General features: G+C 45.2%; 3 protein-coding genes across 5 annotated transcripts in view; 1 reads left to right on the forward strand and 2 right to left on the reverse strand.

Annotated features, from left to right (window-relative positions):
* Positions 1-14,188: 14,188 nt before the first annotated feature.
* Slc18a1 (solute carrier family 18 member A1) lies at positions 14,189-59,250 on the reverse strand. Of its 2 annotated transcripts, none has more exons than XM_075984566.1 (16): positions 59,178-59,250; positions 49,937-50,202; positions 48,456-48,810; positions 47,248-47,306; positions 42,985-43,068; positions 41,913-42,005; positions 40,349-40,438; positions 40,083-40,126; positions 37,828-37,888; positions 37,655-37,750; positions 27,563-27,641; positions 26,194-26,245; positions 24,522-24,585; positions 24,139-24,258; positions 23,792-23,925; positions 14,189-15,260 (listed from the first exon to the last, which is right to left on the reverse strand). In XM_075984566.1, the coding sequence occupies exons 2-16, from the start codon at positions 50,058-50,060 to the stop codon at positions 15,150-15,152; spliced, it is 1,566 nt and encodes a 521-aa protein (XP_075840681.1). In that variant the 5' UTR covers positions 50,061-50,202; positions 59,178-59,250; the 3' UTR covers positions 14,189-15,149. The 2 variants fall into 2 exon arrangements, with proteins under 2 accessions (XP_075840681.1, XP_075840682.1); XM_075984567.1 differs by lacking the exon at positions 59,178-59,250 and adding an exon at positions 52,063-52,104.
* Positions 59,251-61,202: 1,952 nt separating this feature from the next.
* Positions 61,203-84,558, forward strand: Atp6v1b2 (ATPase H+ transporting V1 subunit B2). The gene is made up of 14 exons (XM_075986928.1): positions 61,203-61,435; positions 68,545-68,600; positions 72,445-72,543; positions 72,978-73,071; positions 73,205-73,282; positions 73,871-74,010; positions 74,212-74,313; positions 74,609-74,706; positions 75,232-75,355; positions 77,194-77,344; positions 79,049-79,131; positions 79,781-79,885; positions 81,194-81,323; positions 83,288-84,558. Exons 1-14 carry the CDS (start codon positions 61,213-61,215, stop codon positions 83,425-83,427), a joined length of 1,623 nt encoding a protein of 540 aa, XP_075843043.1. The 5' UTR covers positions 61,203-61,212; the 3' UTR covers positions 83,428-84,558.
* Positions 84,559-104,242: 19,684 nt separating this feature from the next.
* Positions 104,243-144,179, reverse strand: part of Lzts1 (leucine zipper tumor suppressor 1) — a 53,930-nt gene continuing 13,993 nt past the window's right edge. Inside the window, exons 2-4 of one of the 2 annotated variants that reach the window (XM_075986929.1) lie at positions 113,374-113,852; positions 110,680-111,477; positions 104,243-107,723 (exon numbers count right to left, since the gene is read on the reverse strand). In XM_075986929.1, the coding sequence (XP_075843044.1) occupies positions 107,079-107,723; positions 110,680-111,477; positions 113,374-113,718 (1,788 nt within the window). In that variant the 5' untranslated portion in view covers positions 113,719-113,852 and the 3' untranslated portion in view covers positions 104,243-107,078. The remainder of the gene's footprint in view (positions 107,724-110,679; positions 111,478-113,373; positions 113,853-144,179) is intronic. The other variant, XM_075986930.1, reaches the window with a different exon arrangement.

The raw sequence follows: 144,179 nt of genomic DNA on the forward strand, positions 1-144,179 counted from the left end.
ATAAGGAAAGTATGGAATATATACATATTAGAGTACTACTCAGCAGTAAAAAAAACAAGGACTTCTTGAATTTTGCATGCAAATGGATGGAAATAGAAAACACTATCCCGAGTGAGGTAAGCCAGACCCAAAAAGAGGAACATGGGATGTACTCACTCATATTTGGTTTCTAGCCATAAATAAAGGACATTGAGCTTATAATTAGTGATCCTAGAGAAGCTAAATAAGAAGGAGAACCCAAAGAAAAACATACAGGCCTCCTCCTGAATATTAACCTTCATCAGGCAAGGAAAGGAGACAGAGACCCACATTGGAGCACCGGACATAAATCTCAAGGTCCAAATCAGGAGCAGAAGGAGAGAGAGCACGAGCAAGGAACTCAGGACCGCGAGGGGTGCACCCACACACTGAACATAGCGGACAATAACAACTACTGAGAACTCAAGAACAATGGCAATGGGTTTTTGATCCTACTGCACGTACTGGCTTTGTGGGAGCCTAGGCAGTTTGGATGCTCACCATACTAGACCTGGATGGAGATGGGTGGTCCTTGGACTTCCCACAGGGCAGGGAACCCTGATTGCTTTTTGGGCTGACGAGGGAGGGGGACTTGTTTAGGGGAGGGGGAGGGAAATGGGAGGCGGTGGCGGGGAAGAGACAGAAATCTTTAATAAATAAATAAATAAATTTTAAAAAAAGAGACCTTAAAAAAATTGGACCAAAGACCTCAACATAAAACCAGATACATGGGCCTGACAGAAGAGAAAGAAAGGAATAGCCTTGGCTGCATCAGAACAGGAACTGTTAGCATAGGCTCTAAGATCAGCCATCAATAAAAGGGACCTCATGGAATTGAGAAGCTTCTGCACAGCAAAGGACATCACCATCCAGACAGAGTGGCAGCCTACAGAGTGGAAAAAGATGTTTACCAACTACATATGTGATAGAGGACTAATATTCAAATACATAAAGAACACAAAAAATAGATATCAAAAAATAACCCAATTAAAAATGGAAGACAGATCTAAAAAGAGAATTTTCAAAGGAGGAAACTCAAATAGCTGAAAAACACTTAAAGAAATGTCCAGCATTTTTAGCCATCAGGGAAATTCAAATCAAAATTACTTTGAGATATCAGAATGGCTAAGATCAATAAAACAAGTGGCATCTCATGCTATTAGGATGTAGACTAAGGGGAACACTCATTTGTTGCTGGTAGGAGTATAAACTTGTACAGCCCAGAAAGATGGGAATTGATCCACAAGATCCAGCTATACCACTCCTGGACATGTATCCAAAAGATGCTTCATCCTTGAGACACTTGCTCAACCATGGTCATTACTGCTTCAGTCATAAAAGCCAGAAACTGAAAACAATCTACATGTCCGTCAACAGACTAATAAAGAAAATGTGGTACATTTATACAAAGTAGTATTGCTTAGCTGTTAAAAAAAAAGACATCATGAAATTTGCAGGTAAATGGATAGAACTAGAAAAAAATCACCGAGTGACATATCCCTGACCCAGTAAGACAAATACATGTATTTGTTTATATATGGATATTAGCTGTGAAGTCGATGGTAACCAAGCTTTATCCAAAGAACTACAGAGGTTAAGCATAGAGTAAGCAATGGGAAATAGAATAGATAGTTATGGGTGGGTGGGGGAAGTGGAATAAGAAGATCAAGTGGGGAGGGGCAGGAGAAAAGGGGATGAGGGAGGGAGTAGGGGAAAAACAGATAGATTAGAGGGCATTTAAGGGGTACTATGGAATCATAAAACAGTAGAAAGTTTTCTCTCTCTCTCTCTCTCTCTCTCTCTCTCTCTCTCTCTCTGTGTGTGTGTGTGTGTGTATGTGTGTGTGTATGTGTGTGTGTATACTATCTAGATGAGATAACCAAGTAATGGGGAGACAGAGTTCTAACCGATCATCTTTTGTCACCAAACGATGCTTCCAGTACCAGGATTGGGTTACATTTCATTGAGTTGTTGGCCAAAGAGGTTTCTTGGGAACCTCAAACAACCCAGGCTTTTGCCAATACTATAGGTTATTCTCCTCATACAAAGGCAAGGTTCCATTGCTGAAGGCAACACCTATACAGTTCATTGAACATAGAGAAGTCAAACTGATACCTACATAAAGTCTTCACCTCTATGTTCTAGCTTCTTTGGTAGGGTAAATGACTCTTCATAATACCACAAAAGAAAAGTAAACACCAAGCCAGCCACAAACCGTTGATCCACAGTGGTTTCTTGTCTGCAACATTCGCTAGGACAATGGTGGCACAAGACTTGTGGGACTAGCCAGCCTGATTTGACCTAAGGCCCATTCCAGGACATGGAACTCATACCCAACACTGTCTGAGTGAGCAAGAAGCTGAGAGTAGACAGCCCAGAGACATAGGGGTTGCAGAAAAATGTAGCAATAAGATGACTCCTGGTGATATTCTGGTATACTGAGAGATCTGTGCCCTACATTGCCATCATCAGAGAAATTTCCTCCCGCAGAAAATAGGGAAAAACAAAAACCAAACCAGAGCCCCACAGACAGACATTATGAGGACAGAGACCTTGAAACACTCAGTCCTAAAGGGAAAATCTCTGACAGACCCTCACTTAGGAATCAGGGAACCCTCAAAGAGGTGACAGAAAGACTAACAGCCAGAGGGAATGGAGGACACCAAGAAAACAAGGCCCTCTAAAGGAGCACATGAGCTCACAGAGACTGAAGCAGCATCCACAGGACCTGCCTGCGTGGCTCTGCACTGATGGGGTCCTAGAGCTAAAAGGAGAAATGGACACACCACCCCAGCCCAAACCCAAAAGCTATCACTAATCGATAACCACTTGCAAATGAAAATGAAAATGTAGTTTCCAACAGGGGAGTCTCACTGGGAAAACAAACCTCTCTTCGGCGTAGGCCACATGCCCAACAGTAGATGATCAACAGAAAACGAACTCAAAGGCATCTTTGGAGGGTTCTTGTCTCATAATGGCATGTATAAAGTTTTTCCTTTTTTAAAAAAATTGTTTTTATTTTTATTTTATTTATATTTATTTATTTCTCTCTTTTCATCCTACAGGTCCTTTGCATATATATGGCTTCCAGTTTAGTGGGGTTTTGTTTTGGGCTTTTTGTTTGTTTGTTTGTTTGTTTTTGTTATTTTGTTGTTTTGGGGAGGGGTGAGACAGGCTTTCTCTGTGTAGCTCATACTATCCTGGGATTTGCTATGTGGACGAGGCTGGCAAGTCCAGCTGCCTCTGCCTCCCGAGTCCCAGGATTAAAGGTGTGCACCCCCACACCTGGCCAGTTCAGTGTTTTATGGAATTCCTGAGTGTGCAAATGAGTAACGGATCTGCTTCTTGTGCTTTTCCTCTTTCCTTCTGTGTGTTTATTTTGCCTTGTTGTTGCACCAATGTATTAGTTTTTGTTTTAATCTTATATTTTGTTATTATCGCTTAAAAGCCTATCTGTTTTCTAATGAGGAGCAGAATGGGAGTGGATCCAGCTGGGAGGGGACATGGGGAGGAACTGAGAGGAATAAAGGGAGGGAAAACCAATAATCAAGATTCATTATGTAAGAAAATAATCTATTTTCAATAAAAGAAAAATGTCAAAAGTAAATAAAATAAAACCAAAACAAAAGGTTTATAATTCTCTGATTTTTCTTATTTACATGTGTGTGTGTACTTGTATTTGTTTTCTGTTGCTACTATAACAAATTGTACAAATCTAGTAGCTTAAAACAATACATTTTTAAAAGGAAAATCTTACTGTTCTGTAGAATAGAAACTCAAAATAAATATTTCTGGGCTGAAACTCAAGAGAAGGCAGGAGGCATTCTTCTGCAGGATGAGAGTTTGGGGGAATCGGTGTCCTCACTTTTTCCAGCTTCTTGAGACCTCCATGCTCCACAGCTTCAGAGTCCTGGGACCCTTCCTTCTCTGGCTACTTTCAGACCCTACCTCAGCTGGGATAGGTTCTTCTTCATTAAAAAGTCCACTCCCAAAAAAACCAGGATAATAGTCCCATCCTACGACTCATAAACACCCCTCCAAAATCTCTTTTACCACAAAAATGTACTATATTCTCAGCTTCTAGAGATTTTGATGTTGTTGGGGCTCAGGCAAGGACACCCCAGAATGCTGCTCTGACTCAGGGTCAGGCTAGGGAAGTAGCTCAGAATCCAGGGTCCTCCCATCTTGTCTGGTTTCTCTGCTGAGCCCAGAAACAGGCTCACTCTGGAACTCACTTATCAGACCAAGAGGAGAAGTCTTAACCCCACCACCACCACCACCAAGAATCTCATCAAATAACCAGGAAAGTTTAACTACCCGGGAAAAGAGACGCTACCATCTCCACACCTAGGACACCTGCCTAGACAGCTTTTCCAGTTTTTCTTCTCCAGACAAATGGTTGTACTCTACCGCTGAGCTACACCTCCGTCCTCTCCACCCCCTTGACTTGTGTCTATTCTTCTGAGGGCAATTCCTGGAGATTGCCTAAGAGCCTTTATCTACCTACCCAGCCAACCTTTGTTCCTCCGTACATTCCTTTCCCTTCCTCTCCCTCAGCTTGCTGACAACACCCTCCAGGGAATTCCAAGCCTCTTCCTAGCCCTTTCTTCTCTGTAGCAGAGGGATTATAAAAGCCACAAACCTCAGAGCCTTTAGCAGAGATTAATCCTTTGTTCTGGTCTCGCCCAGTGCATGCACTGCCTCTTCTGCTCCTTGCAGCAACTAGGGCATCCAGGGAAGTTTGGTTACCCAGACTTATACGTAAATGTATCTGCTCAGGCTCTTCCAGGGTCCTCCTAAAGGAATGTGCTTTTGCTATCCAGTGATGTGACCTAGCCAAATCTGTATCCTTAGCCTGAGATCAGGATTCCTCCTGAAATGAAAACCCAAAGGTAAGCTAACAAAAAACACCTGGATCCAAGAGAGAGGCGACCAGAAAACCTACAAATTCATTGTAATCTAATTTCCATACTAAGTAACACACAGGGGACGTTTGTTTGAAAAGCCCTGGTGCAGCAAATGTTCGCTGTTATTTCTGCTTTGCTGTGCTTGTTTAACTCCTTTGGATCTGGAGAGCACTGAGCGGATGGAAGCAATATTTGCTGCACAGACATCACGCTCCAGAGGTCACACAAAGCCACGGCCTTCAAACACCCAGCCAGCTCCTTTTTTGGAATTGCCCCAGGGAGAAGACAGACTTCCCAGAAAATAAAACCCCACCCATTTGTTTGGAGAGCTGGGAGGAGGGCAGGGGCTTCAGTGGACAAAGTAGGCAAAGAAAGCCTACAGAAAACTGCTCTAAGGACGGGAGCTGGCTTCTGCCTGTAACCCCAGCATTGGTAGAAGCAGGAAGTCTGAAAGTTTGAGGCCACCCTGAGCTATACAGTGAGATCCAGACCGGACTGCTCTACATGACAAACACCACCACCCAAAAAGTACTTTCTTACTTAAAACTTGTAGTATAAAAAAAATCAAGCATGTGCATACTCCACAATAATCATAATAAACAATAAACCTTCAATAAATGACCTAATCAAGTTGATCAGAGGGATTTGTCTGGCTTCCTATTTGGTATTGCCTTTTTCAGTTTAGTGTGGAGTCTACTGTCCTCTTCTGGAAAGAATGGAAATTGAACCTTACTTGTGGTTGTCACAGGGGAATCTGAGGCCAAGGTCACTGTGAGAGTGAGATAGAATGGGCAGGAGGCTCCAGACGAAGGAGAAGCTAGATGAAAACTGATAAGGGTTGCAGTATCATGGCATAGTTCTTGAAATATGAAGGAAGATGTCTATGGCCCATTTAAACTTGAATAATAATTCATTTAAAACATGGAACTAGCATAATGACCTGGTTCATAAAGTATAAGTTGTGTAGACATGGGATCTGAGTTAAGACGTCCAGAACCCATAAGTTGGTGTGACTGCACAGCTGTAGTCACTGTGTTGGGGAGGCACGGAAGGAGGACTCCTGGGGCTTGCTGGTCAGCCAGTTTACAGCGTCCTCCAAAAACCAAGATGGAAAGCAATGAAGAAGGCACCTAATGTGAACGTCTACTCTGCACAAACATGTGCACACACATGTGCATGCAACTGTACACATACATTGGGAAAACCTCTATGCCTACTATTCATGAGCAGACAGCCTTTATAAGGATTCTGGCTGAACAAGGAGGGGATGCAGACTCGGGAGTCGTGCTGGCCTGGGTTCAATACAGGCTCTGCTCTTTGTTGTATGAGAAGTGAGGATCTGAAATCAAGTTCATCTTTTAACATCTCCGACTCAGCTTTTCGTCTGCAAAATGGTGTCGTCGTGCCAAACCCAGTGGGATAACATGAGAGGCCATTTAAGAGTCCCACACATCATGAATTTCCTCTTGAGATATGTAGTTAAGAAAAATTATTAAAACCCGCAAGAAAAAAAAAGGTATCTAAGTTGAAAAATGCATGAGGTCTTTGAAAGTCAGCACAGTTAGTGGGGATAGAACAGAATTAAGGTGCTTGTAGGAGTGGTGAGTAACTGGGATAAAACAGGAAGGAAAATGTTTTCTTTCATCAGAATATATTATATATATAAAATTTATCTCCAAATTTATCAAGTACACACTTAAAACTTACACATGTTAAAAGTTACAATTTTTTTTTAAAAAAAAGTGATGAGGAGAGAAGATGAGAAGGAGAAAAGAAAGGAAAGAAAACCATTGGGGTGGGGTGGGGCAAACCTTAACTGTGCTGTCAAGACAAGGATCTCAGATCTTTAACCCTGCCCCACCACACCCCTCTAAGTGTCCTCGCACCACCTGTGGACTCTGCAGCCGAAGGAGGAGGGAGAGTGCAGAAACTAGGAGGAATTCCTGCTGGTGCAGCCCTGGGCAGAGTCAAAACGGACAAGCCTGTGACTTGACCCAAGGAAAGGGAAAGTTGGTGAAGAGAGAAGCAGGCCTCTAGAAAAAACAGATTCCCAAAAAACAAAATGTGGTAGAAAAAAATTAAATCAGATTCCACCCCCAATTCAGCAGTTAGAAATAATCATGCAAAGAAGTATCATTAACTTAGAAAGTCATGACAAAACTATATTTGCAAGTTGAAAGGCAGGAAAAGGGACAACAAAAATATTCAATGTCCATCTACCATTAAAGAGAAACAGTATCAAATTACTGTCAAATCAAGAAAAAGCTGGGCAACTTCCATAATATAATAATTCTTTTATAATAATAATAATAATAAACAAGAATATGAAAATAGAGGATGGCAGCAATGACGGGAGAAGATGCAGAGACCCCCGCCAAACATTAGGGGGATCCCTCAGAACTGGGGGAAGAAGGATTGCAGGAGCCAGAGGGGTCAAGTGCACCACAAGAGAACAGCCCACAGAATCAACTAAGCAGGGCTTGTAGGGCTCAGAGTCGGAGGCAACAATCAGGGCGTGTGCACTAGGTCCTCTGCATATATGTTCGTGGCTGTAGAGCTTGTTGTTATTGTGGGACTCCTAACAGTGGGAGTGGGCGTGTCTCTATTCCACCTGCTCTTGGGACCCTTTTCCTCCTACAGGGGTACTTCGTCCAGGCTCGATATGAGGGTTTGTGCCTGGTCTTATTGTAACTTGTTATCCAGTTCAGTAGATTATTCCCGGGAGGCCTGCTCTTTTCTCAAGGGAAATGGAGGAGAAGAGAGGTGGGATGGGGGACTGGAAGGAGTGTGGGGAGGAAATGATGTGTGAAAGACAAATAAATTTTTTTTAAAAGAAAGAAAAAATAAATGAAAGAAAATAGAGATGGGATTAATTAACCATAAAAAGTGGCTCAAAGGTCCAAATCAGGAGCAGAAGGAGAGAGAGCACGAGCAAGGAACTCAGGACCGCGAGGAGTGCACCCACACACTGAGACAATGGGGATGTTCTATCGGGAACTCTCCAAGGCCAGCTGGACTGGGTCTGAAAAAGCATGGGATAAAACCGGACTAGCTGAACATAGCGGACAATGAGGACTACTGAGAACTCAAGAACAATGGCAATGGGTTTCTGATCCTACTGCACGTACTGGCTTTGTGGGAGCCTAGGCAGTTTGGATGCTCACCTTACTAGACCTGGATGGAAGTCCTTGGACTTCCTACAGGGCAGGGAACCCTGAGTGCTCTTTGGGCTGACGAGAGAGGGGGACTTGATTGGGGGAGGGGGAGGGAAATGGGAGGCCGTGGCAGGGAGGAGGCAGAAATCTTCAATAAATAAATAAATTTTTAAAAAAATGTGGCTCAAAAACTGCTAAAATTTTGAAAGATTTTTTTAAAAATCATTTATTGTATGTATGCACATCTATGTATGCTATAGGTATGCACGCAGGTGTCCATGGAGATAAAAAGCAATTGCTGAGCCGGGTGGGGGTGGCACATGCTTTTAATTCCAGCACTTGGGAGTCAGAAGGAGGCAGTTCTTTGTGAGTTCGAGGTCAGCCTGGTCTACAAGAGCTAGCTCCAGGACAGGCTCCAAAGCTACAGAGAAACCCTGTCTTGAACAAAACCAAAAAAGAAAAAACAAAAACAGATGCTGAAGTTACAGGTGTTTGTGAAAACTGCCAAGGGTGGGTGCTGGGAACTGAACTTGGAATAGACACACACTGTTAGAGTATAACTAACTGCTCTCTGGTTGGATTTGAGGCCTGTTCCACAAGACGGTATCCATGCCTACTATTGTAAACCCAGTCAAAAACCCACGACTGAGGAGGTCTTAGAACCTTAAAAATTGACATGCCCTCAAACCATCTTCTAAATATCTGTGCTCATATGAAAAACAAAGACTACTCTCAGCTTTAACTGAAGACAACTTCTCTTTGCCATGAGTAGAGGTGAACATGGGAACCCATGGCTGCACAAGATGCTAAGGATTAGGCTGTTGAAGTATCAGCCCTTAGCAACACACCTATAACATCTCCTTAAGGCTTGGTGGTCATCTTGGAAGAGGAGGCGGAGAATCTCTAAGATCTGGGAGACAGAGAGAAGGTTCTGAATTCCATCTTGTAGGCATGACAGGGCCTTGACAACCATGAACTAACAGCAGCTGTGCTTACTGGCACGAGGCCCACACAAGATTGTCCTGGTCAACAGTCAGCTATTGACTGAGGAGGGCCTCGTGGACCTCTACCTCTCGCTGTTGACTACTGGCAACTAACGGATTCTAGACGGGGAGGCATAGTATCTAATTGCATACCAACTGGTGCACCCATCATCCAACCCATGGTCACACAGATGGCCCTAGTTAAACTCAGCCCAAAACAAAACAAAAAGTCATGAATGAAAAGATGACATCCGTAAGGAAGTGGGTGGGAGTAAGATAAGAGAGATTCTGGGAGAAAGTAACTATATACCATATAACATATATGAAATTGTCAAGAAACAAAAGCTATTACTAAATATCTGGTGTATTTTTATATGTGAGGCATTTTCTTTTTAACTCTGGTCATGCATTATTTAATAATTATAGTCTATCAATCCATTATGACAAAGGGATATTTAGGTATTTTCCTGACTGTGAAAACATGAACTTAGATAGAGCCTACCCTGGTGGTGTAGGTGATGGTAATCTAGCTTCACAGAGTAGAGGCCGGAGGATCATAAGTTCAAGGGATGTGTAGGATATAGGATGAATTCAAGACAAGCCTGGGTAACTGAAACAAAACAAAAAGGAAGTAATAAGGACTGGAGGGATAGCTCAGTATACGAGTACTGGCTTACAAATCATGGGTGTGGCCCAGCAGACACCTAGGCTACCCAGCACAGCCATCTCTGTTCCCAAGCCACAAATCTGCAGAGCTCATTTCTGTAACTGAATACTGGAGACAATGGCAGAACAAGTCAAGTAACTTCAAAAGTGGTTAAACGTTTGAGAATCTAAACGTACCCAAATAAACAAAAGGTGGAATGGCTATGCAGTACGAAAGCCGCAACGGCACTCCCATCGGGGCGCTTCCCTTAATGGGGCTTGCAGGGTTAGAAAATGCTCTGGGAGTCAGGGACTGGGTGAGAAGGGAATTGGAAGACTTGATGAACATTATACACATGGGCTTCACTATATTAATTTTTTAATTATTTTAAACAATAAACTAATTTAGGTTTCTCTAATATTTTTACTTTAAAAAGATTCTAACTTTTCTGGATTTTAAAAATATTTTTTTCAAAAAATACTTAGCTAAAAAACAAATGGTCTGTACAAGTATACAAATATGTTTTTCTAGATGAGCACAGTCATGCGTGACTGTGATTACAGCGGTCAGAAGGCTGGGGCAGGACTGTTGTGAGGTCAAGGTAAACCTATGTCACTTGGGAAAACCATCTACAACATGCCTCTAACAAACAAAAATTAGTTCTGTCTTTATGCATTCATTATATAAATTTGTTACTACTTTCAAATTTAAATTTTTATTTTAAAACCTTTTAAAATAAAAAAATTAGCCAGGGCTGTGGAGGGTCAGGATCACCATATCACTGTCTTCTACCTTTTTCTCCCTGGAAGGTCTCCAGATGCAGAAGCTTGCATGGAGCTGACATCACCGCTACAATACCAATGCCTGAACCCTTCTGAACCGTCCTAGAGGACCTACCTGGAGCTGTTTTAAATATTTTAAGTAAGGGCTGCAGATGGAGTTCATATCAGATGCACAAAGCTAAGGGTCCCATCCTAGGCCCTAATATAAACAAAGTGTGGTACCACGTGCCTGCAATCCCAGTACTCACGCTGGAGATTAAGAAAGGAGGGTCAGAAGTTCAAGGCCAGCCAGGCTACAGAAGACCCTGTCTCAAATGTACGTGTGTGTGTGTGTGTGTGTGTGTGTGGTGTGGGTCTGTGTGTGTGTGTGTGGTGTGGGTCTGTGTGTATCTGTGTTGGGCCCAAATTATCTCAGAGCCTGTACCTAGAGGCCTGTAAGATGGAGAAAAGCCTGGCTCGAGTTTGAAGATAGTCTTAAAGCTACCAAGTGAGGATGAGACAGCAAAATCTAGGTAGATGCCAGAGGGAGGGGTTGGCTGCCTCTCATTGGTTGGAGGTACCCCCACATCACACCATGTCACTTAACCTATATAAACTGACACTCACGGTAATAAACTGAGTTCCTGCTTTGATGTGACTCCCTATCACGTCTGATTGTCCTGTATTGTGGGGCTGTGGAATGGGCAGATAGTGCACTCACTTTCTCCTGGGGAATAAGGCTAAGAAGGGCTGGCATGTCTGTGTGTGTCTGTGTCTGTGTGTATATATAATCATTATAAAAGATATACCACAGGGGCTAGAGAGATGGCTCAGTGGTTCAGAAAGGCTGCTCTTCCAGAGGACCTGAGCTGTTTTCCTTGCAACCACAAGAAGACTCACAACCTTCTGTAACTCCAGTTTCAGGGGATCTGATGTTCTCTTCTGGCCTCCAAGGACATCAGATATACACATGGTACGCAGTCATACACGCAGGCAAAATAGCCATACACACAAAAATAAATAAATAAATATTTTAAAAGTGCAACATGGTACATACATAAACCCACTAACATAGCTGTTTGTTGTCATTATTAAACATCACACACATTAACTGTGCTCAACTTTGATATGGCTGGCATGGAAGCTTTATATGAACAGTATCTCCACAGACAAGTGTGGTATTAAGACAGATCAAAATCACCGGGAGATGGGAATATTTGAACTTTATTATAATCTCGTGGACCCACTATCATGTTGAATCCACCACTGACTAAAGTATCTTCATTCAGGAGACTGTGTAACGATTCAACCTGGAGGACAAATCTGAACAGACCATGATCACTCTCTGCCTCTGCTGACACGGTGTTCCTCATTCTCTAGAAGAAGAATAAAAGGAGGAGGAAGAGAAAGGAGAGCAGGAAGGAGTGAAGGAGAAGGAAGGCAGGTAAGAGCAGAGGGAGAAGGAAAAGGAGCCATGGAAGCACAGAGGAAGGAGAGGAGAGAAGAAAACGGGGAGGAAAGGGCCACAATTGTGACTCTGAGGCAGTGGTGCAGTACTGGCTGCCTCTCAGCTTCCTAAAGGCTCTTTCTTCACCGAGGCCCTGTCCCTGATTGTCTGAAAGTCATCCCAAAATATCACACACAGAGAAAACAGAGAAGGCCATGTCTGCAGAAGGGGATGCTTCTGCACAGATGGCAAAGGACAATGCCGGGAACAGAGACAGGTAGGACAGGGAGATGCGTGATTAGTCAGCTTTCTTACACTGTGACTAACCCCTGCAAGGACCACTGAAGGCTCCTGGTCTCATAGGGTCCCAGCCTGGGGCTAACAGCCCTACATATGGGGCAGAATGTCAGGATGGTGCATGGCAGAGGTCCTGATTCATCTAAAAGTGGGCATGAAGCAGAAGACCAGGAAGGACCCAGTACAAGATAGCCCCTTGAAAGACCCCCACAACTGTGACACACATCCTCCAACTGGGCCTCACCTTACCATTTATGCAACCTCCTAAAATAACATCATGAAGTGGGACCAAGTATTTAACACATGAGCCCCAAGGGGAGATTTCATATTCAAACCTAACACTGTGTTTACTCCTACCTAACTGGAGAATTGTCTGGCTGTACTCTCTCATGATCCAGAGGGTGTTTGTCTTGTACACAAGGTTGTAGGGTGAATTCCCGAGATCCAAATTGCATAATCTATATGGGTCGTGGTGATGGCCCATGAAGTTCTGCCCACCCAGCTACAACGAACAAGCACTAGAGACCCCTAAGATTTCCGGCTGCATGCCATCTGTGCGCATCTGAAGTGCTAGATAGACAGGTTAATTGCCCTTCCTTCATGTCAGCCTCAGAGGACTTCCACACACATGTGACAGAGTGCAATGTTTCTCTAACAGTCACTGCTGCAGCTCACGCCTTACCATGGAAGGATGAACCCCATGAGTGAGACAACACACGGAGAGAGGATGTTCTTCAAGTCACACCAGCCTGAGCTCACTGACACTGTAGGGCGACTCCACTGTGAAACAGCCTGAGGTTCTGAGGCCACTATAGCCAGACCTTTCTGGAAGGTGTATGCCACGTTAACTTAGCTTCTCTGTATCCCCCACTCCTACTGTCTGTCTCTACTCCCCATGAGATGAAGACATGCTACACCTTTCCACTGGAGAACGAAGCCTTTCAGGCTGTCTCCACTCTGAGACTGCCCAACATCTTTCTGGCATTTTCTTCTGCCTTCTTTGTTTGACCATCATTGTGTGTTCTTTGAGCTGCCTCCTTTTCTGAGGAGAAAAGTACGTTTCAGTTGTTCCATGGGGCAGATCATCTGCTGCTTGGAACAGCTGCTGCTTTTACAGAAAAAGCCTTGAGTCTCGTTCTCACTGGGTTGACATTTTCAGCTTCTGAAGGCCTGCCAATGTCTGATCCTTACCATAAATTCTTCTCTGGTTCCTTACAGGCCCACTAATAAAGACTAAGTTTATCCTCGAGATAACGCCTGTTAAATCCTTCCTTTGTTTCGAAATGTACATTGTTACAGAACAAGCATGACTTTTATTACAAGCCCCACCCACATGAATGTGCTCCTTCCCTTCCCTCTTTAAAGCTCCAGTGGCTGCATGTTCTCTCTCTCTCTCTCTCTTCTTCCCTCTCTCCCTTCATCAGGAACTATGGCTTAGACATTCAGGTAAATAATTTGCTAATTTGACCTTAGACGTCGTCATAATGTGAGAAGCATGTCATCTGCACTAAATGATACAAGTCTATCTGGTTCTGCAAACCAAGGAAGTCTAGTTTAAAGCCAAACTCCCCCAAACACATCTACTAATCATATATTCATTGTCTAAGTGACACAGATTCACTGAGAGCCAACCAAAATGTGTCCTAATAAATCAGGGTTTGTCCTGAACCTGTCCAGCTCCCAGGGAAGAACACAGTAGTCCAGGTGTTACTCCAGGTCAAGTCTGAACACCGCTGTCGAACACCAAGGCACTCCACAGCATCCTTTCTCCACCCCCTTCTCTGCGTTTACCTCCCACCCAGACCTGAGCATGCATAAATAGCATATACTAACTTGGGTTGTTTGTAAATTTTATTCTGTTTGCTAAGACAGATGAGAACTACTTAGGGTGAGTGCCGTGGCTCCCATATCCTTGAGGCTCTACCGCCCAATAACCATTTCAAAAACGTACAAAATTTCATGCGACTCACAACACCCACTTTATTTTCCCACACACCCTCTCTGCCACAAAGAGGCATCTGGCTTATCATGTCTGAATTGGATGCTGACTTACTCATTGACACGTGTGAACAATGAACGACTTATTCTACTCCTAGTATTAGGAAACACACATTGGGAGACATTTCAAGTTTCTTTTTGCTACATACAGAGAACTCTTGAGTCTAATAATGGGGTTAGTTTTGGTTTGTTTATTTGTTTGTTTTGTTTTCTGTCCTTCAACTAGTTTTATTTTTAAGAGTTTAAGAGGTTCGGGAAAGATACAAATATACATGAGAAATCACAAAAACGGATGTCACTCAAGCCTAAGAAAGTTGTTTATTTTCTTTTGATTACATAATGAAAACATTAGTAAGACCTCATTTAATGAGGGTGAGGTCATATTAGCACATACACCTACATGTAAATATATACATGAGTATATATATATATATATATGTGTGTGTGTGTATATATACTCATATATAGATATATAATTTCTTAAATAAGTAAAAGACTATATATTGAAGCTTAACTGGGAAAACTGGAAGGGGAATATCACAGGACAGAGATCAAATCTCATGACCTGCTGGAAATATGTCAGAGAAAACCAGGGAGCAAAGCAAGGCTTGCCATTTGTCTCTCTGGTTCCACAGGCTCATTGTTCATCACTGCCTGCAGGAAGTGAGTCAGCTCTTGCAGAACTTGTCACAACTCAACTTTAATCAGCCTCACTTTGGTCTGGCAGGAAGCAGCACTGTCCTCCCACAAAAAGTGGGCCAGCTAGGCTATCAGAGCACAGAGGGGGAGTGGCAGGTGGCACAGGTGAGTACGGACAAGCCATCAATGAGAAGGGAGGGAGACAACCAGAAGAAAGGAAAAAGAAACCCGTTGAATGCTCCACAGTGGTCTGGTCCCTGGTGAACAGGTGGTCACTGGAATGGGGTTCAGGTATCAGCTACTCCTCACGGCCAGAATAATCGCTGTTCTCCCCCAAGGGAAACTCCTTTGTGGGCTTCTGGGTTGCATACAGCTGGGTCTCCATGGGACATCCCTGGCTCAGAATAGCCTACAGCAAGAGAGAAGTATAGATATTACTGCATATCTTTGACCATCCGTTTCTTGGAAAAGAAACTAGCATATCCAAGCTTAGTGTCAGAAGAACTCAAGATGTAAGTATAGCATTCTCTTTCTGCCTCATGGGTAGGCTCGGGCATTTAAAGGTCCTGGACGTATTAAGTCCCATCAGGACAAATATCTGATACACTTGTGCTTGAATCAAGGCATAGCAAGAAGCTGGATGTGATGGGCACTCCTCTCTCTAAGCCTCTCTGCCTACTCCTGTTCCTTTGAGCAGCTATATCCTTCCTGAATATACGAGGCCCAAAAGGGCTGCTGGGGTATTCATGCTACAAGAAGTACTAAATACCATATTAACTAAGTAATACAGTGTGCAGGATCTTTTTACCCGGAGACTATTTTTTTTTAACACTAAAAGACATAACCTCAACATTTATGGAAACAGGACTGAGTGAGCCACCTAGGCTGAAGCAAGCCTGAGACAGCAAACTCCATGACTGAGCCAGCAACCAAGGCCAAGCAGGCCTGAGACAGTGAACTCCACAGGAGCAGGCACAGATCCAGACCAGAGACATTTACAGAAACAGGACTGAGCCAGTGACCTAAACTGGAGCAGGCTTCAACAGCAAACTCCACAGAAGCAGAGCAAACCCCAGGAGCACCGAGTGACCTCCAGGAACACAGAGTGACCAACAGAGTGACTGGAACCATTGCACTGACTGCACCACAAAAAACAACCATCTGAGTTTTGGATCCACTGGTGCTGTGGGACAATGGTCTGTACCCTGTCAATAAATGCTGATTGTCCAGTAATCAGACAGGAAGTATAGGCAGGGTGACCAGGCAGAAGTAGAGTCGAGGCAATGTGAATTCTGGGACGAGGGAAGTTTCAGTCTGCAGTCAAAACCCAGAAACAGAGGAAGCCAAACACAGAGCAAGCAAGATGTGACTGCCTCACTGGAAAGGTACCAAGCCATGTGGCTAACACAGATAAGAATTATGGGCTAATATAAGTTATCAAAGTTAATAAGAAGCCTGAGCTAATAGGCCAATCAGTTTATAATTAATGTAGACCTCTGTGTGTTTCTTTGGTCCTAAATAGCTGTGGGACCTGGTGAGACAGAAAACTTGGTCAATACACTGGCTCCTGCAAGATTGATCACCAGAGTCACAGACAGCCCCAACTACACCAATCAGAGGAAAAGATGGATAGATAAGCTAAGGACACACTCAACACCACAAAGTACAACATGACACCAGTAAAAACTAGTGACCTTACAACAGCAAGACTTGAAAAACCAAATATACATGAACCAGAAGAAAATGACCTAAAAAATAGCTTTAGGAGAATGTTTGAGGCCCTTAAAGAGGAAATGAAAAATTCCCCCAAAGATCTGGAGGAAATGACAAACAAAAAATTGGAAGACATCAACAAATCCCTTAAAGAAAACCAACAAAAAACAATCAAACATATGAAAGAAACTACTCAAGACTTGAAAATTGAAATAGAGAGAATTAAAAAACACACACACAAGCCGGGGGAATTATAAAAAGAGAAATCATGAGAAAACAATTAGGAACCACAAATGCAAGCATAATCAGCAGAATACAGTGGTGGAAAAAAGAATCTCAAGCACTGAAGATACAATAGAGGAAATACACTCATCAGTCAAAGAAAATATTAAATCTACAAAAGCTTAGCACAAAATATCCAGGAAATATGGTACACCATGAAAAGACCAAGTGTAAGAATAATAAGGATAAAAGAATGAAAAGAAGTTCAACTCAAAAGTACAGAAAATATATTTAACAAAATCATAGAAGAAAACTTTCTCAACATAAAGAAAGACATGCCTATGAAGATACAAGAAGCTTACAGAACACCAAATAGATTGGATTATAAAAAACGTCCCCTTGCTACATAATAATCAAAACACTAAACATACAGAATAAAAAAAGAATATTAAGAGCTGCAAAGGAAAAAGGTCAAGTAACATATAAAAGCAGACCTTTCAGAATTGCACCTGACTTCTCAGTGGAGACAATGAAAGCTAGACGGTCCTAGTCAAGCATTATGCAGACATTAAGAGACCACAGATGTCAGCCCAGACAACTGTACCCAGCAAAACTTTCAATCACCATAGAAGGACAAATCAAAATATTCCATGACAAAACCAGATTTCACCAATACCTAGTCGCAAACTCAGCCCTACACAAAGTACTAGAAGGAAAACTCCAACCCAAGGAAGTTGGCTACATCAACAAAAACACAGACAATTGATGATCTCACAGCAGCAAATTCCAAAGAAGGGAAAAACACACAAATTAATATCACCAACAACAAAAACTAAATTATCAGGAGATAGAAATCACTGGTCATTAATATACCTTAATATAAATGGACTCAACTCACCTATAAAAAGACACAGGCTAACAGATTGGATACAAAAACAGAATCCATCCTTCTGCTGCAAACAAGAAACACATCTCAACCTCAAAGATAGACATCGCTTCAGAGTAAAGGGTTGGGGAAAAATTTTTCCAATCAAATGGACCTAAGAAACAAGCAGGTGTAGCTATCCTAATATCTAACAAAATATACTTCAAGCTAAAACCAGTCGAAAGAGACAAAGAAGGACATTTCATATTAGTCACAAAAAAATCCATCAAGAGGAAATCTCAGTACTGAACATAGAAGGGCACCCTCACATGTCAAAGAAACACTTCTAAAGCTAAATCATACATTAAACCCCACACACTAATAGTGGGAGACTTCAACACTACCCTCTTACCACTAGACAGGTCAGTCAGACAAAAAATTAACAGAGAAATAAGGGAACTAACAGATATTATGATTCAAATGAACTTAACAAACAATTATAGACATTCCATCCAAACATAAAAGAATATACCTTCTTCTCAGCACCTCATGGAATCTTTGCAAAACTTCACCACATGCTTGATAACAAAACAAATCTCAACATATACAAAAGAATTGGAATAACCCCATGTATCTTATTGGATTACCATGGCTTAAAATTAGAATTCAACAGCAACACTAATTCCAGAAGAACCATAAACACATGGAAATTAAACAATGCTCACCTGAAGCATAAATGGGCCAAGGAAGAAATAAAGGGGGAAATTAAAGACTTCCTAAAATTTAATGAAAATGACCACAAAACATACCCAAATTTATGGAATACAGTGTTAAGAGGAATGTTCATAGCACTAAATGCCTACATAAAGAAGCTGAAAAAAATCCTATACTAGTGAATAAAGAGAACATTTGAAAACATTAGAACAAAAAGAAGCAAACTCACCCAAGAGAACTAGACAGCAGGAAATAATCAAATTAAGAGCTGAAATCAACAAAATAGAAACAAACAAAACAATACAAAGAATCAAGGAGACAAAGAGTTGATTCTTCAAGAAAATCAACAAAATAGACAAAACCTTTATCCAAACTAACCAAAAGGCAGAGAGAGAATATTCAAATGAACAAAGTCAGAAATAAAAAGGGGGCATAACATCAGACATGGAGGAACTCCAGAGGATCATCAGGTCATATTTCAAAAACCTGTAATCTACAAAATTAGAAAACTTACAGGAAATGGACAACTTTCTGGATAAAAATCACTTACCAAAATTAAATCAAGACCAGGTAAGCAAATTAAATAGACCAGTAACTGCTAAAGATATAGAAACAGTCATCAAAAGTCTCCTAACCAAAAAAGCCCAGGACCATATGGTTTCACCTCAGAATTCTCGAAGATTTTCAAAGAAGAACTAATACCAATACTACTCAAATCGTTCCACACAATAGAAACAGAAGGAACATTGCCAAATTCCTTTTATGAGGTTACGATTACCCTGATACCCAAACCACATAAAGACATTACTAAGAAAGAGAATTACAGACCAATCTCACTTATAAGCATTGATGCAAAAATACTAAATAAAATACTGGCAAATTGAATCCAAGAACACATCAGAACCATCATCCATCATGACCCAGTCAACTTGACCCCAGAGATGCACGGATGGTTCAACATATGAAAATCTGTTAATGTAATCCACCAAATAAACAAACTGAAAAATAAAAACCACATGATCATCTCATTAGATGCTGAAAAAGCCTTTGATAAAATACAGCAACCCTTCATGATAAAGGTCTTGGAGAGAGCAGGGATACAAGGAACACACCTAAACATAATAAAGGCAATATACAGCAAGTCAACAGCCAACATCAAACTAAATGGAGGAAAAATTCACAGAGATCCCACTGAAGTCAGGAATAAGACAAGGTTGTCCATGATCTCCGTATCTATTCAATATAGTTCTTGATGTTCTAGCTAGAGCAGTAAGACAACAAAAAAAGATCAAGGGGATACAAATCGGAAAAGAAGTCAAACTCTGACTATTTGCTGATGATATTATAGTTTACATAAGTGAGCCCAAAAATTCTACCAAAGACCTTCTACAACTCATAAACACTTTCAGAAATGTAGCAGGATACAAGATTAACTCAAAAAACTAAGTAGCCCTACTTTACACAGATGATAAATGGGCTGAGAACAAAATCAGAAAAACATCACCCTTCACAATAGCCACAAATAACATAAAATATCTCAGAGTAATTCTAACCAAGCTTGTATGACAAGACTTTAAATCTTTGAAGAAAGAAACTGAAGAAGACATCAGAAAGTGGAAAGATCTCCCATGTTCTTGGGTAGGTAGAATTAACATAGCAATGGCAATCTTACCAAAAGCAATCTACAGATTCAATGCAATGCCCACCAAAATACCAGAAAATTCTTCACAGACATTGAAAGAACAATACTCAACTTCATATGGAAAAACAAGAAACTGAAGATAGCCAAAACAATCCTGTACAATAAAAGAGGCATCACAATACCTGACTTCAAGCTCTACTACAGAGCTACAGTACTGAAAACAGCCTGGTATTGGCATAAAAGCAGACAGGAAGACCTATGGAACCAAATCGAGACCCGGATATTAATCCACACACCTACAAACACCTGATTTTTGACAAAGAAGCAAAAAATATAAAATGTAAAAAAGAAAGTATATTTAACAAATGGTGCTGGCATAACTGGATATCAACATGTAGAAGAATGAAAATAGATTCATATCTATCACCATGCACAAAACTCAAGTCCAAATGGATCAAAGACCTCAACACAAAGCCAGCCACACTGAACCTCATAGAAGAGAAAGTGGGAAGTACACTTAAATGCATTGGCACAGGAGACCACTTCCTAAATATAACCCTAGTAGCACAGACACTGAGAGAAACAATTAATAAATGGGACCTCCTGAAACTGAAAAGCTTCTGTAAAGCAAAGGACATGGTCAACAAGACAAAATGCAGCTTACAGAATGGGAAAAGATCTTCACTAACCACACATCAAAAGAGGTCTGATCTCCAAAATATACAAAGAACTCAAGAAAATGGTCATCAAAAGATCATATAATCCAATTTTAAAAATGGAGTACAGACCTAAATAGAGAATCACAACAGAGGAATCTAAAATGGCTGAAAGACACTTAAGGAAATGCTCAACATCCTTAGCCGTCAGAGAAATACAAATCAAAACAACTCTGCGATTCCACCTTATACCTGTAAGAATGGCCAAGATAAAAAACACTGATGACAACTTATGCTGGAGAGGTCCTGGAGAAAAGGGAACACATCTGCATTGCTGGTAGGAATGCAAGCTGGTACAACCCCTTTGAATGTCGGTGTGGTGATTTCTCAGAAAATTAGGAAACAACCTTTCTCAAGAGCCAGCAATACCACTTTTGGGTATATATCCAAAGGATACTCAATTGTGCCACAAGGACATGTGCTCAACTATGTTCATAGCAACTTTGTTTGTCATAGCCAGAATCTGGAAACAACCTAAATGCCCTTCAACTGAAGAATGAATAAGGAAAATATAGTACATTTACACAATGGAGTACTACACAGGAGAAAAAAAATAACATCTTGAAATTTGCAGGCAAATGAATGGATCTAGAAAACATCATACTGAGTGAGGTAACCCAGACCCAGAAATACAAATATAATATGTACTCACTCATAAGTGGTTTTAAATATAAAGCAAAAGATCACAATCCTAGAGAACCTAGACAACAATGAGGACACTAAGAGAGACATACATGGATCTAATCTACATGAGAAGTAGAAAAAGACAAGGTCTCCTGAGTAAATTAGGAGCATGGGGACTATGGGAGAGGGCTGAAGGGGGGGGGGAGTAGAGGGGAGGGGAACAGAGAAGAATGTATAGCTCAATAAAATCAATAAAAAATGGAAAAAGTAAGGAAACAAAGACATAACCTGAGCTGAGTAGGTATGAGCTCTTAACTCCGCAAGCATAAGGACTGAGCTTGCGTGCCCAGCGCCCATATAAATGAGTGTGCGTGGTCATAAGCCTGCAACCCTAGTGCTGGGCACAGAGATGGGCAGGCCTTGGGAGCTCTCTAGACAGCCAGCCCAGACCAAAGGGCAAGGCTCTAGGACACTGAGAGAGCCTGTCACAAGGCAAAGAATAAGAGAAGACAACATCTTCCTCTTATACACTAACTTCCATGCACCATACACACACAAAAATAAATCAAATTAATTTTTTTAAAAATACATCACCAGATAAGGATAAAGGCAGACTGAAACATATGAGCATGTGAGTGAGTGAGTGAGTGTGTGAGTGAGTGAGTGAGTGAGTGTGTGTGTGAGTGAGTGTGTGAGTGAGTGAGTGTGTGAGTGAGTGTGTGAGTGAGTGAGTGTGTGAGTGAGTGAGTGAGTGAGTGAGTGAGTGAGTGTGTGAGTGAGTGAGTGAGTGTGTGTGTGAGTGAGTGAGTGTGTGAGTGAGTGAGTGAGTGAGTGTGTGAGTGAATGAGTGAGTGTGTGTGTGAGTGTGTGAGTGTGTGAGTGAGTGAGTGTGTGAGTGAATGAGTGAGTGTGTGTGTGAGTGTGTGAGTGTGTGAGTGAGTGAGTGTGTGAGTGAGTGAGTGTGTGAGTGAGTGAGTGAGTGTGTGTGTGAGTGAGTGAGTGAGTGAGTGAGTGTGTGAGTGAGTGAGTGAGTGTGTGTGTGAGTGAGTGTGTGAGTGAGTGAGTGAGTGAGTGAGTGAGTGAGTGTGTGAGTGAGTGAGTGAGTGTGTGTGTGAGTGAGTGAGTGAGTGTGTGAGTGTGTGAGTGAGTGAGTGTGTGAGTGTGTGAGTGAGTGAGTGTGTGAGTGAGTGAGTGAGTGAGTGAGTGTGTGAGTGAGTGTGTGAGTGTGTGTGTGAGTGTGTGTGTGAGTGAGTGAGTGAGTGAGTGAGTGTGTGAGTGAGTGTGTGAGTATGTGAGTGAGTGAGTGAGTGTGTGAGTGAGTGAGTGAGTGAGTGAGTGTGTGAGTGAGTGTGTGTGAGTGAGTGTGTGAGTGAGTGAGTGAGTGAGTGTGTGAGTGAGTGAGTGAGTGAGTGAGTGTGTGAGTGAGTGAGTGAATGAGTGAGTGTGTGAGTGAGTGAGTGTGTGTGAGTGAGTGAATGTGTGAGTGAGTGAGTGAGTGTGTGAGTGTGTGAGTGAGTGAGTGTGTGTGAGTGAGTGAATGTGTGAGTGAGTGAGTGAGTGTGTGAGTGAGTGTGTGAGTGAGTGTGTGAGTGAGTGTGTGAGTGAGTGTGTGAGTGTGTGAGTGAGTGAGTGTGTGAGTGAGTGAGTGTGTAAGTGAGTGAGTGTGTGAGTGAGTGAGTGTGTGTGTGAGTGAGTGAGTGAGTGTGTGAGTGTGTGAGTGAATGAGTGAGTGTGTGTGTGAGTGTGTGAGTGTGTGAGTGTGTGAGTGAGTGTGTGAGTGAGTGTGTGAGTGAGTGTGTGAGTGTGTGAGTGTGTGAGTGAGTGAGTGTGTGAGTGAGTGTGTGAGTGTGTGAGTGTGTGAGTGAGTGAGTGTGTGAGTGAGTGAGTGTGTAAGTGAGTGAGTGAGTGTGTGAGTGAGTGAGTGAGTGAGTGAGTGAGTGAGTGAGTGAGTGAACGCACTCAATGGATTGCTGCTATTTCCAGAAGAGACAGCTTAGTAAACTGAGTCCTGCTGTAGGAAGCACGGGATGCCTTTTACAGCCGATATCCCTAACTCTTAGTAAGGTCTCACTTTTCTTTTTTTTCCTTTTCTTTTTAGTTTAGTTTACTTTTGTTTTGATTTTTCCTTATGAGTAGGTCTTATGAAGGTGAGGATAGCCTTTAACCCATATGTAACTGGGGATGAGCTCAACTTCTATCCTACTACCTCTATATCTCAAATGTGTATGACCATGCCTTCTCCCCATTTTCCTTCTTAAGATCCAGACAATAAGGGACCTAGTTGCCTGGAGAAAGAAGCGAAAGTGAAGGATGAAAGGAAGGATAGTGCGTTAGGAAGAGCAGAAATGCTACAAAAGAGAGAGGAAATGAGGTCAAAGGGAAGGGTCAGGGGAAGCACAGGAAGAAACAGACATGCATATCATTCAGCCCTCAGGGTGCCTTACTAGCTTCTCCTCCTTAGCTGGGGGGTTCTTCAGGAAGCAGCAGAGAGGAGCATAGACAATATTGATGACACCAATGATGACCATGAGCCAAGGGAAGCCGATGACCTGTACAATGGCACCCCCGGTAGATGGACCTGAGGAAAAATAAAATTCCAAGTGTTTGTTGAGCAGTCACCTATAAAAGACTATGCTAGGCATAGTGGATAATCACACCAGCTGTAGATTCAACTAATTTCAGATCCCTAGGAGGCTAAGACCCCTGGTTCTACACCCAGGTAAGCTACAATGGAGAGGGCAAAGTAGGCCACTTGGGCCTGGGAGCTCTCATCTGCCCCCAGCCAACATACCAATAGCAAAGCCCATGCAAAAAGCCACATCAGCGATGGCGTAGACACTCCCATACACAGAGGTGTGGCGTAGGTCCACCAGGTATCCCATGATGGGCATCAAAGAGGAATCCACCATGCCTGTGGCCAGAATAAGAAGGAATGTGTAGTCAGCTTACCCAAAGCTTCAGCATCTCCCTCCACTCTGCCTCCCTGGCCTGCTGTCCCCACACTCAGCATCAACACAGGCCCAGGTAGGAGCCACGTGCCCAGCTCTGTTCATCTGCCAGCTTCCCTCCATTCCTGCCTTTCCACTAGCCTCTTCTGGTGGGAAAATGGGGAGGAAAAGAGTTTTCAAGGGCTTTTTTGTTTTGTTTTGTTTTTTACTTTGAGGGACTACTTACCTATGGCAAAGCCAAGGCCTGCATTGGGGCCAATGAGACCATAAATGTTGTGAGCCAGAGGCACCTGGAAAGGAACCGAAGAAGAGTTCCTGAGAATGCCACTAAGATTGTGGATCAGGGGCCAGGGTTTTCACACGACATGTATTTGAGACATGTGCCACATGCATTAGCTCTGATTTCTCACATCTTCTTTTGAAGAATAATCTTTCTCTCCACTTTGACCACAGGCAAACTGGACTGGCACCATCCAAAGTTATGAAGCCAACAAGCAGCAAGATCAAGTTTGAACCTCAGACTCCACTCTGTTATATCATAGCCAGGGATTCTCTTCTTGCTCACCAGCTGCCACTCTCTACCAAACACACACTGCCGTCCTCACCCATCATTGGAATGGTCATCTTTCTCATCATCTGATATCATCAAATTTGGCTTGTTATTTATTTTACAGAACCTAAGGCCAGGATTGGCAAATACTCCTACCTGCCCCTCTTTTTTATTTCTTTTGAGATGGGATCTCATTAACTTGCCCAAGATAGTCTTGAACTTACTCTATTGCCCAGGCAAGCCCTGAATTTCTGATCCTGCTATCTTGGCCTCCTGGGGTAGTTGGCATTAAAGGCCTGCACCACCAAATTAAGTCCCAACATTTTATTTGAAACCCCAACTTGGTAGGCATTGTAGCAAAAAGACAAAAGATAAGCCCAACAGTTAACAGCTCAGCAGCTGGAGAGACTGGCGGCATCATTTGGGTGCCACCAAGGCAAGCTATGGCATGCATTCACCCTACCGAAGCCTGTCCTTCCCTTTTAAGCTGTGTCCCTACCCTTTCCTTGGTACCAGTTACCCAGCCTCACGATTTCATTGCACAGTTCTCAAAGGTTTATAATACCATTTAGCATTGATACCTCCTTATACTTATTGGGCAACACCTCAAGAGGTGCTCATCGCTGTCAATGGCAGGGCTGACTTAGTGAGCTTTTCATGTACGCTCTCCACGCTGCAGTCTATGTGATTATCTCAAACATCCTGTGACATGCAAGCAGAATCCTGAGCAGGGAGATGACATGAGTGGCTCAGAGCCACACAAATGGCAAGCGACAAAGCTGGGATGTAGGCCTGAGCCCATGCCTGTCACTAGGGGTCCCAGCTCATCCTTGGTCCAGCGCTCAAAAATCTCAGACCCCTGAGCCTGGAGATAAATGAACTGATGGACTGATGGTCTCCACTGAGAATATGAGACGGTAAAGACCTGGGCTCTTGAAGATGTAAAGCCCTGCTATCTTTCTTCTACCACATTTTCTGGTTCTAGAGACTGAGCCATTGATGGTACCTGCCCTGGTGGCTGGTGGGAATTGTCACAGGAAATTGGATAAATGGATTCACAAAACACCATTGACTGACTGGCTCCAGAAATAGATACCAACATGATTTATTTCACGTGTCTGCGTGCACAGCCTCAGACCTCTGGATCCTCCCACCCATAACCCTATTCCTCTCTTTTTCCATCTCCTTTCGATGACATGTCATTTCAGTTAGTGGCAGCTTATCCAGCACCAATTTCTTCTGTTCATGTAGAAATAGTTTTCTAGAAGGTCCTACCAGGTCAGCCTGCGGCCCATTTGAAGGAAAATTATCTTAAAAATGTCTAGTGCACTTCCTTTCTTGTACTTACGCAGAGCAAGCTGATACCTACTGCCACCATTCCCACAAGGGAGCACAGCCACCTGGAAGAGAAGAACCATCATCGCACACTGTCTGCAGGGAGATGGCTCCTGCTTGCCACCTTGGCCAGTCCCCAGACCCTAATTCCAGCAATTCCTTAGATTAGGTGAGGGGACTGCACAGAGACTACAGCAGCAGGTTCAAGCCTTTCTGTCCCTATCCTTCTCTTCACCTCATCTCCTCCCTGCCCTCCCAGCTCTTCTCATAGCAGAGTCAGGAGTAGTACCGTGGGACACATGCTCGTTTTCCTTAGAACCAGTCTGCTGGTCCCAAAGACATTTGCCTCTTGGGAGATGCTCCTGCACTTGATTACTGGTATTTGCCAGTTCAGGTTATTTCATTTTTATAGTTTTTATTTATTACCATTTGTGTGTGAGAGAGAGGGAGTGTGTGTGTTGGGGGACTGGCCTTGATGCTAGAGGAGCACACCACAGCACGCATGTGGAGGTCGGAGGACAACTTCATGGAGTCAGTTCTCTCCTTCTACTTTATGGGGGTCCTGGGGTTTGAACTCAGGTCACTAGACTTTTGAGGCCAGTGCCTTTACCCACTGATCCATCGCTCCAGCCCAGTTCAGAATCTCCCTACTCGTATTATATGTGGTCTTACAAATCCATCTCAAAAACCCACACGGAAATATGCATACCTCTTCATACCTATAACAGTGCTTTCAGATGTATTTATCAAATCTTTGAGCTGACTGATTCAGTGGGGAGGGACTTGGTCCTGCCTCAACTTGGTATCCCAGATTTTAGTGACTCCTCAAGGGAGGCTTTATCTCCTCTGAAGAGTGGATGGTGGGGTAGAATAGGGGGAGGTGGGGATGCAGGAGAAGAGGAGGGAAGGGTAACTGGAGTTGGAGTGTAAAATTAAAAATATATATTTATTTATTTATTCGTTTTTTTAATTTTTAATTAAATAAAAAACTTTGTGCTGAGCTACAATGATAAAATTAAAATCAATGTTATCTCATCATTGTAGTAGGGGAAGAGAATCTAGATTTATACTTTTTGTCCTCCGGTGGGCTTCTTTTGTTCCTGTCTAGAATTCCCTAGGGCTTCATGGAATATTTTGTTTCTTTTTGCAGCCTTTGGCTACCGGTGGCATTACCTCTTTGGCTAGAAAAGAAGGGCTATTTCTCTGTAACCACTGCCTCTTCCAAAGCAGTCAGTGCAGGATAATCCATTATCTACACTTCTTCCATCACCTGCCCACCAACCTCCCTCCCAGCAAAGAAGCTGTCCCAAGCACACGGAGAAGCTCAAGGGACAATGTTAGGTGATAATTCAATCATTCTTCCAGTTTCCCAGACTACATACCGACCCATCTTGTTGGCCAACACACCGAAAAGGTTCGTGCCAATGAGGTAGGCCACGCTGGCAGGCAAGAAGGCCAGACCTGTGGAGAACACAGAAGCTCGCTTTAGGATGTGCTCAACTAAATCTAAAGCTCCTAATTTCCTACAGCTCAGCAAAGAATCCCTGGTTCCTCCAGGTCCCCAAAGCACTTTGTTGTATGCTTTGGAGATCTTTGTAGCTCAAGAGCAGGGGTCTCAGGACCCACAGTCCCCTTTCCACAGGAACAAGGCTGTTTTCAGCCTCAATACATTTAATGTGCGCCCAGCTCCCAGACTCTCTAACAAGTGACTCAGTGAGCCACTGGCATGCGTAAGAGTCACTTGGTTACCAGCACAAGAGCAGGAGCTTCCTGGGAAGTCAGGTCCCTCCTTGCGTGTGACCTGTCCTCTTGTTGCTTTGCCCGTGGTCTTTGCCTTTCTGAGCCTTGGCTCCCACTTCTGAGCCGAGCAAAGCCGTTACTCTCTCCTGCCAGGTAACAACGGGAGCTAGCTGGAAATGCGTCATTACTGCTGTCCTGGTCACATGCCTTCATGACAGAGGGAGATGATCTGGAACGTGGATTTTGGAGCATACAGTTTGGGATTCAGTATGTGGCTTGGCTACTTGTGGACTATGTGATTTGGACATTTTACTTGTTATTTCTGAGTTCTCCCCATACTCTATTCTTTTTCCTTCTTTCTTGTGTTCTTTCTGATGAGCTTTTACCATCTGTCAGGCATTCTTAAGGCCAGTAATTGAGCAGTAAATATCGAAGGACTAGCGAGATGGCTCAGTGGTTAAGAGCACTGGTTGTTTTTGTAGACCAGGCTGGCCTCGAACTCACAGAGATCCACTTGCCTCTTCCTTCTGAGTGCTGGGATTAAAGGTGTGTGCCACCACCGCCCGGCAAGAGCACTGGCTGTTCTTACATTGGACTCAGGTTTGACTCCCAGCACCCACATGATGGCTCTTGAGTGTCTGTAACTCCAGTTTCTTGGGTACTAGGAACATATATGGTCCATAAAACATATAGGCAAAACAACCATATACAGAGAATATAAAATAAAATAGTTTTTAGAGATAAACACAGAAACAAGTACAGTGCAAGTCTATAATCCCAGTATGGGTGGTCCTTAGGAAACACAGCAAAATGCATTCTCAATGAAAACATTGAACAATAGGAGGGAAGTGCTATTTTAATAGAAAATTATAAGAAAGAAATAGAAAAATGTAAATATTGGCATTTTCTCCAAGATCAAAATATATGCTCAAATGGTTTAATGTTTCAATAGCTTATCAACTATGACAGTGTCCATTAACTGGTCGGGTAAGAAGGCAAAGCCGAGTTCTAGGCACTGAGAGTGAGGCGTAGGACCCTGTGGGGGTGCTTGCTTGATTAAGCAGTTAGCAAAGAAGCAACTTTCTACATTTTTGTCTTGCAGAGGCACTTGGGATTACGTGGCCATTTTCTTGAGACCATCAATGACCTATCTACTAGGCTGAGTGGAGAGGTTGGTAAATTCAATGTCCACATAGCAAGACAATGTCTTAAAACAAACAAGTACAAGCAAATGAACACAAAAAAAATCATCATAACTCAAAGGGAGCTCACGTTCAAAGAGAGAGTGATAGTGCTAAAATAAATTATTTGATTGTGCTAAATAATAATGCTAAAATAAACGCTAAAAAATTAAATGAAGAAAATGATTTTGAAAAAATGTGAAAGAAATTTCATGTAGCCATCTGTCAGAACGACTGAAGGAAAGGCAACCATGCATTTGGGGAGCCAAGGAAGGCTGGGGCGGGCGTGCTTAAGCTGAGAACTTGTTGACCAAGAAAGAAAAGAGAGAAATGAGCAGCATCTAACATTAGCTCAGAGGCTTAGAGGAGAGACCACCGAGTGTGCTGCAGGAGCAGGAGGCTCCTGGGTGCCTAGGACCCGTGAGCAGAGAGCCCAGGAGGAACTTCAGAGAGTTCTTGAAAGTCTCTTAGATGAATGGGTTCACAGGACAAGAGTGAAACCAGGGACTGTTGCAGGCCTCTGGAAAACGTCAGAGTCTCACAAGTATTTTTAGAGCCAAGCTGTAGAACTTTCTCTCACACTAAAGTTTTTTTGTTTCAATCAGCTGGGTGATGAAGAGGGGCAAGATAGGTGGGGAAGAAAAGTCAGAGGGCATGAAGGGCTTGAAACAACCACGGGGAGGGGCCAGACAGGCAGATATACAAGGGAAAGGCTCCAAGAAGAGGTCATGAACATACAAGCTCAGGACTTGCTGGGCTCTACTTTGTTTTTAACATTGTGGAAGTGGGGGCTGAAGAGATAGCTCATCATTTACTGGTTCTGTAAAAGATCTGACTTCTGTCCATAACAACCAGGCTGAGTGACTCCCAGCTGCCGTGCTCCAGAGAGATCTGACCCTCTGGCCTCCGTGTGTACCTGCACTCACATGCCCACTGCCACACGCCAATATTTATAGTTACAGAGATTTTTCAAGAGCACATACTCTTTTTGTTTTAATATTGGAAATGGGTAGGATTGCCTGCAAAATAGATAACCTAATTGCACACTACAATACAGGATTCCTTTGTTTTTTTATAACCCTGCCTGTACTGAAACTCACTCTGTGGACAAAGCTGGATCTGAACTCACAGAGATCTGCCTACCTCCTGAATGGCAAGATCAAAGGTGTATGCCACCACACAGAGTTTAAAATTCTTTAGGTGGTATGTGTATCAGTGGTGCCTGCTCATCCATATGTGGTATGTGTATCAGTGTGTGCTTGCTTGTCCATATGTGGTATGTGTATCAGTGGTGCCTGCTCGTCCATATGTGGTATGTGTATCAGTGTGTGCTTGCTTGTCCATATGTGGTATGTGTATCAGTGGTGCCTGCTCGTCCATATGTGGTATGTGTATCAGTGTGTGCCTGCTCGTCCATATGTGGTATGTGTATCAGTGTGTGCTTGCTTGTCCATATGTGGTATGTGTATCAGTGTGTGCCTGCTCGTCCATATGTGGTATGTGTATCAGTGGTGCCTGCTCGTCCATATGTGGTATGTGTATCAGTGGTGCCTGCTCGTCCATATGTGGTATGTGTATCAGTGTGTGCTTGCTTGTCCATATGTGGTATGTGTATCAGTGTGTGCCTGCTCGTCCATATGTGGTATGTGTATCAGTGGTGCCTGCTCGTCCATATGTGGTATGTGTATCAGTGTGTGCTTGCTCGTCCATATGTGGTATGTGTATCAGTGATGCCTGCTCGTCCATATGTGGTATGTGTATCAGTGTGTGCTTGCTCGTCCATATGTGGTATGTGTATCAGTGTGTGCTTGCTTGTCCATATGTGGTATGTGTATCAGTGGTGCCTGCTCGTCCATATGTGGTATGTGTATCAGTGGTGCCTGCTCGTCCATATGTGGTATGTGTATCAGTGTGTGCTTGCTCGTCCATATGTGGTATGTGTATCAGTGTGTGCTTGCTCGTCCATATGTGGTATGTGTATCAGTGTGTGCCTGCTTGTCCATATGTGGTATGTGTATCAGTGATGCCTGCTCGTCCATATGTGGTATGTGTATCAGTGTGTGCTTGCTTGTCCATATGTGCACCATATCTATCTGTGCACCTTGTCCATGAAGTGCCATCAGAGGGCTTCAGGTCCCCTGGAACTGAACTTACAGATGATTGGGAAACACTATGCATGGGATGGTGATGGTGATGAAACCCTGGTCCTGTGGAAGAAAACACTTCTAAGAAAAATCAGTAGATGAGGATGGTGAGGGTGAAGACATGGAATGTACAGAAGTATATCTGGAGAAATATAAAAACAAAAGAGTTGTTTCAGAAGGAGAAAGGAAGTATATAACCAGTATGCAGGAAGACCATTAGTAGAGAACACACTTTAGATTTGTGCTTGTAACTATCAGGCGAGAGCTGGGCGTGGCTGCAGATGCTTTCAATCCCAGATACTCAGGAAGCTGAGGCAGGGGGACTGCGAGTTCAGAGCCAACCTGGGAAAGTTAATCTATCTCAAAATAAAATTTAAAAGGCTGGAAATTAACTCAGTGGCAGAGTGTTTATCTAGCATATGTGAGATCCTAGGTCTCTACCCCTACAGTAATAAAGAAAATAGGGATGGATTTCAGGGCCAGAGCGCTTGCCTGGCCTTCATGGGGCCCTGAGTTCAATTCTCAGCAATTCAAAAATAAAAGTAAGATAAGGATATCTTGGCCTATGTCATACTGCTGCTCTATTCGCTGTCTCTGACAGAGTCAGGACTAGAAGGTCTAACCAGGGCTAGGTTCTTTTTGCCCGAAGAGAATCTTGAAATCAAAGAAAACATTGAAAGGAAGTGACATCAGTGCAGGACTCTAGAAACCAAACTCAAGTCTTTTAAGGGGAGGGAGGACATGAGCAGTGCCCTGAGGCTGGAGGACGGTTAGTCTAAGTGAGGTTAAAGTGTGCAAAGAGTGTGGAAGGAGTTTGCCTGGAACTGAGATTCCAGAGGCGAGAGGATTAGCAGAGGTGTTAGCAAGGGTGAACATAGGATTGTGTGGTTAAATCAAGGAGGAAAGGATCACTGCGGGAGAGCGTGCCGAGAAAGTGGGAGCCTTCGGTGTCCACAGCCTCATCCACCAGGACAGAGATGCCACTGTTTCAGGACAGGAAGAGCACTGGAAAGAGCTAGTGTGACCGTTTCTGTGGGAGAATGGGTAACAAAGAGGTCAGTGGTTGGCAGCAAAAACTGCATGGACTTCAAAGGACTTGTGAGTCTTTGATGGAGAACAGGGGAGAAACTGTCTGGAAGCAGCAAAGGAGAGCAAAGCCTGGAGGAGAGGACTGTCGTCACGGGCTCTTGGAGATCCCATGATGCTCTCCGGCAAGTATCCAGCTTTTCAGTAAGGGTGAGAGGGGCAGAGAAGAAGAAAAAGGAGGAGGAGGAGGAGGAGGAGGAGGAGGAGGAGGAGGAGGAGGAGGAGGAGGAGGAGGGGAGGAGGAGAGGAAGAGGAGAGGAGGAGGAAGAAGGAGGAAAAGGAAGAAGGAGGAGGAGAAAGAAGGAGGAGGAGGAAGGAGGAGGAGGAGGAAGAGGAAGAGGAAGAGGAGAGGAAGAGGAGAGGAGGAGGAAGAAGGAGGAAAAGGAAGAAGGAGGAGGAGAAAGAAGGAGGAGGAGGAAGGAGGAGGAGGAGGAAGAGGAAGAGGAAGAGGAGGAGGAGGAAGAAGAAGAAGAAGAAGAAGAAGAAGAAGAAGAAGAAGAAGAAGAAGAAGAAGAAGAAGAAGAAGAAGAAGAAGAAGAAGAAAAAGAAAAAGAAAAAGAAGAAGAAAAGAAGAAGAAGGCGTGCTGATACTTGACAAGGTTAGGCAGTCCCCATTAAGTCCAGGATTTGGAAGGGCCATGGCATGCTGGGTCAGGGTAAAAGAATCTTTTAAATAAAGACTTATATATGGTTTGTGTGTGGCACATTCCCCCCATGTAGATTCATGTGCTGGAAACTTGGTCCCCAGGAGGTTTCTGTGGGTGGAGAAGAGACCTTTAAGAACAAGGCCTATGGTGCAGATGTAGCTCATTCAGTAAAGTGCCTGCCTGACATGCACAAGAGGCCCTGGGTTCTATCCTTAGCCCCGTATAATCTTGACCTGGTCACACACACCTGTAATCCCACATTCTGGAGGAAGAGGCAGAAGGATCAGAAGGTCATTCTCAGGTAGAAGCAGAAAGATCAGAAAGAAGTTCATTCTCAACCTCAGATACATAGTCAGTTTGAAGTCACTACATGAGACCCTGCTGGAGGTGGGAGCAGGTCCTTTGATCATCACAGGGATCTTCCTGAGAACAAACTAAGGTGGGTCCCATGGGCCCCTAGAACTCTCTGAGAGTGAGTTGAAGGACGGGACTTCATCCTGAAATGTACATGCTGCTCTCGCCCAACAAAGTTCTTGTTAAAACCAGCACTGTGCTATTTGGACCATTCACCTCAAAAACTTCCTAAATATTTGAAGTCAGCCCACCTCGAATATTTTGGTGTAAAAATAAAATCAATTAACACAGGAATAGGATGGTTGGGATTCATCAAAAAAGTATTACATAGCCCTCATCAAAAATCTTTATGCAGCAGGTGGAGGCTATTACAAAGAACCACAGCTGATCAAAATACAGAGAACACGTGACTTTTAAGCCCATCCCCAAATGGTCAGAGTAAGAGAACCCTATACCCTAAGCTCGGGGAACATTATGGAAGATTGTAAGAACCCGAGGGCAAGGAGACTGTTGCCAAATACTGTGTTCTGGGTGTGACGGGAAGCTGCTTCATGAAAACTCAATAGCATGGCTGTCTGCACAGGGCCACACCAGTCAGTATTTCAATGTATGTGGGGGAAGGAGTCACAATGCTCTACCCCTGGTTGAAGATCTATAGGCATGAGAAAGAAGGCGAATCAGTTTTCCGCAGGGGGAGCCCCTCTGAAAAGATTCTGAGTCCAAGCAGTCAGTCCTATACCCATGAGCACATGGACAACAGTACTGGATCCACAAAACCCATACATAGGCATGTACACACATGTACACATGCATGAGCACATACACACACACTAGAAAATCATTAAAGACAGGGACATCGTTCTAAAGGAAAGATAGGGGGCTGGAGAGATGGCTCAGAGGTTAAGAGCATTGCCTGCTCTTCCAAGGGTCCTGAGTTCAATTCCCAGCAACCACATGATGCCTCACAACCATCTGTAATGGGGTCTGGTGCCCTCTTCTGGTCTGCAAGCATACACACAGACAGAATATTGTATACATAATAATTAAATAAATATTTAAAAAAATAAAGGAAAGATAGGGTAACATGGGAAGAATTGGAAAGGCTGGGCTGGTTATGATAAAAATATATTGCAGTTACAAAATCATTTTAAAAAATTAAAAATGTTTATAGAAAACGATAAAACAAAAAGTAAGAACACACTACATATCTTTTTGGTTGTTTTGACACGGAAGCAGTACCCTGTAAGCATTCGTCTTAATTATTGCCGTGCCTGGGATGGCCAGGGTTAACTCAGTCCATGGCCAAGAGTTCCCCCTAACCAAGCCCACCAGAGGGACTCATGGCGGACTCTGGCCTGAGGATCTGTTTGGAACCAGCAGCGTGAGTCTCCGTGGGTCTCCCTAGTCCCTCCCTGTACCACTTTGGGCCCCGAGGAAACAATATAAGCCAACAGAAAGCATCATGACCCTGATCCCAAAGCCCAGTGTAAACAGTTGGCAGGGCCTGGCAGCAGCCTGTTTGCTTTTCATATTGTCTTCTGTGCAGCAGAAGTGAGGCGTGCCTTCCCGTGTTTGCCTGCTTTATCTGTGCGGGCTGGCAATCTGTTTCAGACTGGACCTGTTCATCTGCGTTTAACTGCTCCAGGGAGTTTACAGGTAATAACTACTGAATGGCTTAGCGATACATAGAAAGGGGAAGCTCGCTGCCTAGCTCCCGGTCTCCTTGGCATCCTTGTAAATTGTGGGAAACTCCCTACCCTACATGAGGCTTTCCTCAGACATGCCCGTGCCCCATAGCACCTCACTCCAGGAGGTATTTCAGCAGTGCTTTGTGTTCTAGACTAATCAACACCCCCGTGCCATTCACAGCCTGTCTTCAAGGGTGGATCACACATAGCCAAGGCAAGATGAATTATTAGCTTAGGAAAGCCTATAACCCGCACACTACAGTAACCTCCCTCAAATAAGTCCAAAGACCAAAACCATGAAAGTTTTATTTTTACACATGAAAATGAAGACAGATATGGGAGGTGTCTCTGACTCATCTGGTTTTTGGGACCCTCTTCCTCCTACTGGATTGCTTCACCCAGCCTTGACATGAGGGTCTATCTTAATGTATCTTGTTATACCATGCTCACAGGATATCCCTGAGAGGCCAGCTCTTTTCTGAAGGGAAATGGAGGAGTGGATCTTGGGTAAAGACAAAATGGGGGTGTGGGTGGGGTAGGAGGAGGAGGAGTAGGGGAAACTGCGGCTGGGATGTATTGAAAATTAAAAATAATTTTTAGAAAGAAATAATGACAACTTGAAATTTGCAGGCAAATGGAAGGATCTAGAGAACAGTATATTGAGTGAGGTAACCGAGACCCTGAAAGACAAATATATATTCTCACTCATAAGTGGCTTTTAAACATAAAGCAAAGAAAACCAGCCTACAGTTCACAATCCCAGAGAACCTAGACAACAATGAGGACCCTAAAAGAGACATATGTGGATCTAATCTACATGGGAAGTAGAAAAAGACAAGATCTCCTGAGTAAATTGGGAGCATGGGGACCATGGAAGAGGCTTGAAGGGGAGGGGAGAGGAAGGGCGGGGAGCAGAAAAAAATGTAGAGCTCAATAAAAATCAATAAAATAAAAAAAAAGAAAAGAAAAAGTGAATTTTAGAAAAGGAGTGGGGTGCAGTGGACATGTTTTTGCCACCTTGCTTCGAGGCCCCGCCATCCAGAGTGTGTAGAGTTTATAGCACAGACAGCACTGGGGAAAGTAGCATAAGATGCTGCACACGGTAATCAAGAGACTTGTGAAGGTGGCCTCTAACTGGACAGCTGGGGAGGGCTGCTCCAGGGTGTCGTACTCACTAGTACCGGGAGCCATGGCCAGAACCTCCTCAGAAGAGATGCTATCGGCACCGAGCACTGCCTAACTCAATTAATTGTCTTGGTCAGAGGCAGTTACAGCCCAAGAAATTCGATTTGAAGGTAAGTGTACAGCTGGGGCCCTGCTTAGACCTGGCCCCTTAAAATTAGATTCTGTATTTTTTATGGTACATTGAGCTATATCCGGTTATTATCAGCTTCCCCTCTGGCACCACTAACCTCTCCTGCCTGTAGTGACTGAGCCGTTTGCACGTAGCCTCTCCTGCCCCCTTGTCCTGGGGTTTCCTGAGGCCCAGGCATTTTCTCTATGCTCACTCAAATCCTCACTCAAGGCCTCTGTGGAGCAGAACACCCTAGGCCGCTCGTTCCTACAATCGCTCTGTGAAGCAGATAGCACACCCAAGCTCATTTCAGATGGTGCTCGAGTGCTGCTCATCATGAGACCAAATCACTTCAAAATAACATAGTCCAAAGTCATGGGAAAACATGCATAGGCACTGAGGATGAGGGTTTATATCTCATGTCTCACTAAATAAAATAGCAGGACTGGGGGGACTGAGGGGACTGGGGCTGTAGCTTGGTGGTAGAATGCTTGCCCAGTTTGCATGAGGGCCCTGGGATTTGTCCTCAGAAGTAGTCAAAAATAGAGAGCAGACGGCATGTGCCCAGTTGCCTGGAAACAGAACCGATGGCCTCAGGCCCATCTGCCTCGCTGGTTAGAACAACACACAATTTTATCTTATAATTTTATATAAACAAAAGATTCTTTAAAAATGATGTTAGAAAATGAGGTAGTTAATTTTATCAATTACTGGATGAGAATCGCTAGGAGACGCGCCTCTGGGAAGTCTGGGAGGGGTGTGAAGAGAGGGTCATGTGAAGAGGAAGACCCACACGGAGTGTGGGAAGCACCACCTGTAGGCTGCGCCTTAGACAACGACTTTATAAAGTGCAGGCAGCATCTCCGTCCCCGCAGAGCTGAGGCGCTGCAGCAGTATTTAACTCTGCAGGCCTTGCCACCAAGATAGACTAAATCCTCCCAACAGGAGCTCAGAGGTCCTTCCTCTGTGACGCTGCTTTCTCGGTATTTTGTCACAGCAGTGAGAAAAGTAATACAGAAAGGTTAAGTGGGTTTCACACGTTTGCATTGCCAGTCAATGCTCTGGAAACAAAACCAGGCCTTTGGCTGGAAACACCGAAGAGTTTTACAGAGTACTAGGCCCGTGGCCTTTACGTGGCCCACCATCTTTCTCAAGGTGACTCTCCACACAGCCATTCGGACTCTGGGCATGGGTGTGGACATGGGGATAAGTCCACGAAGGGCGTGTGCTGTCCCTATGAGAGACTGACGACGTGGATTTGATGGTTACTGAACACCTTCGGAAAGGCCCAGCGCACCTGCACGGTGCCTCAGCCTTTGGTGGCGACCCAGGCCACTTACCTAGCTGCCACTCAGGGGAACACATGGTCTGCAGCATCCAGATGGGCAGTGTGGGCTCGAGCATCGCGACTCCCATGTTGGCCAGGCAGATGGAACCTGAGAGACAGTTCTGTGAGCCAATGAGCTGCCTATAGTCTGACTCTTTTCACAGGGGGAAGCCATGCTCAGCTTACCTGCTGCCACCAGGATGTAAGGGTCTTTGAGAAGTGTCAGAAGTGGAGTCCCCATGACACTCTGGGAAAACAAAGAATAGGCACCTTTTAGTTCTTCAGACTTTACAGGCCTTCTGTTGCCACAATATCTAAGCTAGAGCCTTAGACATCACTGGCTCCTTTACTGTAGAGACCAAGAAACTCAGGTGTAGGGAAAGGAAGTGACCAGTCTGGTATCACAGCTGGGGACAGAGTCCATCATGTGTACAAGTCCTGAGGCAATCAGAGCGGCAAACCATGTATTGGATATAATTCCTACCTCCAGTGAATGGCAGCAAGGCCAGGATGGTCAGACGTGTCCAGGGCCTTTCCACTATCTCTCTGGAAATGTTTGTCCACGGGCAGCATTTGACAAAGGCAGAGCACTTAGCCCCAAAGGGAGAGCACAAGGGCTACAGAAGAAGCTCCTCATGCTGTCCAGGTTCTTCCTTCCGGCCATTCTGAGTATGCTGTGCAGTTGGCGAGCCTAAACACCCATGTTCACATGCTGGTCCTAATGACCAATCTTGATGGTCTCTCTCTCATTGTCTTACACCAGCCACACCTGGACAACCCACCTTCCTTGTGGTGCCTTTCCCCAAATTACCATTCTTCTCATCTCCAGAATTCTCCATCTTACCTGTTCTTCAAGATCAAGTTCAAATTTCCCTTTTGCCACAGTGTTCCCTGACTCAGTCGTTGGAACCAAAGAGTTCTAATCTCTGGTGTGCTGTCTACTCTGTCACATGTGAGATTTAATAGTCTGGATACAATGACCACATACAAGAATGGATAAATTTAGAGGTGCAGAAACCAAAATTATAATATTCTTACTCCATATGCAAATCAAAGTAAAGAAATGGATATAAATAGCAAACATACACAAAGAAGTAAGTAAGCATCACAGTTAAAGACAGGTAATGATACTGCCAGAGCTGGGGGTGTGCATAGCTTAGTGGTGGAGTGCTTGCCTGGGCTGTGCAAGGCCCTGTGTTCAATCCCTACTGCAGACTGTCAGAGGTGAGGAGACAGAGAGAGAAAGTCAAACAGAGTAAAAAACACAACTTCCAACATTATAAAATGCGTGTTCATGAGGTTATTAACTGGAGTACTATTTGAGGTGGCAACATACTGAAAACCACCTAAACGCACACACAGGAAACAGAATGAAGCATTTTCTTCCCTATTGTGAGATATATAGCTGCAAAACAGTAAGGGGATTTTTTGGGGGTATACATTATTAAGTGATGGGGAAAGCAGAATATAAAGAAGCCTATAGAGTATGTTACCTTTTGGGGAAGAAAAGGTGGTAACCATAAGAAAACATACATAAATCATTTGGGCAAAAAACACACAAACATAGAAAGGAATTAAAATGCTTGCTTTGGAGAGATAGAGGTGAAGGAAGGGAAGGGGAAAATAGCAATAGATTAATACCCTTTGAATATATCTTTCTAGCTAGCTTTGGCTCCTACGTGGTAATGGTCTATGCACCCCAAAGATACTACACTAATGTTATGAAGCAATTATGCCCTTACCAATTCACACAACAAAGTATTATGCTCAAGGAAAACTGCTTTCTAGTGTTCCCACTGACACTCAGGCCACGGTACCATCCTCCGCAGTATGTTCTCCTTATCAGACTTTGTAGAGGATCTCACCCCCTTGCTCTTTGCATGTAAAAACTTCTCCAGCTCAGACACATCCTTGCCCTCCCAATAATGCCCGATCCTTCTCTGCTTCTGTTGTTACAATCCCTTCTTTGACTTCAGACAGTTCACCAATACTAGGGGAGCTGGCCCAGGTGGACACATGGCCTCTCCACTGGTACCACTGCTCCTGTCTCTCCAGCGCCTTCTTGATCAGTGCTCACACACTGGGCAACTTCTTGCTCAATGTTGTACCCACAGCCCTCATAATACAGCTCAATCTGGATTTCTCAAGCCATCTTTATCTTGAAGTCAGAAAAACACAAACTCTGGTATTTCTTACCTATAAATGAATGATGCTCCTCTTGGTTGTCTGGAGGTTTCTGTCACCTTCTTCATTCCATAGAAAATATCTGCTTCTTTCTAAAGCCCCACTTCCATCCAATACCAAGCCAGAGTTCTTTGCTATCTCCTAAGTGTAGGCCTGCCTAGAATCCAAATCTGAAGTTCACTTTTCCTGACTTCCTCTTTCTCCTGTGCTTAGCCAGGCTATTTATCCCAGAGCAATGGAGTTTCATGTCCACTTACCTCAGAAGACACCTTGGAAGGCCATAGGATGCAGAGTTGGAGAGCTGAGGGAAAAGACAGAGGAAGAGCTCTGCTTACTCATCAATTATCCGGGGCTCTGCTAATGGCCGCATAGCTACCACCTTGACTCCCTCAGCTCCTTCCTCTTCTCCTAGAACAAGACAGTCCTTGACCCATCTAAACATGTCCAGATAGACACCATGGCACGATGCATTTCCAACCCGAGCTGAGCTATTATCTGTCTGGAGGCACCGGCATTGACTGACCTCCATCTAGAAGTGCCAGAAAGGCCAAGATGAGGAACGGCGAAGATTTGCCCACGAATTCATACATCACACTTCCAAAAGGGGCTCCCACTGAAAGAGAAAACAGCACAGATACCTGCAGTGCAAGTCCTCCACAACACCCTCTCAGCCTTTACTGAAGGCCTTGAGGGTCTGAGCTCCACTGAGGCTGGAGGTTGAGAGGTGAAGGATCATTCTCCGTCCTCAAGACATTCCTTTCTAGTGAATGAAATTTAACAGAGCAGGGATTGGGGAAGCAATAGGACAAGTAATTGAAATGTGGTAAAATGTGTAATGGAATGAATCAGAAAGACCAGGTGGTCATAAACACTTTGCCGAGTCCACCGCATCTGGGGTGATGTGCAGGGTCAACAATGAGGAGTCTGAATGGGGCACAAGTGGCGGTGAGTGCTAACACTAATGAAACACGCATGTTCTGAGGGAAGATGTGAAGATGAAGATGGCTGGAGCGACGCCAATCAAGGGCTCCAGATATCCAGGTGAGCTATCTATTGATGTAACCAACAAGAGCCTTGTGGCTTATTGACAAACAAATTACTCTTTAGCAGAGAAAAACAGCACCAAGAGATTCTTCTGGTAGTGTGTACCTTGAAGGCAGCAGGGATTGTGAAAGAGAACCTGTAGGAGGTTCATACCAAGAAAGAGGGAGAGGCTAAGCTTGAAGGGATCTAGCACGTTTGTTCTTCTGAAAGTGTGATAAAGGAGTCTGGTATGACCCACATCCAAGACTGGGTATCCATATGACTACTAACAAAGAACAGGGACTTCTTCCCTCTCTTTTCTACCATGGTGGCTGGTAGGACATAGGCCAGGGAATACAAGAGCTGGGTATTTCCCTTGGCAAGCTTGCAAACTCCCTGAGGGCAGAACATTGTCTGAAGCCTTTAACCTCTACGACATCTGTGTCAGCATGGTGTTTGGCACGGAGAAAGTGCTCAGCAAAAGGAAGCAGCTTGTTGAATTAGTCAGTATGAAGTCTAAACATCAAGGAAAACATAAATATATTGTGTGGAGCTGAGACATTCTGAATACAGAACATCTGAGTCCTTATCCCTGACCCTGGCAGTACCTTGGATAGCTCCTTAATCTTTCTAATTCTCATCACTAGCCTGGGGACAGCCGCTCATCCTTCACTAATTGGCGGTGAGGATTAAAGGACATTACTTCTATGAAATCAGCAGGGAGTCTGGCAAAAGCCCAGCGTGCCTGTGGAAAGCAGCAGCTGTGCCCAGAAGGAGAGGAGAGGGAAGCAGGAGCCATGATGTAGAGACATTCACTCGCTTGGACTGGTTGGCCTTCAGGACTTCCCTGGGCCCTCCTGCATTTCACAGCTTCTTAAAGAGAGAGAAATGTCACCTCTCCCACGTGATCTATCTGAAGGAGTCAACACAATTGGGCCAGGGGAGCAAGGAAAATACTTACTTGTCTTCCACGTCAGGGAAGTACCTGGCTCCTGGAGCCATCTTTGTGGAGTTTGCAACACCCCCATCTCCTGAATTTAGGCCTCTATTTAGGTATTACTTACCCAGAAGCCCCAAAGCCAGGCCCCCCAAAGCAATTCCCATGGCTCTCCCTCGTTCGTAGTTGTCGGTGTAGACACTGGCCAGCATCCCAAGCCCTGCATAGAAAATGACGGCAGATGTTGGCGTATGGGAGGTTTCTGATTGCTTCTTACAGCCCTTGGTCCCCACCCTACAATATCTTGAGTGACTGTCTTTGCTGGATATTTCACTTGAGGGGTTTTATAAAACTTAGCTCACAGAATACTAGAAATACTTCCTCCCACAGTTGCCACTCCCTCCTCCTCTACACACAACTTATTATTTTGGTGCTAATATTGTTAAAAATGAAAAACCTTAGAGAAAGGGCAATATAATAATACTACCATCTAATCATTTCCCGTTTCAAAGGGTTTGTCATTTCCTAATATCTCCTTGCTTGAGGAGGTTACAGACCAGGCCAGGAAAGGAAGATCTATGACTGGACTATTGTATTCAGTACGGTAATCAAGGAGGAACATGAAAACACTAGGTCCCTGGGAGACAGAACCGACTGGCAGCATCTAGCAACTGTGCCACCAGGCCATTCAGTTGTGTGAGGGGCAGAACACAGCAGCCTCATGGGATACTGTGATACCTTTGCTTAGCCATACTTTAAAAACTATGATGACATCACTGAAATAACAAGTCCTATTAAATAAAAGCAGCGCAAATAAAGGGTCAAGAAGTGGACTAGATAAAAGCCTGACCTACGGAACCTACCGACCCCTCCCACAAGTTCACAATCTCTCTATTCCTGAATGACAATTGCTACCTCCCTGGATGGCATTTTCTGTAGTTTCCTCATACAAATTTTATATAGTACCTAAAGTAGTTAGGCAGTGGTAAGAGGTGTGTGTGTGTCTGTGTCTGTGTGTGTGTCTGTGTGTGTGTCTGTGTGTGTGTCTGTGTGTGTGTGTCTGTGTGTGTGTGTGTCTGTGTGTGTGTGTCTGTGTGTGTCTGTGTGTGTGTGTCTGTGTGTGTGTGTGTCTGTGTGTGTGTGTGTCTGTGTGTCTGTGTGTCTGTGTGTCTGTGTCTGTGTGTGTTTTGCAGCATTACCTGCAACAGACGAAAATGAAGATCCGATGCCTTGGAGGGTCCGGGCCACAAAGAGCAGGGCATAGGTGCCAGAGAAAGCAAACACTGGGGAAGATAAGAGTCAGAATGATCCAGGTTGGCGTGAGGAGAAACGTTTTCCTCAGTGGTGTGGCCACTAGTAGGGTGCTTGTGCTCCTGTAAATAGCCCCTCACCCATGCTTCTATAAGTAACCCTAATTAAACGTGTTGGGTCACCAGAAAAGACGTGAAAGTAGAAAGGGGCTCACTGGGACTAGAGAGATTATCGGTGAGAGCGAGGGGGATGAAAGAGGGCAATTGGGAAGGAGGATGATCAAAGGTACCTACCAAAATGCAAGAAATGATCATAACCAAACCCATTAGTAGATATTAGGTTAATTAAGTTGTCACAGTCGAATTCAGCAATCAACTTGACATAGGCCAGAGTCATCTGGGAATAAGTAACCTCAGTCGAGGCATTACCTAGATCAGATTGGCCTGTGGCCATCGCTGTGAGGCATTTTCTTGTTAATAGATATAGGAGGGCCCAGCCCAACATGGGCAGTGCGATTCCTAGGCAAGTGATCCTGGGTTGTACAAAAAAGGTAGCTAAGCATGCCATTAGGAGCAAGCTAGTGAGCATCTTTCTTTCATCATCTCTGCATCAGTTTCTGCCTCTGGGTTTCGGCCTTGGCTTTCCCCAACCAGGAATTGTATGCTGTAAGCCAAATAAACCCATTTTTCCAGCAAGTATCTTCTGGTAAGAATATTTTATCACAACAACAAAACCCAAAATAGGACATTAATAAAACAACATTTTGAAAAAAGAATACTTTTTAGGCCAAAGAGATGACTCAGTGAGTAAAGGTACTTGCTGCCAAGACTGCAAGGTGAGTTTGAACCTGGAGCCCACATGGTAGGAGAGAAGCAACTCTCGAAAGTTGTCCTTTGACTTTGATGTCCTCGGTGGCATACATATGCATGTGAAATAAATAAATAACACAATACATAAACATCAAAAAATTCTTTAAAAAAGGAAGAATTAGAAGCTGACTCGAGTTCCATAGAGAGATGAGTCACTGTTACGTAGATTTTTAAGCACGCACAATGAGCTGAGACCCATTGTCTCACAGAATTAACATATTTAAATACAAAAGGAAGAAGAAAGCATGATGATGTTTGCCTTCTGTTCATGAAGTTAATTGCTTAACTGACGTCACTCCAGCTTTCAATTAGAACGGATTTAGAATTGGTAATAAAGCTAAGAGTCACAGGGCATAAATCACGTCAGTACCTGTGGAAGGAAGGCGAGGTCTCTGTATTTCTTGCTCAGAGTCTGATATTCTACCCACTGAAAGTGAGAGCTGGTACCTATCCCTACTCCTGGATCCAGTATTACATCACATTGACCTCTTGCCATTCCTGGGTCATCCTGGGCCATCTGTTGTGTGCACCTCAAGGGCCATAGACATTGGGTAGAAGACATCTTACATTTGATCTGACCTTTCCACTTGGTGGAAGATGCTTCCACCAATCAAACTGGGGTTTACTACATGATATCAAGTGTGCTGCTCTGCTGGCCTGGGAGCTGACGTGAAAGAGAAAGAACACATCAGTTTATGCCCTTGAAGATGGACCATCTAGTAGAGACTCTAACACAAATGAAACTGCGAGGCAAACTGGAGAGTATTGTCTCAAACTAAATTACAGGTTGTAGAGAATGTGTTGGTAGGCCCAGACATCGCTCATCCTTGACTCCCAAACAATTTCTCCAAAAAAAAAAAAAAAAGAATCCTTCCCAAGGTGTCTGAGCCAGACAAACTTTAATCTTCCTGACCACTTATTATAGGTGCCTTGGGTTGTGTTTTACGAACTTCAGTTACAGCCCAGCATGACCACACCCAACTAATTGTCTCCCAAAATCACACATTCTCAGTCCTCCATGTTTAGCCTCCAATGCCCATCCTCAGACTTTCTAGTATCTAGCATGCTTAAACCCCACTATTGTTGTATCTTTGAAGAATGGAGTGGCCAATTTGTCTTTTGTTTCTTTTTTTAGTTTCAGAACTGAAAGTCACATTGTGGAAAACCTCAGTCCTGGGAAAATCAAGACAGCTGGTCATACTATTGAGAGAAAGCAATCATTTTATTTTCTTTTTTATTTGTTCATTTGACTGGTTTGTATTTTTAAGACAGAGTTTCTCTTTGTAACAGCTCCAGGTGTCCTGAAACTTAATTTGTAGACCAGGCTGGCCTCAAACTCACGGAGATCCACCTACCTCTGCCTCCCAAGTGCTGGGATTAAAGGTGTGTGCCACCACCGCCTGTCTTCTTTCCATTTTTCTAAATTAATATGGATCATTATTTGTCTCCCAGTTACGTTAAAAAAAATCTCAGATAGGGGCTTTGAGAGTAATAATAAGCACCATCAACTTCTTAGTAATTTTGCTTTTTTGAGACAGGATCTCATGTATCCTGGGCTGGCCTTGAACTCACTATAGCCAAGTATGACTCTGACCTTCTAAGCCTCCTACTTCTAACTCCCAAGTGCTAGGATTACAGGCCTGTGCCAGCATGCCCAGTTCTTATTTATTTTATTCAGATCCCAAGTAAGTCTTACACAGACAACGCTAATAGCTAAATATATTTTCTTTTGTATAGAATTAGGCTAACTCAGTAGATCAACACTAGTGACCTCACATAAACCATAATTGTTATTCAACACATACAGTTAGGTAAATAGGAAAGGATTTTAATTACTACTTCTTGGCAGAGAGGCAGGCAACGATTTTATACTAAAGAGCTTGGGCCACAGATACACTTTGTGGACTTATTTTGCAGGGTATGATCATGATTCCAAAGGCAACCACCACACCCTCCTCTAGACAGTGAGAACATATTTTATCCTTTATGTATGTTGCAGAAAAAAAATTAATGAATTTCCAAGTCACACTGGATGACCATATTCCTTAATTTGTTCTCTTTCACAGGCTGAGTTTATAGAAATTAATGAACACTGCTACTGAACTTCCTAGGTTTCTTTTCTTATTGGTAAATTCTCTCTCACCACTTCATGCGTGTACACTCTGCTCTCCACCTCATCACCTTCTTCCGCTTCCCTCTGGATCCAACCAGCCCCTCTACCCCCACAAATCTCTTGCCTTCATTAACTAACTGGTTTTGGTTTTGTGTGGTGTCCCACAGAGTCTGATGAGGGCCTTCTCTGTGACCCTGAGTTTAGAACTAAGTCACGGAGCCTGGTGACTGCTTTTTTTTTTTTTAACTCTAATCACCAAAGTGTTTTTCCAGCTCTCAGCAAGAACACCCCATTTCAAGCTCTTGTATTTCAGCCTTCCTTTCACCCCTAAATTTAACTTTGGATTGGGTCAGTTCTTACTGTAGGGGAAGAAAAGCTGAGGAGGAATAGAGAAGAGGATGCATGATAGAAAACTAAGGGAAAAAATCAAGGGGGAGGGAGAAGCTGTGTAATTCAGAGCAGGCCTTAGCAAAGGCAGGTCTACAGGCACCTTCCTGGCATTAACCCCTAGAAGTGGACACCCCCACCCTGTGTGCTTCCTCCTCATGTCTCAGAGTCAACATCAGGCTTATTCACCTCACTGTTTTGATTCCGCCTCCATTAGGAACATCAAGCTGATAGCTGATACTGAATGGGCTTTGCCATTTACTCTCCTGCTTCTTTAGCAAATTTACTTCCCTAAAGTATTACCTTTAGTGCCCTCAGTTAGGAAACAGTAGGATTTGGGACTTTTCTAGTTACTAGGATGCAATATTCTTTTGCTGTTGTTATTAGTCATCTTTCACCATAGCATACCAAAAGAATACCTTTACCATGGCATACTGAAGTAATACTATCTCTTTGTAAAAGATGGGAGGCTTGTAGTAAGCTTGCTCAAGAGATTAGTTACACACACACACAAACACACACACACACCCCTACCTGAACAAGTAAATATACATACACACATTCATATATGCCATGTTGTGTACATTCATACAGCTCTTATAATTTTCACCGAAGTAAATTAAGAATCTGTTCTCCTGTAGAAGAGGAGAATAATTCCAATTAGGGGGAAGTGGTTACTTACGCTATCCCAGCCCCTGTTCAAATGACTACAGAACATTTCAGTCAGTGTCCCAGTTGCTTGTTCGGATGTCTTCCTTTTCCCTGGGTTACACAATCCTGCTCCCTTACTCATTTATACGACGAAGTCAAAGATGCTTAGTGAAGAGAAGCCAGTGACTTACTCAGTGTGGAGAGAAACATGGTCATAAAGCCAGCAAACATGGGTATGTGATAGCCAATCCTAAAACAGAAGTGAACAAAAGAAGATAGCATTGCAGCAGGTGTTCATATTCTCGGATGATATTTTTTTAATCTCAGTACGAACAGAGATGGGGTTAATATAAGGGCAATTTTCATATGTGAGTGCACACACATAAATAAACAAACATGCAGATCTACCCATAGACAAGGCCCAAATGATCCTTCCAGAGAAAGTGTCCCTCAAAACCTCAGGATCATCCTAGCTGAGAATTCCAGGAGCTAGAGCACAGATTGCGTTCAGATTGTCCTATGCTCTCCTCCATACCACTCAAGCCTTGCTCACCAACTTCCAGCTGATCACTGCCTCTGCTCTCAGTGCTCAGATTCATTCACATCACTAAGAAGATGCCTAGAGCATGTCACCAACAACCCGCTCTCCTTTGGGATAACAAGCTGCCAAACTGCTGGCTCCCCTGGGACCAGAACATCCCTTCTTTCCTTTTCTAACCACCTGCATCAGATTCAGGACCTTTTGGGAGTTACATATTAGATATTCACATTACAATTTATAACATCAAAATTACAATTATGAAGTAGCAGTGAAATAATTTTACGGTGGGGGTCACCACAACAAGAGGAACTGTATTAAAGGGTCACAGCATTAGGAGGGCTGAGAACCACCGACCTGTATGAGACCTGGGCCTCTGTGCTAAGCTAAATATGTACTTGGTGGATGGAACACTGTGGCATTTGAATAAGAATGGCACCCATAGGCTCAAACATTTGAACACTTAGTCACCAGAGAGTGGTACATTGAAAGGATTAGAAGAATTAAGAGGTGTGGCCTTGTTGGAGCAAGCACGTCACTGGGGGTAGACTTTGAACTTTGAGGTTTCAAAAGTCTGTGACAACTCCAGAGTCTCTTCTCTCTCTCTCTCTCTCTCTCTCTCTCTCTCTCTCTCTCTCTCTCTCTCTCTCCTTATGAATCAGGATGTCGCTCTCAGCTATGCCTCCAGTACCTATTTGCATGCTGCTGTGCTTCCTGCCATGATGATAATAGACTAAACTTCTGAGACTGTAAGCAAGCCCCAAATTTAAATAGTTTTTCCTGCAATAATTACCTTGGTCATGGTGTGTCTTCACAGCAATAGGGCAATGACTAAGACAGACACTGTGGCTACTGAGTTACCTGTTGGTAAGTGGTCCTACAAATGGGTTGACCAGAAGTTGCATCAAAGCCTTTGAAGCAAATAGAACCCCAACCCGAACATTTTCTTCTTCCAAGTACTCTATCCCTTGCAAGCAGTTGTTTTTGGGTAGTGAGCCAGCTTCAGTGACCGGAGGAGGGATGGTGCCATTTGTCCATGCTACACGGATGGGTATGCGCTCTTCTACAGGCACGGTGGTGTTGTCAAAGAGGGAGAATATGGTGGAGAAGGTAGGAGAGGTGAGAGCTTGCTGGGAGCTTACAGGAGGGCTCCTATGCAAGGAAGAGTTGACGTCTTTGAACTCTGTTGCATACAAGAAGGTGGGCACAATGGGCACTGGAAATCAATGAGGATACGTGATGAAACTCGAGGTCAAAGGTCCTTTTACCACTACTAACTTCAAAAGCATTACTACAATGTCCAGTTTGGTGCAGAAAGAAGACTCCTAAGTGACACCATGTAAAGCCCACTAAAGACCATGCCTGCTCAAGGAGCAAATTCTAGCCATCAGACAGTTAGACTTGACGGATTTGCAACATCCTTACGGCTTAATTCACCTGCTTGTAAAGAATCATGTGTAACCTAAGAATCAATACTTGATGATGATCTATAATGATTTTCACAGATGGATGCAAAATGGGAAAATATTCACCCAATACACATATCCCAGCTGAAGTAGAACCCAGCCGGCTCTGCCTCTTTATATCAGTTTCCAGGTGACCAGAGGGCTGGAGAGGCTAAGGACCTCAGTGTGGTGTGAGAAGCTCATAACTCTAAGGCAGTTCACAGAAATCAAATTCTGGCCCCAGGACTCGCTAGTGAGCAGCTTGGACATGTCACCCAACATCTTTGAGTCTTGTTTTCTTTCTGTAAAAGAGACAGAACCTACCAGGACCCACTGATGGTTTGGTAATTTCTATGGTGGAGTGGAGAGGGGGTATATATATTTCCCTTTGATACTAAGATTTCTTATTTGCTATTTCAGTGTTTGTGAGAATTTTATGAATTATAGAAGCAGAAGAAATGAGTATTGACTGTATTGGATTATCTGTCAGCCAGAAAGTACAGGACCGTGAGGCAATGAACTGCCAACAGAGCCAGACTTGGTAAGGACTTGGTTACCCTATGTTTGCAAAGACAGGCAGGAAAATAATCACAAGTAAACAATGCCCACTGCCCCACATGTCTCTAGAGTCATCAGCAACCATAGGAAGACATACTGGTGAAGAAGTAGGTCTTCTTTTCCTGCCAGGCACCTTTGAACCTGTTTTTGTTTGAACCTCTGAAGTTCAACAGCATTCAGACCCTGCTGCCTATAGTTTTCTCCAACCCTCAACAACTTCCATGTCTTTTCCATATGACAAACTTAACAAGTCTCTCACTGATGAAATCAAGCAGGGTTCATGCTGCCTGCTGTGACCCAAAGCAAACACATCCTCAACACAAAAAGCCCCAGACGTACCCACTACAGTGAGCAGCATGTTGTCCAGGAGCAGAGCCACAAACACCACCACCAGCACCAGCTTCCGGGATTCTCTCCCTTCCTTCAGCAACCGCCGAGGAGCACCCAGAACAACCTGGAACATGGCAGGGCTTGCAGGAGGCTGGGCTGAGTAGGGAGTGGGAGCGTAGGCCTTCTCCTCCAGGTGCTTAGGAAGGTCCCTTGACAGATGTGGGTCTTCTGGCACCTTTGTAGAAGAGGACGTCGGCCTGATCCAGAACAGCTCACTGTACAAATCAACAGTGGAAATGCTTGCAAGCAGCGAAAGAGTTTGAATTTTCCACACCGATCTGCTCATTCTTTATATAATCTCAATAATTCCATATTTCCCATAACATCTTGCAGAAAACTTTGCTTACCAGAGATTTGTGTCCGAAATTACAGCCACTGCATTAAGCAGCTTCCACCGGTGCCCAGCCTCCTTGTTTCTCAAATGAGAGGCATCAGCTTTTTCCCTGAATGGTATGGGCATGACCTGAGACATTATAGACTTGTCTCTTCTAATTTTTAAATGGTTTTAATTATGGAATACTGTCTTTAAAGGTAGCTTTATGAGTCAGGCACAGTGGTGCACACCTGCAATCCCAAGACCCAGGAGGCGAAACCAAGAGGACCATAAGATTGGGGCCAGCCTGGACTACATAGAGATTCAGGTCGCAGCTACACAGCAAGACCTTGCCTCAAAAATAACATAAATACAAATAAAAGCAACTTTATTACTATACCAAAAATGTTTGTTTATCACCATTCAAAAACTGTAGCATAGAAGACTACATGGAGCCTGCAAACATATATATCAACTGACAACATTAACCAGAAACAGAATAGTTGAAAAAAAAGAACCAAAGACTCGGGAGCTGAAGACATTTGTCCTGGGTCACAAAATTGGTGTCAAACAAAGATAACCCCCCAAGCTTCTTAACTTGTTTATTTGCGGTCTAGCTTTTCCTGTGGATATAGGTTCGAAGTATGTGTACTTTGTGTATTTAAGCTAGGAGCACTGGACTGAGCTCCCAAGGTCCCAATGAGGAGCAGAAGGAGGGAGAACATGAGCAAAGAAGTCGGGACCACGAGGGGTGCACCCACCCACTGAGACAGTGGAGCTGATCTATTGGGAGCTCACCAAGGCCAGCTGGACTGTGACTGAAAAAGCATGGGATAAAACTGGACTCTCTGAACATGGCAAACAATGAGGGCTGATGAGACGCCAAGGACAATGGCATGGGGTTTTGATCCTACGTAATGTGCTGGCTTTGTGGGAGCCTAGCCAGTTTGGATGTTCACCTTCCTAGATATGGACGGAGGGGGGAGGACCTAGGACTTACCACAGGGCAGAAAACCCTGACTGCTCTTTGGACTGGAGAGGGAGGGGGAAAGGAGTGGGGGGAGGGGGAGAAGGGTGGGAGGAGGGGGAGGGAAATGGGAGGCTGGGAGGAGGTGGAAACTTGTTTTTTTTTCTCCTTTTCTCAATTAAAAAAAAAAAAGGTGTGCTTCTTTTTAACCAACTAGAAAGATGCACATTTAAGGGTTGGTTACTTTAATCAGTGATTTTACTCGCTTCCTTGTTTATCATTTAAAAATATTCTATAATGAACCAGTTTCATGAAACAAGCAGTAAATAACTTTGAATGGTTATCTCTGGGATTAAATGTTAGCCTCAAAAGGTAGAAGTACCGCAGGCACTGAGCTGGTGCCTTCTAAGCCCCGGGCTAGAAGAATATCTTCCCCACTTCAGTTCAAGGAGCACGCACCTAAATGAAACAAATTCCGAGATAACTTTGAACCAGGGATCGTATACTGTGACCTGGCAGCCTTCACTTCTTTGTATAATAAGAAATTTCAAACTACAAACTTACTGAAGACACATACGAGAGAAAATCAGGAAAAACTAAAAGAAAGCAGCAAAAATAAAACGATGTTAAGTAGAGTAAAATAAGTAGGGAGAGATTAAACAATTCGATAAAACAACAGCAAGAAAATAAGAACTCTGTCAGTCCATCAGTACTAAACTTCACAGTCAAAATCCTCAAATAAGAAACAGAACTTGTAAGGAAGAATTAAACTCCAAAGGGGGAAAACAATCTTACCTTACAGTTCATCTTGATGTGAAGTGCTCAGAGAGAAACTGGCAGCTTTGGCAAGACAGCAGAGACTCTGCTCTCTGGAAGTAAATGTGCTGATGGATTTATTGCTGCCTGTTATCCGAGGAAACCGTGTGTGTGTGTGTGTGTGTGTGTGTGTGTGTGTGTGTGTGTGTGCGCGCGTGCGCGCGCGCGCTTTGTCCACAAAGACTCAATTGGAACCTCCAACAGGTTTTATTTAGACCCTTATCTCCCTGTATCAAAAGCAGGCCGGGCTGCAGAGGATGGAGAGAGTGGATTTCTTCCAAAGCAAAGAGGCTCTGGGCTGTGTTGGTTTTCATCTGTGCTTATCTATCATACACCGTTTGCTCGTTTAACTATTGCCTGGATCTGAATACAAACCAGAATGCCAGATAGAACCAGGCTGCATCTCCTGTCCTTTGCTACTTCAAGATGCCTCCTGTGTTCTGATTCTTTCCTTAAAAGTAATAAATCTTGAAACATTTATGTGAAGAAAAATGATGTGCTTACTGCTTTTTTTGCCATAAACTCTAACATCTGGGGCTGGGGAGATGGTCAATAAATGATCTGCCACACATGCGTAAAGACCTGAGTTTGATTCCCAGCCTACATTTGCTGTAACGCAGCTCTGGAGTTCACAAGTCCACACAGCTGTGCCTAGGTTCAAATGAAGGTATCAGCAAGTCTTTGTCCTTCTGTTGACTCTGGGGACAATTCGATTCTTCCAGCTCCTAGAGGCCGCCTGCGGATCTTGGCTCCTAGCTTCCACCTTCAAAACCAGCAGCAGGTGTCTAATTCTCTCCCTCCTTCACATATAAGAATTCTTGTGGTAACACTAAGCATGCCCAAATATTTCAAGATTAACTTCCTGTCCCCAGGACCTTAACATAGGCATACCTGCAACACCTGTACTATTTATTTATTTATTTTTTAATTTTCAAGCCAGGGTTTCTCTGTAGTTTTTGGTGTCTCTCCTGGAACAAGCTTTTGTAGATAAGGCTGGCTTCGAACTTACAGAGATCCGCCTGCCTCTGCCTCCCAAGTGCTGGTATTAAAGGCATGCACCACCATGACCCAGCAACACCTGTACCTTTGAACATACAGAGAAACAGTCATAGGTTCATGACCATATGTGAGCATCTCTGAGTACCACTGCCTGTAATCACAGGGGACAAAGCAAGTGGGTCTGTAAAAGGAGTGGCAGGCAGCTTCCCACCACCTGGCTCCCTGGCTAGCTTATACCCCAAAATAACAACACACAAATTGTATTCATTTAAACACTGCCTGGCCCATTATCTCCAGCCTCTTACTGGCTGGCTAACTTTCACATCTTGATTAACCCATATCTAGTAATCTGTGTACCACCACAGGGTTGTGGCTTACCAGGAAGATTCTAACCTACGTCCATTTTGGGCTCGAGCTTCATGGCATCTGCCTGACTCTGCTTTCTTTCTCCCAGAATTCTGTTCAGTGTACTCTGCCTATCTAAGCTGCTGTCCTATCAAAAGACCAAGGCAGATTCTTTATTAACCAATGAAAGTAACACATAGACAGAAGACCCTCCTACATCATGGGTCTCCCAACATTCCCCTATACCTGTATCTCTAAGGGGAAAAGGGGATTATGGTCAAAAGCTGGAGGAGATTTATCACTAAATGTATTTTCTAGCTGTGGGTAAAAGACCTTTTTAGAATCCAGTTGGCACTTCTGGCACCATGTTCCCTGCCAAGTGCAGTTTAGGTTCTCTGGGGGTTTAGGCATTTCTCATGAGGCTGAGGGAAGATAAAACAATCCCAAGTGAAGAAAATCTATTCGAAGATACCACCAAAATAAGAGTCTCGCCCATAAGAGTTTATGAAAATGATGGCTTGGGGAAATGAGGTTTTCAGAGGGCAGGTGTGGATGAAGGATGATCATGCTTCACATTCACAGAAATAATAGTAACAATGGCAACTACTGTTAAATGCCTAGTCTATTTTCAGCATATTGATCATATGTACCCATATGTTATTTTTAATATATATTATATTTAAAACATGTAGATACATTGTTCAGCTGTGCAGTGCTTATGTTCATAGGCAGGCCAACTAGGTCTTCACAGATACTGACGAGCAAAGGAATGAGTGTTCATCTTCCTCTGGTTAATTTTTTCATTTATGTGGTGGGGGGTCCGCATACATGTGTGCCATAACACATGTGTCATTGGACAACCTTGAATGTCATTCCTCACCTTCTACTTTGTTGAGACCTTTTGGATTTGTCACTGCCCTCACCAGGCTGGCTAGTCAACAAGAAGGTCCAGTGAACGTAAGTCACGTCATCAGGCTGGGCAACAAGCCCCCTTACCACAGAGCCATTTAATGTGTGCTATAATAAATCTGTGTGCACATATGCAGATGTGCACACATTTTCCAGAAGCTGAAAGCAACCCTGATGCTCCTTGGTGGACTAATGGATAAGTAAATGTGATAAAAACTCGCAATGAGATTTTAGCCCACGTGGATTAATCTTGAGAGTATTACGCTTAAAAATATGTCATTCACCACAGGTAAAGTTCTCTCTGATTTCATCTATATGAGGTTACTAGAATAGCGGAATTCATAGAAACAGAAACTGCATGTTTGCTAGGGTCTTGGGGAAGGGGTAATGGGAAGTTGTTCTTCACTGAGGACAGCGTTTCATTTTCACAAGATGAAAAATCTTTAGAGATTGACTGGTTGAACCAATGTCAGTACACTTAACACTGAATTGCATGTTTTAAATTGGTTAAGATTGGGCTGGAGAGATGGCTCAGCTATTAAAGGCTAGGCTCACAACCAGAAATATAAATTGGTTAAGATGATAGGTCTTATGTCTTGTTTGAAATAACTAAACTTAAAAAGAAAACTATTACATCATGGTCACATACAATATATATTTGAATATATAATATATTTGCAAAAATATACAACCTACTTTTTAAACTGAGCATGATGACTCACATCTGTAATCTCAGCACTCTGGAAGCTAAGGTAAGACATCTCCACAAGTCCAAGGCTACAGAGTCAATCCATGTCCACAAAAACAAACAAGACAGAAACTACATATTCCAGCTAGTCTCGAACTAGCAATCCTCCTACCTCGTCCTCCCAAGTACATGAATGAACATCTTAATTCTACATATCTCCCATAGAATAGTGGAAAAACTAAAGAAGATTAACTAGTAAAAAGCAATAATTCCATCTAGACACGGATATGCCAGTGGCCTCAAAGTCCTCGCAAAGACCTCTGTTTTTGGTCGGAGCAAAGTGGAAGTGTGAGGCTCTCCAACCACGGTTCTGTTCTCCAGCTTAGATGGCTGGCAAGTGGGCCCTTCAGACTGACAGTTCTTTCTCTATATGCACATAGCACAATGACTGGAACTGAGGTTTACATGTGGATCCCGTGACTCAAATCTGAGGAGTATTTTTGATTCTCATTTCCTGTTTCTGTTTCCTTTAGCTGTTCAAATATTGAACAATCACTTCATAATTCCTCCTGTTTAGCAGATGTCAGGGTTACAGGCTCAGACTGCAGAGGCTTGCTTCCCAAATAAAGGACATTGGTTCAGAAGCAATGTGCAGGCTTCTGAAAAAGAACAGGACTACTTAGAGAGGGACTGCAACTTTCTATGGCTATGGTCTTCATGACAGGGAAGATCCTATCGAACAGAGATGTGTCCAAAGGGTAAGGAGTCACCGTGTGTGAACAAAAACAAGTGCTAGATTTAGATCCAGGGGAACAATGCAATTTAAATGCTAAAAATTAAGCCACACATGATAACATATATCCATAATTTCAAATCTTGGGAAGCTAAGGCAGTTCCAGGAGACCCAACAATCTCTTCTGGATTCAGAGGAGATACACATGGTACATATACATCAATGCAGGCAAAGCATTCATACACATAAATGAAAATAGGTAAATCTAAAACAAAACAAAGCCAAGGTTAGGAATATAGCTTGGCATAGAGTTACTGGTCTAACACACACACACACACACACACACACACACACACACGCCAGCCCAACAAAAATCTATCAGTTTAAACAGAGGCCCTTAAAATTTCCCATTTTACTTCTGCTTCAAAAGTATAATAGGAGCTCAGCAGGCGAAACTGACAAAAGTTGGGTCCAGTAGTAGCACACACCTGTAATCTCAACACTTGGAAACCTAGGACAGGAGGATTGTGAGTTTGAGGACAGCTTGAACTACATAACCAGATGTTATGTCAAAAAGTCAAAGGGGGACCCTGAGGTCATAAGAACAAGAGAGCTGTTCCTGCCCCTCATCAGCTGCAGCCCTCAGGAGAGCAGCCCCTACCCATCACCTAGGCAACACAGTAGAGCTGGCCCTTAAAGTACATGGGAGAACCAACACTGAGGGTGGGAGAGCTGAGAAATGGCATTGCTGCAGGGAGGGAACTAGTTAGGGCAATGCTGGAGAGCTCGCCCTGGTGAAGACAGGGGAGAGCTGGAGGGCTGACCAACCCTGCAACTACCCAGGCCCAGGACCAGGGTTATGCATTGTCTCACCCCAATATCCAGACATTAGTGATCTCCTGGAACATGGGGGTGGAGGGTGGAGTGGTTGATCCCGTGGACCCAGGGCTGTAATAGCTCCATGACACAGGACAGCAACGGGATGTCCAGGAAGAGTCCCAGTGAGGGCCCAGAGTTGATGGTATAGCAGAGACCAGGGCCTCAAAGCAAACCAATGAATCTTCATGATGAACAACTGCATGCAGACATCCGTGGGTAAAGGGGCTGCGGTGTGACTCACTGTGCCACACTGCAGCTTCTATGATGAGATTACAAGATTCTCCCTTTCTTCCTTTTTTTCTCTCCCTTCTTCTCTTAAACTTTGTTTTGTTTTAGGGGTGGGTGAGGAAAGGGAGATGGGTAAGATTGGGAGAGATGATGTGAAAGACGTGAAGAATAAATAAAAAGAAAGTTTTAAAAAAGGCAGAAAGGGAAGGAGGAGAAAGAAGAGGATCACATTTTATAATTCAGAAATAATCACTGTCAACATATCCTTTGGTATATGGTTTGAACTTGTGTATTCATATATCAGAAATTCACAATATCTTGTATATATTTTTTATATATTAGATTCTAACCAATACTGCACTATGACTTTTTTTCAATGTTTATAATAGGACTCTATCTGGATTAGTATCTGCAATGTTCCATCAAACAGACATTCAACAATTGTCAAACTAAGGAACGTGAGAGGACCATCTTGATCTGGCATGAGAAGAAAGCCTTTACAAACAACATTTGAGTTTCCAGGACCTACACTTCCTCTACCAGGCTTCAGTGCAACACCACCTAGCAAGGGGACTGCAGCCACCCACCCTTTGAGATTTATGTTAAACAGTTGCGCCACTTTTTCTCAATCACCAATGTTCTGATAATAGGGGGCCCTCTGCTGTTCCTCCCGTTATCACAACACATTCCTGACACAGTGATAACGAAAGAAACATGGAATAGAATCAGACATCTCAGTTTTCAGAGCAAAGTCATGTCCAGCCGAAATCTGACTGTTTCTGACGATCAGAAAGAGAGGGGGGGGGGGGGGGGAGAGAGAGAGAGAGAGAGAGAGAGAGAGAGAGAGAGAGAGAGAGAGAGAGGAAGGAGAAATTAACCCAGCAATAAAGAAGTAATTTTTAAACTTTATCTTTTCTTCCACTTTATGCTGAAATATTTATACTGATAATTCTATGTTGCTTTATTCCATTTTACATAATATTTTCCTCAAATAGTATTTTCCAACAAATAAAGAAAGATTCACATTATATGGGAAAAATAAAGTCACTGGCATGAGGTCCTCTTCCTTATTTTTCTTCCTCAATAAATAAACTGCAATAAAATACAATTTCATATTACTTCTAGAGTTGCTGAGTGCTACAAGCCTAATTTTAAATTCTTAAAAAAACGAGACCTAGAAGTTCAGGGTTGGGATACCAGTTTTGGGAGGTGGAGACAGGAGGATACGAAGTTCAAGGCCATAGCAAGTTTGAAGCCAGCTGGATCTACAAGAAACTGTCCCAAAGAAACTAACCAAAATTTTCTTAAGAATACACATAACATAAAATATTCCCTACTGACAGGCGGCAAGCAAGAAACAGAAGGAACTGAGAACTGTCCTAAGGTCACATTGCGTATTCAAAGAGACAGCCAACATTGAAGCTGGGCTTGCTGTCTCATGCTCTGACCACATTCTCTATGACTGGGCCAGCTACTCTTGTATTCCTTGGGAGTAAAGAAAGGCACCTTAAAACCATTCCATGTAGAAGAGCAAAGGCCTGGCACATTTCATTCATCTGATAGAATATATTAAGTGCTAGCTGCAAATTAATTCCTTAGGTGCTTTCGATAAAAGAAACAAGAAAATAGCTGTTTAAAACAAATTGGTTAGAGTGACATGTCATTTAGTTTTTAGAAAAGAACCTCACACAGTGGTTCTCAACTTGTGGGTCATGACATTAGAAAGTTGCATATGAGATATTTACATTACCATTCATATCATTAGCAAAATTACAGTTATGAAACAGCAACAAAATAATTTTAAGATTTGGGGTCACCACAATATGAGGAACCGTTTAAATGGGTTGCAGCATTAGGAAGGTTGAGAACCACTTTTCTAACACATAGTAATTAATGCATAAAGGTTTATCAATCAATAAAAGTACATGAGTCATCTCAACTAAGAAATATATAGATTTGCATGCATAAGATACATAAGATCAAGCTAACCAAAATCCCAACACAGATGGGGAAGCATCTCCTGAGGATGGCTGCTAAGGGGAGAGGAGAGTCAATTTTGTTCAGAAATTTGGTCCCTGCGAGACCACCAATGTAGATGGTCCTACACCCATGCACATACTGGGTACTCGGTAGGCAAAACAAACAAACAAACAAACAAACAAAAACCACATACGATCTTGAGAGGGATAGAAAGGCAGAAGATGGGGTAAGAATTGGAGGAGAGAAAAATGGGGGGCTGGATTTGATCAAAATTTCATGCACACAAGAAATTCCCAAACAATAAAAAGTTTAAAAGAAACATTTAGAACTTACCGTTTGCATTCTTGACCTTTTTTAAACACTTCCAACAGTTTTATGGAGAAGGATTGAAGGACTGTTATGCACGGAACTGAGATGCACTCAGCGTAGACCCCAGGAACTTCTACTTCATTTGCAACACCAGCTGACCAACTCTCAGCTGAAATGCTTGCGGCCAGGAGAGCTGTGGATCTCACGTGTCTGTTTTCATTTTGCAATATTTGCATTTACACAATGGTATGTCTCGCATACAGGCTCTAAGACTAGAGCTAAAACTCATTTATGTCCCGTACGTACCTCACATGTGAAGTACACAGGAAATTTTCTAGGAGTACAGTAAGTTTGTGAATGAGGCAATGTTCCATGTGGAATATTCCATCTGTGGCATCATTTTTGCACTCAGAGTTTTTGGATTTTCTAGCATTTCAGAGTTTGGAACCTGCACACCACCATGATATAAATACAGCTCTCAATCCCCTCTTCCAGGTTTAAAAAAGGGGGGAGAGAGATTAATTTTCTTGATCAAGCACCTCTTTACAGTTGAGACAGGATCTCATGTAATACAGGTCTTCCTCAAACCCCTGTGTAACTGAAGATGACCAAGAATGAGCTGATTCTCTGGGGTTACTGGTGTGTACCACTATGCCCCCCTTCATAGTGGTCTTCTAATGTCCAAAGGAATTGGACTCTTTTGGTCCTCCTCTTATTAGCTTCCTCTTATGTTTTTTGGCAACCGTCTTGATGTTGCCACATTTTCTCTTCTTTTGGCTTCTTGAACATGAAGTTGAGTGCCCAATCCCCAAACCCCAATGATTCCTTCATCATCTTTCCATTCTATACACATTCTTGGGTTTCATTCTTTTTCCTCCATACTCCCAAATTGATGATAAATTACAGATCTTACCTCAGGCCAGTCTAGTTATCTTCTTGTGTATTTATCAACGATCTGTGGAAAGCTAACAGTTTTTTCTTGCCTTGTCCTATAACAGCAAAGTTCTTGTCAATTTTCTTTTCTGAGATTGTAAACAGAACCACAATCGATTTCTAGGTTTTTCTTTTCCCTCAGCCAACTAGTTTTTTTCCTTTTTTCTTTTCTTTCTTTCCTCCTCCTCCTCCTCCTCCTCCTCCTCCTCCTCCTCCTCCTCCTCCTCCTCCTCCTCCTTCTTCTTCTTCTTCTTCTTCCTCTTTTGAACCATGTTCTCACTATGTAACTCTGACTTTCCTAGAACTCATTAAGTAGACCAGGATGCCCTGGAACTCGCAGAGACCTTCCTGCCTCCGCCTCCTGAGTGCTGGGATTAAAGGCATGTGCCACCACACCAGACCACCTGCTAGCTAATTTTATCACAGCCACAGAAAACAAACTAGAACACCTCCTCAGCTGTTTTTCAAGTCTGGTCCTCAGGTCTTCCACACATATATGCAAGCAAGCCAAGGTCTGCTGACAGATCCACGAGAGAATGAAATTCGATAGAAGGATAAATTGAAATAAATTATAACACAAAACACTCCATGCTAGATAGGTTTTCTATCTTCTGCTTTTTAAGGCGGTTTTCATAGTTTGACAATAGACATCAGTAGTGCCGGGTGATGGTGGTGCAATGCCTTTAATCCCAGCACTCTGGAGGCAGAAGCAGGTGGATCTTTGTGAGTGCGAGACCAGCCTGGTCTACAAGAGCTAGTTCCAGGACAGGCTCCAAAGCTACAGAGAAACCCTGTCTCGAAAAAAGAAAAAAAAATAGACATCAGTTGCATGTATTTTATTAGGCATATTTCCCTAACTCCTCTTTCCCTGCTTTCCATTCAATCTTTTCTTCTTTTTGGTGTGTGCCTTCTCTCATTTGCGCACATCTTGCCTTTCTGGCCCTTGTGGCTTCTTTTCCCGCTCCCGGCCTCGGGGCCGCGCTCCCAGCACTCTGGTCAGCTCCCTTATCGCTCGCTTGCACGCGCGCGCGCGCACCCTGGGCCACCCCCGCAGAGCTCGAGTCACGAGGCTGGGGGCGGGGCGCCGCCGAGAAGGCGGGGCCTCTGCCGCAGCTTCGCAGCGCGCATGGGCGGAGTCGGCCGCACGGGCCTCCCTGCTATATCTGCGCCTGCGCCGCGTCGCTGCGGGGCCAGTCGGGACGGAGGAGACAAGATGGCGTTGCGAGCGATGCGGGGAATCGTGAACGGGGCCGCGCCCGAGCTGCCCGTGCCCACCGGTGGACCGATGGCCGGAGCTCGGGAGCAGGCGCTGGCAGTGAGCCGGAACTACCTCTCCCAGCCTCGTCTCAGTGAGTACGGGAAAGGGAGCGGGGCTGCCTGGCTTGTGCTCACCTGTTCAGACAGCGGGGAGGGGATGGGGTTCATTTCCCTCTTCGCGCGGCTCGCACGCACCTCTCCAGCTTTACGTTGGCATTGCCGTGACTTAGGTGGGCCGAGGGCGGGAGCACTGACTGGAAGCGCCCCATGGGCTAGTGGGCTCCTGGCGATTGCCCCACCCTCCCCGGGTTCCCCGGACTGGAGTATTCTTAGGCACTTGTCTGTCTCTGAGGGCCACTCCGTGTCCCTCGGATCGTGGTCTGCTCCTGGCCTCATTTAAATGCCTGTGCGTTGGGAGAACGCCCACTCCCGTCCCCCCTGCCCCGAGGACCTCTGGGCAGGTGGACTTGGCAGGAGGTGTAGTGTCATCGCTGACGTGGGCAGGCTAGAGGGAAAGCTGGCTTATTCTGCAGGGACCGCTCACAGGAGGACACCTAGATACCTGAGAACCTTAGAACTGAAAAGTACCCTAGTCGTGCAGTTCCTCCCTCTCATTTTACAAGCGAGACGCCTAAGGTTCTGGAAAGGAGAGGCCATGCCAGGTTTCAGACATCTAATTATTGGCAAAGGAGGAACCAAAAATTGGGATTTCTTAATCCTTGCTTGCTCATGTGCCGTTTCTTCCTTTACTCACCAGCTAACCAAATTCAGTTGACTGGAAGGTTCCTTGGTAAGGCCGAAAAGCTTTCCCCCCATATCTGGTGTTATGTGCATAGGCTTACGTGTGGTGATTATAAAAGACCATAATAAGCGATGTTTAAACAGACAAGACGGTCAGTCGTTCCCAAAGAAAAATGGCTCTTGTTGGCTGCAGATTTCAGTTGTATAGCTCCAAACCTCTTCACGGCCCCCTTGAAGCCAGGGAGAGAGCTTTGGAAAGAGACTTCTTAAGTGTCTGTTGTTTTCCAGGTAATATGACTGCATTAGCACTGGTTAATTGCCAGCCTGGCTCTGTGGGTGGCTCATTGGTTAAGAAGAATTTCAGATGGAGGGTTTTAGCAAGTCGCCCTCCAGTCTGACTAATCCTGTCCTGAGCTGTCAGTGGGTCATGTGATAACACTGCAGTGTGGGGAAGGGAGAAAAACACAGTGGAGACTGACTGGATTGCCGAGATGTGCCTTTTAGGCTTTTTTTTTTTTTTTAGAATAATTGTTGGAGTTAGCCTGTTAGGGGCTCATAGGAGCAGAAGGAAACATTGAAAAGCCTGACAGATTTATATCTAAGAATTAGATTCTTGTGAATTGCATTTGGTATTCATCCTTTGCACTGGGCAGAACCCATGGACATTGGTGTGTCTTCTAGTAAAGATGTTATAAGGCCACAGTAGTCTTGTTTGTGTGTAATGAATCACTTAGTGTCAATCTGAGAGCATAGAATACTCTGGCTAATGTATAGTAAGCCCTTCAGAGATAGGAATAGTGTCTCCCCACCAACATCTGCATGTCCTGGCTGGTGGTTGAAGAGTTTGCCCAGAGCGGGATCCTGCTGACGAAGCTGTCGCTGAAAGGGCCGTAAGTTGCCCTCTTTGCATCCCACGCTCACAGTGCTCTGTAAATTCTGTAACTTGCAGTTCATTGTCCTAGTCGTGTAGTGGGTAGATTTTAAATATGGATGGAGTTTTCCTGGAGTTGAAATACTGTACTTAAGCAAACAGCTAAGTGAATTTAAGTATCGTCTTTTACTATTTTTGACACATTTTTATTTTAATCAGTTTTAAATGCTTTCAGATAATTATTAACATTTTAATTTTTATTATTAAAGTGTCAGAGTACCACCTAAAGTGGTAAATAATTATAGTTATTTGATATATACTCTTTGACAGAGAAATGGAGTAATAATATCTGCAGTTCCCCTGTGAAAATTAGATCCTAATTTAAAATAACTTTGGGTTTATTGGGCTGGTAAAAAGAAATGGAAAGTAAAATATTCAGGCTTGGAATTAGCACCTACTCTTGAACACCTTATTTGACTTTCTGACATCACTATACACATGCTTTTAAAGCAAAATATTTGAGCGTATTGGTTGGTTCCACTTTTCTTGACTCGTGTCAGCTAACCTTAAGTGTCTTGTATCATAAAGCAGAGCCCCAGCAAAAGCACAAGGAACTCTGCTTGCGTTTCCCATAGGACTTCTTTCAGGTGGCCATTGCTCAGGTTAGTTCTCTGCTCTTGCACAATAGAAGGGATTGCTTTCTGAGTTTTGGTGGTGCCTAAAGAGCTAGGGCTTATTGTGCAATGGCTATTCCTTTAAATATGTCACAATCCTTGAGGCTGTTAGTGGTGTTGAACAGCCTCTTTCCCTGCAAGAGGAAGAGCCGGTCATCTGACGGAATGTGTGTTCCTTAAAATCTTTGTAGTTCATGAAGTTTTGTTTTTTTAATGGGTTGATTGTTGAGCAAGTTGTTTGTTTTGTTTATTTAAGAAAAGGGACTGTAGATTCTGGATTCACTGTGAAGACAATGCTGGCCTTGAACTCAAAAGAGATCTGCCTGCCTCTCCCTCCCAATTGGTGAATTTAAAGTCATTCACCACCAAACCCAGCTGTTTGTTTTACCCTGTATCCCTGGTAACAGCTGTCTTCTTCAGCTTCCGAATAAGTCACGGCTTTTAAATGCTACTCTGTAAATGTTTTTGTATAGTATACCCATGTATCTGCTGTCGCCATAAGGGAAATAATTTGTCAGTGACTGCTAGGTGATGCTCTTGGATGCCATACTCAGAACTGATATCCAACTGTGAGTGGTTATTCTGGTGAAGGCTGGATGTATTGAGGACTAAAAGGTGGTATCTGATGTTTTCCCCGCACAGTTTTCTTTTTGAATACTTTCATTGTCATGGAAAGGGCTGACCTTCTTATTTAAACTGTCTTCTTGTACCAATCTCTATTATAAATGCTAGGAACTGTGTGTTCTCTATTTTAAGTTATACTGTAGTCAGGTAGAGTTTCAGGACCGTGGAGTAGCAACTGTAAAGGAAAGCAGCACAAAACTTTGAGTAAGACAAACCTCAGGTCCTCCATTTTGTAGGGAGATTACACTGGCCTTGCTCACCTTCTAGTGTTTGTAAAGATAAAATCAGATGATCTGAAAATGCTCGGTAAAGTGTGCCTCGCTCTCCATGGTTTGGTGTATTTCCACTTAGTTCAGGTGATGGGGTCCACTCTCAGTCTCTGTTATGTATGTGCCTCTGTCTCACCTGTACCACACTAGATAGCCTGTGAGGGAAAACTGGCTTCTCTGTCGCATCTCTCATTCCCTGCTTGCAGAGCTTGCATTTGCTTGGTTTATCATGGGTTCAGTGGCCACCGTAGACCGAGCTGGGCTGCTGTTCTAACAGCAGCTGGAGAAGGGTAGGTAGCTTTGCAGCAGCGATAGAATGTAGAAACCAGGAGAACTGCCTGGCCCACCAAACTGTAACATATCCTGCACTTTTCATAGCTCAAATTGTGGGTACTCTTGTTTGAGGCAGGGACTCCTAGCACGTAGCCTAGGCTGGCCCTGAAATCACAATCAAAGTGCTAAAATTACTGGAATGTGCTGCCGTGCCCAGCCTCGGGGTGCAGTTCTTAGAAATAGAGGGTGCTGCTGTACAAAGACTTCCAGACACGGCTAGTTGAGTTTTAGGATTTGGCTCAAGTGCCTAGAGACAGGCTTCATTCGGGTTGACAGGCTTCAGGTGCGTGGGCTAGCTCCTTCTCTCTGAAAATGATTTTGCTCTTGGAAAGCCAGGAATAATGGAGCTGTTGGTATTCAGTAAATTTGTAGTGTTTGCTTATTGGCTTTTCAAAGGTCATATATTCATTGTTGCAAATTTAGAGTTCTTTTTTCAATTAAGTTTTTATTTTTTTTCCTGTTTGTCGTTCTGGGGATTGAACTCAAGACCTCTACGCCTTGTCTTCTATAGTGGACTCAACTCTGCTGTTTCCTGGAAAAACCGTGACTAATGCTTTTTCTTGGTCATGTGTTTTGCTTGTGACTGGCAAACTTCATCGTGTGTAATGAGTTTGAATTTTAACCATGATATTCTTAGCCATAGTTGTCAATACTCAAAATTCAAAGAAAGTACTGTCTTTTTTGAAGTAGAAGAATTTTAAGAATTGGAGGGATTTTAATGAAGTGTTTTGAGAGTTTCTTATCAATCCCATTATCCCCCTTCCCTGTGCTGTAAGGCTTAGGGAAGGTTTGGGGAAAGTTCAAGCTTCTGTATCTTTAAAAGTGGGTTTCAGGAAGCAATGTAGCTCACGACAGTTCTAGAAAGTCTTTGAAGAACAGTATTTGGGGTTTTTAAAATGAAAACAAAGTTTTTGAAAGGTTGAAATTACATGTTTGTTTTTTTTTTAAAATAGATTACCTTAAAGCAGTAAGAATGTTTTCCTAAAACTGGCCTGAAGTGCAGCAAGTCTTAACGCCCTCATCCAAGATAGTAAAAGACGTCTCAGTTTGGGGGCCCTATTGAGACTTAACGCCCTCATCCAAGATAGTAAAAGAAGTCTCAGTTTGGGGGCCCTATTGAGACTTAACGCCCTCATCCAAGATAGTAAAAGACGTCTCAGTTTGGGGGCCCTATTGAGACTTAACGCCCTCATCCAAGATAGTAAAAGACGTCTCAGTTTGGGGGCCCTATTGAGACTTAACGCCCTCATCCAAGATAGTAAAAGACGTCTCAGTTTGGGGGCCCTATTGAGACTTAACGCCCTCATCCAAGATAGTAAAAGATGTCTCAGTTTGGGGGCCCTATTGAGACTTAACGCCCTCATCCACAATAGTAAAGACGGCTCAGTTTGGGGGCCCTATTGAGACTGCCGTGACATAGGTATTTGCCGTCTTGTGTTTAACTGTCTCGGTATGGAATGGGCTTGCCTTTTCTGTCCTAGTCTGTACCAAGACACTTATTTCCTGACTTTGAGTGAGAGGGATTGGAAGCCCCTGCAGTGGACAGACTGGTTAGTAAGTGGTTTCCTCATTCTTGGGAAGATGGTATTTGTTCCAGGAATCTTTGTCCAAGCTGATTGGAAGATCTCAAATCAGACAAGTGAAGCATTCCTGACCAGTTAATAGTTTCACATAAATTATTTTAGGCTTTATCATATATTTTCCTAAGAAATGTATTTTTTAGCTCTTCTAATTATGAGATTTAGCAAAGTTTGAAGTTGTCTGCTAAAGTTGTTATTTTCTAACTATTTTGTGGTCTAATCAATGTGAACTTTGCCAGCAAGAATAGCTAACTCCTTTCTAGAATGAGTGAGGGGCTGGAGCTGTCAGTTTTGATCATTTGCTGCTTTTGCAGAGGACTTGGACTCCATCCATTTCCGCTCATGTCAAGCACTTCTCAACCACCTCGAACTCCACCTGTGGAGATCAATGCACTTTGGTTTTAGCAGGCACCTGCTGACATGTACTATACATAAAATTTGGACAACCATGCATAATAAATACAAATAAAATAAATATTTAAAGTATATATTAAAATGAATGAAAGTAGACTAGGTGTTTCTTTCTAGGGCGTACATTGCCTTTAACCTTATAGTAATATTTGATTCTTTTGTTCCTTTTTGCCTGGAACTTAACTGTCCTACCCTTCCTGGTTTATTAGAGGGGGGCACTGTGCCCTGCTTTTAAGTATTTTTTATTGTATATATATATATATATATATATATATATATGTATATATATATATAATATATCTAAATTTGTTTGTTCATTTATTTATTGTATGTGTGTTTGTGTTTGGGCGAGTGCATATGTTTATTGTTTGTTCATTTATTATGTTTATTGTTTGTTCATTTATTTATTGTATGTGTGTTTGAAGTGTTTGGGCGAGTGCATATGTGTGGATTAGGAGAACAACTTTTGGGACACATTTCTTTTTGCTGTAGCTTGAACTCAGGTTGTCAGTCTTAATGGCACGTGCCTTTACTTGCTGAGCCATCTTAACTCTGTCTTCTCCCACCCCTGCTGGCACAGCTATCAGCCTATTTATTGGTGGGGAGGGGCTGGAGAGATAGCTCGGTGGTTAAGAGCACTGGTTGTTTTTCCAGAAGATTCCCAGTACCATGTGGCAGCTCTCATTGACCTTAGCTCCAGTTCTAAGAGATCCAACACACTCTTCTGACCTCCACGGGCACTGCACATACATGGTACACAGACATGCATGCAGGCCAAACATCCATACACATAAAAATAAAGGTTAAAAGAAAAAAAATTAAATCCCCAGCACCCAAGAACCTGAGGTGGGACAGTTGCTGTAAGTTCAAGATCAGGCTGGGCCATAGAGTGAGACCCTGACTCAAAAACAAGTAAAGAGTACTTATCTCACTGGGTGAGGTGGTACACACCATTAATCCCAGCTCTCAGGGAAGGGAGAGACAGATCTCTGTAAGTTCAAGGCCAGCCAGAGCTACACCCTGACGTCCTGTTTTAAAAAGCAACCAGAATACTTAGCTTCCTTGACCCCTGCTGGTTTTCCATTGCCTGCCTCCTCCTTGACGGTGTCTTTCCACATAGTCCCTGTTGTTCATAGTCATATTATTCCGTATGACTTTACCTCCCACGGTTTCCTCAGATTTTCTCCGTGAGTTTTATCACTACTTTTTTTTTGAGACAGGGTTTCTCTGTAGCTTTGGTGCCTGTCCTGGAACTAGCTGGCCTCAAACTCACAGAGATTTGCCTGCCTCTGCCTCCCGAGTGCTGGGATTGAAGCGTGTACCACCACTGCCCGGCTTGTCACTACTTTTTAAAGTTGTTAGGGGTTCCTTGTCTGTTTAGCTAAGTGCCTCTGCCTCTGCCATCACATTGACACCCCCCCACACACACACCCCACGTGAAAAGGGAACTTTTCAAGGGCAGCAGCCTCAGTGTTTCCTTAGTACCCTGGGCTCTGAGAACAGTGGCTTACTTGGAGCAAGAGGCAAATGTTTTTGAAGATGGGCATTGAAAAGTTGTACAGGAGCAGCTGTATTTTAAAGCTCATTGAAAAATTTGTGAAGCTTTTTGTGGTGTCTAATAGGTAGATGGGGTGGGGGTTAAAACCAGAGCGCCATGCCAGCTTGTGCTGCGTCACTAAACACAACTCTTTCTTCCAGCCTACAAGACTGTCTCAGGAGTGAATGGTCCACTAGTGATCTTAGAGCACGTGAAGGTACGGACGTCCACTGTGGTCTGACTGTTGGACTTCACATTGCACTATACTCTTTATGTGTGTTCTCAATTGTAAAGCAGTTTTCGGCGTGACTGTAAGTATTCTCTGCAGGAAAGAGACTGAACGTCAGAAGACTGGGTTCCAGTACGAGGTTTAGTGTGGATTCCATTTCACAGCCTCAAGTCCCTTGTCTTCAAAGGCAGAGGAGAGAGTTTAACTTTATATAGATTTATACGGGGAAAACAGAAATAAAGAGTGTGTTTTATAACCTGAAGAATATTATACAGAGGTGTGGCATTTTGTGTCCTTTGTTAAAACCTGACGTGTTAGGCTTTTTAAAGCAGTATTTTCCCTCTGTACTAAATGTTAAACACTTGAATAACTAAGTGTAATTTACTTTTGAGAACCTGATGTGGACTTGCAAGTAATGAACATACAAGAACAGAGTATCTCAGTGGTGGCAGAAAACCATCAACAGAATAGTTTGTCCTGCCTTGGTCATAGGGATCATTGGTTTACATGTTCTGTGTCTGTTATGAACTTACTGCTAACTTTAGGAAAGGAGTGGTGGAATCTAGTCTCTCATTCCATGGGATTCTTACATTCAGAGTATTGTCAGAAAAAAATACAATATTACAAACAAAAGCTATTTTAGAAAGACAAAAGGAAACATATCAGAGAAAGTTTATATCGTGTGCTTTCCAGAGTTTCTGCTGGTGGCTGTTGCAACAAGGCTGGGAGAAGCACACAGTTATTATTTTGTTGACAGATATCAGTGATGATCATGTATGTTTTTAGCATGTCACCCTCTGGAAGCAGAAAATAAATCGAGAAACATTTTTTAAAGAAAAAGTGCATGTTTCCTTTAACTTCATCACAATGATAATATTTTTTATGACAAAGGAGTCTTACAGAGTAATCTTGAGAGTAAACCTAGTCCACGTCCCTCTGTCCCAGGAGGAGGCATCGGGTGTCCTCTGTCACTCTCTGCCTCGTTCTTTGATGCTAGGTCTTTCCCAGTTGGAAATCTTGTAAAGAGTTTTCTCAGCTGGACTGGAAACCTCAAGCCCCACCCATCCTCCTGGCTCCAACTCTCGTAAATTCGGATATTTGTACTACGATTTATAACAGTAGCAAAATTACAATTATGAGGTAGCAGTGAAACCATTTTATGGTTGGGGTCACCACACCTTGAGGAACTCTATTAAAGGGTTGCAGCATTAGGAAGATTGAGAACCACTGCCCTAGTAACACTGTGTTTTCAATTAGTAAAAGCTGCTCTGTTTCCTTCTGGCTTCTGCCCTCAGTATTTCTAACATCAGATGTACAGCATCACAGTAACTGAGTTCAGGTTTTCCACAGACCAGGAATTTGACTCATTTCTTACCCCACTAACTTGCTTACATACATGTGGGGTACCCACTTCATTCGTACAGCATGGGTATCTAGGTAGACACAGCTACTATCGGGCTTGGCTGTAAATCAGAGGGTCTCTGTTCATTTTCCATAATCTGCTAGAATGGTGCATCCAAAGCAGGAGCAGTTAGTTTACTGACTTACTTTAAAAGGTTACTAGAAAGTATAAATGAATAGCCAGATGAGTGAATATATAGATTCCTGAGTACAGGGCCTTTGCCCCGAGGAGCTGAGGGCCATGTGTGTCTGCTTGTGGCTGCATTCTTTCCATCAGTAGAACTCCCAGCTCTCGGTACTTCTATAGAGAATTCTTTATGTTACTACTGTTGATCGCATTCCTGGCTGTATTGACCATGTCAGTCTCAGACATCAGAGGATGGGTGTTTGAAACATCTAGCTCTGTAATTGGGTGCGTGGTTCCCTTGGACAGTGGACACCATCCATGGTCTCCTGAAGTGCAGGCCCAAGTGTGGTTGAAGGACTTGCAGTGAATTCCTTTCCTCTCGATTGTTCCTGATACCTAGGAAATTACAGGGGTTTTAGGAGCTCTGGCCAAGACCTGACCTAAAGTTAAAAATGACCGGGAGTAAGATGAGAATGCTCGTCACCATTGCTGCCATCCTTGTGTTTGACCTTAGCAAGCAGTGGGAAAAGAGCAAGAAGGGAAAGGATGGGAATAATAGCAGCTGTCATTGTTCCCCGTGAGATTCCATAAAACCTTAAGTCAATACTATTTATTAGACACAGTAATGAAGAGTCAGTTTACGGAAACCAATGTAGCCACTGTGCTAGACATAACTTTGTATAGAGAACACCGTGAGACTCACAGAAAGGCCTGCAAGACTCCAAATACCCAGAAATTTCATTTGTTTTCAGTGATTCCACTTAACTTTGACTGGGTGAGTAGAGTCAGATTTGTAAAAGAATTGTTTCTGACCAGCTAGAACGGTCAGAGAAAGGGTGAGGAAGCGTGGGTAATTAGAAAAGGGATAAACCTGTCCATGTCATAAGGATATGGGACTCAAACAACTGCACACGTATGATTTTTGGTTGTCTTGCCTTTCGTGAGACAGACTCATACACCTCCCCCACACCCAGGCAGGGTTTCTGTGTAGCCCTGGCTGTCCTGTAACTCACTCTGTAGAACAGTCTGGCCTTGAACTAGAGACCCACCTACCTGCCTCTGTCTCCTGGGAGAGTGCTGGGATTAAAGGTGTGCGACACCGCTGCCAAGACACATTCTCATTACTTAGCCAACTCTGGCCTGGAACTGCATTCCTTCTGTCTCAGTCCTCTGAGTGCGGGGATTATATCTGGCACATATGACTTTTTGGCATGGTGAATTGGGCATTGTGAGAAACATTTATGCTAGTCAAATGTTGTTAAAGCATTCATTTCCCAAATAAAAATGGAAAATAAATAGAAAATTAAATCCAGGTGGACTTGAGTGAGACATCAGCCTATTAGAAGACAAAAGCCTATCAGAAGACAGCACTGAACCCCCCTTTATGACTATCAGATTGAAGGTTTTCCTAAATAAAATATAAAAGAATAACAATACATACTTTTGTGAGATAGAAAATGCCATAAGCAGAATTAAGACATTGTTTATAAGAGGATTAATATCCACATTTTATAAAACCACAAATGAGTAAGAAGGTAGAAGATTGGCAAAATTAGAGGGAGAAGCATATTGGTTTGGTTTGGTTTTTTCTTTTTTGTGTGCTAATAAGGGAACTGTGAGTTAATCTGGTACCTTTGCAAAATAATTGGGCAGAAAATGGTGCAATTTGCCAGTTACATGTACAGTCCTAAGGAGGTACAGACAGTAGGCTTGGGAGTTTGAGATCATCTTCAATAATACATATAGTGAGTTCGGGGCAGCTCAGCTTATATTATATCCCATCTCAAAAATGAGCAGTATAAGGCTGGATGGGTATGTGGAGTAGGAGGGAATCTTTCAGAGATATACATTCTTACATAGAATGATATATATGTTTAGACTAGATTGAGTTTATACTTTACACATTATCTTAGTCTGATGGTAACATTACATAGTAACATTTTCTCTTTTTCCTCTCATGTGAGGCCTAGGTGAGTACAGGTATACATAGCCCAGAAAATGAACATCACTTTGAGTGGAAGAGACAGTGTTATTGGTAATCTTTCTGGAGTCTCAAAGCCTTAAGATATACACCCAGAGGAAAATTAATAAATGTAATTGCTGTGTTTTTGCAAGATAATGCCCTCCTCTCTGTAGCTTGTACTAATGTGCCACTTTGTGTGCCAGCAAATATAAGTTGTTCCACTCCCTGTGTATTTGTTGGAAGGTGGGAAAGTGCACAGACAAGGTGAGGTAGAGAAGCATACAGTGTCTTGAGTAACATATAGAATGCTGATTGTTAATCCTTCACTGTTTCCTGCTTAGTTTCCCAGATATGCTGAGATTGTCCACTTGACGTTACCGGATGGCACAAAAAGAAGTGGGCAAGTTCTAGAAGTTAGTGGCTCCAAAGCAGTGGTTCAGGTGAGCATCCATTGAGCCATTTCCTAATCAAAAACACATCATGTTCCATAACTACATGGTGATGAAAAGCCACATTCACTGATAATTGGATGCTATCAAAATGATACCCAACTCAGTTCTTTGGAATTTTTTCCTTACATTTCCTAGTTCTTAATATTATTACAAGAAAAGAGAGGTTTCTTAACGTGTTTCCTAAAAAACAGCCTACAGCCAGGGTAGGTGAAATTTCTAAAAGTGGTCAGATATTAAGTTTTCTTTAGATATTATAAGATGACCAAAAATCCTCAAATTTTCTTTCTTTTTCATTGTTCTTTCTTTCAACCATCACTTTTATGCATAATTGACACCCGTAGCTCACAAGCAAGACCCTGGGCCTACTAAGTGTCCCTGACCTAAATTCTGTTTCCTTTCTGGTTGATTCTTTTTCTTCATAGGTATTTGAAGGGACATCAGGTATAGATGCCAAGAAGACATCCTGTGAGTTTACTGGGGATATTCTCCGGACACCAGTGTCAGAGGATATGCTTGGTAAGTGGACATCACTCTTCATTCTGTACACAGATCTGTTTCCTTTTAAACACATTTATATAATATCTGGAAACATAAAATATGGATTTGGAAGTCAGGATCTACTCTCTTTTCTCTTTTTGCTGTTGCGTAGGTCGGGTATTCAATGGATCAGGAAAACCCATTGACCGAGGTCCTGTGGTGCTGGCTGAAGACTTCCTTGACATCATGGGTAGGGGCAGTAGATGGATTTCAGTGCTGGGGAAAACAACTTTTGACTATTGGGAGCCTTGCTAGAGAAAGAATAATTGTTGTGGTATCATATCAAGTAAATAATTTTAAGTACAGAGAAATTCATTGTATAGTTTGTTAACAGAAGTTTCTGTCCCGCCCAGTCCTGCAGCCATTCAGTCCCAAAGAAACATACAGAGGCTTGCATTAATTATAAACTGGTTGGCCTATTAGCTTAGGATTTTTATTAACTAACTCTTACATCTTAAATTAACCCATAATTCTTTTCTGTGTTAGCTACCTGGCTTGGTACCTTTTATCAGTGACGCATTCTCATCTTGCTTCCTCTGTGTCTGGTAAAGACTGCAGACTGACGGAGCCTTTCTTCTTCCCAGAATTCTCCTGTTCTGGTCGCCCTGTCTGTACTTCCTGCCTGGCTACTGGCCAATCAGCATTTTATTAAACCAGTACAAGTGTCAAATTTGTACAGGGTACAAGAGCGTTGTCCCACAGCACAGTTCGGGTCTTTTCATTTTATCCACAAGTAATATGTAGACATTCTGACGCCTTCCCTTTTTGGATACATCAGGTCAGCCAATCAACCCTCAGTGTCGAATCTACCCAGAGGAGATGATTCAGACGGGCATTTCTGCCATTGATGGCATGAACAGTATTGCTAGGGGACAGAAAATTCCCATCTTTTCTGCTGCTGGATTGCCGCACAATGAGGTGAGAGCTAGGGTACTTGCTGTGTCATGTCACGGGGAAAATCTGTAGATGCATTGGCGTATGTCTGCTCTCTCACTTCTTCTGTATCTTTATAAAAATAACAGAGAGTTAAGGATGAGTTGCTTTGCTGTCAGAATATGTTGTAGTTCACTGCTTGAATATGATTGTAGCTTACTGCTTGTTTCTTTTTATCTTCAACAGATTGCCGCTCAGATCTGCCGCCAGGCTGGTTTGGTAAAGAAATCCAAAGATGTAGTGGACTACAGTGAAGAAAATTTCGCCATTGTGTTTGCTGCTATGGGGGTAAGTATGGTATTCTGTTGGGAATAATATAAGATTATAAACTACACATATGTCGTTGATTTTGTTCCTAGGTAGAGACAGTGCACCTTGGCATTTTAGCAAAATGAAGGAATCAAATTTCACATGTGACAGAAAATTAGTAATACTCTGTGTACCTAAATTTACATTCTAAAAAGGAATAAAAATGGATGCTTGAATTTTTAAAAGAACAATTTAGATTCATAGCTTGGCCTTCATCAAAACTAGATGATGAGAATTTTCTCCTCCCAGCACTGATGAAGTCATTGATGTTTAGGTAAACATGGAAACAGCCCGGTTCTTCAAATCTGACTTTGAAGAAAATGGCTCAATGGACAATGTCTGCCTCTTTTTGAACTTGGCTAATGACCCAACGTAAGTAAATATGGTCACTTCTTTCTGTTTGAGAAGATGGGGATCAAAGGAATTAAGGAAGTAAACGTCACAGTGAGATCCTCTTCACTGATGAAACCCTATATTTGAATTCCAGTCTGCTTCTTGATTCGCTTTGCAGTCAAGACGGAGTTAACGTAGACACTGAAGCTTATAAAGTGGCCAGTAATACTTGACTGGATTGTTAAATGACATCAGACATCATAGATGATCAATAAATAACCTTTTCTTCCTGCCCCTCTTCTCACCACCCCTTGTCAGTTTTGAGAAACGATAGCTCTGAGAAATGACAAGCATTTGTAAAATGATTTAACTTTGTGGTACTTACTGTTCAGTGAGTACACAGAGTAATTTCCTACAGAGGTATCTTCAAAGTAATAATTGGGTGTCACCCCCCTTCCCCCCCCACCCCCCTGATTTATAGGACTTTCAAAGGAGAAATTGCTGTTGTGTCCAGAATTGTTTTGGTTCTGGCTTTTGAGTGACCTGGGACTTGTTTGATTTCAGCATCGAGAGAATCATTACTCCCCGCCTGGCTCTGACCACCGCTGAGTTTCTGGCTTACCAGTGTGAGAAGCATGTCCTGGTCATTCTGACAGATATGAGCTCTTACGCTGAAGCGCTTCGAGAGGTAACTTTTCCTTCCCTCATTTTTTTTCCCCTCAGTTAAACAAAATGAGTCAATTCGTAGGATTATCTTGACCCTTTGTAAGTTTTTGTTTTTCTTTAGTCATGTTTTTGAGCTTGTTTCTGAATGATTTGTAGATTATCTTTATTAGAAAAGACAGTACAGTTTTTTTTCTTTCTGTGAACCTGGGAATCTTAGAAGGTAAGATTAAAATTAATAGCCTGCCTAACACATTGTTACTGTCCCAAGGGTCCTAGAAGTAAGAAAGCCCTACAAGCTAGTGACGATTCCCCAGTTTTAAAAAATTTTGTCTGTTGGCTTGTCTTGAGTATATGTATTTGCTCATGGAGGCCAGAAGAGGGCATCAGATCCCCTGGAAGTGGAGTTATAGATGCTGGGGGCTTCCCAGTGTGGGTGCTGGGAACTGAACCCAGGACCTCAGCTCTTACCCTTCAGATCTCTGTTTTTAATGATTATATATTTTTGTTTTGTTTTTGTTTTGTTTTGTCTTTCAAGACAGGGCTTCTTTTTCGCTTTGGAGCCTGTCCTGGCACTAGCTCTTGTAGACCAGGCTTGAACGCACAGAGATCCACCTGCCTTTGCCACCCAAGTGCTGGGATTAAAGGCATGTGCCCAGCCTTGATTATAATATTTTAATAAGTGGTTTGGTCACACTGTCTTTGGATTTTCTTCTTCAGAAAACCAAATGTCTGTTTAATAACAGTTATAACACTATCATCTTACAGAAATTTGACTACATAAAAAGACTTCTAAGGAAACCTGCTCTCAAACAACCTAGATTTTAAAATACCCAAAATTAATCAGCACACTGTCACAATGTTCACGTTGAGTCTGGGAAAGACTAGAGCCTTCCCTCATTGAAACAGATCAATACTTTTGTTAAGGACAACAAAAAGAGTTACGAGAAAAGATTTTTTTTTTTTAAAGATAAGCAGTTTACAAACCTAGATTTGCTTCACATAGATTGGCAGCATTAAAGTGTCCTGCCAGATCCCCGTGGCAGTGCCGTGCATCGCTGACTGCTGGTCTGCGGGTCACACTTGAGAAGCATTGCAAGAGCCTACACTGGCAATGCTCTGAGGGGCTTGTGATGGTGGAGTAATGCAGGTACCCACATTCCCATACGTGTGGTCAGGTTCATAGATAGCCCAGTCTAGCCGTGACTGACTGTAGCTGAGATATTCACCTTGACCTTTGGAATTCTAGACATACGTCACTAAGCTGGGCTCTGGTTGTTTTGATCATGGGAAACTTATCTGAGACTCAGTTCTGACTGTAAATTTGGGATACACTTTTTGTTTGGTTGTTGTGAAGTTTGACTCATGTGTGAGTCATGTGGTAAGCCATGTATTCTTGGTATGTGTTCCTTTTTAATTTTTACCTTTTTTATTTATAACCACTTAAATTAATATTTTGTTGAAAACTGAAGCCAACATTTTTTTAACTTTTATTCTAATCTCATACTTTACCTTCTGACCGCAGTTTCCACTCCCTCTATGCCACCCAGTCCTTCCCCTCTTCACCCAGATCAACTTTTCTTTTGTTTCTCTTTTTAAAAAAAAAAAAAAAAAGGCAGACCGATATCCATCGAACATGGCCTAACAAGATACAGTAAGACTGGTCAGAGACCTTCTAATCAAGGCTGAATGAAGCAACCTAGTTGGAGGAAAAGGGCAGAGACACCCCCCCAACTCCCAGTTAGGAGTTGCATAAGAAAGATTGATGCAGAGGGTCTAGCTCTGACCCACGCAGACGTTCTAGCAAAACGTTTTTCTTACTCTGATGTGACATGGTCTTCTCCATGCTTGATTTGCTGTCAGGTTTCAGCAGCCAGGGAAGAGGTTCCTGGTCGGCGAGGTTTCCCAGGCTACATGTACACTGATTTAGCCACGATCTATGAACGTGCTGGTCGAGTGGAGGGTAGAAATGGCTCCATTACTCAAATCCCTATTCTCACCATGCCCAATGATGGTAAGTTTGCATATTTGATTATACCAGACTATATCACTTTTGATCTGTGTGTGTGCATGTGTGTGAGAGAGATTTGTGGGCCAGGTGGGTCAGAGGACAGCTTGGCCAGGTCAGTTTGCTCCTACTAAACAACACTGTCATTTGAAGAGCATCCCTAATTATCCTTACTACTTTCTGTAAGAAAGGCAGTTTTCTTTGTAATTTGAATTTCAGATTTTCATTTATGATGTTCTGTTTCAAATGTCTGCTGTTTTCAGAGCACTGTTTTAGTTATGAAGAATTTATCTCTGTTTAATGTAAGCTGCTTGGATTTCCTGTGAGACAGTCATTTCAGCAGTTAAACATGCAGTGAAGATCATAGACGTAAAAATTTTTGAGATGTTTGACCCCAGTTTGGGCAAGAAGCAGCTTGCTTGTCCCAGGCCTGTGCAGGCCTACCGTACCGTACAGCAAGGTTGGGTGTGCTTAGACTGGGGCTCTGCCGCCGTGGGTTTTTGTCCATATTTCGTTTTTAATAGCTACTTGTATGAGGCAGTTTGGGAACTAACTCATCCTGGTGAGCACTGTTGGATGCCTCAGAGTGTCTCTGGTCTGTGTTGAGCACAGAGGAGCGGAGTGGACTGTTAGGTTAGGAACTGGTACTCTACACTCACAGTCTGGATTCGTAAGCCACAGCAGCTGTTGTGCTGCATTGCTTGGGACACAAGGGGGCGTTTTCCCTCAAGGGGTTAAACGCTTACTGCTTGTCGAATCTTTGGGTGCTGCTTGAGCACCACTGCCATGCCTGCGTCCTACATTGGCCTAGAACTGTGTGCTTAGGATGGGACTTTATGTTTGCAGAAGAAGGCACGTAACTAGGAGCAAGTGTTTACTTCATAGTGTGCAGCACGTGTTGGTACCGTTGTAACTGGACAAGGAAAATGGCCATTTACTACAGTAACAGCTAGGCTCCTTGCCCGATGTTTAAACTTCATGAAAATGAAATTTGAGAGTAAACCCTTTAGTTTTATTAGCCATATTCAGGTACTCAGTAGCCATGTGTGGCAAATGTCTTTCCATTCTGCTTCCATATCTTGCTGTGATAAAACACCACGATAAACCAGACAGTGATGGAGCACGCCTTTTATCCCAGCACTCAGGAGGAGAAGCAGGTGGATCTCTGTGAGTTCAAGGTTAACCTGGTCTACAAAGTGAGTTCCAGGACAGCCAGAGCTGTTACACAGAGAAACCCTGTCTTAAAGAAGCACAACAACAAAATCCTGTGATTAAAAAGCACCTTAAAGGAGAAGGGCCATGTTTCAGCTTATGATTCCAGGTTGCAGTCCATTGTTGTAGAAAGGTCAAGGCAGGAACTTCAAATGGACAAGGATGCTCAGTACCTCCACTGTTTCCCTGGATGGGATTCCCTGCCAGGGAATGGTGCCGTCCATGGTGGGCTGTCTTCACATCAGTTAGTTAGCTAAGATAATTCCCCACAGATATGCTCACAAACCAACCCAACACGACTCTCTTCCCTTGTTGTATTTGTTGACAATTAAAGCTAACCATCTCACTGCTGTGTTAGACAGCACAAATAACATCATCCCAGAGATGGATTCTCTGGAGCTCTTGCAGCAGAGCTGTGTAGGTAATGTAGATTCTCTTCTTGTGAGATTGGCCATATGAGATAGCCATGTGCTTAATCCTGATGTCTTTCTCCGGCAGATATCACTCATCCCATCCCCGACTTGACTGGGTATATCACTGAGGGGCAGATCTATGTGGACAGACAGCTGCACAACAGACAGGTACTGACTGACACTTGAACGGTGCTGTGGGCTTGAAGCCACTTGTTACAGTCTGCTGACGTGATTGCTTCTTAAGTATCAGCTTGATGTTTTAATGTGGCTGTAAAAAAATGTCATTTCTGTAAGCTAAAATCATGTAGTAGGCAAAATGCCAGAGTTAAGAATTACCATTTTTATGTATTGTACCTTTAAATGGGATCAGCTGTCTCAAGGAACTGTTTTTTCGGGGAATTCTATACTAACAGCAGTATATGGTATCAATCTTATTAACATAAAAGCAGGATTTTTGCTGGCTTTGTAACATTTCCAAAATCAACTCTTAAGGGAAATTATTATAATGTTTTTATTTTGCTTATATAATTTTTGAGTTCATGCAGAACATTGTTTAGGTAGATACTGTGGTATCCTAGGCAGTTGTAACTAGATTTAAAAAAAAAAAAGTGCTCTCTTTATGTTTCTCTTTCTTGAATCGGATTCTCTGTGGAATACTGTGCCCCAAGTGTTTCTCACCACCGTTTCTTCCCTCATCTAGGAAAAGGTGCCTTTAGATTGTGTGATATGAGGGCTGCTTGTGACTTTAAAATGCTTCTCTGCAGTCAGGTTGGGATTTTTGCGTACAGTTGTTTTCTTTCTTTCTTTTCCACCCAAGATTTACCCACCTATCAATGTGCTGCCCTCGCTTTCCCGGTTGATGAAATCAGCTATTGGAGAAGGAATGACTAGAAAGGACCATGCTGACGTCTCTAACCAGCTGGTACGTGCTTCTCTGGGGATGAGGGCTGAGACTGCCTTTCTCTGTGTCTTCTGCTGTCCTGCCCATAACTCTTCTGGCACTCATTTTTTCTTCCCATCCAAGTAGAATTTCAATGTTGGTTTAATACAGAATAATACCTCATTGGAACAAAGCAACTCTTTTCACAAGAATAAATTATACTAATCAAGATTAAAATACCAGACTTAGGGGCTGGAGAGATAACTTGGTGGTTAAGAGTATTTGTTGTTCTTGTAAGAGGACCCACATGATGGCTCAGAAACTTGTGTAACTCCAGGTTTAGGGAAGTGACATTTTCTTCCGACCTCTGAGGATACCAGGCTTGTACGTGGTTTGCATCAATACATGCCTGTAAAACACTCATGCATATAAAATAAAACCAAACAACCCACTAGGTTTGGGCAGCTTGTGGTATCAGACCTGTAATCCCAGTATTCTGGAGGCTAAGGAATTACAGATTGGAAGTCAGCGTGGACTTCATAGTGACACTATCTCAGAAAGCAGTAATAGCAACAAGAAAATTACCAAGCTTGTAACTCATTTCTAAAATTTTAAATTTATTTTATTGAATATTCTGTCCCTATTTATTGATCTGTTTTATTTATTTATTTTTATGTGTGTTGGTATTTTACCTGCATGAATATCTGTTTACTACATGCATGCAATGCCCAAGACCAGAAGAAAGTTTAGGATCTTCCTGGACCTGGAGTTACAGAAACTGCTTAGCTGCTGTCTGGGTGCTGGGAATCTAACCTGGATCCTCTACAAGAATAGCCATCTGAGCTGGGCCATCTTTCTAGGCCACAGAAATTGAGGGGGGGGGGGGACAGGTGGCAACAAGGCTCAGTGGGTACAGGCACTTGCTACTGAATCTTCCAGTTCAGTCATTTCTGCCTGGATACCCTCACATTTGTTACTTAACATATGTTAAGTAAATAACCAACAGAACACTGAAGCTAACAGTTGAATTTATTCTATGAACTCCTTAAGGTCCATATAGGTTGTACATCAAAAAGAAAGAAAACTATCTGACTCTGCAGTAGAAATGGCAGGCCTGTGAAATCACAGGAATTTGAAGAAGGCCTATAGAAATTTCTTTGGTTCTTGTGTATTCTCTATCCACTGTCAATTCATTGGCATACTGAGGAAGTATATATTTGCAGTGTGGATGATGTCCGTACATTGCAAGTCTTTTGGCCCCTTTCTGGGGATACTATAATAAATACGAGCGTACTTTGCTGGGGGCTTTCTGTGTATCCTGAGCTGTTGACATGTCCTCTCTCTCTTCAGTATGCATGCTACGCTATTGGTAAGGACGTGCAAGCCATGAAAGCTGTGGTGGGAGAAGAAGCCCTGACCTCAGATGACCTTCTCTACTTGGAATTTCTGCAGAAATTTGAGAAAAACTTCATTTCTCAGGGTAAGATGATTCCCTTCAAACACAAACAGTTCAGAATTGTTAAACACCTAAGTGATCACGTTGGTGTCTGCATTTCTCCTCTAATGAGACACTCCTCCAGGTCTTAAGGCCTGACTTCCCTCTGCCTTCTGCACGTCCTCAGGGAACTTCTAATTATTATCTCACAAAGCCCAACCACCTTCTTTGCTGTTTTGTTTGTTTTCTTCCTGACCTTTGACTGGTACTGTACTGTGGGCTCTAGTTTGCTGTCTGTGGCCCTGCCTTCTCTCAGGCTCCCACAACTCACCTGCTATAAGCATGTCTTTTCATGTTCCAATGCCTAGGACCCAGTGACCAGAATGAGACTTTCCCCAGCTGACCACCTTCCTGCCTGCCAACACTCTGGCCTGTGTGCTCTTGGTGTCTGCTGGAGTCATTTTCCCAGCAGTTTATCTCAGTTGCTGGGCCTCAGCAGGTTGTGTTTTTGTTTTTGAGAATCTCCTGTGTGAGGTGAACTAAGATCATGCATATCCACCACCTCTGTTCTCCTCCAACTCCCCCATAGAGTTACCCCAACATGTGTTCTGTCACTCACTAGTCCACTTGGCTGGGCAGCATTCTTAGCCTTGCTTATCCTCTACTGATCAGGTAGTGTTCATTTGTAGTATTCTTCCTAATCTATTTTGTATTCTCACTACAATATTTTGTTCAGTAGTTCTCTCAAACTTTGATTTGCTTTTGTATCAGCCAAGCTTCTTAAAGTGCTGGTTCTGTCCCAGTAGATAGGTGTGGGACTGGACATAGTGAAGCTGCAGGTCTGTAGCGGGGCTGAGGTTTCAGGCCCTCCTCCAAAGCCCTGTCCTATCATCCTTGGCCATATTGGTACCAGCTTTCCACCACTCACAGCTCAGGGAACTATTGATCATTTTATTGGTTGTCTCTCTTCTACAAGGGTTTTCTTACATGGCTCATGTGGGTTAAGGCTAGAAATACTCTGTCCTTGAGGGGTAGTTAAAATAGGTATGCTACTTTGAGATAACACCTCAAGTGACACATGTAGGATTTGTGCACTCTTACTTGCATTATGCATTCATTATTTTTGATATCACCTCACACAATGGCATAATTGTTTGAGGGTTATAAGTGGAGCCAACATATGGTAGCAAGTTCTTAACCACTGAACTACACCGTTGGTTTTATTGGAACTTTTCCTTCTTTCCTTCCTTCCTTCCTTCGTTCCTTCCTTCCTTCCTTCTTTCCTTCCTTCTTTCCTTCCTTCCTCCTTCCTTCCTTCCTTCCTTCCTTCCTTCCTTCCTTCCTTCCTTCCTTCCTTCCTTCCTTCCTTCCTTCCTTCCTTCCTTCCTTCCTTCCATACAAAAGTTCTATGGTAAAGTTCTGTAGAGAAAGGAACCCAGAACTCCAGCCACTCTTAATCTTGTGGTTGAAGATTTGGTGGGGGGGGGGGCAGGATTTAATTCTACTATATTAAACAAAATAAATTCGGTTGGCTTATAATTTCAGCACTTAAGAGGTGGAGTTTGAAGCTAACCTGGGCCACTCAATGAGAGTCTGTTTCAAAATAAAGTTTTGAAAATCTCTGACCTGTAATATATCTGCTTTGCGGCATTGAGACTTTCTCCTATCTGTAGATTGCTGCAAACCTAGCTTTTCTCCTGTGTCCTGGTCTGCTTTTTGCTGACCTTTGAACAAAATGTTGGGTCATTGCATTTGTTGTTTAAGGATCTTACTTGTCTGTCTCTGTCCAACTCAACCCTTTACACCAGCATGCACACTGCCCTTGGGCCTCTCCTTACCTCTCATCTCTGGGGTACTTTGTATCCTCATTTCTACATCCAGTCTTGAGTCCAACTCATATTTTCTTTGTTGTATTTTATGCCTGCCTGATTGCTAGTTTGTAGACAGAATACTGAGTAATGCTGGCCAATTGGAAGTGCTTTGTCATTAATTCAGTGTCAATATTTTAGGTCCCTATGAAAACCGCACTGTCTATGAGACTTTGGACATTGGCTGGCAGTTGCTCCGAATCTTCCCCAAAGAAATGCTGAAGAGAATCCCTCAGAGCACCCTGAGCGAATTTTACCCTCGAGACTCTGCAAAGCACTAGCTACTGCTGCTCGTGTGGCGTGATTGTTGTGACCCTCTTGTGAAGTACTGGTTCTGTTTCCTGATTCCTTTTGCACTCCTCCGTCCCCACCTTGTGCGGGAGTTTACTTACCCGTTACTCTGTAATTAGAAACAAAGGCTAGGTAACTATTGTGCCAGTGTTGCAAGGTTTAAACTGCTATCAGAATGGAAGATCCTTGCCCGGAAAACCTCACCTTCAGTGCGTTCTTTAAAGGAGCAGAGGGGTGGCATGAAGTTTGTTCTGATGTATGTATTTGTACATAGTGGAGAGCTAGTTGCTAATAATGTCTTGTTTGGGTCTCCCAAACCCTACCTCTCAACTCCCTTAAGAGTATCACTGTTTTGAAGTTAAAATGCTTCCGTCTCAAACTTAGGGGCAAGGTGGAGACTGGAAGAATTCTCCGTTCAGAAAAACCATGAGGCTCTTGACTGAGCCTTCCCTCTGGAGTGCTGGTGTGCCTGTGGGTCTGTCCTCTGCTCTGCAGATGGGTTTTACTGTCTGCTTGTGCTTTCCTATGAGACGAGTTCCTTTCTGCCAGTGCTGTGAGTTGGAATTCCTGTGTGGCATCTTTTTTTGTGGCTCACCCAGAATCATGCAACATTGCACAGTTGGTACCACCCTGGCAGTGGTGACGTGTCTTGTGCTGGTGATTCCCACTGGGCTACAGTCATAGAATTGAGACTTAGAAAAAGCTGGGGTACGGTTCAGAGAAACCCTACATCCCATCCTCACCCTGTGTTTATGGTGGTTCAGGTCTCTGTTGCCTCCTCCATCCTGGGGTGGGGCGTGAAGATGGTGATGGCTTGCCCTCGGGTTTGCTGTTATTTTCAACTCTGTTCAACCCCCAGGCTCTCTGACCCAGCTCTGCCTTTCTTTCCTTCCTGCTCCTTCCTGGTGTGAGCCGTTAGCTCTAGTCTGTGCGCCTCCGCCATGTCTGCTGTTGAGTCTCTGTGCTGTGTGTTCTCAGGTGCAGCAGGAACTTCCCCATTCTGTGCATTCCATCTTCCAGCTGTTTTTCTCTGAGGGGATGGGGGGTCAGCATGATTATATTTTAATGTAGAAAATGTGACATCTCGTTATAAATGAAAATAAATGCTAAATTAAATGGAAGTTACCTGAAATGACTGTCTTCTCATCAGAAGGGGACCATCAGCAAGCAAGTGGGTAACTTGAGTCTTCATGGTTGTGACCTTTGTATGTGTGTGGTTTGTGTTGGTGTGTGTAAGAAATATGAAATACTTCATGTTCCTGAGGGCTCGAGTGAGAAGGCATCTGTGAGTACAACTACAGAGTCTTATTCATGGCAGCACTTAGTCTGCATTTATTAGTGAACCTTTATCAAGACAGATTGGCTCAGGCTGGGCCTGGAGAGATCGTTCAGTAGTTCAGAGAACTTGACTACTCTTCCAGAGTCCTGGGTTCAATTCCCAGCAACCGCAAGGTGACTCACAACCATCTGTAATGGATCTGATTCCCTCTCCTGGTGTGTATGAAGACAAAACACTCATACATAAAATACATGAATAAATAAATACAGATTCACTCTTCTGCAGCAGTTAGGGCTGGGTGGTTAAGGAGCACTCTTTCTAGTTGGTTTCTTTTTTTGATAAAAACATTTCTAAGGGAACTTTCTCTTTCAATTTTTAAATTTAAATCAGATTTAAATGATGTGTATCTTCAAACAGTTGACTGCTGCTCAGTGGAGACGTCGTGTGAATGAAAGATCATTTGTAGATTATTGTAATTGGTGCCTCACTGAGGCCCTACTTTCCTGTGCTAGTGGGTAGTTAAAGTGTCTGGTCCACAGGGCAGTCTGCTTTTGAAGTCTTCCAAGGCTGATTGCGGGCGGTGGGCTCCGTTCAATAGGAAGAAGGCATCAAAACAGTATAGTAGGCCAGTCTTGTGGATCAAGCGTGAGGTCCTGACAGGCAGGAGAATCAGCAATCCAAGGTCATCCTCAAATTCAAGACTGATGTAAGGGGCTATATCATCTCAATAAAACAGGAACAATAAAGAACAACAAAGACACTTCTTGAAGGAAGTTGCGTAAGAATGTAAGTATAAGGAAACGGTTTTATTTGCTGCCACTTTAAAACAACAAAAGTGGCATTGCATAGCCAGAGTGATTTAGACCAAACCGTTACTCCAGTTCAGTGTTGAACACCCGTCTCACAGGTGTTCTCACAGGGAGCACTGATGCCCTTCCTGGCAGCAAGGGCCTTCATGACTCATATGTGGGGCAGTGAGAAGTGTCTTCCAGTCAGTCACTCACTACAGCTCTGTGCCCTCCAGCATTTGTTTGCACACGCGGGCTACTAGGAATACAGTCCTCCTAATCAGTCTCCCAAACATCTGACCAGCTACCCCTAAGACTGGAGGCCCCGGGGAACGTGGTCTATAGGAGTCTGAGGATTGCCTGGGTTGAATATGCGTTGTCTTGCTGGGCCCAGTGAGTCACAGTAAGTGATACACCTGTCACACTGCTTTTCTCCAAAAGGGTTTCATCTCCAGATGACAAGAGCATTTTATAAACTGAGTAACTGTTAGGTTTCACATAGCAATGGTCTTGTTTCATATCAACAATTTGGTTTTTTTCCTTGATGCTCATCATCACCCAAAATGGCAGAGCAAGTGCTGGAGGCTAGCCCTTCAAACTGAACTCGGTGTCCTTGACACTCATCATAACCCAAAACTGCAGAGCAAGTGCTGGAGGCTAGCCCTTCAAACTGAACTCGGTGTCCTTGCGTAGCTGTGTGTCTCCCTCCGCATGCCCTCCTTAAGTAGCTGGGAGTGAGCTCCAGCACTCTAGAGCCTAAGGGTTTTTATTTCTGCCTGAAGTCCCAGGACTTTAGTAGGAGACAGAGGGCTGTTGTGGGTATGCAGCGGGGTCTCTGGAAGTCTAGAGTCACCAACATAGATGATCACATCAGATTTGCTTGGGAAGTGAAGTAAGGGAAGAACCTCAAAATGCATATCCTTGCCTATGGCTACATTTACTTCCACAAAGCAAAACAAGCCACACTGAGTTCTGGAGGGGCTGGGAACAGCTCTGAGTGACCGTGCTCGGCAGGCCATGGCTCCCCAAACCAGAAGGTGCCTTCTGTGGAGCTCCACGTGTTGACCCAATGCCGTAAAGAATATACTCTAATTAATTTTAAAAATTTTAACATTTATAAGCCAGACAGGATGGGGAAATGATTCAGTGGGTAGTTCTGTAGGCTTGTGCATAAGCCTGAAGAACTGAGTTCAAGCCCCAGGTCCACAAAGTGGCAGAAGAGACCAGCTCCTAGGAGTGTGCCTCTGACCACGTGTGCTGTGGCACACTCCTGCCTGCAAACAGTCCCTCGTTTCTTGGGTAAGGGAGGCTTTTGCCTCTTGTCGCTGAACAGTTTGAACCCAGATCTTCCCTTGCACAGTGCTCTTGGTGCACTGCTCTATTGTACATCTATCTGTGCATCTTCCGGAAGACAGGTGGGATGCAGAGGCTCATCCCTGAGAATCCAAGCCTTGCCCATGTCCATGGCCTTGGGACCAAGCCAGTGAGGGCTGGACTGTGGCCCAAGTTGAAATGACTGGAAACCTCACTGCTTCGAGCTAAGACATTGTGTTCCTGCACTGATTAGCCTTACAGACCAGGCAGTGATGACACACAATTTTTATCCCAGGAGCCACACTAGTTTGCCATAGAAACCAGGTAGTAGTGATGCACGCCTTTAATCCCAGCCCTAGAGAGGAACATAAGATGGGAGGAGACAGCTCTTAGGCTCAGACTCATTCTGAGGATTCCTGGAGGAAAAATTGCCATTTCTGACTGAGGTACAGGTAAGAGTCAGTGGCTGGCTGTTTTGCTTTTCTGACCTTCAGGCAAGCTTTATTTATTAAAATACAAATGAAATAGCATTGCATGGTTCAGTGGATAAGAGCACTGACTGCTCTTCTAGAGCACCCACGTGATGGCTCACAGCATCTGCAATTTGAGTTGCAGCCGATTAGATGCCCTCTTCTGACCTCCTTGAGCACTGCGCCTGCATGTGGTCACAGACGTGCATGGATGGGGTGAGGGGGGACCACCCATGCTCAACAATTTTTAAAGTTTTTTTGCAAACACATGACAATTTATAGTCGCATCCTCTCAGAAGCACCGGTGGTCCTCCTTCAAAGCTTGAAGTTGAATGTTTAACAACTTTTCAAGCTGGGTGTGGTAGTACACACCTTTAATCACAGCACTTGAGAGGCAATGACAGGCTGACCTCTGAGTTGGAGGCTAGCCTGGTCTACAGAGCAAGTTCTAGAACCATTGAGGGTTACACAGAGAAACCCTGTTTTGATAAACAAAAAAATTTTCAAAAGGAAAGAAACTTTAATTTCAAGGAGAATGTATTGGAGGTGTTGCAGTGTCTAGAAAGTCGCCCATGTGGTCAAACCTTTAGTGTGACAGTGTGGTAACTTGGTGAACTTTCACACTGAATCTCTGTATCACACATCGCACACCGGACAAGACATTCCTGGCATTTCAGAAGTCCCCTCTAGGGCTGGAGAGATGGCTCAGAGGTTAAGAGCACTGGCTGCTCTTCCAGAGGTCCTGAGTTCAATTCCCAGCAGCCACATGGTGACTCTTCTGGCGTGCGGGCATACATCGAGGCAGAATGTTGTATACATAATAAATAAATCTTAAAAAAAAGTCCCCTCTATACCCACTCCCCATCCCACCCCCATGTAGCAAACCATCCTGCCTCCTCTGCAGCAAATCCAGTATCCCTAACATCAAGAGTCATATAGAGAACATTAATTACCACAGCCCAGAAAAGCCAGCTTTTTAATTCAGTGTGTGAAGATGTTTGCTGCTGGGCTTGGGAAGATGATCAGGGGGGAGAAAGGACTTGCCTGGCAACCTGAGTTCCACCCATGGAACTCACAGAAAAGGAGTTCCAACTCCCAAATGTTGTCTCTGACTGGCACGTGTGCTGCCATACCCACAGTCACAGAAATAATTTTTTTAACTAAAGTTACTTAAATTGAAATTACTTTAAATTAAAATTACTTAAATCCTAGTAAAGTACATCACTGCAGGCTCCCTGAATTTCCAATTACTCGTATTTTGGAACCTGGGTGATGTGCTTTGCAAAGATAAGTATACTTATCCTCATGTCTCCAGTTAGGTTGAAGAAAGCAGGAACCCACATGATTTTTAAATCCCAGGATTGCAGTTCAGGTGTGGTCAGCATACCATTCTTGTGTCCAGTATTCCTTCTTTGGGAACCAGTGAGCATCTCTTAGCATCTTGTTCTATCACTAGTACATTATCAGACCTGACGAGAGGATGACATGCTGAGATGCTCTTCAGTCCTGACAGCATTAACCCGAGGTAAGACCATCACTACACTCAAGACTCCTGCTGCCTGCTGTGGTGGTGAGTCTCCACACTCTCCACCTCAGCCTAGATAGAAGGACATCCTCCTCGGCCCTGGAAGAGCAGTCTGAGAACAGACATGAGCTAATCCCCCAGCTCTCTCCTTTGTGGACTTAGCTTCCCTAGTCTTCCTTTTATGTGGATCCCACAAAATGCACAGAACAAGTGACTTCACCGCTGATTAGGATGATCTTTGAGTAGGCATTTTGTTCTCTGGCAGTTCTGTGGGAATGAACAGGGCTTTGCCTTACAGCTGGTTTCTTGAAAGATCCTAGGAGCATTGCTGTTCTCAACAGTATCCCCAAACTTCACCTCCACCAGGGCGACCCAGGGCGTACTTCTGCTCTTCACAACCACCCTGAGGTAGGACAGGGTGAGCGTCACTCTCCTCTGCCTGAGACCCAATGCCCTTCTGTCGTTTTGTGTCTCTGCTCTGTGTATAAGGTCCCACTTTGTGGCAGCCTAGTGCAGAAAGTCGTAGGCTTCGAGAACAGCAGATCCCAGGTGGGATCTGGTTTCAGTCTTAATGAAAATTTAGACAGGTTATTGCCTTTGATTCTGCTTAAACGAATGAGGGAGGACAGTGCCCGCTCTACAGTGTAACTGCAAACTCCCAGCAGGGTGTCCGCTCCACTGTCTTACCCACCGCCACAAATCTCAGCCTCCATTACCGTGTGGCCATAGACCTTCAGTTCATTCTGCTTTGACTTCTTCCTAATGGTGAAATGGATCCATAGCTATTGAGAAGTCAACCCACCACCACCACCACCACCACACACACACACTTTGGGATCTTCCTTTCTTCCCCTGGAGGACAGTCAATGTGGGCAAGGATCAGGCCCACATTGTCAGGTACTTATAGAAACCTAAAGGCAGATGAAATCTACGTAGAAGCCATAATCTAAAAACCAAGTTAAAAAGTCTTCCGTCTCAGAACCTGTGCTCCAAGGTGCCCCACAGCCTGCTTCATTGCGTCTTGTGGCTGATGAGAGCTTCTGTTTGTTAATGCTGGGACAGAAGCCAAGTGACAGTAACTTGATCAAATTCACACTCCCAAATTGTTCCCACACGGACCATGGCTTTTTAGGATGTGAAGGTCATGGCCAGGACCTTAAGACTTGTTGAAGACATTCAATAACTATGGATGTGGCCCATGGGGTAACTGGTCTCAGGTCTTCCAGAATTGTAATCTTCAACAAAACGCTGAGGGAGAAGGGCTCAGGACTAACTTTCCAGAAGAACAAAATACCGTGGCAAACCATTGTGAGTCTGAGTGGACTTCTCTGCAAATGCTCGCACCAATGCTCCTGGCCAGATCAGAAGACAGCGGTAGAACACGGATGCTCTGATGGCCCCAGGAAGGTCCAGAGCACCCACGAGAGGACCCTGTCCTTTCTCCCACATGATGTGCACTGTGGTCCAGATCCTGGGGGTGTGGGGTGGTGGGGACTAGGAAGCTCTGGCAGCCTCAGGACAAAACAGAATCCTACGTTCCTGGGAGACCCAGAACAGCACAAGGAGCAACTCGCAGCCTCCAGAAAGCCTTTCTCTGCAGGCTCCATTGCACTGCCCTCTCTGAGAAAGGGACCTCTTTCCAAAGAAAGGTCACACAGCACAGGAGCCCTGGCACCACATCCAGTTACCAGCTGGACTTGCTCAAGAGAGGAGCCAGACTCCGAGGTCCAGTCACTACTGCAATTCATCACCACACTGGTTCTGAACCAGGAAGTATTCTCAACAGTGGCGACTGCCATGTCATAGGATCTCGGCAAGTCCCAAGACATTTTTGTCTACCTCTCTGCTGCTCTTGTCATTGCTGGAGCGTGCTCTGCGCTGTTGTTGGCCTGTTCCTGAACAGGGAGAAGAGACCCTATAGCAGTTATACCATTGGTCACAGCTTGAAGCCCTTGAAAGTCTGCAGTATATCTTAATCAGCGAAATGTTCGGGTACACTTAGTCTCGCTGTATGGACTGTTGAATGAGGGTGTCAGTACTTTTTAAATATTTTGAAATATTCATACATTCATATAGTATGTTTTTATCAAACTGGCCCCCAATTCCCTCCTCTCCAGTACTTCCCCTACCCCTCACACTTTCCCTCCCAAGTTAAAGTAAGTCCACTCAGTGCTACTCTTATTAGCTGTGGGACCAGCCAGTCATCCTCGAAGAAAGCTGACTCTCTCTTCCCCAGAAGCCATTAGTTGCCAATAGTTTCTCAGGGGTGTCAGGTTTTATAACTCCATGATTAGAGTAAATTCTTTTTTTTTTTTAAAACTGTAACACTTGAGTTGGAGAGATGGCTCAGTGGTTAAGAGCACTGGCTGCTCTTCCAGAGGTCCTGAGTTCAATTCCCAGCGACCACATGGTGGCTCACAGCCATCTGTAATGAGATCTGGTGCCCTCTTCTGGCATGTAGGCATACATGGAGGCAGAATGTTGTATACATAATAAATAAATAAATCTTTAAAAAATAAATAAACGGTAACACTTGCTGCATTTCCACTTTTCACCACCGGGTGTCAGTAGATCATGCAGAAGAGCAGTAGAATTCCTTTGGGTAGCAGAAGGTTCCTCCTGTACGTTTCCAGGAGTCCCTGAATGAAATGTTCCTAGAATTTCTTTTCTCTAGAATTTCTTTTCTCTACGTCCCCCTGCTCTCTTTGCACCTGTCTGACTTTGTAGTCTCAACTGTTCTACACCGGGGACCTCACCAAGTTTTCCTCCCCTAGGGTTGGAGAGCGGTGGCTAGAACAGCATTACTATGAGCCTGGCAGGGATCTAAAGGTTTACTGGAACCAATGGTTTGATAATCAAGGCAATTCTGGGAGCAGCCATGAGTTCTGATGAGAAAGCTTCATAAGGAGAGTTAGAGCCCAAAAGTAGTCCCACAGGGCTTTTCCTGCGTGCCCCAAAGGTGAAGCCTTAGCTACCTTCCCCTCCGTATTACATGAAGTCACCTGGTTTTAAAGAATGCCTTTTTAGGGCTGGAGAGATGGCTCAGAGGTGAAGAGCACTGGCTGCTCTTTCAGAGGTCCTGAGTTTAATTCCCAGCAACCACATGGTGGTTCACAACCATCTGTAATGAGGTCTGGTGCCCTTTTCTGGCATGCAGGCATACACGAAGGCAGAATGTTGTATACAAAATAAATTAATTTAAAAAAAAGAATGCCTTTTCTCCTCTCCATCCCATGACAAGAACCAACGGCTGACCTTGCATCTTTCCCCAAGTGCAGAACAAGCAGATGGGAAACAAGGCTATTCTTGGAAGCATCCATTCCCAGATACTGCGGGATGCCTGAATCTAGTACTGCAGCTTTCATTCCCGCAGGAAGCCTGGCCACCTTAGGACTCTCACTGACCTATCCCATTGCTAGCTTTCCTACTACTGGACTTTGACTGTAAGCACTTTGGTACTGTGACCATGAGCTGGACAATACAGCAGGCACCAAGGAGACTTCCTGTATCAGTGTACAGGGTGGAGATGCCGATGCTAGCTCCGAGTGGGAGGGAGATGGTGTCAGATTGTATTATGCTACCCAGAGGGATGTACAATTTCAAGCTCAAGGAGTGTGTGTTTGTATGTGTGTACAAGCATCTGTGTGCTGTATGTGCGTGTGTGTTCATGTATGTGATACTAGACATTAAGCCACACAAATGCTAGAGGATATAGCTCTACTACTCAACTCCATCCCAGTTCTTCGAATCATTTTTACTTTGAGACAGGGTCTGGTTAAGTTGTTCAGGCTGCCCTGAACTTGCTGCTCAGACAGACTTTGAACTTGGTCCTCCAGCCTCAGCCTTCCAAGTTGGTAGTGCAGGTCTGTGCCCCCAGACCCAGTTCTGGTTAACACTCTGAACCGCGGGTGATCTTGGGGGAGGAACATCACAAATAACTACCATAAGGCTGGATGCTTTTTTTCTCAGTGACAGCCCAACTGGTTGCCAGGGGGCAGTGCTAACTTCCCAGAGGTCTGTGGATGCCAGTGGGGAGTGTTCAATGTTACTGTTTACTTTTTAATTTTATAAACTTTGTTGTTTTTTTAAAAAAACTTGCAATTAAATAAAAACATCGCACACCAAATTAACCAGACCAGAGTCTATACAACTCAGTGAACACATAGCATAGGCATTTGGAATAGAAGCTGTTGAACTGCACATTAAATCTTACACTTCCAGTATTAAATATATTTCACGCACTTTTCTACAACTAAATCAAAAAACAAAGAATAATGCATAGCAGAGTTAGAACTAGAAAAACCATAAGCTAAGTTTAACGTGTCCTTCACAGCTGCGCTCATCACTGCATTCCGTCTTCCTCCTCCCTTAGATTCAGGGACTGTATATTGGGAATGGGTAATTCTTGTTTCCACTCATTTTCTTCATGTTATTCTGTACCTACATGCATATTTTTCACATGTGTAAATATATTATTGCCTGCGTTCCATATTTAAAAATGAACCCGTGGCTTTTTTCTTCCTGCCATTGTATGATCTCACTTAATATTACACAATCTAAGTCCATTTGTTGGAGCTGAGTAGTGTTCCATTTTACATACATCCCAAATTTTCAATACCCAAATGGCCAATTATTTTTGAAGCAACTATTCAGTATCCCTAAGCATCAGAGAAACGTAAATTCAAACTACTTTGAGATATACCTCACCCCCAGTCACAAGGTTGTCATCAGCAACTATGACAGCAAATGTTGGGGAGGGTGTGATGAGAAAGGAACTGTTACTCATTGTCGGGGGGGGGGGGGTGGATCAATATAGCAGGGCTGGAGAGATGGTTCCGTGGTTAAGAGCACTTGATTGCTCTCCCAGAGGTGCTGAGTTCAATTCCCAGCCACCATATGAGATGGCTCCCAAGCATCTGTAGTGGACTCAAATCCCTTCTGGTGCGCATGAAGACAGATCACTCCTATGCATAAAATACATGAATAAATCTTTAAAAAATAAATATAGCCATTGTGGAAAACAGTTTGGAGATTTTGCAAAAAATTAAAAATAGAACTACCATATGACGCGATTTCACTCCCAGGTGTACCCAGAGAACTACATACCCTACCACAGTGATATCTGCAGTCCGTGTTCATTGCTTCTCTATATGATCGCAAGGAAATGGCTCCAACCTGGTACCAGATAACTATATTTATATAAGATCTATATTATAAGAATATATACTCATTTATATACATAAATGAATGCTAAGTGTTTTCTTAGGGCAAACCATTCAGCAAACAACTACTCCCAATTTATAGAAATGAAATGGATAACTGGAGCCACCCCTTAGAGCACATATGCCCTGCGATCATCTCTATCAGATTCCCAAGCTCTGGCCTTTGGAGCAGACCCCTTCAGTCTGATGTGCTGGTTTAGGAGTCTAGTTTGAAAAGATAATAATAATAATATAAATAATGATGATGATGATCCCTCTGTGGTTTGAGGTGGGACTAAAGGACTGAAGAGGTGAGCTAGTGCAGGCAGCCAGGACAAGGAAGATGCAGTGAGCTGAGCCTGTACTTCCTCACCACCAAGTCACTCTAGGTTCGATTCCCATCTGCCCCCACCCCCACCCCTTTCAGCGACCTGCCCAGATGCCCCAGGGCTCTTGTCAGAAGGCTTGTTTTAAACAAAGGGCCACGCCCCCTCCCAAAGCCCGGGCGGAGCAGCAGGGACCGCCTGTCAACAGCAGGTTTCTAAGCAGATGCAGAAATGGGCCCGCAGCTGCCGCTGAGCACACCAGTGTTCTCTGTTTTCTAATTCCCTCTCCCTGCTAAGTGCTGATTACCCCGCTCTGCCTGGGGCCCCCGATCCTCCCAACCACCTGACTTTAGCCTGAGCTGCACGCCGAGAACGGAGCAGCTGGCAGGGCGCACTTCCGGCGAGGGCCTAGCGGGGCAGCAGATGCGAGGCCCTGATTATTCCGGGGCGGGCTGCACCAGAGACCGGCATTTGCACTTCAAAGGGGTCTGGCCCCAGCGCCCCACTCTGGGGACCCAGGCTTGTTCTGGGGAAAATCAAGTTGCTTTGAGTGAGTTACCCACCCCCTTCCTAACAGGGGGGCGGGTTTAAACAACCCCTAGAAGTTAATGCCCACTTGCTAGCCGTCCCCAGGGAACCTCCCCGTCTAGCAGCTCTCCTCGGAAGAGTATATTTCCATCTGGTCACTCACGGGGCCACAGCAAACCCAGCTCTATTTACACTGGCTATCTTTTCCCTTTCTAAAAGCAGTCTCACTATGTGGCCCTCCTAGAGATCCTTCTGCACCCACCTGTCAAATGCTAGGATTAAAGGTAACTTCCACCAGCCTGCCACTACCTCCGTCCTTTCAACATCTCTTGCTAGGGTTTGAATTCATGCGGATGTCCAGTCCCTAAGCACCTCAGAGTGTGGTCTAACTTGCCGATGTGGTCACTGTAGATGAGATTGTTTAGGATGAGGAGACCACAGCCCTGTGAAGCCAGGCCAGCAGTGTGTGGAGCCAGAAGGCAAGCGACTCCTGGGGCTCTGAAAAGTGAAGAAGGATCCTCTCACCCCCCCCCCCCCTGCCCCAGCAGCTTTGTGAGGGAGTGTGGCCCTGCCAAAGTCTGGGCTTGGATTCCAACCTTGAGAGAGCCAACTTGTGGTAGGGCAGCTAAGTCTGCCGTATATCTGGTGACCTGGGAACAAAACTGAGAAGTAAGGAAGCGCTTGGCTTATTTCATTGAAGAGGAAACTGAGGTCAGGACTGCCTGGTCTCCCTATCCTCAGAGAGAGCTAAGGGCTGTGTTCACATACCACATAGCTGGGCAGGTTTTAGTACCTCACTATAAAATGACTTTACCAGACAGCTATCTTTTGTTAGTTGCAGTGACCAGCCTTGATTGTCCCTCCTCCTCTACCAATTCCCCATCGTTTCTCTCTCTCTCTCTCTCTCTCTCTCTCTCTCTCTCTCTCTCTCTCTCTCTCTCTCTCTCTCTCTCACACACACACACACACACACACACACACACACACACACACCCTTCCACACACATAACGAAGCTTACAGTGATTAAGATTGACCAGGGCCCTGAAGTCATGTAATAAAATGGGAAGGTTCTGGGCTATTGCCAGCTTCCCTCCTCCGTTCTGCGCATTTGCGCAGTAGGCTGGGTTATAATTACATGTGTTTGTGTCTTTAGCCAGACAGCTAATTCTGAGGGTAGAATCCCAGAGCTCGTCCTCTTGCCTCACCTCAGCAAATACCAATTTAATTTGGGAGCCTCTTGCATTGTAGAGTGTTTGGAAATTCAAAAGAAATCAGCACAAGGGGAATTAGATTCTTACAGCCGGCAGCCAGGAAAGCTATGTTCTTTCCTCCTTACGTCTGTGAGTCAAGAGGAGGCACCTGTCCCACAGGAACAGGGCCTGCAGCCAGTTTGGTTTCCACCTCAGAAAGTCTGCCCATATTAGCAGCTTCTGTAACAGTTTCTGCGCATCCCCGTCCTCGCCTGGGAAGATCTATAACGCATGCGCTGTAACACCGCAAGGGAAGCTGGGATCAAAAACGAAGGCTTGGGAACGCGAGGGTAAATGTCCCCAGCTCCACTCCGAGCCCTCAGCTCTTCCAGCTTCCTAACACTCTTCCCTTTCACAGATGCTGGGATTCTTCTTGCAGGGATCCAAAACAAATTTTAGATAAATCCTGCTAAGTCCAAGATAAACCCTAAATCCTGCCCTGCCCCTCTGCCAGCTGTTGGCAACATGGCTGGTGATGTTACCAGAGGGCTTAGGGTACAATCCTGAATCCTGGCGGCCCCAAAAGGTAAGGCTGGGTCTCTCAATTCCAATCCACCAAGTGAAGAGAGAAGTAACAGTACTGGAAAGTAGAAATAGAAAATTTATCCAGTGAAGTCACACTGCGAAGAACAGAAGGGCCAATGGCCTCCAAGTCTGCCTTTATGACTTTATTACTGTGACATTTAGATTTAAGTAGAATGCAAGAGGTTTGCATAAACAATCTTGGTCAGGGCGACCAAGTTCACAGTCAGCAGCCTGAGGAGTTCCTTTTAGGGACCCTCACTTAGACATGTAAGGCTGGATCTTGGCCTTGCTGGAGAAAGGAATGCCATGATAAGCTAGTGTGAAGCTGAGGTCAAGTCTCCAAGCACATTTTTTAGCATAGATGGGAAGTACAAGGGTTTCTCTACAGAGAGGTATTGGGGGAAAGAATACGATCGACCCCGGCTGCCTAGGTGTGGGGTTCTCAAAGAAGAGTCACGCTGCAGGGGTCCCGGTGATGACAGAACAGAGGATTGTGGACACTTTTGGAATGTCCAGTGGGTTCCTAAGTGACCCTGCCCTCTTTTATCTCTATTTCTCATAATTGAGATCATATATAGGGTGGCTCCCAGAATGTCTGCGATTGGATTATGATCTGATAAAATAAAACTAAGAGCCACTGGGGTTACCCAAGGGAGTTTGAACATGTCTTTTTCCAGCCTGTGGGGTTTCTTACCAAGTCTCTTATAACCTAGTTGCCTGTGATGCCAACCGAGGCGGTGACTGGCAGAGGAAGAATCTATTTCCAAGCTATTGTGCTCTTCAGAACATCTTAGAAAAACCCTGAGGCACACATATGTATCGCATATAAAAACATACATCTGTACCCACAGTCGTGTGTGTATACCTCTAAATATATAATATACCTCCATGTACAGATATATATGTCCACATTGACACACATGTATATTCACATGAAGATCTATACATATATGTATCCACAACTATGCATATCCATATCTACATACATATATACACATATTCATTAGCACACATATTTAGGCACCTATGAGTATATACATACCCACACATAAATATCCACACACAATAGATATATCTCACATACATCTAAATGCATACATACTGTGGTGGTTTGAATGATATATGTACCCCATAGTCTTAGGATACCTGGTTCCCAGTTGTTGGTACTTTGGGGGAAGTTTAGGAGGTGGCTTCTTGCTGAAGGAAGTACATCACTGGAGATAGGATTTGAGAGTTTAAAGACTTGTGCTATTTCCATTTAATGTCTCTGCTTTTTAATTTGTGGCTCAAAATGTGAGCTCAGATTGCTTCTCCAGGTGCAATGTCTACCACCTGCTTCCATGTTACCCCTGCTATCAAGGATGTCAACCTTCTGTTCTAAGTCAACCTAAGTCCAATAAGTTCTTTCATAAGCCATTGAGGTCATGGTGTTTTATGAGAGCAACAGAAAAGTAACTAGTACTGCCCTGGCTACACATTGGAGTGACATCTGTTGGGGTCCAGCCTTGATGAGATTTGTACGTTCCAGGGTAGGGGTGTGTGGGTTAGAAACATTAGATAGGAGCAACAGAGATACGAAAGAAAAGGAACAGAGACACAGTAGAACCGGGAAGGCAATCCAGTAGATACTGAATTCACCCGTGTTTATTTTCCATGCTTATACAGACCAGTCCAAAAGTGGGGGGAAGAAGACAAAAGACTGCTTTAACATGACACAAAGAACAAACAGAGTAATTACCTGCTTCAATACTGAAGCATCAAACCACTATATCCTGAGTTAAGCATTCTGCTGCTTAGGCAGGACATGCAGCAACTACACCTTAAACCAAGAATCCTGTAGGCAGCCACTCCCTGGGTCAAACCTCCTGTCACATCCTTGAAGCAGGAATATGCTTGAATTCTCTGGTCAGGGAGGAACGGATCTACCTCTGTGTGATGTGGGAAGGTCATATGTCTATCTGTTGCTTTTATTGGTTAATTAATAAAGGAACTGCTTGGCCTGATAGGTCAGAACATAGGTGGGTGGAGTAGCCAGAACAGAATGCTGGGAAAAAGGGAAGTGAGGGCAGATGCAATGGAGTCAGCTGCCAGGTCAGACATGCTGAATCTTTCTTGGTAAGCCACCACCTCGTGGTGCTACACAGATTATTAGAAATGCGTTAATCAAGATGTGAGAATTAGCCGAGAAGAGGCTAGATATAATGGGCCAGGCAGTGTTTAAAAGAATACAATTTAAGCCGGGCGATGGTGGTGCACGCCTTTAATCCCAGCACTCGGGAGGGAGAGGCAGGCGGATCTCTGTGAATTCGAGACCAGCCTGGTCTACAAGAGCTAATTCCAGGACAGGCTCCAAAACCACAGAGAAACCCTGTCTCGAAAAACCAAAAAAAAAAAAATACAATTTGTGTGTTGTTATTTCGGGTGTAAAGCTAGCCATGCAGGAGCTGGGCGGGATGAAAAGCAGGCCTGCTTGCTCACCTCATCACTACATCTGTGGGCCATCTCAATACCCAAAACACCACGTGACCGTACCCTAGGCCAAGATATTTTGTTGTAGCCATGCCCTCAGTCAGACCTCTTGTCAACAACCTTGAAAGAGCAAGAGGAGGCCTAAACCCTCAGTCAAGGTAGAGCAGACCCACTTCTGTGGGCCCCTACATAATACGCATACCCACAAACATACACACACAATCAGACAACCACAACCACATACGCAACACATTCACACTTTACACACGCAATAAAATATGCACCACCTCCTCTTCTGCTCCAGGTTTCAACCTTTACTTAAGACAGCTGAATAAACGCGATTGACTTTCATCATGCATGTACAAATGTGTGCACGGGGTGCCTGTGTACAAGGCGTGATTGGAAAACATGGTTTTCTTGTCCTCATGAGGCTAGACCTCTGGCAATCTATGAGAAGGAAAATCCCTGCCTAGCTATGACACATCAAAGCTGTCCCATGTGTCTGTGCCCAAAACTCCCATTTCCTTGGTGACCAGATGGCAGGGAGCAGAAGCAGGACTTTGGACTGGGGACTTGGTTTTCTCTGTAGTTTGTGTTGCTCTGTGATGCCAGCTCCCATTCAGAGCTGGCCAGTTGGCATGGCTGTGGCCTGCTCTGCTTGCTAAGTTGGTCTTTGGGACCCAGCCAGGTGGGCTCCGGAGCCAGCATGTCCCTAGAAAGCATTAACTTCCACAGGGGAGGGCTGGCACCCGCCTGGTAGTGCTGTTGGCATTGTCAGTGGCTGAGGGCTCCATCCACAATGCAGGGTGGAGGCTTGGAGAGGCATCCTTGTGGCAGTTTGTACCTCCAGGGTGGTGGAAAGCCCGGAAAGGCATGTCAAGACCCGTAGCTCCAGTGGGATGTTTCTCAGGACTCAGGAGCACTTCAGGTCGCTCTGATGAGTGTGGGGGAGGGGAGGAAACTAAGTGACCTTGAACATCGCTGGACCTTGCCTTCCCCCCTTCACTGTGCACAGACTCAACTCTGTCACCAGCAAGGGAGCTGGCCTGGTGCTGTGGATCAACAAGGACACCCGACCTCTCTTTACATGGAAAATGAATGGAGGGCCCAAAGGCAAATAAGAGCCTTGTGCAATCCCCCAGCCTTAGACAGACAGCATCCACCGTGGTTTTGGTGAATGCTAACAGTGCCCGCCCCCACCCCACCTGTTGAGCTGGAGAGTTCCACTTGAACTGGGAACTCCTGTCTTTGTATTCCACTTTATGTGGCCCAAAAGGACGCCATCTGAGTGACAAGCCATGCAGGCATATTGCCTGTTATTTTTAGAACGAGGAATTTGATTTGTTTCACAAGCCACTGATTACAAATTCTGTCATGAGTTTCTTAGCTCCCAACTAGCTGCAATGGAGGCAATGTGTGTGTGTGTGTGTGTGTGTGTGTGTGTGTGTGTGTGTGTGTGTGTGCGTGTGCATGTAGGTATGCTCTGTGTGTGTGCTTGTGTACGTGTGTGTACATGTGAGTATGCTCAGAGTGTGTGTGTATATGTGTATGTGGGTAGCTCAGTGTGTGTGTATGCATGTGTGTGTATGCATGTGTGTGTACATGTGGGTATGTTCAGAGTGTGTGTGTGTGTGCACGTGCATGCGTGTGCATGTGGATACACTCAGGCTGACACTGTGTGGTGGAGCTGAAATATCAGAGCAGGGAGGGAAGCTGTGCTCAGGGTGGTGGTGAGTGAGGATTCTGACTGTCTCCTTTTTGGTGCTCATTCACCGGCTGCTCCTTTGAGTTAGGTCACATGTCACTAACTTGCACTGCCCCCACCAGCAAGTCCCTCTTTGTTCTTTTCTTCTCCCACCTATACCCTCTCACCTAGAGCCTTGTCCCCACCAAACTAGTCTTCTAGAATTGAGAGCAGATGGAAAAGACTGCAGGATGCAGTGAGAATATCTGTTCTCACTGAGAGAGGCTCAGCAGCATCAGGAGCACGGGTGCAGAGGCTTCCTCAGGCCCTGCAGCAGTGATGTTACACCAGCAAACTCCAGTGGTGAGAACAATCAAAGCAATACTTGAGAGAGCATTTATCACATTTAATGGTCCAGGCACCCTCGGAGTCACAGAGAGGCTAAGTAACTCATGTCACACTGCTCAGCACCAGTCTGGAGGTGAGTGTAGCCAACCCAGATCCCGAGAGGGGCAGGGATGAAGGGCAGATGATGGCTGGGAGAAATCCCTCAGGGTTGATGAGACCTCTTTTAGGGAATCTTTTGAACCCCATACTTGTTTTTTTCAGATATATGTTAGATTCAGAAAGCAGGAAGACCTTAGAGACCGCCAAGAGGGCCATGAGAAGGGTAGCAGCCACTGAGGGATGAGAAAAGGTGTGACAGGAGGAGCCCTCACAGCAGGGGTTAAAAGTCTTAGAATAGGGCCAGAGAATGAATGGAGCCATTCATGGGATGGGGCCGAGGTGACCTGATCTACAGTTAACCAGCCTCTTTGACCTTGAAACCATCCAGACATCTGGAACTTGTTTTTGTATCTCTACTTTATCTGGAATTCCCCTCTGTATGCTGCAAATGGTTTATTACCATTGGTTAATAAAGAAGCTGCTTTGGCCTATGGCAGGGCAGAAAACCTAAACTGAGTTCAGGGAGAGAAAAAGGCAGAGTCAGGCAGACACTACGTAGCTGCCAGATTATTAATGGTAAGCCACAACCTCGTGGAGATACATAGATTAATAGAGATGGGTTAATTTAAGATGTAAGAGTTAGCTAGGAATATGCCTGAGCCATTGGCCATTGGCCAAACAGTGTTGTAATTAATATAGTTTGTGTGTGATTATTTGGGTCTGGGCGGTTAGGAAATGATTACATCTGCTTACATCTACTATAGAAGGGGGGCTATACTTCCAAGTGTCTAGGATATCTGGAATGTTCTTTGACTCCTTGATAACCTCTGATTGACCAATAGTTGTAGGAAGGAGTGGGACGAGTTTTAAGGAATGGGTGGGACCTACAGGATCCAGGATCTGATTGGATAGGGAGATGAGTGACAGTTAACTACGACTTGCTTCCACCGTGCAAGGCAAGGCTGGCGGAACAGAGATGTGCAGGAAGTATGGATTGTACAGCGGGCTAAAACAGCATCTGCCTAGTGTGACTAATGCCTCCCCAAGCAAACAATAGCAATACTATGTATGGATAAATTGCTTGAAGACCAACATTTCATTGTCAGACTACCCAGTGAAGGCTGGGGTAAATATCAGTGGGAGAGCACGTGCCTCGTGTGTGCAAGGCCCTGGGATTCATCCTCAGTGCTTACATCTTTTTTTTTTTAATTCACTTACCTAGAAACAAGCAAAGAAGCCATGTTGACTTCCGCATCACTGCAAGGATCGCATCACTTCACGAGACTTCTGCTTTCATGTGTGATGCTTGATGACAGAGCTAGTTTCAGATGGAAGGCAGGTGAGAGTATAGGTTACCCGGGTGGGCACTGGGGTGGGAGCGCAGCACAGGACACAGCAGTCTGCGGAGAGCTGCAGGTGTCTCCTCAGGCTCTGAGAGAAGAGATTCTCAAGAGAGAGGATTTGAGGAGACAGCCAAGCTAAGGCTTTCCTTTTCCTGTACCAATGGCCTTGCCACATCCTTTTCAGACACATTGCTGGCTACATAGTGCTTACTGTATAGACCAAGTGCCCTCTATATAGTGCGCACTATGTAAACCAAGCTGCCACCTGCCTCTGCCTCCTGAGTGCTGGGAGTGGTGGCCCGCGACTTTGATCTGAGTACTCTGGAAACAGAGACAGGCCACACCTGACTTGGGGAGAACCTTGGGAGGAGCATGACCTTCCAGAATTGCTGAAGGAGAAGGTCAGGGAGAATCAGGGACTGGTCAACTCCCTTCTCTCAGGAGTGTGCACAGGGTTTAAGACATTTGCATAACAATATCTGCTGCGGCTGGGTGCTGTCTGTGCAGGCTGCTCAAGGCTGAGGCCTGAGCTGCTGGCTCTCAGAAAAGCACTCTGTCTCTTCCACTCTCTTCTGTTTGGATCAGCATGGGAAGAGGATGTGGTGTGGGGAGGCATCCTTGCTCCCACTTCGCTGCCTCTCTTCAGTGGGGCTGCTTCTGTGTATAAAAATAAATAAAACTGTTTTACGTGTCATGGTTCTGGGGTGTCTTGATGCTGGCAGGATCTCTAAACAAATCTCTGCTGCGTATTACTTCGGCTGGGTCCTGGGTGGTTCTAGCTGGGATGCTGGGATCAGCTACCTTCCTTCTCCAGCAGAATAAGAAGTTTCTGACGTGACAGCCCGGAGCTTTCAAGAATGTTAAAGTGGAAGCTGCCAAGACTTCCAAGCATATGCTAAAGTTGGCAGCATGGGTCTCCTGCCTAATTCCCCTGAGTCTGCCCCCAGGGAAGGGGAGGGGCCAGCCATCCAGAATGGCGTGTTTTAGTTGGGCTGTTGTGAGTAGCACACTCCTAGCTGGGTCTACAAGGAGGACCTGGCCGCCTTCCTTAACATCAGCCTCTAATGGCCTTCCCTTCCCCAGAGGCATTCTTTCATTCCTGTGGGCCTTTAATTCTCTCTTTGTGCAACCCTTCTGTCGCCTGTCACCATATTGGCTATCTTTAGGGCCTAGGATCTGAACCCCAAACAAGCAATGTTCAAGGTGAATCAGGTGGAATAGTTAATCCCAGGCAGACAGGACAGATGGCGGCTGTGGTGGCAGCATTCACACCTAGGGGGCTGGAAAAGTGGCAGCAATTGCTACCCCAGTCCCCTTGCCAAAAGGCCATATGTACTGGACCAAATATTGCCTATGAGGTGAGCAGCTGGGCAGAGGGAGGAGGCGAAAGACTGGGCTTAAGAAGGGGCATGCTTCTGAAGTCACTGGTCCCTGGTCCCCTCCCTCCTTCCTCTGGATCAGCCCAAAACACATATCACAAGTAAGGTCACCAGACTAGTGAAGGCAGGGTTCCCCAGGTCACAGAGATGCCTTCCTCAAGGCCTCTAAGTGAGAGCCACCCCAGTTGGCACAGAGTGACCTTGCCTTACTGGCTCCAAAGGGAGAGGTCCCCAGGAATTGCCTGCCACATCATAGGAGACAAGAGTGACTGTGAAGACATGAGAAATGGCATTCTTTATTCATAAATAAAAACATAAAATTACCAGAAATAGTTTACAGGGCCAACAAAGAACTTCAAAAATAAAACAAAATAAAGCCATCAAGAGCAAAGCAAACCACAAACAAGGGAGAGAAAAATAACTATGTACATAGTCTTCAAAATGCCAGCCCCTCAGAAGCCAGCCTCCACCAAGGGCTCCAGAGTGGTCAAAGGGGAAAGCAGTTGCCACCGAAGGGTGCTGTGCTCTGTTATGTGGCATCTGAGGACGGCTCAAGTCCTAGGGAAATCTCTGGTCCAGCCTGGCTTTCCCTTGGACATCTCTCTGGAGCCAGGGACAAGAGGACCTGCAAGTGTCTCTCAGAGGAGAGATGCTAAGTCCTACAAATGATTGGTCCCCTGCTGAAGCTCAAGTGCACCTAGAGAGAACAGAACTGAGCATGGAGGTACCCCATGGAAGTCTGGGATTGCAAGACATGAAGCAGGCCCTTCCTGAAAGGCCATGTTGGCTGGTAGTCTTCCTTCAGAGGGCAGCAGCATTCCCAGACCAGGTTATCTCTGAGGAACGCATAGATCTGAGAGACAGCCCATGGCAGGCTGGTTGTCTGCCCTGAATCCACACATCCCAGCCCTACTCAATAGCTGTTCAATCTGAGCCTTTCAACACAGGCATGGCCCACAGACAGAATGCCTTAGGGCAGAGATGGAAAGAAAGGCCACAGGAAGGCAAGGCTACTGGGTTACAGATGTCTTGAGTTACCCTGGGATCATGGGCTCTTAGCAGTCTTGAATGGGTATCTGCCACCTTGATTGTTGGGTAAGTCCCAGGCAAAGGGCTCAAAGATGACTTGGAGCAGGGTCACTGGGCAGTGTCGTGGGAAGAACTCCCTGTGAGTAGAAGGCACCCAGCACAGAGTGCAAGGTCTCTGCCTGTGTGCCTGGCCGGGGCATGGCACCCACTTCCCTTTGAACAAGAACCCTATGGCACGGCACTGGGCTTCTGGCTGTTCTTTCAGAAGGTGGAGTCCTGCAGTCTAAGGAGAGGCAGCTAACCCCCATCTTGCTCCCCTCTGTTGGACAGTCTCAATGTGAAGGACTCAAACAAGGCACAGACCGGTAGCGAACAAAGGGCTGAGGGACAGGAACTTTGTTTTTTTAAACTGGGCTATGAACTGTCCCTAGTGGAGGGTACGACCCTGCAAGCAGGGGCTGTCATCTTTGGCCTGTCAATTCCAGGTTTAAATTGAGCGTGTGGCTATGGGCAATGGGAGACCAGAGGACAGGACACTGGAAGTCAGCTGAAGAGGCCAAGCCTAACCCCAGGATGAGACAGCAGAGCCATCTAGGGGAGGGGGAGGCACCCAGCCTGCAGACAGTAGGAAGGGCAGAAAGTCCACGGAAAGCCAAGGTCGGGGGGGCTGGGGTCCACCAGGAACTCTAGCGGCCAGCATTAGGGAGGTAGAACGTAGAACTAGAGTTGGTTCCTGGACTGCCAAGCACAGACCCTCCCTTCCATCTTCCATCCCCTGGGTCCCACCCACCAGGCTGCACAGGGCTGGGTGTCCTACCGACAACAGCTGTGGTAAGAACCAAAAATAGAATATGGAGCAGCCTGGCTGCCTGCTTAATCTGGCTTGCCTTGGAAAACACAGAATGGGAGGGGGGAGGGGAGAGACGAAGATAATTTCTTGAACTAAGCAACTGTACTTCCCTCTGCCTCTAGCAGAAGACAAGTCCAGGCTCCCATGGGTTCATGTGCTGCTCTCCAGACTGAATCTTTACGGCATGGGGCTCCCGTGGAGGGAGACGGCTCTGTGTATGTTCCCTGTCCCTCCCTCTGCCTGCCTGGACTGCAACCCAGGCGGCACGTGTGACCCCGCCCAATCTATATAGAGTTATAACAGCTCTGAAGATGCTGTAGGCAAGGGAGGCTAGCGCCTCACTCCCACGCATACTATCTAAGCGGATGAGCTACTCTGGACCCAAACAAGAGCCTGATATTTGGGGGGAGGGGTTCCATATTGGCAGGTGGACCAATTCAGGGAAGGCCTGGCCTTGGCTGGAGCACACAGGAGGCTCCCCTGGAATAAGAGTGAAGCTATGCTGTATGTCACTTCCAGGTAATGCACCTGGGACCCCAATATCTATGGCTTTAAACAGAGTGACCACTGGGGGCAGAGGGGTTGAATCCCATTTTAGACTCTGAATCCCACTGTCTGCCATGGTTCTCTCCCCTCACTTCTCTCTCTGAGCTCTGTGGGACTCATGAAGATTCTGGAATGCAGGACTGTCCATCCACCCCCTCCTCCCATGGCTTACTGGCTAAACCGTGTGGCAACACAACTCCTCCATTTTCGCAGTTTAGAGAAGAACAGGCTGTAGTGAGGGGCGTGTCCAAGGCTTCTGGTTACGCATGGCTTCTATCTCAAGGCATCCCAATATGCCTAGGGGATGACAGGGCTTGGGGGTGACAGGGAACGTGTTTCTGTCCTTGGGTGGCCACTTGGCCTATGGCAGTTGCCCCCATCCCTGATGGGGCCTTTACCACTACTGTGAATGAGACCAAAGTTGAGGGAAACATCAACCAGCACAGGAAGCCCCTGAACACATGTCCACGAGCACTTGGGGTTCGGAAATCAAGGTCTAATAAGCAGCAGGGATAGTTGGAAAAGGCAAGAAGGGAGAAAAGACTAAGTCCCCACCACTGGGAACTCCTGAGTCTGGGCCCCAGAGGTGACTTCTCTCAGAGGGGCTCAAAATGCCTCTTTGAACAGGCTCAGACCTCCCTGCCTTCTGGGGTCCAGTCCCCAACCCTCCATCCCCTAGGCAGCCCCTCAGATCTCAGTGGCTATGATGTCCTCATAGGGGATGTCAGCTCCCTCCAGTTCAATTTCAAAGGGCTCCCCTGCTGCATCCCCACGGGCCAGCTGCTGCAGGGCCTTCTCTAGCCGCTGGTTGCGCTGGTACATGGCCAGATAGCTCTGCTGCAGCTGCTTTTGGTACTGAATCACTTTCTCCTTCTCTTCCTTCCACACTAACCGCTCATGCTGGAAGCCGGAGGACATCTGGTCATGGCCCTGCCTCTCCTCCTTCAGCTCAGCCCGCAGTCGCTCCAGCTCCCGCTGCAGAGCAGGGATGTCCTCTGAGAAAGTCGGCCCCACCCCTAGAGGCCCCAGGGAGGCAGCCTGGGCCCGTAGCTCCAGCAGCTCCTGCTCCAAAATGTTCACCTTCTCCCGCAGCAGCTCTGCCTCATTCTTCTTGCGCTGCAGCTCATTCTCACAGACCTCCAGCTCCAGCCCCTTGGTGCGCAGGGCACTCTCCAAGTCTTGTGTCTTCAGATCCATGCCCTCCAGCTTGCCCCGGGTGTCCTTCAGCTGTGCCTTCAGACTGAGGATCTCACTGGCCTTCGTGTTCACCTCCATCTGAGACTCTTTGAGCTGCTGCTTCAGAAGGGAGATCTCGCCTGACTTCTGGCACACCTGCCAAGGGTGAGGAGAGAAAGGGTGAGACACGGCGCCAGAGGTGATTGGCATCCTAAACAAGATGACTTCTCCACCTCCTAAAGGCCTTTAACACAGTTCTTGTGCATGTAGATGATCTACTTTTCTTGCCTGCATTTCCAAGCCTACCTCACCTCCAGTTCAGGCCCCACATCCAAGTCTGTGCCCAAACCTGAGGCTATATGTAATCAATGCCTTCCTCTTCCCACTGCTCCAGGTACAACACAGAAACCTCGCTCCTGCATGAATCCACCCCTGCACTCACCTCTGGGGTGAGACCTTTTCACTTTGCCCTGCTGCACCCCAAAGGCTAACCACGCAGTCTGGCTCACAGTGTCCAGAACACATCTGCCAAATGACGATCTCTCTTCCTTGGCTTCCCCATCCAGTTCAACTGTCATTGGCCATCAAAGTTGGGCCAAGAACACAATGAAGTCAGATCATTGTGGCTCTGGGGTCTTGTCTCTTTGGGGATCATAAGCTTTATTTAGGGTCATGGTATGGGTTGAAATGGTGGTACACACCAGCCTATACATATCAAGCCTGTCTCAGATATCCCCTCCCACCTCCAAGAAAGCATGAAAGAAAAGAAAAAGTAAAAAAAAAAGTGTATGACTCATATGCATGAAGCTCCGGGTTTGGTATCCACCACGCACCTGCCCCGACCCAAAGAGAAAGCCTAGGGACCAAAGCCAGTTAGACTAGGAAAATGAAAGCCAGGGCTCGGTACTCCAGAATGAACTATTAGAACAAAACTGGAGACCATCATTCCTGTATTTCCATTTTCCTCTCCCAGTAAAGCTCCCCTTTGCTCCCAGTGAAACGCTGGCCAATGTAAAGGACAACACTTAGCCTCGCCACCACACACAGCTAGAACCTGAATTTCTTGACAAGGCCAAGTCCAGACCCTGAATGCCTCCCAAAGACCACGTGTTAAAGCCTGATTTCCAGCGTGGTAACACTGCAGAGGTAGTAGAACCTCTTAGGAGTAAGGTGCAGAGGAAGACACTCAGGTCATAGACCCTTGAAGAGGACCGTGGGATCCTGGTCCCTTCTTTGTTCTCAACAGTTGCATGACCACATGGCCCAATCATGACATGCTAGCTAGTTCATCACAGGCCCAAAGCAAGTCTGCTTGTCAACTGATCATAAGCGAAAGCTCCAGTACTGTGGGCCAAAACAAACCTTCCCTCTTCACAAATTGCATGTTTTGTGCATTTTGTTATGATGACGAAAAGCTGAGGAACATGCCAAGCCTATGTTAGTTTGATAGAGGGAGTTAGGACAGTCACACTGGAGCACGGGCTGTGAATCCCGGTTGGATCACTTATGCACCAGGTGAAGTTGGCACACATTAGCATGGAGGCAATAAGCAATGAAAGGTATGAATGCTACGGTGAAATGGCTCCCAGGGCAAATGCATTTGTCTGCAATAAGCTAAGTTCTGTCCCTGGGACCCACATGGCGAAAAGAACCAACTTTGGAAAGCTGACCTCTGACCTCCATAGTTGGACTGCAGCGTGCACATTCCCACCACCCAAATAAATAAAGAGTAAAAATGAAAACTTCCAGTCCACAGCTTCACAGGTAAATCCTAGGACCGATCTCCCGTATGTATCAGAGGTCAGCCAAGTCACTTGGCCAACAACTTGTAATTGTAACTAATCTGTGAGCCAGTTTCCTTAATTATAAACTGAACAATTGTAACGTACCTACTTCATAATATGGTTATAAGGATTAGATAGAAGAACATGGCACTTCCTAAACTCCCTGTAAATTAGGTGGGTTTATGGCAATATTTCTGTCACTATTTATTACTTATTTTTTTATTGTTTTGCTAAGTATCCTAATTAGCCAAAGTGGGAACAAGATCATTGCAATATCCACCTTAGTTCCAGTCTCGACCATCAGGATGGGTGACAAGGGCCAACACTCACTACTTCTCTCTGAGATGCACAACAGGTCCTTTCTTCACCCCCTGTATGACTACTTGTCATTTCACAGGGCGAGGACAGGAAGCTGCAGCAGTCAGGGCTATGCCGCTGATGGTGGGTGACTCCGTCCAGGCCTGACGCCAACCCTCCAGATAGAACACCTGCTGTCCTTCCTCACATAGACACTTCGGGAGTGAGCGACAGTGCTGATGTACACACACCCCGCCTGCCTGCCTGGGCCCAAGGGCTGCTCAGGGAGGAAAGCTACTTTCTGATGCACAGGATGCATGGACGGACCCTGCTCTACAGCCAGGCCAGGCTTGAAGAACTCGTTCCAAAACCAAGGAAAAAACAGACCAGTGATGGAGCGTTGTCCTAGCAAATGTGAGGTCCTAGGTTTAAGCTCCAACACACACACACACACACACACACACACACACACACACACACACACACGACAAAACCAAACAAAACTGTCCCCCCAAAGTGCAATTATGTGTCTATTCTGTCCTCTTTCTTTTTCTCTTATGTTTAAGCTGATCAAGTAGAATCTGAAGGTACTCCTCAGCACGTAGGGGCAATTCCATCACTGATTACCTGCCACTCATGACAGTAATTAGGGCCCCCTCCCCTCAAAGCACCAAATAGTCCCATTCCTTCTCTAGGGTCCTCATATCCAGCAAACACCGGTGTGACTGTGCTTCCGTCTAGTCTCCCAGAAGTCAGGTCAGCCCTATGGCAGCCTGGCTGAGCCTCCCTTGTCTGGGTTTTGACTTTCCCACCAAAGATTCGCTAGCAAATTCAATGACTGGGTGCCATGAGGGGGATGACGGAAGGAGCAAGAAACATGGAACTGACTCAGAGCATTCCCCACACCAGTTCATTCCAGAGTTCCCTCCTTAGCCATAAAGCTGTCTTAGCAGCACAGGCCCAAGCACTCGGTCGGCAATGCAGATGTGGTCGCTGTCAGCAAAGCCCAGGCAGGACCAGTGGAGTCTTACCTCCCATTGGGTCTCCTCGAGTGCAGGGGCGAAGTTCGTCTTCTCCCGCTCGTAGGACCTCAGCTTGGTCTCCAGAAGGTCCTGCTCCTTCATTAGGCTCTCGAGCTCCTGCCGTAGCTGCCGTTTCTCCTGCTGCAGCTGGAGCACCTGCAGCTGGAGCACTTGCTGCGTGCGCTGGCTCTTCTGGGAGGCCGGCTTCAGCTTACCCTTGGGTTCTAGGCACTCCAGTTCGTCCCTGGGACGCCTTGGCCGCTCCTCAAAGGTCTGGCCCGAGACAAACTCCTTCTCGTCGAAACTGCGCTGGAGCTTCTGCAGGGCACTTTCCCTCTGCAGCAGCTTCTGCTCCAGCTCCTGGATCGTGCACTCGTCCGTGGAAAGTGGTGAGCGCACACATGAGGAGCCCTTGTCCACCTTGCCGGGGTGAGCCAGCTTGCTGCCGCCATCAGAGAACGACAGAGCCTTCAGGCTCATCATATTACTGTCCTGAAGGATGATGCCCTGTGTGATGTTGTGGGCTGAACCCCCAAAACGGCTGGTAGGCCCCACGGGGGTGACCAGAGGATCCAGCTGGTAGCTGCTCGTGGTACTATGTGTGGGCAGGCTAGACATGGAGTTCCGGCCCGAGTCGGACAGTGCCCCTGAGCACAGGCCTGGCTTCAGCTCCTGCTCCTTGGGCTTATCTGGAGGCATGGGGTGAAGCTGGTGACTGGCACTCTCAGGTGAGGAGTGCAGGATGGCTCCGGACCGCGGCAGCACAGGCTTGAAGGCAGTGGGCCTCGCTGGGCCCTTGTCTGAGCTCTGGGGAAACAAAGGACCACACAAGCTTGAGTGTCCGCCCCACATTAACCTCACCTTTTCTCACTTCGGGTGCACATACGCCATCCTTGTGAGTCCCCCTGAGCTCAGACCCCAAGTGAACCCACCTTGGTTGGTAGCCATGGCAAACCTTGTCATTGGGCCAGCTGAGCAGAGAACACTTTTCTTGCATGCATGTGAGTATGTGCGTGTGTGTACACACATGCCACAGCATGCATGTGAAGGTCAGAGGACAACTTACAGGGGTCAGTTGTCCCCTCGCAGCATGTGGAAGTCAGGTTGTCAGGCTTGCTGGCAAAGCCCCCAGCTGCTCAGCTGCCTCACCCACCTCAATGCACAATGCCTAAGAAACCCTCTGAGGGAGGGAGCTGGAGGCAGCAGCTAAGAGCGTAGGCGGCTCTTCCTGAGGACCTAGATTTGATTCCCCACACACAGAGGTGGCTCACAACTGTTTTTTAACTCCAGTTCCAGGGGATCCGACACACGCTTCTGGCTGGCCTCTGTGGGCACCAGGTACACACATGGTACACATACATAACATGTAGGCAAAGGCTCATATTAAATAAAAATAAATAAATAAATAAATAAAACACATCTTTAAAAATAATAAGAAGAAAGTACTCTAAGATCAGGTATGATGTCATACACCTTCGTCCTTTAACTTGAGAGGCAGAGGCAGGCAGATCTCTGTGAGTTCCAGGCCACCCTGTTCTGTAGTGAGTTCTGGGTAGCCAGGGCCACATAATGAGACCCTGTCTCAAACAAACAAACAAACACACACTACCTCTGTTCCTAAGAATGTCTTCAGTTGTGGCCTAGGCATTGTGCTAGCAATCACTGCCACCTGGTCCCAGCTCGCTGGAGATGTTAGATGGGGACCAGGGTGTGGTTCAGTTAGGACTGCAGGCTGTAAGAGCTCAGCACCTCCTTCCCCTCCGCCTCTTCCAATGGGCCTAGCATGACACTGTCAATCACTACTTAGAGTCCAGGAAGATCATTTGGAATAACAATCCTTTCTGAAGCTTGCAGTGTCCCTCAGTGGAGGGCTTTGCCTTTCACAAGGCATTTGTTCGGAAAGTTCTGAGCAAACACAGGCATCTTTCTCAATCTAGGTTGAGAATTCCTGGTCCTAAAATCTCAGACCTGAAATGCTCCAGAATCCGCAAGGCTTTGAGTCCACACAAGACGCTGAGAGCGGAAGAAGTCTGCACACTTGGAAATTTTGTCTTGTGTATAAATTATTTAAAAATATTATCTAATCATCTTCCACTTTTGTGTGTTAGGCATATATGAAACAAATGACGGTTGGCTTAGATATCTTCATGAAAATATTTTATAGACTTGAAGAAACAACCCTGAAACTTCTAGTGCTCCTGTCCCCAGGCACTTCAGAGAAGGGGTATTTAACCTGTGTTTTAGTCACTGAGTGCTGCAGAGTGGGCATGGGAACTGAAACAAGCGGCTTGCTTCCAGTGTGCACTAGTGAGGCTATGGAAGCCTGAGCTGTTGCAGGCAAGGTTTCTAAACACTTAGGGCATCCTTACTCATTTGGTAACAAAATCCCAGAGCGCTTCGCCAACCAAGGGGACCAAGAAGCCAAACACGGGTAGGGCAGGGATACGAGTGAGTATCCTCATCCAGGTTATGTCCCAGCAGAGCCTAGACAGGGTTGGATTCCCCTCTGCCTTTTGCTGCAGGGAAAACTAAGATTTCTGGGTTAGGAATAGACTTTTGATTTCTGCAGTGAGGCCAAATCGTCTCACCATTGCTGCTCTGGCCTCTTGAAGGCTTAAATGCTTAGATGGGGTACTCATCCCTCCTACTTCTCATCCTCTTCCAACCTCCCCCCCAACACCTTTGTCAGAGAACCTCACTTACCATTTCCAGCTGATTGGAGAAAGGCATGCGTTTAGGTGGGGTGGCTGGATCAAAATCTACCCCAGCCTGTCCCCCCATGTCCCCACTGGATAGGGCTGTGTAGTCTGGGCGGTGGGAGCCTCGGGCCTTCTGGCTGACCTTGATGTAGAAGAAGTCTTCACTTTTCCCCATTTTGGAGCTGGACTTGCCGCGTCCCGAGTCTTGGGAGAAGCCAAATCTCAGCAGCCCATCCGAGTACCGGTTGAGCTTCTTGAGGTGGGAGGATTTGCGCAGCTTGTACTGTGAGGCACGGCAATGCTTGCTGTGGAAGCTGTGGCCGGAGATGAGGCTGCTGACACTGCCCATGGCGACTGCGTGGCTAAGGGCCTGCAGGGTAGAACAGGGACCTGAAGACACTGTAGCAGCAAAATGTAGTCCTGTCTCAGCCAGGGGACTGTGGTCAGAGCAAAACCCTCTCAGAGCCTGGACAAGCCATGGACCTGGAAAAAGAGGGAGGAGGTCATAGATCCGGACACAGCATTGTTATGATGATTTCAGGAGAGTTATTTTAACCATGGAACCTGGGTGGTAGATAAGGGTGTCAGTCAGTGCTAGTTCCACTTCTGTGAGCATCTCTATCATTCTGATGACATGAGGAGGCCAGGGGGAGGCATCTTTCTCTGCACTGGGCTCCCAGTGGAAGCTGAACACTGAGCATGATCAGGGGATCTATATAGAGAGATAGCCCATACCTAATCTACAGGACCCGCTTCGAGTACTATGCTAAAGAGAAATCAGGATGTTTATGTGTGTATTGGGGTGTGGGCGGGGGGACAACGACAGAGTTCTGGATGCCCAGGGAGTACTAAGGTTTAGACGAATCCCTTAGTACTTATGTTGTAGAAACTCAATCTCCAGTGTCATACGTCACATGGTATTTGGGAATGTGATTTGAATTCGCTAGGATTAGATGAGATCATGACGCAAGGTGTCTAGTGATGGCAATAGTGGCCCTGTAAGAGGAAGTAAATCCAGGTGTGACCGCACGTACCTATAATCACAGTTTGGAGGGTAGAGGCAGGTGAATGGAGAATTTAAGGTTAGCCTGGGCTGCATATTAAATTAAAGACAGAGAAAGCCTAGGCTTCATCATAGTAAGAACCTGTCTTCTTAGACAAGAAGAAGGGAACAGGGAGGAAGAGGAGGAGGAGCAGGGAAGAGACACAGTTGAATAGTTGTTCTATCTGGAAATGGGCTGCCCTGTACAATGCCCCCAGGGGTGGGGCTAAAGACCATCTTTCTCCACAGCAAGAAAGACTTGATCAGATATGAAAGCCCAACCCTTCTTGAACTTCTTGAACTTCAGAACTGTGGGCCAGCCTATCTATTTTATAAATTATTCTGCTTTTGGCCTTCTGTCATAGGAACAGCGATGATGTTGTAGTTGCATTAGAAGAAACCTTAAGAAACTGAGAAACAGGCCATGGGAATCTGGGAAGGACAAATTTTTAAGGAACTATAAGGACAAAGGGCCTGAGAGCTTGAGGCAGAGGGTGCTTCTTGGGATCAGATGGGACACCATCCTGACTGGAAAGCCACCGGGTTGGCAAGGGAGAGCCCGCAGGTAGGTCCAGGGAGCAGGACGCTTACTGAGACAGAAAGGAGGAATGTAAGCAAGGGACAACATCATGTCCTGTGCTATGAAAGGCCACTGTGACAGCCCAATAAAGGGGATGCTGGGGACGGGGGGGGGGGGGGTGCTCAGCTGTTTGAGTGACTGATTCAATTGGGCCAGAGTGGCTGGGAGCTTTTCGTTGTACATTCAAGGCTGCTCTGATAGGATTTGCAAAAGGGATGTGATAGAGTGAGAGAAAGGGAAGGCAAGAAGGGCTGGGGGTGGGGTCTGGGGAGGATGGAGGGCGGGGGATGTAGCTCATTGGTAATGGGCCTGCCCTGGCAACAGAGATGATATTCTAGAAAGAGATTAAAATAAATGATCCCAAAAAATTAAAGTTTCCCAAGGAATCTTAGGGGCAGGATCTGCAGCTCTCCTGACAGCCAGAGGGGGTGCTGCTTCCCAGATTTTACCCAATTCTGACAACTTGTAGGAGCATCCTGCAGGAGAGACTGAGTCTAGGATGGACGGGACCACACATTGACTGGTACTGCTTAGTTATGCATGCCCCTAGTCCTCAGCTCAAGCCTCAGACCAGTGACTCTGAAGATGGACTAAGAGAAGGAGAGCCGCTCCTCATCAGTCCTCCTCCCAGCACGTCCACATGAGCTAAATCTGCCTTCTCTGATTTTTCATTAGTGCTGGTTCCTTTAATTGGTATACTGCAGAGCCTAGCTTATTGGTGCTGCCAAAGCCCAAGCTTTTATTTAAAATCCTATTAACAGTAGGGCAGTTACCTAGCATGCACAAGGACCTAGATTCTAGCCATCTCTAGCATGTATGTGACTGTGTATGTGTGTGTGTGTCCAGAAAGAAGAAATATAGAGAGAAATAAAGAGAAAGGGCAAATAAATAACTTCAAGAATTAATTTTCTAAAATGTTAATGTTCTTTTATGGAGCAGTCAGAAGTAGGGATTTGTCACTCACTGAATTAACAAAGACCACAAGCTGAGCCACCACAGGGGAGCTGAGCTGAAGAGCAGGGGTTTGGTTTAAGTTTGTGAGGCTGCTTGTGGAAACTGTTGGGTACCTGAGCTTGATGGAGAGGGTGGCAGGCAGTGAGGGAAGGCACTGCAGCTGCTGATTTACAGGACAAAGATGTTAGTGTGCAGAAAGAGATGATAGAGGAGCTGCAATCAAAGACAAGCCTGGGGATGGGTTCCGAGAGCAGGCTCAGGAGGCAGGAAGGAAGACAGAGGCAGAGGCTGTCCACGGACAGGAGGACTTCTGGTCGGGAAGCTCTCCTGCATTCTGCACATCGCGTCACTTAAAACCGGGTTTGTGTGAACTCTTGGGATCAAACTCAAGACCTCAGGCTTGCTGGCAAGTGCCTCTACCCAGTGAGCCGTCGTGCTGTTCCCATCACACCCCTTGGGCAGGTGGCCCCTTCTTTCTTGCATACCAAGTGCACATTTGTGAGGATTATACAATGCTGTGTTGTAAGGCTTTGACTGAGAAAGATTTCAATATGAAAACCAACTTCTTCGATTTTTTTTATTACAAAGCAGAAATATTTATTGTTTTTAGGGTCTTCCTATGTAGCTCTGGCTAGTTTGATACGAGATAGCCCAGACTGTCCTCAAGCTCACGTTGATCCTCCTGCCTTCCTCTCCCTAGTGCTGAGATCGCAGGTGAACCACCAAGCCTGACTGAAATGTCCACTCTTAAGTAAGACTGGCAGGAAGACTGAAGCCTGCTTATGGAGCGTAGTGTGATGCTCGGCACAGGCAATGCGCCCCTACAGATGTGTCTAGGATAAACAGAAGCCTATGACAGCATGGTGCCTTCAAAAGCCATGACAGATGAAGTGTATCTACAATACGGTCATGTGTGTCTTAAGTCTGAATGCAAATGGGTTCCCACAGCATATGTGTTTGAATACTTGGTCCCCAGCCGGTGGCACTGTTTGGGGAGTTGTGGAAGATCTAATAGGCAGAGATACGGCCATGTGAGTAAAGAAAAAGGGCTATAGCCAGTTCTAGTTTCACCCAGAGTTCCCTGCTTCCTGATCTACAAGACCTGAGTGGCAGGGCTGCTGATGTGACTTCACGGATAAAATGCTTGCCATGCAAGAGGGAGGCCTGGAATTCAGATTCCCAGAGCCCATAGAAGTACAGGATCAGCATGGTGACCCACCTGCAATTCTAGTGCCCAGGAGGATCCTCAGAGCAAACTGGCTAAAATTAATAAGCCCAAGTTCAAGTTAGAGACCTTGTTTCAAAATAGGGAGGTAGAGAGTGTGGACAAGAAGGATGCTTGCCATTAACTTCTGACCTCCATGTACGTATGGATACATGTGCAGCTACATACCTGTGTGCCTATATACATGTGAACATATACACAGCACGTGCGTGCACACACACACACACACACACAAAAACTGTGAATAGCCCCTCTGGCCACCATGCTTTTCCTACCTCGCTAGGCTGTGACCTTCTCGAACTCTGAGGTGAAGGCAGCCTTCCTCTCTTCTATCAGGCACTGTAGTGCAGCGATGAGGAAGGTAAGTGATAAACATACTAACCAAATGTGCTTAGGGCTCTGTTGTGCCTGCCATCTCCTCCTGCTGGCTCTTGAATCAGAGGTGAGATGGCCAATGCCTTTCCCCTTTTGTTCATTACACAATCACAAACCCTGAATGTCTACAGTGCAAACCCTTCCAGGCTTCCCATCGTTCTCACAGTAAAATGTAAGACTCCGCTCCACATCCTGCATCCTTCACTGACATCCACAGCCACAGCAGCAACCATACTGCTCCTCTCTGTGCACTGAGCGCAAGAGGCTTTGTCCACTTAGGACACGTCCACCTGCTGCTGGCCTACCTACCTTCTTAAGGCTCCGTATATTTCACCCTTTATCCTGTTACCCTAGACAAGTTCAGCTCCTCCACTGTGTTCTTCCCATCTAAGAATTCTGTTAGCCTACAGTATGCTTACTTTAAAATGTAGTTTATTGCATATTTGTCCACCAGAATTTGACTTCAGTGGCAACAAATACTTTGTGTCTGTGGCTCCCAGAACAAAACTGAGGAGGACTAGTCAACAGCTCAGAGAGCCACTGTAATGTGGCCTCAGTCAGCTCACCACTGAGCAACAGGGCCCTTGACCTTACATCTGCACATCACTTTCTACCAGATAAACACAGATCCACGCTATCACATGCTGTTGGGATGTAGACTCAGAGATGTTTAGCTCCTGCGCCAGTAGTCAATAAGGTTGAGAGAGAACCTAGAGGAAAAAACAAGGACCAGAGCCTCCAGCCACACCTTCACTTCCTTTAAGAACAAATACCAGGAAGGTTCCAGGTGCCCTGCGTAGCAGCCTGGATGCTTGCTGTGCACAAGTTTCATACTGGGAGCGCAGAATTGGGAGAAAACGAAGAGCATTAGGAGTAAAAAAAAGGGGTGCACAAAGGACAGACACCTCTGGTCCACACACCCTCAGGTCTTAACATCCAGGGAGCTGTGAAGGTCAAGGTTTCTCTGGGATCCACCATCAATTAGAGAGCAGTCCAGCAAGCACGGCTATAACTCAGTCTTGTTCTCACCGCCCCCGTCAGACTTGATGGCTCTCTCCTCTAAGGGCACCTTCGCACGTCAAGGGAAGCCATATAACTCTTAAGACATTCGTGCGGGGTGAGGGGGCCCACTATGAGGGTGGTAAGGTAGCCTAGGCTGCACACGCTCTTAGAAACGTCACAGCTGGGTCTGATTTAGCAGCAGATGTCACGTCTGAGGAACTCCAGAGAGAACAGGAACCCGAAGCAGCCTCAGGCTCTCAGAATCCCTACCGGGGAAATTCAGTACCCCCCTATCCATGCTCCACAGCAAGGCCAGTATTCACTCCTCCTCCAGGTCCAGCCTGCATCGAGCTGGGACTCTCACTGCACCAGTACAGGAAAAGCCCTCGATTTTGACCCTTAGGTGGGAAGAGGAGGATGCCTCTGCCACTCATCTCCACTGCTGTTCTACACTGTCATCTCCAATGGAAATCAGGGCTGAAGCAGACGCGACAATAACGTTCTTCTTTAGCGAGAGGCATAGCGTCAAAAGGGGTTTGTCTGAATTCCAAACCTATGCTCTTTCTTCCCATGGGGCAAGGTAGCTGGCCCTAGTCCATAATGTGCATAGGCTTTAGGCCTAGGGGAAAGGTTCTGGGTATCCATGCATTCTTATCCCGATTCTCTTCCCACCCAGCGAAGTCACAAGCTCAGGAGGAGCAGCCTAGCTGCCCCCTTGGCTGTCCCCCCCAACTGCCTTCTTTCGCTCTATAACTACTTCTTTTACTAGTGGACTTGGCTGGAGGAGGTAAGGTAGATAGGAAAACCAGCTTCTGGTCAGGCATTCAGAGCAATACCACAGACCCCTTACTGTTTTCAGGAACAGCTGTCACGGATGCTGTTCCTGTGAGAAGTGCCCTGTGCTGCAGTCCCCTTACAGGGTCCCCACACAGCCCCCACATGTGAAGTCCCATGTTTCTGAATCGATCCAAACTTGGTAGAAAGCAGATAGAGACCACAGTAGACAGCTCAGCACCTTCATGAGTGCCCAGCCTTTAGAGACCACAGTAGACAGCTCAGCACCTTCATGAGTGCCCAGCCTTTAGAGACCACAGTAGACAGCTCAGCACCTTCATGAGTGCCCAGCCTTCAGAGACCACAGTAGACAGCTCAGCACCTTCATGAGTGCCCAGCCTTCAGTCTTCCCGGGCTGTTTCCAACCACAACATGAGGCGGAATTTGGTTCACTGTTGTGTTTTTAAGACTTCTTAGAAATTTAGGACTCTGGACTGACAGCTGGGGAATCCTGCATGGAACCAAACAGACTCTCTGAATGTGGGTGACAGTTACATGGGTAACAGTTATGTGGCCTGATCTGTTGCCAGGGTTAGTGGGAGGACAGCCTGGGAGTGGGACCGGTGCATGAACTGGCTTATTGGAGCCCATTCCCTTTGGTGGGATACCTTGCTCAGCCTTGATACAGGGAGGAGGGGCTTGGTCCTGCCTCAACTTAGTATTCCAGACTTTGTTGACTCCACAAGGGAGGCCTTACCTCCTCTAAAGAGTGGAAGGAGTAGAAAGGGGGGAGGGAGAAAAGGAGGAAGGGGGAACTGGGGTTGGTATAAAAAATAAAAAAATTTAAATAAATAGATTACTATCTCCTTCATCAGAAAGATGCACCCTAAACCTCTTGGTTAGTACTTCTGTGGGTTCCTTGTCCACAGTGCCTGACCTTTGATTGGCCTAGTTCAAAAACATGAATACACACTCAAACATGAACTTTGGGGAGAAAGTATAGCCTTGGCTTATGGACTGGACTTTGCTGTTCCCTCTGAGGACTGGAAAGATGGGAAATAGGAGCAAGGACAGGGTGGAAAAGCGTAGAAAATGAGCGGCATGACCTCAGTCCCCTCACAACTTCAGGCTCTGCTGCCCTAGACCCCAAGACATGGGCGTTTAAGACTGACTTCCAAAGGAATGTGCAGGCCAGACATGGCGGTGTACTCCTCAGGAGACTGAGCCAAGAGAATAATTAACCAGGGACCAGTCTGGGCTACCCAGCCAGCCTGGGCTACACAGCAAGGCCCTGTCTCAAGGAAATAAAAAGTGGATAGGACTCCCAGGTATTTAGACTGGGAGGCCCTCTAATTAGGGTAGCAGTGCTCAGGATACTGTGTCAACTTGGCTGCTCTGGCGCCTGGCAATCTACTCTGCCACCTGCATTCTTGTGTTTTGTTCTTACATTAACACAGGTTTTTACATCTGAAATCCTAACAACTCATCCAAGGGCTGGAGAGGCTAGGAGCTCGTTCTGCTCCTGTGGAGGACCTGATTCAGTTCCCAGAACCCACATTGTGGCTCGTAGTGGCCTGTGATTCCAGTTCTGAAGGATCCAATACCTTCGTCTGACCCCCTAGAGCACCAGGGGTGCTCAAAGTTCACAGACACACAGACACACACACACACAGACACACATACGGAAAACACACATTCACAGGAAATTAATTCACAGCAAATGAGTCTTATAATTAAAAAAAGAACAGCTCAAGCATCCCGTGAAGTACTGACAATTATTAAACGCTGACATGTTGATCACGGACATAAAACATGGCAGAGCTGAACACCCCATCCTGCATTTTTCCCAAACCCTTACCCCAAGCTCTCTCCCCAAGGGAGCCCCATGAATTTGACAGGAACATTTTTGGATCATAAAGCATTTTAACATATTCTATATTCATACTATATGGTCCTTATACAAATGCTATGCTGCTTAACTTCACCTCCTGTACTTGAGGTTCCTTCAGGTCACAGGGGGGCAAGGAGCTGGCTAGCATTGCCTATAGCCTGGGTACATCTCTAGGGAGCTGTTTTTCACATTGTAAATGCTTTCTGCTCAAACCTAGTCATTGTGTTGATGAAACTCTCCTATATATGACAACTTTGGCACACCCATGAGAGTTTTGCTAAATTTCTTCTATTGAGGTCTTGAAAGCTATCTAGGTTGTAAAACCTCCAGTCTTTAGGTGAATCCCTTCAGGCCAGCTGACACCTGAGCCCCTGTTTAGCCAAGAGGAAGGGCAGGAAGTCGACACTCAAAGCTCAAATCACACTTGCCCAGTCACAAGAAGGCAAGGGCAGCGTCTATCACTTTATGGCAGGGCAGAGTCAAAGACTATCACTGGAGAGGGTGGGCAGAGCCCTGAGGGTAAAGAATCTTCAATCAGAAGAATTTCTGCAAGGCTGCATCAGTCAGATGAGACAAATAGCATGTCCCTGAGACCTTCTGTAACATAGGAGCCTAATTGGACATCCTATGCCTAAATCTTTCATAATATAGAGGCTACTTCATGATGCAGAGGCTCGGGTGGGAAGGGGCTATACCAGACTATGTACCTCAACTTCCAGGTCGACAACACACTTCTTAGACACTATGAGACAAGACCAGACCAGCCAGAGTAGCACTGACCGCTCTCCATTGGTGATATGCGGATGGGCGTATGTGTTTGTGCCTATTAGAACGTAAAGTGTATGAGAACATATAGAAGTATGTGGCCATGAGTCTATGCACAAATGGGAACACGCGAGTGTGAGAAAGTGTGTGATTGTGGATAACACCATGTGCGACTGTGTATGAGTGCATTCCGTACATGAGTGCCCATGCAAACGAGAATTAGTGCAGACGTGACCGTGAGAGTATGTGGGCAAGTGTGTATGCGCGAGAAAACAAGAGTTTAGAATGAGAGCATGATTGTGTGAGCTTGGGTGTATTTCATTACGCAAGCGTGTATGTGGGAGGGGAGAGCTGTGTGATTGTTTTTGTGAGTCCTGTCTCCAGGTACGGCTGGTAGCTTCTGGGTAGGGTCAAAGCTATGCTCCAAGCCTCCCATTTCTCTAAGAAACAGTTCTGATTTTAGCTCCTGGAACCACGTCCTTACTTTTCCTACACTGAGCTCTCTTAACTTAGGTCATCCATAAACACAGTTGCTTGGGGCAGACTATGGGCAAGCACCGTGGACAGCAAGGTTCTCCTGAAGAACTAGAATCTACTTGAAGCCATTCCCTCTATAAAGGAAGATGGAATCTGCCTAGCTGGGCTCATAGCTCATCTTCCTGCTCTAAGTAGATGTTTGCATCAACTGGCCACCCCCAAAAGAAGTGAATTTATGTGGAGGCCCAAAACTGTGAGACTATTTCTACTTTGTCTGAAGGACAGAGAGTTTGAGGTTGCTCACAACTGCTTGAGCTGTCCTTTGTATCATGGTAGAGCAGTCTTTTGCCTTCTTCCTCCTTTTGTACTGGGGTATAAAAGTGTATGGAAAATTAAACATGGGATGCGAGTACTCACGGGAACTCCCTCCCAGCACTATCCTATGTTTCTGTACTCACTGGACTCCCTCCCAGTACTAGCCTATGTTTCTTACTATTTTCACTTGCGTCTTTGTCCTCTTTACTGTTTTTCTGATCCCCATGGAAAGCGATATTTTTGTCAAAGCTGGTCTCTGACAAATTTACCCTCTACCACCCCAGAGTAGTCCTGTTCAGTGTCTTCATCCAGGACAGAGAAATGTAAGCCTGGGCTTCTGTTTCCAAGGATCCAAGAGCAATGCCAGGTACACAGGTTTTAAACAACAACACAGGTTTAGCTCCAAGGCCAAGACACTCGAGTTTGCCAGGTTGCTTAGAGACAGGGCCCCCCCCCTGGCCTAGTATAGAAACGCTTTTTCATGAGTATGTGAAGGAGGTGATATTCAGACTGCAGTTGTCTGCCCATCTCTCAGACACCCTAGCAGAACAGGCTGTCTAGCCAGGTCACCATTTCTTGCCCTGTGCTTCAGAGTGTGAAGGACCAGTGTTCTCTGTGAGGAGCCACACGATGGATGGATGCTAGGCTGGACGTCAGGGAACCTCATTCCACCTCTGCAGCCTTCATTTCACTTTCTGGACTCTGCTCACTGTGGTTCCTGGCTGGCAGGGAACAGCAGCACACAGGAAGAAACCATTCTGTTCCACTCATCAGGCCCACATTACCACATACCTCACCTGCGCTCAACAAAGGACCACAGATAGACAGACTCGCTCCATTATCAGTCAGGATCTCCATTCCCTTGCATCTCAGATAACCACAGCTGATAGCCACTCCAGCCGTCACCACCAACGAAGGAAACCGTATAGCTATAAGTTGACCAACATTAAGGAAGGAAAGCACTGGCAGACATGATGGCAGAAACTGTGAATTTACAGGCTTTAGGACAAAGGCCCCGGGGGCATGCGTCTGAGAGAGAGAGTTCTGGCCTGGGTTATGTGGGCGTTAGTTTCCTGGGCTAGGACCCCTGACGGTGTGAGAAGGAAAAAGTGAGCTAAGCACAATGCTGTCCGTCTCTCCTGCTGTTTGCAGATGCAATGCAACAGCTGTCTCATGCGGCGCCTGCCATGGTTTGCCCTTCACACACAGCTCGGGGAGCCACCTTCTCCCTCTTTCCCACCCGGACATGCAACTCAGTTGCCCCATCCGGTAAGGAGCTAGAAAGAACGTGGATTGCTTTATCAGGCCTCACTGAACCCTCCAGCTGGGAGCCAAAATAAGCCCTTTCTCCCTTCCCGGAGTTTCTTTTGCCAAGGAACTTTGCCACAACAATGGGAATGGAAACCAATACAGTAACTGCCAACCAGACCTTCTGAAATTGGGAGGGAGTGTGGAAAGATGCAAGAACTCCATGCTCATATGTCTTGCAGTCAGAATAGTGAGTCCCGCCCGGCACTGAGGAAATGGCTCAGTGGATAAGGCATTTGCTGTGTGAGTGTGGGGACCAGAGTTTGGTCTCTAGGAGCTGCATAAAAACATGCCGTCACCTGTAAACCCAGCATGGAGTCAGGAATCAGCAGCCTAGCTAGACTAGCTGGCTCCAGCTTCACTGAGAAACCCTTTGCCAATAAAATAAGTAGACATCAATAAAGAAAGACAGCCAGTATCAGCCGTCGGACTCTACAAGCATGTACCCCCACACACATATGTACACCAGCACACACACATGCACAGACTCTTCAGAAACTATGTATTTCCCTGTTGCTCCTCGGGATGAATTCACAGCATCTTCTAGGAGAAGTGCTTCTGCCTCCAGTAGGAAGGTTGCTCAGTCTTGCAGACCCACGGCAGTAATCTGAAGTATCTGCCAGCTGTACCGCATTGGTCGACAGGCCTCCAGGCACCTCACTGAAAGAGGTCTTTCGGGGGTGAAGAGGCATGTGCCCAGGGCTAATTGAGCACATTTTGATGAACCACCCTCCACCTACTTTGCTCTGCCTAATTCAGGTTTTCCTACCCAGAATTCCTCCCAATGTTTCAGCTCCTTGTCCTTGACCCCTCTCTCATTTGCTTGGGTTGGGGTGGGCTGGGGATAGGGAGCAAGGCTAGGAAAGGGGTGAGCCCGGTTTGCAAGCTTCAGAGGCCTGGAGGGTTCCATGTGCAGAGCTTAAGGCATACTTCCCGAGTGAATAAATGAATGAAGAAAGAGGCGAGAACGGAGGAGGAAGGGGTGGGGAGCGTGGGAGGTGAGAGGCAAGGCGGAGGGTGCTGAGGAGCTAATGGGGAGCCGGCTGTTGGTGGGTTGAGAGCAAGGGCCCACACAGCTCTCAATTGAGCTCAGATACAGAGACAAGGCAGAAAGTGAAAGGGTAATCACTGGCAGGCTGAGTCACCCCAGCGCATAATCAGAAGCAATTCTGCTTCTCACGGCTCTGGAGGAACCAAAGCCATTCTGCCTGGCAGCCTTTTGTGCAGGTCGGCAGCATTCCACTGCCAGCTGAGCCTTCCTCCATACCGGTGGGCAGCTTGTGTCTCAGTGGCAGCTGATTGACATCTCTCCTTGGGAATATGATTGCAATTCCAACCTCCCCATTTCAAACATAATGCCCTATTGCATGCAAAGCTCAGGCAAATTCACCTCATTGCCGCCAGTGTAACGGCTCTACAAAGGCAAGCCAAAAGCATTCTCCTTCACGTGCCTGGCTCTCCATGCTCAGGTGCCAGTGCCTGGCAGGCTGGGCAGTATCGACATGGGACAGACAGTTGGACAGATGGGCCAAAGAACAGAGATTCTGATCTTAGAGAACAGAATGTGTAAGAACAAGAAGGGTTTGACAACTGGCTGGATGCTTCCCTACCTTATGTGGACAGACACAAATGACTTTGAGGCAAAGTTCAGGTTGGTAAGAATCTGAAAAATTAGTGATGGAACAACAGTGTGTTTGGGGAAGGGGTATTGACATGTGGTTAGCACCGTGACATTCCTGGCTCTGGGCACTAGAGCTGGCATTTGGTCAGCATTTGGCCAATCAGAGGTCCCCAGGTCTCCACCTAGGCTGGATATGTCTCAAGCTCCCTGAATTCTGGAGGTTAATGACTCTGAGGAGCACTTCTGTGGTTCTCCTCAAAATCCTGACTTTCTAGCCATTGTTTTCAAGTTCACAAGGAGATCGTCTCTCCTGACCTACCCATCCCACTCCATCCCCAAAGCCAGAGACAAGCGCTCCTTTCTAACGGCAACCCTCGAATACAGAGGTTGTTGGGGTCCCTCCTGTGCCATCACAGAGGCAACCGCTCCCCAACCTGGACCTGAGCCCCATTGGCAGACAGGACTAAGAGGCTGTGGGAGTTGGCAGACACAGAAAGAATTGGCCCCAGGTCTCAAATAAAATGACAGATGGAGAAATAATTTTATTTGTTTGTTTTTCTGAGATTGGGATTTTCTTTTTTCTAAGATAGGGTCTTTCTGGGTGTGGCTGCACACACAGCACTGGAGAAGAGAGGCAGATGGGTACATAGAAAGTTCCAGGCAGCTAAGGTTACAAAAGTGAGATTGTGTCTCCCAAGGAAAGAAAGAGAAAGAGAGAGAGAAAGCAAGAAAGAAAGAGTCTCATGTGGCTCAGACCAGCCTTAAACTTCTAGCTTTAACTCACTAGACAGCTGAGGATGGCCTTCAGTGTCTGATCCTCCTGCTTTTAAACCCAGTGTGCTGGGATTATAGGTTCTCCCCATCACACCTCCTTTATGTGGTGCTAGGAATGGAATCCAGGACTTCCAGCCATCTAGACAAGCGCTCTACCCGCTGAGCTATATCGCCAGCTCTGGAAGGGCTTTGAAGCATTTTAGCGTGCCACACTAAGAAGCCATGGCAAGGCCTGTGACTCCTGGGCCAGCAGGAGGTGGCAGTGTAGTCAGTACCATAGCCTGCTTCCTGCTTGTGTCTGTCTTTAACGTCGAAAGAAAGGGTTGGGTAGGAACAGCGTTCTACAAAGAAAGGTACCGTTTAAAAAATATTCGGATCAGACTCAAGATGAGATCACGTGCCCAGACTGCACCCCAACAACCTGAGACTTCCAATGTCATCAGCAGTCCTCAGGGCTGGTGAGGGTCAGGTAGAGACTTGAAACTTGTAACAAAAGATGAAACAGAAAAGGTAGAAATCTCTTTGCCACTTACAAGATCCTGAGGAGGGCTCTGCCTTAAACGGGGAGGAAGGGAAACTCCTACGGTGGGCAGGCGTGGGAGAAGCATGGGGGAAATGAAATAAGTAGCAATGAGAGCTGCCTTAAAAGGTTCCGTTTCTCCCTGCTTTGCCGCTCCTTCATCGCTACACTATGCTGGCTCCTTCTTCATACCTGCTATGGTGTGTGTGTGTGTGTGTGTGTGTGTGTGTGTGTGTGTGTGTGTGTGCATGAGTGCTGGGGATATGTGGTGAGGTGGGTATGACATTTGTGTGGTGTGCTTGCCACGTGTGTGTGTTTATGTTGTGTTGTGCCAGGTGGAAGTGGCTGGGTGTTCTGGAGTGGGGAACACAAGAGAGATAACTGGTGGACTACAAAATGTAGGAAGCACTGCGAAGCCCTGGCAGAGAGCTCAGCTCAGACTCCAGCCCTGGGGCTTGTTAGGGTTTGGCTGGGTCCTCGAGGCAGGTGACATTAATCAGCGTGTGTACCCGACTGCGTTATAGCCTGTGCTCCATAGCATGGGCCACTCCTGGTGTCTCTACTTGACTTGAGTTAAAAACCTCTCTCTGCACCATCTGATGTACCTGAGGAAATGCCACCTCTGTCTTGCTTTCTGCCCTCACCCTTCTTCTAGAACTCACCCCTGCCTATTCCCCAGGACCTCTGTGCACTTCCAGCCCCAGTGATGATGCCACATGCCATCACGGCATCTCAGTGACTTTCCGCATGCTCATCTTTCTGTGGGAATGACCTTCCCAGGCAGGTGCAGTGAAGGTGGAGAGGTCCCTTTCCCTCACCACTGCCTGGCTTGGCTGTGTCTGAAGAGAGCACAGCCTGTCCGGTGTGAAATCAAATCCCAGATCACACACCTCCATTGTCTGGGGGCTGGAGAGGGTAGACCGGCCAGTGCCCAGGTCCAGAGGGTGACAGAGGCTGCTGTCAGGATGCTCAGAGCTGAGATCTCTGATGCCTACTGACACTGGAGACCCATTGCTCAGGTGTTCTCTTTGCACCTCTATCTCTTTGTGGGTCATGGTCTGAGCAGCCCCTTGGGAGTAGGCATCTTGTCTTACTTTCCTCAGGAAACTAGATAAGTATGCGAATTTGAGTTGGATGTGTCTTTAATTATATTTCACCTGAATAATTAACTCCATCAGGACAACAGACAAAAATGCAATGCACAGTCACCTTACCATGTAGGTCATAGGTCAGCCATGTTCCTTCCAATAAGGGCCAAACATGGGTGAAGATGTCAGGGGAACTTTAGCATCACCATTGTTTTAATAGACAGGGATTATGTATCACAGATTGTCCTTGATCTTTCTATATAGCTGAGAATGACCTTGAATTTCTGATACTCTTGCTCCTACCTCCTGAGTGATGCATAGAATTATATGCCACTACTCCTGGGTTATACAATACTGGATATTAAATCCAGGACTTGGTACATGCGAAGCAAGCGCTCTAGCAACTGAGCCGCATCCTCAGCCCCACATCTAACATTCTGTCCACTACAAGAACTCGGGAAGCAACCTGGAAGTTAGGTGCCACAGCCAGCGCATCGGTTGTTCATGTGTTCTCACACCTGGTCCTTTCATCATGACCTACGATGACCCTGCGCAGGCATTACTCACAGCATTCGACACAGGCTTCTTGAGGCCAATGCTCACTTTTCCTGGACACAGCCTCCTCATGGGGCAGCCAAGCCAAGAACAGGGCTGAGTCTGGCTCGATGTGCCCAGTAGGGCAGGCACTACTGACTTCCACCTTCTAGAACCTGTATCATAGCAACTTTTGAAGGGCAACAGATGTGTCCTGGGAGGAACAGTGCATTGTTGTAACATTCCAAATGTGTGGTCGCCACCAGGACCCTGTCACTACAGCAGGGAGCAGGACAGAGTACTTTCTCCTTTACCGAGAAGTTAGATGAGAAAATGGCAGGGTCGTTTCGCTTCAAGCCCCCATACAAGACCATTCTTTCTTCCCAGCTCGTCCCCATTATCCCAGCTATATTCATTATGCCGCCTGCCTTTGAACCACAGTCCTAGCTACTACCAGGATGGACTGGACATCTGGGGTCATTTGTAACTATGTTTTCACACATTCTTTACTGTTGACAATTGTTTTGACCACTGTCCCTTGCATATATCCTCCTCCAGCTTTGCAGTCCACAGTTCAAGACCCTGTGTCCTATGGTGTCACCACCTTTCCTCTTTCTCCTACTCTATTCCCTGTGAATTCTCTGTAAACCTTTCTTTCGCTTCCATGAGCCTTCCGGGTTTCTCTACATTCTTCCTGTGCCTACTGGGGTGGTTCAGACGGCACAGGGAAGATGACTGTGTGTTTGGAAGGCACAAACCCTTTCTCTGCTCCCTTTTTCCTCTTTTATAATCTGAGATAAGACTTTGACGTATAGCCCCAACTAGCCTTTCTCCCCTAATCCTCCGATCTCAGCCTCCTGGATCCTGGAATGATGAGGTATGCACCAGCATGTCGAGCTTTCTGTATTCCTTCTTATAAGAGCAGCCATAGATCACAGCCCAGAGAGGCTTCTCTTTCCTCCCGTCTCCTCTGGCAGATAACAAGCACTTTTATCCAATGCTCTACTCCTAACATCTAGCACAGTTCCTGGCCCAGGATTGAGTGTTAAGAAATAGATTCCATGAGCCAGGGTTTCTCTGTATAACAGCCCCAGTTGCCCTGGAACTTGCTTTATAGACCTGGCTGGCCTTGAACTCACAGAGTCCACCTGCCTCTGCTTCCTGAGCACTGGGATTAAAGGTGTGCACCCCCATGACCAGTTTACAATGTTTTTTTAATTTTTTTAAGATTTTATTTAGGGCTGGAGAGATGGCTCAGTGGTTAAGAGCATTGCCTGCTCTTCCAAAGGTCCTGAGTTCAATTCCCAGCAACCACATGGTGGCTCACAACCATCTGTAATGAGGTCTGGTGCCCTCTTCTGGCCTGCAGACATACACGCAGAGAGAACATTGTATACATAATAAATAAATAAATATTTAAAAAAAAAGATTTTATTTATTATGTATACAATACAGTGTATTGCCTCCATGTATGACTGTAGGTCAGAAGAGGGCACCAGATCTCATTACAGATGGTTGTGAGCTAACATGTGGTTGCTGGGAATTGAACCCAGGACCCCTGGAAGAACAGTCAGGGTCCTTAACCTCTGAGCCATCTCTCCAGCCCCCTACAATGTTTTCATAAAAAGGAAAGAAGGAAGGCAAGGAGGAAGGGAAGAAGGGGGAAGGAAGGGAGGAAGGGAGGGAGGGAGAGAGGGAGGGAGGGTGGGAGGGAGGGAGGGAGGGAGTTTCCTGGTTGTTTTCATGCTGCTGAGACAACAGTTGACAAAGCTCCTTGGAAGAAAGATGAATTTATTCTGCCTCTCAGTTGTAGTGAGCTCAATCCATCATGACAAAGAAAACATTTATGCCAGGAAACACAGAAAGGGTAATGCCAGTGTTTGGCTGACTTTCTCTCCATACCCAGCCCAGAGGGTGGTACTATTCCCATGCAAGGTGTGTCTTCTTCCTTCTGGAAATCTCCCCACAGACACACGAAAAGGTGTGCCTTGCCATCTCCTGGGTGATGGCCGCATGAGGCTGACAATGAAGCTGACTATCACAGGAGGCAGTAGACACACAGACCTTGGTCGTACACTAGGCTACCCTCCAGTCAGGCTGTGGAAGGTGTCTCTAGACTTGTGTGAGACCTTCCTGCTGTGGATTCCCTGACTGACATAACCTCTACGGGTGTGGGTGTAGTCATGGGCTTGTGTGGATGCCAAGCTGTGTTTCAGGAGAAGGATCTAGTATGGATCGAGCACTCTGCTGTCCTAATTTGCCTGGCATCTTGGGATTCCCGGAGCATAAGGCTGCAATCCTAAGTAGTGATAAACTCAGAGAGTCACTGGAACTGGAGGGTGGGCCGACACAAGCAGGAAGCTGGGATTTGCAGAAAATGAAATGAAATTAGTCAACAAAGATCTGCTGACCTGCTCCTTGGGCCCTCATCAAGTAGCCTGCTGAGGGAAGGTAATTTAGAAAATAGAAAGATTCAGCAGCTGCATGTATGTTTCCACAGAGCTGCCTCTCAAGATATGATCTTGAGCCTGTTTGTAGGCAACACAGAGCACTGTAGGGAGACGATGAGTGATTCATGAAACTGGGGGCAAGAGGGATAAGAAGTACATGAAGGGATACACCATCCCATCCTTCTGTCTCACGCAGAAGCCTCCCTGGAGACATCAAAGGGCGGGGCAGAGGAATGGAAGAGAGCCTGAGTAGGTGGGAGAAGTCTAAGGAGTGGGAGGGAAGGGAGAAAGGGATTCCTCTGAGTGAAAGGAAGACTGGAGAGATAGGTTGAGGAGAGGAGCAGGAAAACAGGTGAAAGATGGAATGAGCTGGTTGGGTGCGGACAAATAGCCGGAGAAAGAGGGGCTCGTCTGGGACTCGGAGAGGGAGCTGGTTATGATGAAGATAAAGTGGCCCAGAGGACCAGGAAGGGTGATAGTGCAAGGCCAAAGCAGAGGTGTAAGCTGAGTGTGAGCGCAGCATCACAGGACCCTGCTGCTGGAAACTGATGGATTTCTTTGTGTGTGTGTCATAATGCTGGGTGAACTGTGACCAGAACAAGAAGGTGTGGCGTTGAGGCCATTGTAGAAGTAATCCCAGAGACTGCAGAAAGGAAGGTAGCTTCCGGGGACCGGAACATACATATTCTAATGGTAACAGAAGTCTACACAGGCAGCATATACACAGACAGGTAGAGCCACCTACCTACTCCTCACTACAAACACCTCCAAAAACCAAGAGAAGAGATACCTAAGGCTTTCCTGTTATCAAGAAATGACACAGCCAGGAGTGCTGGTGCATGCTTGTAGTTAGTACTCAGGAGGCTGAGGCAGGAACATTGTGAGTTCAAAGCCAATCTGAGATAGAGCAAGATCTTGTCTCAAAAACAAATCACAACAAAAAATAACTTTTGAAAATTAAAAAAAACACACATCAAGTACACCACTCAGAAAGACTCTAAGGCAACACAGCTACAGAAAGACGTGTACATTCATGCTTATTGCTTCAGCATTCACAATAGCCAGGTTATGGGACCAGACTGTATGTCCACTAGATAAGTGGATAAAGATAATGTGGTATATATATGCAATGGATTTTCACTCAGCTGTAAAGAGAATGAAATGACATTTAAAGGAAAACTGATGGAATTGAAAATCATCACATTACGTGAAAAACAAACATTTCTCTTCTATGAGGAATCTAGATTTAAATATATATACATGACATATATGATATTAAACTATGATACACATACATATGCAAGATATTGAAGTAGAAGGGAATTATTTGGAGAGAAAAGCAGGGGATGGGAGGGACAGTAAGGAAGAAGGTGGAAGATATGAACAGGTGCTATGATATATGCATTTGAAAATGTCAGGTTAGGCAGTGGTGGCGCACACCTTTAATCCCAGCACTCAGGAGGCAGAGGCAGATGGATCTCTGTGAATTCAAGGCCAGCCTGGACTACAGAGCAAGTTCCAGGATAGGTTCCAAAGCTACACAGAGAAAACCTGTCTCAAAAACCAAACCAAAACAAAACAAAAGAAGTGTCACAGAAAAACAAGCAGACCATATTCTTGTATACTGACTAAAACAATAATAAATTTTGAACGGTTTTAGAGTCAGGACCTCACTATGTATTTCTAACTGTACTAGAACTCACACTCACTATCTAGGCCACCCCAGTCTGCACTCACAGAGATCTGCCTGACTCTGCCTTCTGAGTACTGGGATTAAAGTCATGTGTCATGACACCACGGTCTAAATTTTAAAAAAATGTAAAGAAGCCTTTAAAAGAAATGATAATCAATGTACTGATTTTTTGAGGTAGGGCTCTCACTCTTTGGCCCTGGCTGGCAATTCACTATATAGAGCAGGCAGATCTTGAACTCATAGAGATTCACCTGCCTCTGCCTCTGAGTGCTGTCACCACGCCTGGTGCTTCTAAAACCAGCAACATGAGAAGCATCTACACACACACACACACACACACACACACACACACATACATGCACACATGTGCGCATGCACTATAGGTTAGTGATCAAAACCATGTTTTTGTGTGAAGCAACAAAATTAAAGCTGCTCAAAGAGAATCCATCCATGGTGGAAAAGCAAAACAAACAATGTAATCTTAGGCTATATCTGTGTTGTTTGACTCATTAAAAGGTACAACGGTTCAAAAATTAACGATGTCTCCGATACTGGATGCCAGAACTTATTGTAAGAACAAGAGACAGGTATTTATCCTTAATGAAAGATATGCTCTAAGAACTTTACCTGTAAGTCTAAACTCCCAGTCACCGCAGGGTGCAATCTGTCCCCAAAGCACCCTCTTCTGTTTCTACCACCACAGAGCTAGAGTCTGAAACAGAGTTTGCCAGCTTCCTGGCACCATCCCAGGATGCTGTCCATGACTCCTGCCAACTCCGGCTTGGTGCAATCTGGAAATTCTGGTACTGGGGAAGAGCCTGTAGAAGGCAATGAACGCAGAAAGGCCAGCCAACTGTAAGCACTGGTGACTTCTGCAGCCACCACTATACCACTGAGCACCAAGCCTGGCACACAGATGGGGCTCAACAAATGCTCACTGAGCAAACTTTGCAGCAACTACAAGTTTCATTTGTAAAACACCAACCCAGTCCTTTCAGCTGGGAAGCCTGGCAGCCTCTCTGAAACCACTGCCCTTCCGGAAATCAGTTCTCACTCACAACACTCCACAACTGAGCTGTGCTTTGGGACTGAAACGCATGCTGTCCCCTGCTCTGTCCCCTGCTCAGGCATTTGAACACTTGGTCCCTAACTAATGATGCTCTCTTGATGGCTGTGGAACCTTTGGGGTGTGAAGCCTGGCTGATGCTCTTAGCCCCTACAAGCTGGCCTTTGCAGACCCTAATCTTTAAGATTGGTCGACAGGATTTAGAATCACCTAGCAGACAAAAGCCTATGCATGTCTGTGGAGGGGGTTTCCAGATACACTTTTTGTTCGTTTGTTCATTTGTTTCTTGAGAGAGTTTCTCTGTGTAACTGTCCTAGCTGTCCTGGGACTAGCTCTTGCAGTTCAGGCTGACCTCGAACTCACAGAAATCTGCCTGCCTCTGCCCCCAAAGTACTGGGATTAAAGGTGTGCACCGCCTGCACCTGGCTATCTAGTTATTTAACTGAGAAGATCTACCATGAATATAGGAAGTACCATTGTGGCCTGGAATCCTGGACAATATAAAATGGTGAAAGCGCCCATTGCTCTCTGCTTCCTAACTGTGGGCCTAAGGTTCCCAGCTGCCCCGAGCCTCTACCAGACTGTACCCTTGAACTGGGAGACAAAGTAAACCTTTGTTTCCATTCTAAAGGAGTGCTTTTATTGCGTCTGTGAGGTATTTTATGGTCCAGCAAGAAGAGTCACTAACCCGTGCTTTACACCAGCCTCCGGCTCTGGTTTGATACTAATCCACCAGTATAAGCAGCTGCCACTTCAAGCTGCCGGCACTGTGTATGGGACTGTTCTAGCTGCCTCGCCCTCCCAGACATGATGGACTGCTTCCTTGGAAACCAGGAGCCAAAATCACTTTCCTTTAAGTTGATCTGTCAGGTGCTTTGTCACAGAGTATGTAACACATCCCAGCAGCTGGCTCTTTCCAGTTCTGGTCAGTCCCTCAACTATCATCAAACCTCTCCAGGCCCTCCCGATAACACCTGCAAATTCCACCTCATGGCCTTGCTAAGGCTTGGCTCACCTAGAATCTCTTGCACAACTGACTCCCAGGGTTGACACCTCTATTCCACTGAAAGCCTCGTCTTCCTGATTCATGTCAACACGCCCCCCCCCACCCAGGAAACCTTACATTTACCTTGCTGCTTTGTCTGATCTTTCTCATTCAACCAGATATTTCTAAAATGGCTTGCTTTTTTATCCATGTGTCACTCTTTAGAAGCCTTTGGGATCCTTTTCGATTAATCCTAGTTTATTTATCTTTATATACCCAGCTAAACTGTCCATGCGGGGGGGGGGCTACAGTGGGAGGAGGGGTGTCAGAAAGATTCAGAGAAGGAGGCAGAGGAAGTGTTAGTGTGAAAGACCCCCATGCCCATGTACTATGTTAAACTTCGCTGAAATTCAGCTGGGCCCCTCAGCTCAGCCGATGCTAAAACTGGATATCTATGGGTTGCAGACTCACTGACTAGGCTAAGGAGAGGGACAGAGTGCTATATCTAGCTTTGTGGTTTTTCAGGACTAAGGAGAAGGGATACCCCCCCCCCAAGATATCCTATCTAAACTGTCAACTCGCTGCAGGGTGTTTTATCTGTCTTTATGGTTTTTCGGGGAAATTCGAGAATAGACATGGGGCCATTCCCAGGATGAGCTAAGCCCACCAATTTGAGAGCCAATGAAATGCTTGTGCTATACTACCCTCTTATGTAATCATTTTTCCCTATAAATATGGCTGTTTGAATTTGCCTGGGGTGTGCAGTTGGTGTAAGCTACTGTTACACCCACAGGCGCCTGTGTAATCAATAAAGACACCTCTTGCTGATTGCATCTGTTGGCCTGAATTATTGAGACTGGGGGATTTCTCCCACCGCCCTTGAAAACGAGGGTTTTCCAAGTGGATTGCTGTTAAGACAACAAAATTGTGGTTTCAGAAACTAAACATCCTGTTCCTGTTCCTAACTCATCCACTAAGACAGGAAGGAGATGAAAGAGCCTCATAGCATCTCCTGGGGTCAAAAGACTGGCTCCCTTGGGCACTGTCCCCCTCAACTAACCCCGGGTTTCACCAGAGAAGACGTGGTTGCGCTTGCCTCCTGTATTCAGCCTTTCTTTGGAAGAACTAGCCCTGTTCTCAGAGGAGTCACACAATAAGGCTGTGCTTCTTCCTGCTTCCATCTGCCCAGTCATCTTGCTAATTGGAAGGACTCTGCTTCCCCTGGCAGCCTGGTTCTGCCAGGCAGAAAGGTCCTCTCTGGTTTTCTGGATGTAGTCCGTGTTCCCGCTGGCCCCTCCTTGGGAGTTCACTTGTCATTCAGGCCTCATGAAGGCTCCCTTACAACTGCTCATTCACTGGAGTTCATTGTCCCTGGCCATTCATCCACATTCATGGGTATAATTCCTCCAGCAGCCACATGCTCAGGGGCGCGCGCACGTGTGTTGAGACCCCACGTCCCCATTAGCACTGAGCACACTTGAAATAAAAGGCAACGTCGCCTGAATGCAGAAGTGCTCCCCTCCCCTCTAACGGGTGGCCAGTCTGCTGTACTCAAGTTATTTCAAGAAATACCAGGAAAACGCATGGCTGCTGAGAACTGAGGAGGAGGAGCAGGGCGATCCTGGCAGCCACTTTCTTAGAACACTGTCAGGGACTTGGGTCCAGATACTGCAGCAGGCTCCATCCTTCCTCAAGCAGCCCATTCTGGGGACCTTCTCCACCACACACGACCCGCTCATACTTCCTAGATGCTTCTTCCACTTCCTCCACTGAATCCTGTTTCATTAACAGGCAGTTTCTCCTTCGGTGTTGCTTGTGGGGGTGGTGCTGGGACTCAGGGCCTCATGAGTGCCAGATAAATGCTGTACCACTGAGCTAGGTCCCCGGCTCTTCATAACACTTTAAAGATGATGACTGGTAGATGATTCTTAGAGCTATAGGAAGCAAAGTGAAACTGGGCTCGTGAAATAGGAGATCAGAGAAATAGCCAGAAACTGGACCTTGTCATTGTTCATCTCCTACTTCCACTGAAGGACGCCTGCTAGCCACAGGTCCACAGAACCAGCCTTGATTCTCCCTGATACTAGGGTTTCACCATTTCTGCAGAACATCAGGGCCTATTCTAATCCAACCAGCTTTGGGATGCTGAAAAATTAGGCTGGATATTGTCATGTTCCACATTATCAATGTTTGGTCGATGCTGGACCACACTGTAATATTGTAAAGATGCGGTAGGCACATCACTGGTGTGGGTTTGCTGACACTGCTATATGAAAAAGCACACACACAGCTATGTGTGGTACCTAGTGCTTGTTCGTAAATGACTGTTTTACTTGTTATGGTGGCTAATCTTCATTGTTAACTTGACAAGGTTAGAAGCACCTAGGAGACACAAGGTGGAAAGATAGGCCTTGAACGTGTGTGGTACTACTCACTCAGTGGGTTGGGCTCTCAGACTGAATAGAAAGGATAAAGCTAGCTGAGCAGCAGCATTTGTCTCTCTCTGCTTCCTGACTGCAGACGCCTGTGGTCAGCTTTCTCACGTGCCTAGATCACACCCTCCCTGCCAAATAAAGTCTCCCTTTCTTAAAGGCTTTTATCGGGTGCTTTGTTATATCAAGGGCTAATAGCTAATAGATTGGCTTGTGTGTTATACAATACCTTTATCACTACTTTAGAGTAGATATCGACTACCTAGAAAGAAAAAGTTCACTGTAAATAATTTATAGCAGTCTCATACATCTCTTTATTGCAAAAAAAAAAAAACTGTGAAATGACTGTCCTGTACTGTTAGGTTTGTATAAATCACTCTGTGATGAACTCACCTATAGACAAATGTCTTTACATGTCCCTGCCAACAGACAATGCCTGACTATAATGCTTTGTAGACAAAGCTGTCCTACGTATATAGCAAGTTTAGAACATCCCCAGATGCTATTTGTACTCATCCGCCCCAAGCTGTGACATTTGAAAATGTCTCTAAGTAATGCCACATAGTCCCCGGGGAGCAGAATCCTCCTCAGTTGAAAGCCATTGATAGAACCACCCTGGGTTTGTTTTCTAAAGATTAGATGATAGATGTAGGTATCTCACATAGCAATCTAGTACAAGTGATGATCCATATATATTAGTTTATTTAACACTTTGCAGGTTATCTTTCCATGCTCACTCACCAGGAATAGTCCCGGAGTGCAGTGTCACAATCCCCAGAGAAGGGCTTTGGAGAAGGTATGCAAGCCAAGTGGTATCACTAGTGGCTTCATTAATCTCAGGATGAAGACCAGTAGACAGCTTCAGATGCTTGGGTGTATTTGGAACCGTGTGAAGGGGAAAGGGAGTTGTAGTTTGTTATGGTTTAGAATTTTGTTATTGGTGTCTTGTTTGCTGAGGTGCTGGACCTAGTATTTAGCATAAGCTAAGCACTAGACTATATTCTCAGTACATTTTCACTGTTTTGTTTTAATTTGAGTGGGGTTCTTAAGAAGTTTCCCAGGCTAGCCTCAGACTCACTTTGCAGTGCAGCAAGAACTTGAATTTATGATCCTCTTAATCCAGTCTCCCAGGTAACTGGGATACATTTAGACCAACACACTCATGCTGAACCCTAATCACCAATGGGAGGAGGGCCTCTGGGAAGTAGTTAGGTCATGTGGGTAGAGCCCTCAAGAATGGGATTAGCATCCTTATAGAAAAAGGCCCCACAAAGCTGCCTTATCCCCCACCACCACACAGAGACAGTGCAAGAAGACACACTCCATGAAGAGGAAACTGGACCCTCACTGGACCCTGAGTCTGCTGGCGCCTTCATCTTCAACTTCTCAGCCCTCAGAAATTGACAAAACCTTAACTGTTGCATAGAAGCCATGGGGTCTATAACAAATTTTTTTATAGTAGCTCAAACAGAGTAAGACATTGCTGAAGGCCCAGAGACTGCAACAACTTAAGGGTCATTTCAAAGTGGGCCGTACGCTTCCGTCTCAATTCTCTCTCCCCCCTTTGCTGTTCTCAGAGGACAGAGTCCATGTAGATGAGATGACAAGGACAGTGTGGAGAAATCGCTGAGAGTTTGTTGGCATGGCTAGGGCAAAGGAGGAAAGATTTAGCTTCTGCAGGCTGTAAATCCAGGCCACAGAGGAGAAGCTACCTGCCCTGAATGCCCACTATACGTCTGGCCGCATGCTGTGCCCATCCTATGTGTCCAGGGCCAGGCTTCCTCTGCACAGGGCATGTTGGGTCTGGAGCTTGCACTTCCTTAAGAAGGAGAACCAATAGAAACTTTCCAAGTCAGCACCAGCTTTTTCTGCAACAAAACCAATAGAATAGTACCAACCCTGGACTGCAGGGACTGGTCAAGGAATCCACTCAAATTTCAAATTTGCAGATACTTAAATCTCTTCCCTTTCATCTTCCTCTCCTTCCTTTTCCTCTTTAAGGCAAGAATTCTGTCACTCGGCTGCATCCCATTTGAGAACTTGCTGAGTAGTTCACATTACTCCTGCCTCAAACTCTCAAGTGTTGGAATTACAGAATTATGCCACCACCTCAAGCATTAACTTCATGCTATAAAGTGGTATATTTGCATAGAACCTATTCATGATGTCTCCTGGGTTTTAAATCATATTTGCATTAACTGTAATACCCACTCAAATGTAAATGCTATGTGAATAGTTTATATTGTATTGCCCAGGGAATCATGATTTTTTTTTTTAAGTCTCTACATACTCAGTAGAGACACAACTGTTTTTCCCTACATCTTTTTGATTCAAGGTATTGGTTAAATCAACAGATGTAGAACCTGAAGATAGAGAAGGACCTGAGAGAATCTGAGAGGTTCAACCTTTTTCGTGTGTGTGTGTGTGTGTGTGTGTGTGTGTGTGTGTGTGTGTGTGTGTGTGTGTCCATGTGCATGGGTGTACATGAGAGGCAAAGGTCAACCAAGAGTATCATTCTTCAGGTGCTGGGGTTTTTTTTTTCATAATGTCTCATCAAACAGGCTAGGCTAGGTGGTCAGTGAGTCTTGGGCATCCTTTTGCCTCTAACTCCCAGTGCTGGGATAACAAACACATACCACCACAATGGGCTTCTTGCTTTTTATAAACATGGGTGTTAGAGATTGAACACAAGTTCTCAAGCTTGCATGGCAAACCCTTTACCAACGGAGCATCTCCCTAGTACCCAAACTCTCTTTCTGAATTTTTAAAAAATATTATTATAGTCTGCATATGATGTGGTGTACATAAGCCACAGAACAAACAGAGATGTCCAAGGACAACTTTTCAGAGTCGGTTTTCTCCTTCTGCTTTTCTGTGGGTTGCAGGGATCGAACTCAAGGTATTAGTCTTCATGGCAAGTCGTTTATCCACCAAATCATCTCACTAGCCTTCAACCTGAACAGTGATGATAATGGACTTGACACCAGGCGGCAGACTTGTCCTTCAATACTAGTCACTGGGTATATGGCTTTGACTGTGTCCGTTCTCTCTAGGGATTCCTTTGTCAATTCCTCTCAAGCAGGCAAGCAACGGCTCCCTAAAGTGCCCTAGGTAAATCTACAGAGTTCAGTGACCCAACCCACTCTGAGGAGGAAGGAAGGGTTATTGATGAGCACTCAGCCACCACCAAGTGCAGTCTCCCACTGCGGGTGCAAGGCCATGCCTGAGCCACATGAAAGGGAGTTGTCTGATGAAAGGGGCTAAGCTGACAGATGAGCACAGACCAAGGCCAAGGCCAGCCACCTCAGGATCCTTCTAAAGACTCACGAGTGCACATGTGACAGGAGCTGGGACCAAGGCAGCCGAGACAGAGTCCAGAAGAGCCGCTGAGGGGAAAGAATTTGTTGTTTTGGTTTTAATCACAAGATTAGATGAGAAAGTTTAAAAAATTACACTTTTTGCATTTGGTGGGCTGGGTGGAGAATAGAGAATGAAGAACTCTGAAGGTGTGTTCTGCAGATATGTGTGAATGTTATACACTGACTGATCTGTGGACTGCATTCCGGGCACCCAGCCACCTTTGAAGGTCTCCTCTGCATGTATCATATCATCTCTCACCCCCTATTTAGGGACCCCTACAATCTTCTGCTCAATGAATAGTGACATCTTAGAGGATGGCCTACTTGTTACCCAGCCTCCAACTTTCTGCACAAAGGTCATTTCGAGCATGGATTTCAACACTCCATCACTATCACATGCTAACCTCCATAACTCTGCTCATCCAGTCTCAGAAAACCTCTCCCTGAAATCATGAATCAGTAAGTTGTGGTTGACTTCTGTTTTGAAATAGAGTCTCCATAGGTAGAGCTGGCTAGCCTCAAGCTATCCATCCTCCTTCCTCCATCTCCTGACTCAGCAGTCAGGATTACAGGTAAGACTGTGATGTGCGGCTTTAAAAATGATGTGGGAAAATTATCATTTACTTCCCCATGCTTGTTGACCTTGTTGACCAAGCTTCTCAATGACCCGAGTCGCCTTCTTTATTGTTACCTGGTGACCCCATAGACACAAAATGAGGATCAATGACACAGTACATGTCAAAGGCTTTCTACACTGTAAAGGGCAGAAACAGTAACCAAGTTTATCTGTGTATCTAGAACCTCCCTCAGTGTCCATTCAGGATAGTCTGCACACTGTTTCCCTTCATTTACTGGTCAGGTAAATCCTACCCCCACAATTTCACCCCTCTCCCTATACCACACCCTCAGTCAATATGAACAAGTAATTTGTAAAATAGTATACACTATGGCTAAGAAAGATTTTCACCATGCTTAGTTATCTGGAAATTATGAGCTAATGTCACAAGTAATGGCCTCTAGATAATGACTAGAATGGCAAAATGCAAAATCCTGATAATACCAAGTGTTGACAAGGATGAAGAAGATGAAAAACTCATCCACTGTTAACAACACTATAGATGTGTTTGGCCAACCTTAGACATGCTGCCAGACATCTATTCAAGTTGAACGTATGACCCAATGGTTCCATTCCTACATACACTGGGAGAGATGGGGTCACATGCTCATTAAGAGTCCTAGCAGCTTTGTGCTAAGAGTCCCCATGTGGAAAGGCCTAGAAACTTAAATGCCTATTATTAGTAGATGGGTACATTCATAGAGCAGAGAGTAGGGATTATTAGAGGGGCTCCTATATAAAACAGCAAAGAAGTACATGGTGTGATTCTGCTGGGAAGGGAGAGATAAAAGTTACCTCTTTCCATAGCTCTGGAAAGATGACTCTGTATTTAAGAGCACTAGCTATTCTTCCAAAAGTCCTGAGTTCAATTCCTAGCACCTACATGGCAGCTTACAACATCAGTAACTCTAGTCTCAAAGGATCTAATGCCCTCTTCTGGTGTACACACACATTAGATAGATAGATAGATAGATAGATAGATAGATAGATAGATAGATAGATAGATGATAGATAGATGATAGATAGACGATAGATAGAGATAGATGATAGATAAGTAGATGGATAGATAGATAGATAGATAGATGATAGATAGATGATAGACGATAGATGATAGATAAGTAGATGGATGGATAGATAGATAGATAGATAGATAGATAGATAGATAGATAGATGATAGATAGATAGACGATAGATAGAGATAGATGATAGATAAGTAGATGGATAGATAGATAGATAGACAAATAGATGACTTTTAAGGAAGTCATCGTGGTAGCAACTGGGAAAGACCAGTCTGGTCTTGTTTAATTTTAAAACTCTTGTCTCTTTTGTTTTCATTTTGAGACACATTTGTTCTCATGTAGACCAGGCTAGCCTCAAACTCACTGGTAGCTGGGAAGGACATTACACTCCCTGCTTCTCCTGCCTCTCCCTTCTGAGTGCTGGAATTACAGAGATGTACCGTCACATTCAGCTAAAGCCCCCAAAACTTGACCTTTGTTCTAGTGATACGAAAACTTGTCACTCGTGACCTGCACACATTTCTGGATGTATATGATGTATATTTCTTTTATCTCACATGTACAAACACTCCAATGCCTTTTTTATTGAAAAATTTACTCACATCGGGAACTCACCAAGGCCAGCTTGCCTGAGTCTGAAAAAACCTGGGATAAAACCGGACTCGCTGAACATAGCGGACAATGAGGACTACTGAGAACTCAAGAACAATGGCAGTGGGTTTTTGATCCTACTGCATGTACTGGCTTTGTGGGAGCCTAGGCAGTTTGGATGCTCACCTTACTAGACCTGGATGGAGGTGCGTGGTCCTTGGACTTCCCACTGGGCAGGGAACCCTGATTGCTCTATGGGCTGACAAGGGAGGTGAACTTGATTGGGGGAGGGGGAGGGAAATGGGAGGAGGTGGCGGGGAAGAGACAGAAATCTTTAATAAATAAATAAACGGAAAAAAAAATTTACTCACAATAATCTTGCCGAGACAGATGCACCAAAAGGATAAGTAATGTGTCCAGCGCGACATGGGATGAAAAGCAAGCCAGGGCTCTGCATTCCTACACACCATCTCCTGTCTAGACTGCTTTCACATTTCCAGCTCAGCTCCTCACTGGGCTTAGAGCTACCAAAGTCAGGGACTTTAACTGCTTTTGCAGTCAGTACAGGAAGTCGTATTTCTGAGCATGGTCAATGAGGAGTGGAGGTCTGAGACAAAATCCCATGGCTCACTCTCTATGACTTCCCCTTTCTGCTTACCCTGCCTTTGTTTACCTCTCTGTGCTGCTGAGGATATACCCCCCAGGCAGGTGCTTTTTATCTGAGTCTCATCCCCAGTAACCCCAGCTCTTGACTCTTTCTCACTGCTTGGCCAAATCAGTGCCGTCTTTGGGGCAGGCAGACTTCAGTCATACACCCAGAAGGGCAAGTAGAAAAGAACCAATGAAGAGCTTGAAGAAATGTCGTTCTGATGGCTCCTTCCTTCTACTTAGGCTGCCACCCCACCCCTCAGGCACAGCCACCAACCATGTGCCAGGTGTGTGTTGGGCACAACTCCACACAGTATCAGTTCAGACACCAACTCCCACATCCCTCTGGCCCCAAGGCTCTGCTGTCTCCCTGCCTAGCAAGCTTCTTCCCCAAAAGAAGGAGGGAAGCATCTGTCTGGACTGGCAGCTCAGCAGGACTGTCTGCCCATCTCCTCTTCCCCCACACAGCTGGTAATCCTTCCATCACTGCCTCCCAAAGAACCAAGACCTAGATAACCTGGAGAGCGATAAGAGCCTCATTGAAAAGGAAGCTTGCAAACCTCCCCTCCCCAGGCTCTCTCCCTCTCTCTCTCTCTCTCTCTCTCTCTCTCTCTCTCTCTCTCTCTCTCTCTCTCTCTCTCTCACACACACACACACACACACACACACACACACACACGCCCATCCCCGCACCCCCACATCCCCA

This window comes from Microtus pennsylvanicus, chromosome 9, assembly GCF_037038515.1.
Source record: "Microtus pennsylvanicus isolate mMicPen1 chromosome 9, mMicPen1.hap1, whole genome shotgun sequence".
NCBI lineage: Eukaryota > Metazoa > Chordata > Mammalia > Rodentia > Cricetidae > Microtus > Microtus pennsylvanicus.

Excerpts from the sequence above, each read along its gene's own strand:
- Slc18a1 (XM_075984566.1), bottom strand. The coding sequence starts at position 50,060 with ATGTTCCAGGTTGTTCTGGGTGCTCCTCGGCGGTTGCTGAAGGAAGGG. Across the intron at positions 42,006-42,984 it reads TTCATTTTCGTCTGTTGCAG|GGCTTGGGATGCTGGCCAGT; the intron begins GTAATGCTGCAA and ends TTTTCTATGCAG. Across the intron at positions 40,127-40,348 it reads TCTGGCACTTCTAGATGGAG|CTCTCCAACTCTGCATCCTA; the intron begins GTCAGTCAATGC and ends CTTTTCCCTCAG.
- Atp6v1b2 (XM_075986928.1), top strand. The coding sequence starts at position 61,213 with ATGGGCGGAGTCGGCCGCACGGGCCTCCCTGCTATATCTGCGCCTGCG. Across the intron at positions 75,356-77,193 it reads ACGCTGAAGCGCTTCGAGAG|GTTTCAGCAGCCAGGGAAGA; the intron begins GTAACTTTTCCT and ends ATTTGCTGTCAG. Across the intron at positions 77,345-79,048 it reads TCTCACCATGCCCAATGATG|ATATCACTCATCCCATCCCC; the intron begins GTAAGTTTGCAT and ends TTTCTCCGGCAG.